A 144,179-nucleotide genomic window follows, 5' to 3' on the forward strand; every position below is an offset into this window, starting at 1 on the left:
GCCATCTACCGAGAGGAAACTCAAACAAAAGGTTGAACGACTCGCAAATCGTCAAACCGTTTAGGAGAGTTTATATTTTCTGTTTTCATCAGAAAAACCCTGACCCTAAAGCACTCGTCCCCCGATAGGAGAGTGACCCTCTTGTCCGTTGTTTCAAGAGTTCCTGAAACAACTCCCGTCCCTTGACTTTTTTCCCTTCTTTGTTTAAATGTAGAAAATATTTTGGAAGCGCAAATTGAATGCCTAACAAACACACCGTCATTCTTTGAGAAGTATTTTATTGAATGTATTTTGCTAAAATAAAAATAATGACGTCATAATAATCGAACTGCGATTGTCCGTTAATGTTTATCCATAATATATGAAAAATACATTCATTTTCATATTGTTTAAATAGAAAGAATCTTTTAGAGAAAAAACAGCGGGTGCAAGACAGTATCTACATTGTTTCACCAACATAACGTAGGTTATTTTCAACTGTTTACAGATGACAAATAAACTAGTTCTTATGTCCCCTATAAAACGAATAAGTTGAACAACATTTTACAACATGTTAGTGGATTTTTTCAGCGTCTCGCAGCGGGGCTCTACAAACGAATGATTAAAATATTTTACTCAATGAAGGCCACACACAAGAGTTCTTTTCTACCTAACAGGTTCATTATCAATATTTCGATAATAAAACAAATATCAATCGTCTTTGTCATATTGTCGTTAACAGTCAAGACACTGAGTTATTATAATGTGAAATTCAAATAAAAAAGCGTGAAGAAAAACAAACGCCGTGTTAAAGTAGGCCCCGTCTTGTATCCCGTTTTAACGAGATACGTGATTTTCTTTATTTCGTCGCTTTTTTTGTTACTTCTCATTCAGTGATCGGCGGCTTCAAAGGTGAGACTTCGTAAGTCTCTTACCTTTTTTGATTATTGTACACAGAAAAGGGATTAAAATTTACTTTAAAAAAACGGAGAGAGTGCGGGATGTCAAACACTGGGCACAAAAGACCAGATAGACCTCCGATATATGTATGACATGGTTAGGGCTCTGTGGGTCACTATGTTAGGTATAATTCGCGAGTAAGTCTCTCTGACCCTTCAATCATTTTTCGATGGCGATGACCCCAAAGCGTTCTATTAGTAATCCGATTGGTTTCATTTTGTAATCGCGGAAATAAATATAGGTAAAGACTTTCATATACGCGTTTGATAGGTTTGATATTAGTACACACTTTTTTTTTGTTCTTTTAGCTGTGATCATTGACACATCTTTCGAGAGGCCGTACCGTGACAAAAATAAACTGTTATGAATGACGAAATGGTGATCAAGTAATGATTCTTGAATTTATTTTTGCTCATTACATATGATAAATCTTGATTTCAATATGAACTTGATCATTTTGGCGTGCAAGATTCCATGTGGGGTACAAGCCCCATGTGGGGTACAAGCCCCACGTATGCGGAGGAACTCCTCTGACCACTGGCCGCCGAAAGAGGGCGTTCTCGCCACTAGGAAACCCGGTGTCGTGTCCCTAGAGGGAGGTTCCTAGGGGAACGTGACGTGAACATTATGTAACAACAAGTGTCCGCGATTTTTTGTCGAACGCCACACATTAAGAGTCCCGGCATTACGAGCATGTTTCCTGCGTATCTGTTGTTAACGGAAAAAGCCCCATCCCAAAGAGGGAAATGTTACTATACACAGACCTATGCTAAAAGATATTGACCTCTCAACGGAAATAGCCCAAACTTTTAAAATAAATCTGTTTTTTCTAAATCCAGGAATTGTTTACATTTCAAGTAATGGAATAACCGCCCTTAATAATCTCTCATGGTGACAAAAACAAGGAAATCCTCTATCGGTTGATACTATCGCACAAATTTGTTACGATCGTGTTGATTAATTGTTTTTTTTTATAATCTTTTGTAGGAGGAGCAGATGACTGACGTAAGATAGCGTTAAAGCGGAAGTTGACAACATGGACAGGATTTAACTAATCACGAAAAACAATTGTTGTCTTTACAGTTTCCGAGCTTAGGATTCAATGCATTTTTATCACACACATGAAAGGGAAGAAACGTATTTTGAAAGAGTTCAAAATAATCAATTTTGAACATAACGCCTAAACGTTATTGTTTCAAAGAAAATGCATTACTACAGGACCCTCACAATGCATGCTTTATTAGCTTAACAATGTTAAAGATTTTAATTCAGACAATGGTTATATAAGTTTATGTAGGTAATTGATTGTACTCCGGAACATTCTTTGGTCCTGTTGTTTGTCCGTGGATTTCGTCTTTCTCTTCTGGTGAAGGGACTGTAATTTCCAATTCTTCCGCCGTAACTAACGAGTAAGGGAACGTTCGCGATTACTGTTTAGTCGGGGTTACAGAAAGCCTGAATAGAAACAATCTTATCGCATCTGCATTAAATTGTATGATTTTTGTAAGTGTTAAAACTGCATGAGAAGTTTTACAATCTATCATCAAAATAACCCACAGAAGTGTATATCGGAAGCATTAAAGTTTATTCAAATTCCTATCTGCAAATATTTTGGATAATTCTGCGGTTTCTTTCATATGCATGCAAAAAATGGTCCTGAGTTTGTTTAATGGGAAGGAGGGGTGTACAATGCAGTTCTTTTTTCAACTTATAATTTGTTGTTACTATAAGAATTTCTGGAATATCATAAAGAACCAGGAAGCAATGGTTAATGTCACCGTAAATTAATTTTATAACAAGGTTGTCATATACGCCGGCGATTCAAATGCAGAGCAGGGAGGTGGCTAATTAACGCTCTGTATATTAATGATCCCGGGGCTCAGGTATGCCAGGAATGGTCGGACGAGGCTGCCAGGAAAGCAGGTTATTTATTTACTAAATATACGACAAAGGCTTTTCTTTGAAATTCAAAATAGATTATTTTACCGATGCGCATGGCGCTTTATTCTATACCGGTTACAGCAGTATACAGCTTTATGAATTTTATTTTTTTTATCTCTATATCGAGGGAGAAATTGTTTTTTTTAGGAGAAAGATCAAAATGTACTACAAATTTAAAAAAGGCAATGATAAAAAGAAAGGCGATTTAATTATGTTATCGAAGTGATCTGCGGGGCATCAAAGCCATACAGCCTGCGACAAGTATAAAGCAATGCCTTCAATTTTTTTTAAATACAACTTCTGAATTTAAAAAAAAAAATTTAAACCAGAAACAGGGAATTTAGGTAATGTCCTCGCACCGAAAGAAGTGGTCCGAGTACAGTTAGTTTCTTACAAGAGTAAGTAAGCTGAGTCATGATGCAATTAATCTCAGCATCGTACAACACAGGGTCATCGGTGCAACACTGGTTAAATCCTTTAATCATATCGTCAAGACGCATTCCGTCAGGATCGCGTGTCCTGTGGGAAATCTGTTCCGACATACACGCCGATCCAGACAACAGCCGGATCCTCGGATCTGCCCCTCTGGCCAAAAGATTCACTCTATAATTGAAAGCGTTTGAAGATAATATGGGTAGTAGTCTAACTTCATAAATTGATGTGCGCGGCCCCCGGGGGTCCTGATTGTACGGTCGGAGGTCATTGTTCTAATTGGCCAAGGTTCACCCAAGGACGCCGGTATACCTGGTGCAGAGATTTGTCCGCTGCCCCGGTCGGTGATTGTCTGTGCTTAATGATGCTGTCGTACTAAGCGTGTACTTTAACATCATTTAAGTCATCAACATACATATCAGCGTGCATTTAACCTTTGAAGTCTAGATATTTTTTACCACTTGCCGACACATATTTTTTTATTTGTCTATTGTCTAAGAGATTATTTGTAAGAAAGACCTATAAAGGAAAATAGCTTTGATGGCAAAAGTTGACGTTTTAACATCGCCGTGTCAGAATTACGACAATACAGATATAAATATAACTAACTGATGTACCCCCCCCCCCCCCCTGTGAGAGATGTAAAGAACCCACCTGGCCAAGGTGTGACAATATCAACAGGTTCATCACTCTATACGTCTGATTTCCAGGTGTTCAGACCTGACCTGTCGTTGTCCTGATTTCATGCATATTTTTAACATTCAGGTCCTCCTCACTGGGACAGATCTAACACCTATTTTCTTAAACTGTCTAACGTGTTTATCTTTCACGCTTATTAATTTTTCCTTTCTACCACCCTAATTTTGTTCAGTGTTTACGTGTATTAATAGATATAAAACTATGGATATTTTTTTTCCGACGGGTAGGTGGTCAGCATATTAGATCCTCCTACAAACTGAAGTGTTATGTCAAGTGATACGGCATTATTAAGTAAAAACCAAAATGCTTTAGCTTAATATCATTGAAATATAATTTTATTTCAAAATGTTTTATTGATAACTCAAATGAATCACAACTTTATTTCAGTTGAATATATATACAGGGCTATTCTTTTCGAGGAGATGACCATCTTTTCCTTTAAAGTATGTAGATGGATTTGCGGAAGTTTTCCAAACTTCGAAGACATGCACATTCAAAATCAGTCAAAACTTTGTTTTATGTGTTGCTCGTCTCAAGTTGAAAAGGCCACTATTTCATGAATAGAATGTTTTAAAATGCATGAAGATATAGTTCTGGTCGCTAAATAAATGTGCCTTACCATTTACTTCAATTAAAAGCTAGCGGTTTGTAACTTTAAAAAAATCGTAAATTTTATTGCCCGTTTTTTTTTTCTCATTTGGCATACAAATCAAAAACGTCCACTTTTCCTATGTATTTTTTTTCCCATTATGTTACCATTTTTCGTTTTCGCTTTTCGTTTGTTTGTTGAAGCCTTGAGCTTACACCGGGTACAGCTGTGGACCTCTTGTCAACAATAGCAGACTATTAAGATGGCGTCGGTTCCTGGATTTCTCTTTAATTTTTGCCTCTTTAGTACACACGAATCGGAGACAGAAATCCGGTTTATAATTTTCATCGTTTTCTAATTACCCTCTTATGCATTGTTTGTTCACTTATGACGTTGTTTACTTTTTGCACTTGTATTTAGCACGAATAAGTCTTTGATTATCAAATGCGGAGAACTGGCCAAAATTGTCAGGAATCTAAGACAATGATTGGTTATTGGGCCGCGAGCTACCGGGTGAACTTGTAATGGTGCCGTGTGTTCGATATCAACTGTAACACACATTCCACGCTTTAACTATATGCTAGAAGGTATCACATTTATTTGACCATTAAAGTGAAAAATCAGATAGACATCAAAACACCTTTAATTGGACCATTAGAATTGTGTTATTGAACACCGAGCGTGCTTCTTTTTGTTATTCTGATTTTTATCAGAATGTCTCATTTTCGGGGTAAATGGCGAGAGGAGATATGTCGTTGGAATGTATTTTGTTCTTTGTTGATATACAAAAAAAAATCTACCTGGAATAATTGACCTTATCAGGTCCTAGTAGCCCAGGGGAAAACCCCACTTTTTCTTTAGCCTATGTTACAAACAACAGTACTGCACTTTACCATACTGCAATAGTAGTACAAATAGTTCCGTTACAGTAGTACAACCAGGCACATTTTTGGAGGGGCGATGCCTCTTTTCCTATGACAAAGCCCTTTTTGACTGGAATCGGATATCCCCTTAGACAATATAAAAGTTTAATATGTAAACTAATCAGTGGGTATTCTGGAAGAAGAGTTGGCCTGTATTGTTCTTTTAATGAATGGTTACATAAGACGGCGTTACTCGGGGGTCAGTGCTGTCTGTTTGCAGTATATCTTGTTCTACCTGCAGTACATGTTATGACACAGTCCTCTTGCTCTACAGAGTCCTCTACAAATGAATACAATTAAACGACTGGTTTGTTGTTCTTTAAAAATAAAGCAAAATAAAAAAAAAGGCGTCAATCACAATTTCAAGAAAAAACTATTATTTGTCAGTGTCAAATGATTTTGCCATTGTAAATCTTTCTCATTTAACAATACTTCGCGTTACTCAAATTACATAGACTATATCCGTGTCTAAGACTATTTTATATTTCTTTGTAAGAGAAAATGTTACGTCGAATAAATATCTATATAATTTACCACAAATAAATGAATGGGTTTTTGGTTGTTTTTTTTTTATGGGGGGGGGGGGGGATTTGCATGGGTTTTTTCAGTTTGTTTGTTTGTTTGTTTGTTTATCCTTTAAACTCTTCATGTTGACTTTATTGAAGTTTTGTGCGAAACATGTACAACAATTGAGGTTGAGTGTTCGATACCAAACCAGTGAGGTTTGAGCCATTTCGGCTGAGGACAAAGTTTCAACATAAATGATAACACGTGATAACTGTACAGGAACCATATCCATCTCTCCCCAAACCTCGAGCCTCGGACCCCCACAGGGGTTCCTGTTAGACTTAGATAAACAACATATTCTCGTTTGATTGGCGCTTCTGTTCAGCGTCACGTTGCAGCTTTTCACTGCTCTGGCAAATCTCGTCTGTCCAAACGCTCTGGCTGCATGTCTACTGACCTTGTTTAATCCCATGACCCCGGTGTATTCCTGGGCTGTTTCTATCTCCAGCCTCATAAAATAAGTTTCGCGTGAATTAAAGTGGATGCAAACGATTGACTTTGAAATCAACTACGGTGGTTTGCCGATACTAGACTGTGTAATTAGCGTAAACCAGATAAATTCGGCAAATGATGCACAGTAACCAAAGACATGCTACCACCAGAAAGCGGGTTCTCCATAGCTCTGTGGCAACAACAGAGAGTCGTGTAAATCACCACCCCCAGTGCCTAGATTCTCTTTCTTTTTGTTGGTCATTATTTTAGATTTGTTTTGCCCCCCTTTCCGTACTCATTTATATCTTGATGTAGATGGCAGGTTTAAGCGTTATCTTCCGATACTGTGATTACATTGCTGCAGTAGTTATCTGGTAATCCATGGTAGTGTTTCTGGTTTAACCTTCACAAAGTTATAAACATGTTGTGAATAGTTGTTATTCTTTTAAATTGCTTCTTGGAATTTTTGATATGCTAGCATAATTTCTCCCTCATTACTTGGAAATATCTATCCGTTACAGATATCGCGGTTCTGGTAGGTCTTACGCGAAACGCTTTTTTGTAATTTTTTCTTAAATTACAATCCAAAGTGCCTTTGCACTGAATATCAAAGGTAACATGAGGAAGATGTCTTGTAGTTTCTGATGAAATTAACTTTATTTTCACAGCAATAACTCTTGCTCGCACACAAACCGTATACATGATCACATCGTAAAATGTGGCGAGTTAGCGCGTTCACATTGTCTTGTAGAAGATGTGGCTACGGCAACAAGCATCCGCAAGGTTCTGTCCCGGCCTCGCCAATGGCTGTACACTTAGTGACCCTAACATCGAGAGGGGGATTTTTTTATTTCCTTTTTTTGACTGAGGTGAATAACCCCGTGTGTTACCTGAGTTTTTGTAGATATATTTCGAACATTATCATTACCATTACAACTTCACTTCAAAGTCAGTCTGGTCGGGAATAATTACAGAGACTAAGACACACTGTTATTTAGGGATTTAAAACGTCACACGCTGCCCAGACGGAGCAAGAACTTATCCATGTTCCCACGGCTCCGTGTGCACCACACTGCCCAATATACGGATATCTTCAAGTGCACCAAAGTCAGTTAGAAATAGTACAGCACCAAAGTCAGTTAGAAATAGTACAGCACCAAAGTCAGTTAGAAATAGTACAGCACCAAAGTCAGTTAGAAATAGTACAGCACCAAAGTCAGTTAGAAATAGGACAGATTGAAATCAGTCACATAAGTACGCAATGGTAAAGACCACAATTATCTACCAAAACTAAGCATCTGTTTAGTACCAAATTCAGTCCCCAAGAGTAAGCACTGTATTGATGTATCTTGTACACAATTCAGCCATCGTATGTAAGCAACTGTATTAACCAAAGGCAGCCACTCAGCAAATAAAAATATGCACAGACCATGGTCAGAGAATCGAAAACCTAAACCTGCCCTATTCCGATAGAACTGATTTCTAACATAGCTTGACTCTGTTCTATAACTTTCCTGTAACAGACTATACTATGCACCAACAACGGTCACTGCAGGAGTTAATGAGAACCAACTGTAATATACTCCACACCAGAGGCTGTGTCCCTCAAACGCCTCAATCGTAACAGAAAGCAGAGTCTGTGTGCCATTAATTCTAGCCGGGCGCTGTACACAACAACGAGACGGCCACTCGCCGATATAAAACCAGTACAAACTACTCTTTTGGCATAATGCTGATGACATGACCCGAAGCTTGCAGACTAATGGTGTCTGGCCTGCGATGGTGAGGAAATATGATTTTTCGATCTGTATACAAGTATAAACAACCATCGGATCCAGGAGAAGGTGTTTATTGCTCCTTTCTTCTTTGTCGACTCGATCTTTTGGCCTGGCCGTCGCTTTACAAGCGCCGCGGTCAGATTCAGGAGCAATCTGCCATCTGATCGACCTGGTGCCGGGGTTCGAGCTCAGAGGTGCAGATCTTAACTTGACACATAACAGAAAATGAACCATCCCAATGGCAGGGCGTGTACAAAATTTGAATTTTCCACTCTTAAAAATATGAAAGAAGAGGCAGTTTCTTGTCATTTAAAAAATGTTTTATTATACAAATTGATAACAACAGCTACACTTGATGTTTGTTCATAAGTTAAAGTTTTTATGACAACAACAATGGATTTAACTTAAATTCTTTGCCTTTTTTCACCAGACAGAGACACAGATTAAGTTAAGTCACATTCTTAGGACATTTTGGCATTGAATACTGGCATCATATATAAATACTACAATGACAAGACAGAAGAAACATAGTGTTGGTTTCAGACAGGTGTTGGGAGTGCAGCTCAAGCTTAACTTAATTATCTGTAATGTATTTAATCATAAATACACACGCGATCGGGTGCACGAGTCAAAGAAGGCTACAATGCAGAGATCGCCGGGGCAAGCCATAGCTGATCTGTACACAACATTTTCAAATTAACTGCTACGTTCAAAAAGCCCCAAGCAGAAGGGGTGTAAAGCCTTTGAATTTTGAATCAAAAGAATATGGCATTAGATTATTAAAAGAAAAAAGGTCAGGTTATTAAGAATTCGCAGATGTGTACTTTGTAAACTTATGTACAATTAATGCAGATACTGAAAAAAAAGTAGATCTACATTTCAAAAATTTTCTTTTAACATGAGTTGTTCAGTTTGGCACTTTTGTGGATACAAAATATTGTTGACAAATTGAAAAGTCGCTCCCTCGCTCTTTTTCTCTCCAAAAAATCTTTCTCACATTCTCTCATTACCCTTCGTTCCTACCCCCGTCCGCTGCACTCCAAAAATATGTCTTATAATATCTTATTGCACTTTTGAAGTGACATAATGAGTGAAAACAGATCAGAAAACGCCATTACGCTACATACAACATCGCCCTGAGAGCACCGCGTGAATTAGACCACCAATCACAATCAATGTACCTTATTGCAAAAAGTGAACAAAGTGGAGGGAAATGCACAAGATTTGAAAAAATAAAGACAATTGGTGAATGAGATGATAAAGTTCTCCCAAACTACATGTCAAATTGCAGAAAGTCATCTTTTACACCAGTCGCGTTCTTCGTCTCCGTGTGGGGCTTCCTGTAACATCACAGACATCGTAGCCCTCCGGAATCTTGACGTCACCTGCTATTTACCGTCTGCAAGTAGCTGCTTCATAGACTAGTTGTAAATGTTTCCAGAAAGTGGAAACTCAGATCTAAATCCTGTATGAAAGACTTGCTTCTCCTCATGAGGGTCGGTTCCGTTGCCTGTCATTTTGACAATCTTTGTATGCTTTTAAAACGGAGTAACAGTCCCGTTTTCTGAAAAGTCTCAACTGTCTTAGAGTGGCGCTAAAAAAGTTCTTCAAAACTTTTCTACAAAATTTGACGTAGCTCCGCCCAGATTGGTTTTTCTTTTTGAGTTTTTCGGAACACTTCTTCTTCGCACAAATAAGGTCCGATTTTGACGGTTCATCACAACTTTCTTTCAGACTATCTAGTTCTTTGTCTGTTTTTTCAACAAGAAATAGCGTTTCGTTCATATACTTTCTCCTGTGTCGTTTCATACTGATAGTCACTGCATTATTGCACACTAACGCGAGCTGATATTTCCGAAGTTTTCCAGGTTTGCCCAGGCGGATCCCGTGTGTTTTGTGTCTGTACCTGGAATATTCCAGGGCTTTAGGATGGGTTTTGTTTCCGGCTGTCTCGTATTCCACTGTCTCGTTAAACACACAGTCCACCTCGTTAAACTCGTCCTTCTACAGAAAAAAATGCAACACTTACGTAACTAACGGTGCAACAATGGACGCACTCATTTACAGAGTTACATGGAACTATTTATTCATGATCATATAAACTTATAAAATTTAACTTTTAAGCGAAGATCCATGTGATTGTTTAAAGACCTACCGGGAGACTGTAGACAACGCCATCTGGGGCCACACAGAGGTATCTTCCGGCGGCAACACCATACACCGTGTTAGCAAGGTTATGAGATCCCGATTGGAGAAGTGCTAAAATAGACAAAACATCGCAATTCAGTAAAAACAAAGCATAATTTGTGCGTAAAAATACCTTAACAATGGCGTTTATTGAAAAGACGACCTCGATGTGAGACCGGGAAGTATAAGATTAATTTAGCGGACCCAGTAGCGCTCATTTGTTAATGAGGAAGGTTCGGGGGAGTTTCCAAAATATACTCAAACATGTCTGTTCCTGGCTGTAAGGGAATAGTACTCGCGTAGAGTTCGGCAATACGATGAAGAGATAATTAAATGCAAAACATCAACGCACCTGTTATAACAGATAACACAATTATCAATCTAAACTACCTAGCCCGTGATGAATTATGAAAACAAAGATGATTAAAGATCGGGAACGATTTTTTGTAAATCTAGAACGTTTTCTTAATGAATCTTAAGAGAGATGCTATGACACGTTCTGTGGAATCGAAGGGAGCCTCTAGTTGGCGGTAGACTGGTGAAATAATCACCGCGTCCGGACGCCAAGTAATCAGGGAACGATTGACCAAAGTCTTTAAAAATTGACTGATCAGTTTTGACGACTTAAGAACCGACTTTCCCACGTCCAAGGATTAATAAGATAATCGGTAGATTTAAGGATTAATCTCTCTCTCTCTCCCTCTCTCTCTCTCTCTCTCGTTAAATATTACCCCTTTAAATGGATAGATGTTTGTAATGTTCTCAAATATCTGAATTAATTGTTCATGGTTCTTTTTTTCCGAGTTTGTCTGCAAGAGTCTGTACCGTATATACACCTATATATATATATTCTGTGCTGACAAAATACGGGTGTAGCGTTTCAAAGTTTCACGGATGTTTTAAATTCTCACTTAGCTAAAACACAAAGCCCCGAACTGGTGCATCCTAGGAATGTAATGGGTTTAGATCGAGACCCCGCGGAATGAAAGAAGATAGCTCTATGATTATAAATAAAATCAAATGGTTCTTGTCATTTTGGTGATGTTTATGGACGCCCGGGGGGCAGGGACTACCCTGGCTGCGGCCTCCCCGGGGGTGAGCGACCGCTGAAGACGAGGCGGTCAGTGATTGGCACTCGTTTAACAGCTGTATCTAACAGATAGAGTGCTCAATCACTCATATCAATTTTTATACATGTAGACTTTGAAGGCTTGTGTTTACATGCTGTCTAATTTATAACTCGTGATAACACAAAGGCATGGGAATCTGTCATTTCGTAATGGGACCGAAAAAACAGAAGTGATCGGTGCAACAAAGCGACGGCGAGGGAAGACTCGTGACAAACGACTTAACAACTCTAGTGACCAACATGTGAAATAGAGGACAATTCATTAGGACAATCATGGAGTCAATTAGTGACGTTGAGTGACAGTGATGAGCAATATCAATAACTCTATACTATACACACCAGCACGTTAATTAGGTCATTATATCAAAGTTGATTAGTGATCAGAAATCGCTGTGTATTGGGTCATCATACAATCAGTTCGAACCTATTCGCTGACTTCTACTACTACTATTCGTTGGGTCATTATGTCAACTTAAATTAGGGATCGGAAATCGCTGACCTACAATCTACTGTGTATAAGGATAATGTAGAATTCAGCGATCGCCGACTTACAATACCTTGTGTCGTGTAAATATATTAAAATTTAGAATTTGCCGACTCACAATACTATCTTTCTTATGTATGAAATAATATTTTAAATTAGGGATCAGAAATCGCTGACTTTATCATGTAAATAAATTAGAAATTTGAGATCAGAAATTGCCCACTTACAATACTGTGTATTATGACCACATGCTGTTCCCTGCACCGTCCCGTCTTTCAAGATTTCCAAAGCTCTTTGGCTTTTGGTTCTAAGAAACATCTTTTTTTGAATCACCTCGGTCCGTCCTTGCCCAGGAGTAATTCCACTTAGATCGGAATGAGCGGGAGCCGCGGTTCCCAGGGAAATCAGGAGGTTCAGAACCAGAAAATACGTCAAAACATGCAAACAAAACTTCTTTGAGGCCGTATATAAGTTAGAGTTCATTTCTTAAAACAACCCATAGCACGTGCAGGAAAGGACTACGAACGGGTTCCAGATCCGCTGCCGTCTGTCGGACACTCATAGCACCGTGTTAGAAGAAGTGGTCTCTTGTGTGGGTTCCAGTTTCTCGCTTCCTTTCGTGTTTCCTGCAAAATAATTTTTAATGTCACTTATATATACATGTTTTTGTCAAATTTGGCTACACACCAAAATGCCTACCCTGCAATTTTGTTTTTATTCATTACAAAGTTTAAACAGAGTCGAGATAGGACTACGCTAGAAAATGCATTCAATTGTAAAGGTATTTCAAGTATTAAGCATATAAAATGATGGATCACGGACAAAAAAATGAAGACTTTTAAAAAATGCAAACAAGTGACATTGATTACAATAGGAAGATATAGTGTTGAGTTCTATGTAATGACCGTGATTGCATCAATGACTTTGCCTCTGTCGATATTTATTCTACATATATAAATTCGTTTTACAAACAACACACAGGCCCGTCAGCTGACAAAGGTAAAAATTTGACCTGTAGGTAGATATATAAAACCAAGATAAAATCACTTTACACTGTTTCTCGTATAATATACCGCCTACAAAAAGCGAACGAATATTCAGCAGTGGTAGTGTTCCTACAAATCCGCCAAGGCAGTTCCAGTACCCTCGCTGACCAAGTATACATTTATATATATACCGGCCTATTTCATTTCCAGATTTCTCATTTAAATTTTGTTAAGATCCAAATCGTGTGCATGCAACAGAAAATGGTGTGGAAAAGAAATTCTTTCCCACATTTTCCTTAACGAAAAGAAACTATTCAAAATTAAAGCAATTTAGCATTTAATTAATTAATTTCATTATTTCGGCATTCTGAGAAAAAATAAAAAAGGGAAATATACTTTACACAAACTTTTTGTTTACGCTCTAAAATATGAATAAACTATCAACTAAATTTACCTATGAAATATAATAATTCCATTCAACTTATATATAGTTAAAATCCATGATATGAATTGATAAATCCCGGAGAAAGCACGGCCACCTCCTGTCTAGCCCTAATGTCACTTTACACTGAACTCAGTAAAGAGCACAGAGAGGGGAAGCATGTAGCGCATGCGCTCTGATTACAATAACAATGGCGTCTGCGTTTAGGAAGAATGTATTCTACACTATTTACAGACGAAGTTTGATACAGCAGAGGACTTTCTCATCAGACAGAAATGTATTTTCTAGGTGTTTGAAACACAGCAAAGTCGTTATAGCTGGCTTGTCGACAGCTTCTTTTATTTGTTTGAGTGCAATTTATGCGAAACGAAATGGGATTCAAGTTCTTCATGCAGGGGGAGAGGTATGTTCCAAATATTATAGATCTACGATTTAACCAAAGCTGAATGGCATTTCAAAGATGACAGATGTGCCCTAAATAGCTGTTACTTACAAGTTTTACAATACTTGTCAACCTAATAACCTAAAGCACTCACCTAAAAACCTTCTTGTGATTTTTGACATTTTGGGGGGAATTGTGGTAAATTACAGCCTTTATAAGTACAGCTTACTTATCCAACCATAGATATACTGTTTAGTAAAAATATTGCTTGCATAACATTCTTATATTTTAAACAGTTCAATTATTTACTTTGTGGTATGTTCAATTTATAGTTCATATAATGTTTCAATGCAGACTGGCAATTGATTGTCAAGTACTATTCAAAGGGGAACAACTCTGTCTCTAAGAATATCTTAGTAATCATACACCCCTTCAAAGCAGATTAAAGCTTTTTATTCACCAAGACCCACTTTTATTACAGAGTTTTATTCCAAAGTCTTCATTTTTAACAATGTCATTATCCAATGACAAGGCATGTAAACAATGATTGGAGTTGGCCAGTTACTACAGATGACAAAGTGATAAGCTTTTATCGTACTAGTACCAAAGATTTCTGTGGTAGGGCTATACATCCGTTTCATCAGCTGTCATCGCCTCTTTTGTGCTAGAACTAGATCTAAATTCTGGTATAATAGTGGTGTTGATTTAAAGAAAACAATGTGTTATCTACTGATTGGTGATTTTAGGATGTCATCAGACAATGTAATTGTGATAGATTCAAGTTATTAGAGGACTGTGTATCTATTTAAATTGAAATAAAGGTGTACATGTACTGGTACAAACACAGACAAAAAATCTAATAAAGGGCAATACACAAACATACACTATTTTAAACATAGTCTCAATAACCAATATGCATATGATACTGTATGAAATTAATTTAGCTCAAGTTAGCTTACTGTATTATATCAAGGTGTTCAAATTTGATAGATTTTATCAATTTAAGTACAAACTTACTCAACCCAGACTGATTGTTAATCTTTCTCCGTCAAATTTAACTATTTCAGTCAAGGAATATTATGCACATATTCAATCAAATTTTAAGGTTTTTATCTTTTCTATCAATTATGACGCTTGATCAAGTACTAGTCCTAACTATATTAATTCTGTATATGTGTCTATTACATCATAGTTTTATCATCAATTCAACCTAATAATTATGCTTTTAAAAATTATTGATATTGAAGCAGTTATAGAGGAAGAGTTTATATTGTCACATCTTTTGTATTTTATTTAAGGGGGCTGGATGGTTTGGCCAGTTCTAGGCTATATCGATCTCCTTTAGATGAAGAGCTCTGTATTAAAATATAGAAAAAGTACCAAATGAAATATTTTATATTTTTCGTCATTATTATTTAAACAAATAGATATAAATGGCCAGAATTACTGAATGTACAATTTTAAGGTGATCTGTTGACCACACAGCCTCCTTGCTGCATGATACAATGTATTCATCAGGAGAGGAAAAAATATTTGGAATAATTATTTTCTTGTTTATTTAATCATGAATCAGATATTGATTCATCTTTATTTTTCTCAAATAAGTTTGCAATGCAGAATTCATTTATAATTTAGCAATAGTAAAAAATGCATGATTCATCTTGTGACTTTTCAATGTCAGATTAGAAGTTGCAGGTCATGCCTAGAATTAGGAGCAGATCACCCTAAGATTGCTGCAGCACATGTATGTGCAAACCCTTCTCAAGCCTGCATGGGAAGGGGAACCTTCCCACCACATTTTTTGAGCTATTATAAGATTGGATAAGAATTACTGGAAGAATGTTAAATCAGGGCAACCCCAATTTGCTTCAGGAACAATTATCAACCATTGTTACCAAACTCGGAATAATTTTTTTGCAGATTATTGAAATACTTTAAATTTTAATCTAGATTAATGGTTTGGTGAATCATTAAGTTAATCTAAAGATCAAAGGTAGTTCCTTGAGGCTGCACGAACATTTTGTTGTGGAGTGTGAGATTTTAAGGTTCTTTAAGTGGATTAATACCAAAGTCAAGAGGCTTTTAATTTTTGATTTTTTTATGAGGCCATTATATAGGTAAAATAATATAAAGAAAAGTACTTTTTCGCTGACTTGAATAATTTTTTGGTCATGTTGCATAATATTCAAGACATTTAAATTCTTGATATACAGGGTCCATTCAGAGTTTTCATTTCATTCACAAAACATAGCTTTAGACGATTACCCATTGGGTCATAACATTTACTGATATACCCCAGTGTATACAGTGTGCAGTGCAATTTGATCACAAAATCAATATCTTATCAACTATCTAACATCTATCTTTGGCAATGATTCAATTTCAAGCCCCTATTTTAAAAATATGAAGAGAAAGAATGGTTGGTTGAGAAAAAATGTCCAATATGTGTTTACAAAAAGTCAGTTAACCTGACATTATTCATTGAGGTGCAGCTGGTACAGAATAAATTTGATTTAGAGACCTATGACTGGCCAGCAATCCCTGTCACATTTTACTTATAATTAGAGACCAAACAAATTATATATACCACACAGATTGATTATGAAAAATACTATGCAGTATTACCTATGGAAGAATTCAATGGCATATTTTTGGCTTTTTAATTCTACCTCTTGTTAATTTTGAACAAAGAAATCAGACAGGCAGACTAGCTGATCTATGTATGTTTCATACCCATTTGTTAAAATATAGACATTATGTGACATGACTTATTGATTATGAACTTGAGGTTAACATTTGCACTTGTCCACGTTCTTTTGCTCTAATCTTGAATTTCATCCTGTAGTTTTTCTGATATTTTTGTTTTGCTGCTTTTTATTGGTCCGGACCTTAATTCAGTTTTCAAATTGTTTCACAATTGGTTTCAAATTGCAGGTTGATTGTAAAGATTTTAAAGTTTAAAATAATTCTGATTTTTTCTGCAGTAAGTGGAAACATCAGTAAATTTTAAGGTTTGAAATAATTCTGATTTTTTTCTGCAGTTTAAGTGGAAACATCAGGAAATTTTAATGAGATTATTGCCGTGCACAAAACAAAAGCGTAAGGCCTGATACACTTTTTAGGTAGATTTCTGACCAGAACATTGTTACTGTAGGAAGGCTGCATCATATGATGGTTACAACCAACTTTCAATAAATCTTTTTTAAGATTTGAACTTGGACCAGATATATATTCATAAGCACGTCATTTAAGTGCCTAATTAAGACCACTGCTTGTAACAGTGTTTTGATGGTAATAATTTATACCCGTTTTGAGACATTAAACAAGAAGATGAAGAGGCTGTGGTAAATATCAGTGGTATACAGATGTCCACTTTATTCCCTGACAAAAATCTGCCCAGCCCACCTTATTAATGTACACTGGAGAACAGCCACATGTGCATGAGCCAAGCAGATAAAAAACAAAGTGATGACACCAGAAAGGCTTTGTCATAAAACTTTACTTATTAATTTCAGGAGGATTCAGAGAAGAAAAAGACGTCACCCACGTACAGAGAGATGAGGTTTCTGCAGTTTGCTTCAGTGGAGTACAAAGGGGTCATCTACATGACTCCCCAGGACTTCCTGGAATCTGTCACAGAGGAAATGCCACGACGTAGGTCGAATGCACTTGTTTATATATTTATAGCCATACATTATGTAACAGGATTTTGCAGTTTTTGGAATATAATACAAAGTTTGATCAATATTGATAACACATTTGTTATTTATTGACCCTCTGAACTTGATCCTCATCTCTGTCTCTATCTCTCCCTCCCCTCTTTCATCCTGCAACTCTCTCTCTCTCTCTCTCTCTCTCTCTCTCTCTCTCTCTCTCTCTCTTTCTCTCGTACAGTAAACACAGAGGGTGAATGTCTTGTCACTATTTGTTTGACCCAGCACTAAGCACAGGAACCCCCACAGTATCTTCTCTCTCCTAGTCCTCACAGACCGCCCAGAATAACACACAAAGCCCCTGTACATCCTTTATCACCCAGAACATTGGCATTTTATAATAATAAGACCTCCCTTCAGTAGAACCCTAAGAATACATTGTACCAATCCATTTAAAGTGTTCATTGACTTTGATTTTTCTTTATTATGAAAGCTCAGCTATGCTGAAACATGTTAAAACTATGCAACAATTGGTCCACACATGAATTACGGTCCCTTGTATCAAGCAGGGAACCCTCCCATTTTTGTTCAGCTTTTGAGGTTTGCAGACTCAAGTGCTCCTGTAGGAAGAAGGGGGATGTGCTAGAACGATCTTGACATACATAGGGTAATACCTATATCTATAACCTGTACTTCTGAGGGATAAGCCAATGGGCCTCTTTATCAGAGAGCGACAGATAATCTCTGTGGACTTCATCCAGTCTTAGAAGTCAACATGATGAGACATCCTCTGCTTGGGTTTGGACAAGCTGGGTTTTATGAATGAGTTCTAGAGACAATTTTACATTATTAAGCCCTGTTTTCATTCTCCATTCATCCCTCCAGCCAATAATGTAATGCCATAGTTTTTTTAAATACCAAGAGATAGATAGGCCTTGAACAGAAAGAAAACCTATCTGAATAAACGTGTCTTTTGTTCAAAGAAAATCAGCTCTTGCAATAAACATGGTAAATAGCTAAAATCGCACAGGTGATCTGCTTTGTTCGAGATAATTTTTTTCTTTTCTATTTTTTTATCTATATCTCTACAATCATTAAGTCACAGATAACATTCCTCGACACTTTGTCAATTTAACACAGTTTGAAGTTTTTTTCTTATTCCAAAATGAGTAAGAATTCAAGAATTTTTCTTGTTTGTCATAGAATTAACCAATTAAATTGTGAAGCTTTCAAAGGCAGTGTTTAAATCGTTCTATTTGAGATATATCCAACTGGTTAATGTCAATGAAATCACAATTATAAATTTTTTTCACTTTAACTAAGTTTACTTTCACTTTAAAGGATAGATGTAATTTGATTTGTAAGTAATCGCTTGCATTCCTGAAGGACAAAAAGATTATTGCCGAGGTAGGCAATTTTGAATGAAGAAAAATTTCCAAATTCTCCACCTACAGTACTTGTGAGAGCCAATCCCTGAATTCTATTAGATTCCAGATCTACTTGCGGTTTTACCTACATACCGGTATATATACACTTAAAAAAGTTCAAGGATGTTCATTGCTTAAACAGCAGATATTTTTTTTTAAAAATGTCTACCTGTATTTCACTGGGTATGAATGGTAAATAAACCCCTCTTGAATGTGAATATTGACAGTGTTTTGCCCAATATGGCAAAAAGTCATTCTAAAACCAAAAGAATGAAATGTTGTATAGAATACAACTAGATGCTAACCCCTTGTAAATCTGTTGTTGTTGACTATAGCAATGAGGTGGACAACGTGAGGTGGACAACAAAGGAATGAGAACCAGACAATATTGTTGTCAGTAGACCCTCTGAGTATGCACAAGTTCAGAACAACACAATACTGTAAAGGGAAAAGCTGTCGTGTAGGTTAACCACCAATGTTTAGGATTGCTAGTCACTAGATTATCACTACACTGATAAATAAAATAGCGGTCAGTACTTCTGTATTATCTCTTGAAAAGATATTTATCTCAATGAAATGATATTGATAGATATCAAATAGTTAAGGTGTTTCTGAGATTTTACAAGATTAAAAAAAAAAATTCTTCTCATTGTGTTGGATGGAATATTCCTTTCCTTTAAAGGCCAATTATTTTTCACCAATAACAATGAAGGTTTGTTACATCTGGAGAACTACTTGTACTGACTGTTGACGTGAAACAAACTTGCCAGGACTAGCACTGTAGAGAGAGAATGGTGTATAGAACAAATGATGAGGAGTTAATGACTGAAGAATGACTTGAACCTTGGCTTACTAGTATGTAGACAGATGGATGAGAAGGAGGTTCTGGTACAAAAAGGGTTGTTTAACATCCCAGCTAGCATATTTCATTCTGAAAGAGACAGCAGCAGCAGCATCAGGGAAATCTTGTATGCCATGCAGAGACAGACAAAAGCTTATCAAACACACAAGGTCTCTTTAATAAGAATCTAATCTAATCTTATTTTAAGTTTCTTTTTCTGACAAATTAAGGACCATTAGATACAGTAGATCTTGCATACAAGGAATACAGGGATGGTCAATGCCTGTGTAGTGTGTATACTGAAGTGAAAGTAGAACATAACATGTGTCATTGGATTTAGACTATCACAGTCTGATTTGATCATGCCTATACAATACAGAAATATAGATGCTGATTCAAGGGTTATACAGGAATCTGATACTAAGTATTAGATAAGAGGCTGATCTCAGAACATTTTACAGCTTAGACTAAAACAGTCTCCACAACAATTGACATGGAATAATGTGTAGGTATCTATAAATGTCCTCCCTGAAACAAAGGCCCAAAAAGTCTCCAAAGAGATTTAGGATCAGGACAAACTCTGCAGCAAAATCTGACCTAATTGTGTGACCTAAAGGAGAATCTGTGTCACTGGATTTATTCCTGGATTTTGTAAATACCCAGGATTTTCTTAATGGTTGCTGAAGTAGCAAAATACAGAACATGACAAGTACCTAGATCTTTTGATTCTATCATGTCTATGTAATAACATCAGACCACAAACTAAGTGGGGCTAGGACAGGCCTGGTGGCAGGGTGGTAGATACGGGAATCAAGTTTGGAGACATCTACTGTCCTCTTACCTTTAGGCCCTTAGGTGTAGGTTTGACCTCTCATGGAAGCAAGATGGCTTAAGTTAAGATAATGATACAGAAAACATGAGTTTTTGAATTTAAACTGTCATTTAAATGGAAATAGTTTTATATTTATGACTGTCTTGTATATCCACCATTAGCCTATAATTGAGAATTCATTTGGCATTCAGATTTAAATTTTGATTAAAATATACAAGTGTTCTCTCTCTCTCTCTCTCTCTCTCTCTCTCTCTCTCTCTCTCTCTCTCTCTCTCTCTCTCTGATAGTACATTAATTCATTTGATTATCCAAAATCCCATTAAAACACCTGTAAGTGGTAGACTTGATCAACTTATTTGCTGATTAATCACTGAAGAGGAAAATGGTCTTTATCAGTTCATCAATCGGCTGTATATTTGATCAAAAATATTCATTAAATCATGTAAATAAATGCAAATTTCCAAAATAGTGTATTAAATCCCCCCTCCACTGAGCTTGTTTATGTGAAGTCTTTGGAAGAAAAACACAATCAAATCAGTAGAGTTTAGTCAAGCACGCTTTCTGTCTGTTACTTATCTCGTAAAAAATCTTGATAGAATTTTCCTGGTGTAGCTAATCTGATTTTTGAACGGTTTGGAAGATTATTTGCACATTTTTAAGAAATGATTATCAGAGATAATATTTTTGGGGTCATTGTGAACAAAATGGTAAAACTTTCACCATTATGAGGATCCGTCATATGTTTGACAATGCTTGAAGACTATGAAGAAATCGAAACCAGGATGACTTTTGTAATGAATATTGAAGATAATCTGTTTGTAACCCTAGCCTCCTGAGAGAGTTCCATAAAAACAATTAGGTAATAATTAAAAGTGGGCTAATGTTGTTTACGCACAGCAAATAAACTAATTGCAGAACTAAAGGGTGGATTGTGAGCAATTGTGTTAAACCTTTGTCTTGTAAACAAATAAAGTACCAGTATTCCTAAGACTGAAGTGTTTGATTTTCTAAATGTAGATAAGGAGTTACTTTGTTTTCTGATGAGTATGTCTCCTTCTATAGTTTCAGAACAAATAAGAAGAAATTTGAACAAATGGTAGGCTTATAAAAACGTGCACAAAAATTTCACCCTGCAAACCTGCTTTGAAGGCTGAGGAAAGTGAACATGTACGAAACAGTAATTAGGGATGTACAGTTGAGCAATTAAAGTTAGTTTTGCAGGGCTTAATTCTTTGAACACACTTATAGAAACGTGGAGAGGTGCTCTAGCAATCTCAATACATATCAACACCCACTGGACGGCCCTCTGCATTCCAGTGAAGATTGCTAAATTCCAAATTAAAAAATAGATTTTTTAAATATTGGTAAAGATCTACACAAGTGTTGACCTTGTAAAAGAGGCTTAAATTCTGACAAAGCAAAACTTTTTTTATCACAAGAAATGCGCCGTATCAGCACATTACCCTATTTAAGCAAGTATGCACCCTTTGGGCATTAGATTTGGTAGGTGAGATCAGAAAAGTCTGTTATTGAACGTTTCTTAAACAAAAGGAGGACTGCACAAAATGATCCATTCACTTCAGAACCATGTCGAATGTTATGTGATTTTTTTCATTGGGATGTATATAACACTTTACAAAATCCTAGCATTAGAGGAGTGTCAATTCTGATGATTTATAGAATCCGTATGTTACAGACGCATTGTCACTGTTGGTCAATTGTGGTCTTTATTTGTTTCTTAATCCCCAATAAAATCATTGGTGTACAAGTTTCATTCAGAATTGGCTAAATTTTGTCATAAATTAACCTTTATTGTACATATATTGTACATAAATAAAATTTGTGTTGGGCCCGTAACTTACGGATAAATTAGAAATCTTGTCTGACGCGGCTTTTCTTTGTGAATTTGAGAGTCTTTGTGTTTGATTAATGACAAACACTCGACATACAATGGTAAAATACATGAGTGTATTTATGTGTACCATTCTGATCGAAGCATGTAAGGAATGATCATTATAAGCTCCAATACAGGTCTCCAATCCCTTCCATTCATCCATAGCATGTTCAGACCACCTAATAATGTCACTTTAACAAGTTACTCAGACCCAGAGTAAATTGCTACAAAATCTTTCAATTTAAATTGGCGTATATCATTGAATGTAAATGCAAACAGTCATTTTTTCTATCCAGCATTCCGTTGTCGCGTTAATAAGCTGATCAGAGCCTCTTGTTTGTTCTTCAAAACACAAGCTCCGGCCAGGCTATATAAAATGTGCACACACTTGCTGATTTAAGTCAATATTGTAATAATCGAAGGTAAACTGGACTCCACGAACGTGCATTGTGTAATGCGGGAGATACAGCGATAAGATAGCGTCCATCTTTTGATGTTGATTATCTGTCGTTTGTTGTGTCAACTTACAAGGTGCTTAATAGACTGTCATATAGATTATAGATGTCATAAACGTAGATTAGTAGATTTATATGGAAGTAGTATCGCTGTTGTAACAGTCATTTTAGGACTTAATTTATTTAATGATTTGGTTTGAAGTGTAAACCAGTTACAACCATGGTACTCTGTAATTTCATGTAGGTAAAGATTTTGAAATCTACAGCATAGATTAAAATTTAAATTGTTCTTTAGTGCATTGATATCTCTGCATGATTTATTATATATATTGATCATTATAAAATGAATTGATCAGAAAAACATTTAGAACGCTTAGTTCTTGGAAAAAGCGATAAATTCATGCTGAAAATAGAACTAAAAAAATATATGAATTGTCAATGAGAATATATTGTTGTCTTCATTCTGATTTATGAGATGACATTTATAACCTTTCATAAAACAAGTATTGATAGTTTTATGCTGTTTTTTTCTTACAATGCAAATAATTCACTTATTAAAACCTACACCTTTCGATTAAAAAATGATGCAGGCCAACAATGTGCATTTTCGTGAATTATTAGAATGAAAAAAGCAAATTTTGTCTGGGATAATTCTGTTGATATGTTGATCCAGTGTTACAATAGATATAAGGCCAAGTTTAAGGCTATAGTTTGCCTGCAGCCCCTCCTCTCTATGTAACACAAGCAGTGGTATACCATGCATTATCAGACAAGATCTGGCCTTTCTCATCCCATGTTGCTACTTTCATTGTGTGCTGGTTGGAGCAAGGTCTGCTTCAACACCCATTGTTTCGTGAGGGTATCGGAGGCCCCTCAATTTGATATACAACCCCGGCCCATGTCGCGGCATTGTTAGACAGACAGGCAGACGGACTGATGGTCGTTTGACCTTGAAATATTTCGTTGTCATATCAAATTAATAAGGATTTAGCATACATGTATTTTTTGCTCGTTGGTAGTGACAATAAATGAAGTCTCATAAGAGAAAATCATCTCAAGAATGCAGTGTCTGCCATGGCGTCATGCAATCATTTCTAATAAGTATAGGTTCCAATGCGTTTTTGTACACTTAGGTATTTTGTTTTGTCTCGCTCTTTTGATGTCCGAGCAAAATATTTCTCATTGTTAAGTTGAAATATGAGTGCACTTTTAGGTCAATACTGCACAAAGCTCACTCTGTGTGAAAATGTTTTGAATTCATTCTAACCTCAGTGAATTAGAGGAGACAGTTTATGATATAATAGTACATGGAATTTGAAAATTGAATCTGTTGAGATTACTTTCTGCACACAATTTCATCTAAAAGCTTTTTCTAAACTTAGTAATGATGCATTATATTAATGTTCTGGGAGAAGATGATACGAGGAATGATGAATGAAAATTCGAGAGATACCTAAAGAGATGCAGAATCTAATCAATAATAAAGATATGCTTTAAGTCATTGAAGCAGTAAATGCATCAAGTAGGTTTGGAACAATATCTAAAGATTTGCAACTTTTTTTTTTTTTTAGCAAGAATTGGAAGAGCCAGCTTAACGGATGGTGAAGTTGCTGGCTGGTTGAAGCGTACTCCAAATCGGCGCTACGGCAGTACCAAACTATTTCGCAATCTCCATGACAAAGGTACAGTATGAGCATCTATTATGTCAGCTATTCTCTTATGAAAAGCGGACATGCATAGCCTTCTAGAGCAGATTACAATTGCCTACATACATTTACAGATAGTTTATAAAATTGGGGCCATAGATTTTACTTTAGGCAAATGAATTTTAACCATATTACTTGAAAGAAAAGCATCAACATTTCTTACTTATTGATGCCTGAACATGAAGATTACTAGATCATTTCTTTTTCCTGTTTGCTTATTTATTAAAGTATTAAAACTTATCTCAGTTTTGAAGGTTTTGTTGCTGTAATTCAGTCGTAGAACAGTTAATTGTGCTGCAAGCAATAAAGCCAGCATTTATCTCTTACATGTAGATATAAAAGCTTCCCTGAATTTCTTATCACATTCATTAGCAAGATCATTCTTTTGAACTTGTCAAATTTTTCATTAAATTATCTCGTGAAAAGATTTTTAGAGGTTTGCAGCCAAACAAGCCAGGTCTAAGCCTTGGTTTAGTCGGACAAGAAGGTGTACTTTGTGTTACCCCCTCAGGTCAGGCAACACTCCGATCATTAGCACAATTTACTGACATGAAAGCTACTCACTTTTCTCCATGCAGGTGTCCTAGGATCAAACCCTCATTTACAGTAACGTCTCTCTCTCTTACTCTCTCTTTCTTCAATGTCTGGGTGATTAGCAACAATCTAGACGATTCTGTAAAAAAATGTTGTATTTATAATGACTATTGTCGTTATATGAGATGTTGATGACATGATTCAAAATGGACTTTCCAGACATTTTTCAGTCGCAATATCTGAAGCTGTAAGCAAATAATGTTTGTGTAATCAAATTGATTCGTGTGGGCCCTCCACTGCGGAGGTCTGTACTGTGAGTGATCTGAGTGTTGATTTTCTTCAGCCTCCCCCACACTTCAATGTCTTATTCATGGCTTTTACACCCCAACCCCCATCTGTTGATGTCTGCCTCATCATCCGATTGAATCATCCCGTCCCACAATGGACCAACCTTACTACAGGCGGATTAACAGTGATATTGCAGATGACCTTGAGAGTATTTGTTACAGGCTTGTTATCAACAGTCTGCTTAATGGAGAATTTGGCAATGGACAGGATGTCCATAGTAGTGGGAAAGCAGCTCCTCAGATACCTGACCAGATAGAAAATTACCTACAGACAAGACAAGTGCTAATACTGGAGGCAAAGTGGCATTGCACCACCTCAAAAAACGGCAGGATCATGTTTTAAGGTGTACGCTGTAGATTAACGGGCCACTTGGCTGAGATTGAAGTCTCTGTAGCGGCTACAGTCAAAACCCACAATCCCTCAGAGTGGTTGTCTTATTGATGGAGCCTAGGGGTAAAGCCTTGATTGCTGACCGGGATTCATTGACCCAACTAGAGAACTACAAACAGATCCAGTTTCCCCCTCCTCATTCCATTGTAGAGTTTTAATGGTGTTTAGGACAAGATTAGATAAAATAAAACATCTTTGAATGTTCATTTGAAGACAGTACATGTTTAACTTGAAATGATAGGAATTTTTTTAGATATGTCAGGGTTGTTTTTGTTTTTTGTTGTTGAATTTTTGGTTTATTTATAAGAGTTCATCCCCTGAGATAGAGTTTATGTTAAAATGATAAAAAATCATGGTACAAGAAGCTATGGAGGTCTTTGATTTATGAAATAAACCCACTGGATTGACAACTGTTATGTATGTTTTGATTATTTTTCTTCTATGATGTATACAACTTTTTCCAAGGCATATCAATAGTGCATTCTTTGATAGGACTGTTTCTAAATGCATTTAGTTGTGTAAAGAAAAAACAGATAAAAGAATTATTTTTGTTAATTTGAACGAACGGCTCCAAGATAGCGCAATCAGAGGCAAGGTGTGAAGGGTCGAACCTTTGGCCGTCTTATCTTTTCAGCAATAGCAGTTTTGCTCATATAAACAGTTTTTTAATCAGAGTCGTCTTTGATGGTGATACCCCAGTCAAACAATGTACATTTTAGTATGTGACCTTTGATATACTCTGTACTTATGACATATTGACAAAGAATGGGCCATTCATTCAATGACAAACCCACAGACAAGCTATGGAGTTTCTCGGTCAGAGGCCGCAATGCAAAGTACAGGGTGTGCTGACAGGGGGGTTTAGCCTGCACATGCCTTATATTGCACATACCGGTACTTGGTATAGGGGGTTACAATGATGTGGGGCACAAACACTTGTAAGTAGGGACAAATACTTGTTAACAGAGAGGGGGTTAGTAGTGCTGTAGAGCACAAATACTTGGTAACAGGGACAAATACTTATTAACATGGACAAATATTTGTTAACAGGGAGGGGGTTAGCAGTGCTTAGGGGCATAAATACTTTTGAACAGAGACAAACACTTGTTAACAGGAGGGGGTTAGCAGTGCTGAGGGGCACAAATACTTGTAAGCAGGGACAAATACTTGTTAACAGGGACAAATACTTGTTAGCAGGGAGGGGATAAGCAGACTTATAAAGAAGGGATGGTTACAGTTAAAGGACAGAGAGATGAGTTGTACTGTATGGTACAGTTAAACGGTAGAGGGTTTACGGTGCTGTAGGTATGCATAAACCCAGGCAAAGGGGCGTTGGAGGAACAAGTGCCTGTTGCTTAGTGGTCACTCTGTCCCAAAATCTAATAGGATTGTAGAAAACATTGTCACTAAGAAATGAAATTACAGGAGTTTATGTCACATATTCGGCCTCTTCTATGGATGTTCTAAAATAGCTGTTGCAGGTTTCTGAATTTACAGACTTGTATGTCATTAATCAAGTGTTAAACTGGGACCAATGCTTATAGAACAAAAATACTGGTCTGGCCCAATCGCCCTGAATGAATTATTTTCATTCATTAGTAATGTCAGTGGGGAGGTTGATGTGGTTTAACATTCATTGAAGGATCAGATCATTGATGGGAATTTTATTGGTAAATGGGAACATTTACAGCCCTAAAAACCCTCTAAAAGTGCTCCTATTTATTGACAAGGTAGTTTGTAACAGGCAAATCACTGTTGTCTAGGTTTGGTTTAAATTGATCTGTCGATGTTAGGAGATTCTACCACAGAATTAAAAAAATATATATGTATATATTTATGGCTGTACATTTGTAAGTAGGCAAATTTTAACCTGAATTGAAAAGGGAGAAATGCGGATCATGACCATGACCCCTCTAAAGTTACCAGCCATAATTCTCCAATGAGGATAATTCCAGATCCAGCGAGAGGTTTGAGTGTTAAGTAATTCAATTATAAACAATTCTTCCTGAAAAATGTCTGCTTCTCCCCCGCCACCCAAGAAGAGAAAGTGGTTGGGCCTGTCTGTCAGTCAAGTGTTGTGGCTGGCTTATCCAGTCAGTTTATATTGTTGCTCAATATGTTTAGAGTTCCTGCAGACCGCTTTGTCCAAGTAGTCGGTTCAAAGACATCAAAGGATTGAAGGGCCAGGATGTACATGTATCATGCATGTAAGACTAGGGGTGCCGGGAAAGGTTAGAAGGGAAGACTCCAAAGGACCCATTTTAAGAATGATGGAAGGGAAATGAATACATGCACAAAAACTCAGTTACATGTGATTACATAACCTCGAGGATTTTCAACACACAATAAAATAGAAAAAAGGACATAACATACTATTCATGAGAAATTATCTTATGAAATGCATTCTTAAAAGAATTATTTAAGTTGTTATCAGTATGAATTATTAAGCTAAAAAGAAGTAGTTTTGGATAAAGCCTATAAAGAAAATTTTTGAAAAACCAGTAAGCCTACCTTCATATGGTCACAGAAATGATGAGATTATCAGTCCAATACCTATGGCTGCTCTGACCAGATAAGTAATAAATATACAGTGATGACAGGTGAGTCACTAACTGTCCCCTCACAGGTAAGATGACCACCTAATCTGTAAAAATTCCCACCCCAAACAATCACCACACAATTGTAGCAAGGACTTTTGAATAATCCCTAGATAATCCACATTTTTGTTGATTGTGATAGAATGTCTTGTTATTGTTTGTGGGGGTGAGCTGTTGTTTCCTCGTGTTGAGCCGTCTGTGTTCATAGCAGGTGCCCTCATTGTTGATAAGCAATTAAAATGACCCAACAATCACACTGACCAATGTGGCTAAGATGTTAATTGACAGCTAATTACTTTAAGCACTGGGTTTGTTTACTTTTTAATGGGGTTAATGATTGTTTAGATAATGGTTACAGCTTGAATACAAAGAAAAATATTTGCTACTTAAAATTCAGGAAGACAACTTTTTACAATCTACGTGTCAAATTCCTGGAAAGTTTATATTAGAATTGTTCGGCTGTTTTGTTGAGTTCACTGCCTTATTTGTTACATGACATTAGTTTGATTAAGTATTGCATAATTTGCCTGTCTTTATGATGAATGATTGCAAAATTAATAATGTAGATTTATTTTATGCAAGCAGGGTTTCCAGATAAATTTAAAAAACAATCATCTAAAACAAAAATCTATTAAAAACCACAAAAAAACATATAAAGCAAAGGGAAATATTCATTTGGATTTTCTCAAACACAGAAATATTCTACTACTTGATTTAGATAGAATTCTTGGAAATCAAATAAATGTGTAGAATGTATTTTAGATCTGAAATTGATGTGTCTTTTCCGCTTTTCTTTTCCACTCACTAATTCTGATAGGATTATTGGCCAGATGGGTGGATTTTGTGCTGGGGAAAAATGAGATGCAGCAGTGGTGGTATTGAATGTGTGCACATGTAAAATAACCATTGTCACCTCGGCTGGCTGTAATTCGTTATTACAAAGGCGGCACGTGGCCACTCGGTCCGGCATCTGCTGAGAATGAGTGGGGTCTCAGTGTCGCCCAAACACTTGCAAAACACAACCCCGTGGTTAGTGAGGGCCACTCCGTGTCCGACCACGGAATCTGGACCACGATTTAATTATGGCGACTGGTCTATCAGAATTATAATGGCTGTAATTATATTTACAGGATTGTACAGCTCAGGTATCAGGTCTGTTGGATGCATAATGCACATTAAGGAAAATCGGGAGGCCCAAAAGTATGAATGCAGGTGTAATTTTTCAGTTGGTCTGATTTGTATGAAATCTAATAAATCTAAAAATAAGGTGTATATGAGTATTTACTCACAGCCAGCTGGGGATTACATCTCTCTGTAAAGATGAAAGTAACTTAAAAGACAAACCCTTCCTGGTATAAATAAACCCAGCCTCAATCAACAGAGTGCAAACTTAAGAATAGCTTTTTAATCAGTCTAAATTGAAACCAAGACCCTATATTGTTTATTCGCCTGCCTCTGTCTACACTTGATATCAGACAGATAAAAGGAGTTTCACTGTTTTTAAATTCACATCAGTGTTTTAAAACCGTGGTAATTAATTTCAGTTCGGTAGAGTTTGGACCTGCGGAATTCTGCGGTAGGTTTAAGGACTGTCAGAGTTGGTTTTGGAATGGTGACTAATGGCCGGCGTAACAACAGACTGCTTTTCTGCCGCGAGTGGACACAGTCAATGAGATCTTCACATCCTCAATAATAGAAACAGCTCACCTCGGCTGGAATCCCGTGGCCAATGCTAGTTAATCAGATTTTTGTGGTAGAATAATGATATTTAACTGAGCTAAACTTTTAAACCGTTGATTGTGAGGAGATGACAGGGGTAATCCTTAAACTCCTTGATGTCCAGTTAAAATCAATTATCCTCCCACCGCCCTGGTTCTGTCTCTTTAAAACTGTAATCACCCTGGTCTGATGGAGCGCGGCCAGGGGTCCGGGGCCCTTTGTCCGGGGTGAAGTCACTCTGGGCCCTTTCTATTCACCTGATGCCTGGACTGACTTTGATGTTGGAGAGGCTGAGACCTGTTCACCTGTAGCTATTATTACCTGGTGATTACCTGAATGGACAGTAAACTGATTCCATGTCTTATTTAGTGACCACAGCTTTGGAGTGCTTCATCTTCACTTTTGTTCCCCTGATCTGTTTTGTTAGGATCAGGCCTCTCAGCTCCACATCTACATCATTTAATGACATATTACAAAGTACTCTTACTCTCCTATACATATAGACCTATTTGTCTCAAAGTCTGGCCTTATGATCACTCAGCCTAAGAAAATTAATTTCCATGAATTAAGCTAAAAAATTTCTGTATGTAAGTGACCTAGTTCCAATCCATTTAGGGGAGTCCATAATATGTTATCCATGCTATCTTAAAGTTTGTCTTTTTCCATTCATTTTAAGAAGATTTTGCTTCGTTCCAAATATTTGATCTGAAATATAGATATGTATTAATATGTGGTGAAGGAATTTTTTTTTATATGTTTCCCACAATTTTCGGAACAGAGTGGCACAGATCTGTTGCCAAGAACTACTCACAGAAGATCAATCACTAAAAACACAGTACATGCACATTGTAACAAGTTGTGTTTTTATGTAGTTTACGAGAAGATAAGCTTTTGCTCTGTAATCAGATTAGCATGAGCCCTTAGCCTGTTATCTGAGCCTGTCAATGGTAATAGTTTTCCATACATTACCAATATCTTAATGCTCAGCTTGCTGTTGTGTTAACATTTGATTCTGTTTTTCAGGTCTGATCTCCTACACAGAGTACCTGTTTCTACTATGTGTCCTAACAAGTAAGTATAGCCAAGGAGCACCCCCTCCTTCAGTAGGTATAGCCAGGGGACATCCCCCTCCCTCAGTAGGTATAGCCAGGGGACATATCCGTCCCTCAGTAAGTATAGCCAGGGGACATCCCCATTCCCTCCCTCAGTAAGTATAGCCAGGGGAGATCCCCTCAGTAAGTATAGCCAAGGGACATAACAACCTCTATTAACTATAGCCAGGGGATATCACCCCTTCCCAGGTAAAAAGTATAGCCAGGGGACATCACCCTGCTCAATCAGTCCCAGCCTTTCAAGTAAGTTCTAGTAAATCTAGTAGGATCTCCCCTTTCATTGGTCCCAAATCTGTGTAAGTAAAACCAGGGGACATCACTCATTTGGTGGTCCCAGACCTGAACTATTGCAAAAAAAAAAAAAAAAACGAAAAAAAAAACGAAAAAAAAAAAAAAGACCTGACAGAAAGCATCAACTCCTTGTGGAAGTAAAAACTATTTCTTGGCAGAGAGTAGATGCATTACATGTAATGGTATCATACTCATCTTGTCAGTAAACAAGACCAAGCTTTATATTATTTGTGACCATTTTGACATCCTGCACTAAATATTTGTTTAATTAAAGAATCCATTTTTTTGGAAAGTATTCATTAATGGCAGATGTGAAAATTCCTTGCAGAAGAAAAGCAACAAGCCTTAAAGGCATTAAATTTCAAACTTAATCCAGGGGTAACCTGTAATTTATCTGTCATTGGTGACCATCTTAGACCAGAACTAAAGGAGAGAGCCGACCCAAACAACTAGTTGGTTCTGAACAAACAGCAATGCATGCTGGTAATTGTAATGGTCGCAAGGCAATTAAGTCAAACATGTTCATGTCAGGGTGAAAGTCCATGCGTTTGATTAATACGCTTGTAATTTAAAGCTTATTATTTGGGGATATTCAGAAATTTGAAAATAGGAATTCTCTGTTCTTGAAGACGACAGTAAATCATTGAATTTTCAAGTGCAAGAAACAAATTTGGATGTAAATTTGCCTAAAGTCAAGAACTTGCAGACTCTCTGAAGTTTTGCTTCAATATTAATAACAGTGTTGTGAAGTTAAAAAATGACAACAATTTCACCACTACATATTTGGCAACAATGTAGAGGAGATTTGGAGATCAAACAGTGATGCCCACGCGACAGAGTTCAACCCACCATTGTAAATATGGCTGGTGATTAATTAACTGGCTTGCCTTAACAAGGGCTGTAATAGCAGTGTTTATGTAGGGAAGGCAGGTGAAAAATGGCCATCTGTTGGGAGAATGGGCTCATCCCACCCAGGTCTGAGTTTCTGGCTTTCTGTCCCCCATGCCTGACTGGCAGGGGTCAGGCTTTGTTAAGATAGAAGAGCATATGGCCCATGCATTCCATGCCTTTATGCCCCTGCCTTACATCAAGTGGACACACTTTATGCAAATGGATGCCACCTGAATGCTACTGGAATTTCTATCCGGATTGAAATTATTAAAAGAGCCTAAATGATGACTCGCTGAGATTAAGCGTTTTTAATCTTGTTTTATGTCATGGCAGCAAATTGACTTGTTTGAATGAGTGTGTTGATGCATCTGTTGATAGAGAGGAGGTTGCTTTGATAGGACAAATCCGGGGCCAAGATGAAGGCATCAAATGAAAGAACCAGCCACATCTAATGGAAATGAGGCCCTTTATATAAGAGGAAGGATGCTATCAATTCTGACAGGATTATTAAATTATTTTTACCCAAACTGCCATTAAAATTAGACACAGATTGGAAAAATTAATACAAATTGATAATTTTTTCCGTACCAACTGTGTTATAGGTTTAACTGGTGGTTTTTTTGCTTGGTACTTGTCCCTTTCTTTCTCTGGTCATTTACCTCAGTCTATCTGTCTAGATCTAGTTTATCAGTTTACCTCATGTAGATATCTACATCAATCTGTGGCTGGATGATGATGATGATGATGATGATGATGATGATGATGATGATGATGATGATGATGATGATGATCGCAAGTTTATAGATGTATGATGTTTATGATGATGTTAGGGTACTTGTTGAAGTCTATTTAGTCTGTGGCTGTAGTAGTATGATGATGATGATGATGGTGATGATGATGATGATGATGATGATGATGATGTTTATGACAGTTGTAAGATACTTGTAGACTTCTACCCATTAACTAATCTTAACCTAATCTGTGGCTGTAGTATGATGATGATGGTGATGATGATGATGTTTATGACAGTTGTAAGATACTTGTAGACTTCTACCCATTAACTAATCTTAACCTAGTCTGTGGCTATGTGATGATGATGTCAGGAACTGGTCAGTGACTCAGAGGGACAGCTGCTGGACTGTCCTTAACCCAGGACAAAGGTCAACTGACCAGCCCAGGAATGTAGGGCAACAGATGGAGGAAGGCTGTGGGGTGGTCAGGCATTCTGCCCAGTACACAGGTACAACAACAGGTGTAGAGTGACTCTCAGCAGACAGTGTAAATGATGCCACTAGGGTTTGATGAAGCCTTTTTTGCTCAAGATTGCCAGACAGTGTAAAAGGGATCAAACTACTAGTCTTAGCAAATTCAAAGCTGTTGGGTAAAGTTGGGTAAATAGCTGTAACTCAGAGGTTGTTGACTGGCCTATAAAATTGTTACATTACTTATGTTGACCTCTTAATAAAAGTTTTCACAAAAGGACAAGGGATGCATTGTGATATATATAGCGATGACAGCCTGGAATATCCAGACCTTGAATATCCAAGCATTGAATACTTTCCTGCTATTTAAAGCTATGAACGTTTACTGAAAGTAAAGAATTATACTGAACGACAATTATCTTTTAAATTACACATTTAAAGGGACTTTGACAAGATTTCAGGTGATAATTTTATATTTCATTTTTTATTCTAAAATGGTTTACTTGTCCATTTTGAATGAATGACCAAAATATGAATGAAGTCAAGTTTCAAGCAAGATACAGAAGTAAGAATTCAATGTTTTTGTAAACAAAGCTATATATAAATAATGTATAGTAAAGAAATTACCATTTCTTTAACAAAATGACTCTCGACAGACAAGATTAACTGATTCAATGTGTTCATAAATGATATTATCAACAAAAGAAACACCATTTGATTCAAACTTATGAGAAAAAACACATGTTAACAAGAATAAGTAATAGCTTTCCAAAAAGCTTGCCTGACTAAACAAAATTATTCAATGGAAGCATGCATGTATCAATTAGGCTATCTTATCAGTTATGAATTTTAATTTTCGCTACTGATCATAAATTTATAAATGGAACGTGCAAATTTAAGATGGAATGTCAGTCTTTTTTTTCAATCTAGAACATGTACATATATACTAGTATCACTTGAAATTCAATTATTTTATTAATTAATTTTTTTAAGGAATAATAGAATCATTCATTATTATGAGTGTGGGATAGTGAAATTCCACCGAGGGGACAAGATTCACAGTCTAGGACGAGGCTTTGCTGAGTCCTAGACCATTAATCTTGGCCCCGAGGTGGAATCTCACCATCCCACACGAGCATATAATGAATGATTATTTTTCTCGCATTATATTACCTTAAAAAATGATGTTTGACAACTTTCTGTTATGACGTTCAAAAGATTACTTTCGAATTATCCCTCCAGGTGCTTTAAATAGTGCAAGTCAAAATGAGAGCATACGACAGTTTTTTAATTAAAAATATGATAAATTGTAATTAATTTAGCAACACAATTACTAAATGAATAATCTCAATACACCATTTTGCATTTTCCTACAGCAGAGGTTTGTTTACATTTCAAAACGGCGTAGTAATACACAGTGTAAGACAGAAAAATCTCACACTGCTGTCTCACACCGGACAAACCGATCTCACACCAGACAAACCTATCTCACACCAGTGATAATGCGAGAATGTACACATATCATATAAGTGCATGTAAGCTTGAAAGCTGGAGATTAAATAGGGATTTTAAAAAAAAATTGTATTTGTTATATTAAGATGCAAAATCAACTGAAAGGCGTTTTTAAAAGTTTCCAACTATATGAAATATGAAAGGGTATACAAACACGTTTTGTTTTTGAATGTGTGTGGGGCAGCTTCATCAAAATCATCTTGACAAGCAATTAAAAAAGGGTGAATTCTCAAATTCATGGAAAACAAAAACCCTAACTGTAACTTCAATTCCTTACTTGCAGTTTCATTTATTACATGCTCCTACAAAAGTGGAAAAGGGGGGGGGGGCAAATCCATGATATTTTAATTTATTATATAAAAGTTAAGAAAAGTGTCTGCTGTAAAGAAAGTGTGGAGGGGAGAGCAATCCGTCCAAGAATCTCGATATTTGACTTTCAAATTTTGAGGAAGTATTAACAATAAGCATATTAACCATTCTAGAAATTAAAAATAGATTGATATTGATAAAATTAAAAAATTTTGAGCTAAAATCATGTTTAAGTCCCTTTAAATAGATTAACTGCATTCTTTGTATGATCAATAAGGTCAAATATTCGTCCAGAAATTCCTACCCATTTGTCAATGTATGTTATAAAAAGAACACATTTTTTCTTCCTTAAATATTTGTGTGTCTAATTATAATCAATCAATCATTTTTTCTTAATAGATCAGAAAGCACAAAAGCAGACAAAGTATATTATGCTTGATAGATAAATAAATTACACGGATTGTCGCTTTTACATTAAGGATTAAGCCAAAAGTATTTGAAATGCCAGTATTATTTAAACAAAATGCTCCTATAATAAAGGATTTAGAAATAAGACAACTTCAGAACAATTCTTGTAATGTTGAAATAACGGGGAGAGAAAACTCTTCTTTGAAAATGCGAGTTTGATTAGTATTCTCAAATAAGACTATGAAGTTTCTCTAAAATTGACTACCAGATAAAAATTCAGCATCTAAATGAACCAGACATCGGTGCTAAGGAAACATGCATCTGTTAACCAAACTTGTGTCTAAATTCAAATGTTAAAAGGGCGATTGCTTTGATGTGGGGCAATGGCTATATATATAGAAAGGGCTCAGGAAATCTGGATGAGCATTCAAATGCTTTTTACGTAAGAATTTATTCACCCAGTCAACTAAAAATAGTGCAGGGGGAGAAAGGGTGGGGAAGGGGAGGAGAAAGCAGATTGATATCTCTGCAGGAAGCTGCAAGAATAGAGCTGCATGGAGAATAATGAGGAATGTAAGAATCATCGTCTTTCTCGTTAAGTGAAAACGGCTTACAGAAACGGGGTTTAAACCAGCCTTGATTGGTGTCTAATTGTGAGCAGGGACTATTGACTTGGATTTTCTGGCTGTTTTTGAGCGATGACTCACGACCAGGCCCTCTGATGATACAAGAATACTTATCTCTGTCAAACCGTCATTTATCCTTTTAATATTAAAGCCTTGTAGGACACTTGTTGGCCAGAATCCAAAATTTACATATTTGAGCTGGAATTTCCTTTCGATTTGGATTTCATTAATGCTTCTATTTAATCAGACATGAACTAACTTTGTAGTCTTCATTACAAATTACAAACTAATATAAGTATAGAACACACACACCTAAAAATAACAAGGTTACAAATAAAGTCTTTTCAAAATATTTGATGAAAATGAGAGTTTCATCAGATCTAATTTTAACAGATCTTAAAAATTTGGAGTAAACAAGGTTATCACACAGGACAGGCTGTAACACCTTTGTTGTATTGAATCAATTAGGTCTAGATTGTCACGTTGGGAATTTTTATGAATGAAATATTCCCAGAGATGATGACATTGAGGATAGCATCGGTGAGGTGTGGATTACAGCCGTTATCATACTAACTGTTACACCTGTGGGGAGACCTGTTGCTACCTGTCGGGGGAGCCACTGACCCGGTCCAGTAGAGGGCCTGTGATCGCAGGGCTTATGTCATCACTGAAAGGAACAAGGCTTATCTACCCAACTCCACGGGTCAATGACACACACACCCAGGCAGAAACTCTTAATTGCTAATTAGTTGCACACAATTAATTTCTACAACGATGCTCCAATTTCCCACTGTCATGAATGGTAGTTTTTGGTAGAGTCATGAATGGATGATATTATCGTTGGGAGGTTAAACACTTAGTGCAATGACAGAATTGTTCCAAACTTGACTTTATAGGTTGATGCTGACAAGGCATTATACCAAAGAGACAATAAACCAGATTGTTGCAGCGAGGCTGTGACTGCTGACACGCCCCCCTCAACGCTCTCAATCAGAGAGGACACCGACAGACAGGTTTTTGGGTACAGCTTTGACAATGAGTGCTCTGACTGGGTCAAGGTGAAAAAGGGAGAATTCAAGAGTCTATCTGCAATTACCATTGTTGTATAATGGCTTCTTCAGGCATAGAGCTCTGTGGAAAACCTGGTGTACACAAATTGTCAAAATGCTGAAACATGAAGTGAATAAAGATAAGAAGTGTTGAATCAGCTTATCAAGGGTACATCTGATACCTGACGATGTTTGTGTTTTGAGAACAGAGATTCTGACAGTTGGGGCTTCATGGGCACTAGTTAATAGGCTAAATAGATCCCTTAATAGCAACAAGCCGCTTTCTTAGGCTGATGTAAGGGTAGTTTATCTGGAAAGAGGCAGGTGCTGCTGAATCTCCTCAATAACAGAGTCGAATCTTGCTCAAAAGGTCACGAAATGTACTCACAAATAACTCTAAAGTGTAGAGTCTTACGTAACCCAGACATTTCACCTCCTTGACTTATTAAGGTGAACTAGTTTTTTTTACGTATGGTTAATGCACCAGACATGAGGCGAGGGTCAAGGTTCGTTCTAACATCTTACTGGAAATATGAAGTGTTCTGAATTAATGAAATGATTGAACAAGCAGTAGATGAAATTTACACACGATGATGACGAGTTACCTGTTTGTTGTGATGGACAGCATATCTTGTCACTGCACACAGCTGTTGTACACCTTCAGGTGTTACCTACATGTCTCAGCGCTATAAATAGATCTAAGGAAAGTCCATGATATATTAACAAAGATAAGGCATAATACCTGTACTGTATTAAATCTTCGGTGTTGTGTAATTTGTACGCAGGAAGTATTTACATTTATGTACAAATTACACAACACCGAATCCACACGAAAAATACATGTGATCCCGAAATTTGTTGACCAAAAAAAAAAATGCACAGCCAAGGTCTATTAATCAAATAAGTAGAATTTCACAAAGAATTGCATATTTTGGTTTATACATGTATTTAAGTAAACACCTGCAAAAGCTTGCTTAATGTCATTGCCCTAGACATTGACTGTTACAGAAAAAGCGTTTAAATGTCATGAATTTTTTCCCCTCTTTTTCAGAGTCCAAGTCGGGTTTCCGGATAGCTTTTAATATGTTCGATACTGACGGGAACCAGATCGTGGATAAAAAAGAGTTTCTGGTGGTACGTATAATTAGAAGGTGGCTGGCTGTGTATTGGTATCTCCCCTATCAAATGAGTCGAGTCAGACTTATCTGTGGTTCCAGAAAAAAAATCTTAAAAGCCTGTATCTTAATGTTTCCAGTGAATCTCCCCTGATTTTTGGTTGAGTAAAGGCGGAGTCCATTCACAAAATGTAATATTGTAACAGTTTTTAACCATGTACAGTTTTTTGCTCTCTCCCTGATTTACTGCAGAGTCTCAGACCGACAGAATCTAGTTTATCTTGCCGATTCATCTTGCGTTTTGGGGATCTTTGGGCTCATGGCATGTTGGGTAGTGATGAGAGGATGAAAATCTCATTCATAATGCATGCATGAAACCAAGGACAGTCTAAAAAAACCACTTCTCCAAAACATGCAGAAAATCTTCAACATGCCCAAGGTTTTTTACGTTATTTTTTATCTTTTGGTAAAATGTAACCGAATTACTTCAGTTGAATCTTAGAACAAACCCAAACATTTATCACAAAAAGCGATTTGCAGAAAGTTCAGACATCATAGAGCAGCATCAAAGAGCAAAAGCAGCAGGCTCCCTCATTAACAATGTCTGTTGTACAATGTTTAATCAAAAGCAAACAGGAATGACTAAACTTTAACCAGAAAATGCTTTGTATTCAATCTTTCTGAATAAGCATTATGATTTAATTCAGTTTATGAATGATACATACACAGTGAGAGCAGAATTAAATGGGGCTTCCAAACTCTGTATCAAGATACAGGGGGAGGGTTATGTGACCCTGGAATTGCATCAGGTTTATAGAGATATAACCTGACAAATTTAGAACGAGCTAGGTGTGATGAGATTGTTGACCAGTAGTGCTGTATGACTGAGATATATACCATGATGAATTCATAAACTGTATCAATCGCTCTGATCTTAATTGATGTAGACAGTATTATAAGGGGTGTCATAAGATCATCTGTTGAAATAAAGTACCTGTTGATTTGATATCTTGTATACTTAAGCATTATATCAAACGTTTGTCGTTTGACTATTTGAATTCTACTTCCTGTTTAGCTGCGATACCACGGACACCATTAAATGATTATATATAAATGAATGATTTCATTGATACACATAGATACCGGTATATGAAGTATGTAGGTCAGAACTTCTTTTGGCTACCTGTATGTTCTGGAATACCAGTAATTTGTTATCATAATTTTGGAGTTTCAATTTGAGTTCATTCTTCCATTTAGAACTTTTTGACATAGATCTTCAGTTTCTCTCACAGACTGACAGAATCCTGAATCCTGACAGCATGAGACAGACCAGATTACTTGTAATAGTTTTTAGAAGTATGCAAGTTTCTGAAGTTGAGAGAGAGAGTAGAGAGAGAGAAAAAGAGTTTTAGAAAATATGCAAGTATCAGCAGTTTGTAGACTCTTCAGTGGTCTAGATTGACTAATTGCCCCGGTCTCTACCTTTCATGTACCGGACTCTGTAGATATAGAACCAGAAAGGAAAATGGAATTCAAATAAATTAGGGTCTAACTTTCTGTAGGAAAAGCATATTTGATCCTTTGTTTAAATAATTTGATGATCAAATATTGATAAATGGATTGACTAATACAAAGCAAGTCTACATACTGGCTGTCCACAAACAATGGGTTCCCTTTGGAAAAAAGACATGTAATCTTTGTGAGTCAACATGACCAAGTGCTACTGTAAACGATGGAGACAATCAGTTCTCTGGAGTGATCCACCGGCTGATCAGGCCAGAATGAGTGTTATTTGTCTGGGTGGGCTGAGAGAGAGAGAGAGAGAGAGAGAGAGAGAGAGAGAGCGCACACACACCCTGGCCCACTCTAACTTACTTGTCTGGAGAAGGAGGGAGGGAGAGAAGAGAGGAAAGGGATAAAAAGCACCTGCTTTGCCAATGGGAAGGAAGGGGGGGGGGGAGGAAAGAGAATATAAGTCTACATACATTCTAAATATATTCTGCTGGGTATATGGATTATGCAATCAATTTTCTTTATCAATGAAGGTCTCTGCTATTGAGTGAGCTAGCGCTGGAATTTGGCTGTGTGTGTGAGAGCTCTTGGAGCAGTGTGACATTGTACCTAGGTATATAGATCTGGCCGCCGTGCAACACTCCTTAAGCAATTCAAAGCCCGCCTGTTTTACCCCACTTAGAGTATAGGGTGTGAAACTTCAACGTTTCTCTTTATTGTCAGATTTGTCTATATGAATTGTTTATGACCTGAAAAGAAGCTGCTTCATAAATGTGTACAAAGAAATCGGGTATTTAAAACATCCCCTGAATCACTCGGAGTTATGATTTATAAACAGTGGAATGTTCTCACAAAGGGAAGAGGATAAATAAAAAAAGTGTAATAAGACAAGATTCTTTTGAAAAATATTAATCTGAGATCAATATTTATCAAATGTTAGATACATATTTGCAATTTTTAAAATCATTGAAAACCCCCTTTGAAAAATAAATGAGATTTTGTGATAGATTTTTACAATACGTATATTTGATCCGTGTTGATTTATGAGTGTTCTAGACTCCGGGTAACCAAAGTTTTGCTTGAAATGTTAACTTTCACTTTTTATCAATGAATCCTGGCTGTGTTTTGTTCCCAGAGGTAGAACCCCAAAGCTTTCAGCCAGCCAGTATAAATTACTTACGCTTGTTGACACAGTCATCTATTGTCGCCTTCTCTGATACCTTCAGGGGTCAAATATTGAATTTGCTATCTCTGCAGAAATTTTTATAATACTCTTGATGCCTACCTTTTCTTTGATGTTGGATATTTATTTAACAGATCACACAAAAAATCTTGTCGCAGAGATAAGACAGAGAAAGCAGAAGTTGTAGTTTTACTGTTTAATTAAAAATGGACCACCTTACTGTGATCAAAGAGAGATAACTCTGATTTGTACATGGCTTTTAATATTTTCTTAAAATTTCATGCAGTTTGCTTCTCTAATGCAGAATAATTTTTAATTGATAGTTTATTTGATGGGATGAATTATAAATTGTCTGATTGTTGTGAACATCTTGCATTCTGTGACTTCTCCCATTCTATCCTGTAAATTTTGTTTTGTTTCCCAAAATTGCATCATGTTTCACTTTTGACCAAATTTTCATCCCTTCAATACTTCTGCTACATGTAATTTTAAATGTTCAGTTAATTTTAACGGTTCAGATGTTTGCTTATTTGCAAGACTCAATTTTTAATTTTAGTTATTTTTATTTTTTTGATAGCTTTTTAATTTATATAAATTAGATTTTAAAGAATGTGAACAACTCATATCTTGCACAAATTAATATTGAATGTAAAATTGGTTACTATTAATATGAATTTAAAGAACCCTTGCTATATATCACAGGATGTATTTACGTGTATATCCCCTTTATTATATTCAATTAATAATGGGCTCTCAAGTAGCAACAAGATTATTGTACTATTACTGGTATGTAAATAAAGAATATGCACAATATTCAGACTCACAAGAGGGGAAAATTGTATAACTTAAAGGAGACAAACAAAAAAATTGGTGCATACATTCATGTATCACTATCTCTACGCATAATAAATACTGTAAGTTGTTTTATTTCCACAATGTTAAAATTTAACGATTTTTTAAAAGTACCAATCATGATGCAAAATGGCCCAATGATCAATAAAGCATTAACACATTTTTGAAAACTAATGATAGTACATGTATTCACAGTGGGTTTAATTTTGATAAATGATAAATCACTAACATAATTGAATTAAAACCATTGTGATTATAAATTGCGATATATTAATATATTACATACTTGCATATACATGTTTACATGTATGTAATTACAAACTTTACATAATTTTATCACAATGATGTAAAACTGTGAACTTATAATATGCGCAATTATTAAATATGCACAGTGTGTTAAAATCTTTCTATACATTCCTACATACCTTGTGTATTGTTGGCCTTCCCTTGTATTATCTGCCTGGGTGAGCACTCAGTATGAGTAACAGAGTAACCTCCCCTGATTTGATATATCGCCTGATCATATGTTGGTGAGCGGGATTTTATTTGTTTCTTTTTGTCATGTATTTTTCAGTTGGAATCCTTCTTCACTCTTCCCCCTCAGGAAAGGAAATTTGTTCCCAGAGAACAGAAAAAATTACAAGCCTTACTAAATGTAAACATTACATTTATCTAGTCTTATACAGCTTCACAAACTATATATACATGTATGTAGGCTAGCCTTGCCCAAGAACACACACATATATCTCATGAGCGGCAGCTATTCAGACGCATGCTTCAGTTTTGGGGATAATCATTTTAATATGCATGAAAAGTAACACTTAAAAAATGACTTGCCAGCATGCTTTAGTTATTTGATGATGGCCTGAGGGTGAGAGTGAATCCCCGGGGCAGGAGCTGAGGTAACCCCACCCTATATGTGCAGGGTCTTCTGGAAATATGTGACAGATTGATGGCTCAGCCCACAATGACCAAACTCAAAGTAGATTTGCTCAAAGATGATACTTTTGGCTAATGATATGTACTTTTGAAAAATTTTATATGTAGAATACAGGAGAAAAACTGTTGAGATTTCTGGGAAACAGAGCCTGGGTTCCTAGTAATGGGGAGTGGGTTCCTGTAATAATGATGTCTCCGGGTTGGTCTGAGATAAGATCAGACTTGTTCTACGTGCTGAGTCACGTCTGTCAGCGCTCCAGTAGACCCTGTACAGAAGATTTGGCTTGTGTACCCCCGCCTTAAACATGCATGACAAAATTATGTATACATGTACTAATATTTAGATAACTCACTCGTTGCTTCAAAGAGCAAAGAAGTTTTAAAAGTCTTATAATTTATTTATTGAGAAAATGAAACTTTATAGGATGAAGAATAAAATAATTTTGGGATTCCAGGAATATCAGTTCATTGAATTTGAAGTCAGAAGTACAGTAAAAATAAAAATTACTGCATATCTATAATGTATTTGTTATGATGCAACCTTGCATGATGCCAAATATATAGTAGCTATATTATGTATTATGGCTATTATGAAATATTACTGAGATATAATTAACGGACACACATAAAACTGTGTGAGTGTGTGATTTTGCTGACTGTTTGTTTGTTTTCCCCTTTTCCACCCCCAAACACCCCCACACATCTGTGTCACATGACACCCCCCACATTCTCTGTGTGTGTTTGTTTTGTGGTCACTGAACTTGTCTCCTAAAACACACTCCTCCAATAGGCTCAACATGCTTAAAAATTATCTGGAGATGTTTTGTAATCTGTATTTAGCCTTTACAAAGTATACACATTGCTTTTATAAATTGAATTTGTTTCTGATCAGCCTATTTTTGAGAAAAAATGAATAAACAACTTGAATAGCTTAGTTTGCATTGTCAATTTTTATTCTAAATATCTGGTGTTTACTTTTATTTTATCATTAAAATAGTTTTGTATTTTGATTTAAAATCCTTCATTTTTATGTGAACAAATTTTTTAATTAAAAAATTTAGACCTAAGATGTGAACTGGCTAAGATATTTTTCAAGATGTAATGGACACACAGACAAGAAGCCCCCCCCCCCCCCCCCCCAGCGCTTTAATCTCGCCATCCCTCCCTGTATCTTGGTGGTTGGCGGGGGGATACGTGGTTGTGTCCCCCGTTTGTCGCATGCCTCTCCAAGACCTTTCTGTCCCTGATAATCTTATTCATCCGAGACCTTTCTCCCTTTGATAATCTTGTTCAATCTGACTTTTCCAGCTTGAGAGTGTTTTCAGTAAGAAAGAAGATGCACCAAATAATGAAGACCCACTGAGCAAGGTTTGAGATTACTTCATTAGGTGGTGTATTCATGTGGACAAATTCTACTGCAGTGTTCTCAGAGTGTTTGTTATTAACAAATTTTACATTATTGACTGGTGAGATTCACTTCTGATGATATGGACCTAGCTATATGTATACAGTCACCTGTCAACCGTCAAACAGAATATAGAATAGTCAAATTTTAAATTGATACAATTTTTTTCAATTAATTTGCAATAATTTCAATTATTAGGTGAAAATCTGTCATTGGTCTGCATGCTTTAGTTCTAAAGAAATGAACAAAGATTCAAAGTTTATGACTCAAGTAAATAAAAATATCAAAATTGGAATTCATTTATCATATTTTTGTTGTTGAGTGATCAGGAATTCTTTAACTACATTATTTTGTTTTCCAAATTCCACACAAAAACTAAGTCATTCCTCACAGGAAAGGTGCAGTTTCCTTGGTTGATAGTGATGAGAGCTAAATTGAGATCTAAATTTTCAGTAAACTGAGATAGAACAGATTGTATCCTGAAAATGTCATTCAGTAATTTGAAAAGAAGCAGATTTCCTGACCACTCACAGTTTTTGACAAATCTCTGAAGAACACTGGATTTGGTGTATACTAATAGACTATTTGGTTCATAGATTTTAATTTACCAGTTTTATGATAGATAAATAATATAAGTTTAATGCTTCATGTTGAAATACATGGATTATTACCAGTATATGTCTTGGAAAAGTGCTGTTTTCTTTCTTTTTGTTTTGTTTGAATTTTTTATTTCTATATTTTTACATTCCAGACAAATTAACGAATATTTTATGAATTGATATAAAAATTTCTAACTTGTTTGTGTCTGGTTTTATGATTTGTTTTTGTAATGGTATTTCTGAATGGCTGTTTTATTACTTTAACATGCATCAGAACAGAATCATGCATTTTCTTCTTAAGATAATTTTCTCACTTAGGCATCTTTTTTATGAGGCAACATGAAAATTGTTTTAATGAATCTGTTATGGATATATTAAATCAATGTAAATTTAGAGCTTGTTTTGGTTATGAATTGAGTGGAGTGTGCACTGAGATGAAGTGGTCATCCATTACTTTGACTGTTTGTAGTCTGTGGAGCCGGTACAAGATACCACCTTGCTGGTTCATTTCTTTGGCTCAAAAGGCAGAGATGTTCTCAAATACGAAGATTTCCACAGGTAATGCTACACACTTCTGTGTTTTGGGAGAGGGGTATAAAAGCTTTGCTTGTTGCCCTATCCTACAATTAAAGAAATTATTAAAGATTTAAAAATTAATTAAAGATTAAAAATTCAACCTGTATGCACAGATTAGTAGTCCAACAAGAAAACATGCCATCATTTCCTTATCTCAACCCATTGGATGTGACAGAGAAAAAAAAAACCATATACCTTAAAATAAATATCTGAAAATTTAATGTGTCAATGAAATATTTTAAAAAGTTTACCTGTATGTTGTTATGTTGTCTTCACCTATCTTGTTTACAATTCTTATGAAATGCCAGCTTTCAGATTTTTACTGATAAATCAGATTTAAGAATTGGTTTTTGGGATTTATTTGAATTGATTGTTATCAGTGTATACACTGAGATGTTGTGACACACACTGAGATGTAGTGACACACACTGAGATGTAGTGACATACACTGAGATGTAGTGACACACACTGAGATGTAGTGACACACACTGAGATGTAGTGACACACACTGAGATGTAGTGACACACACTGATATGTAATGACACACACTGAGATGTAGTGACACACACTGAGATGTAGTGACACACACTGATATGTAATGACACACACTGAGATGTTTTGACACACACTTAGATGTAGTGACACACACTGAGATGTAGTGACACACACTTAGATGTAGTGACATACACTGAGATGTAGTGACACACACTTAGATGTAGTGACATACACTGAGATGTAGTGACACACACTGAGATGTAGTGACACACACTGAGATATTGTGACACACACTGAGATGTTGTGACACACACTGAGATGTTGTGACACACACTGAGATATTGTGACACACACTTAGATGTAGTGACACACACTGAGATGTAGTGACACACACTGAGATATTGTGACACACACTGAGATGTTGTGACACACACTGAGATGTAGTGACACACACTGAGATGTAGTGACACACACTGAGATGTTTTGACACACACTGAGATGTTTTGACACACACTGAGATGTTTTGACACACACTGAGATGTAGTGACACACACTTAGATGTAGTGACACACACTGAGATGTAGTGACATACACTAAGAGGTAGTGACACACACTGAGATGTTGTGACACACACTTAGATGATGTGACACACACTGAGATGTAGTGACACACACTGAGATGTTGTGACACACACTGAGATGTTGTGACACACACTGAGATGTAGTGACACACACTGAGATGTAGTGACACACACTGAGATGTTGTGACACACACTGAGATGTTGTGACTGACACACACTGAGATGTTGTGACTGACACTGAGATGTTGTGACACACACTGAGATGTTGTGACTGACACACACTGAGATGTAGTGACACACACTGAGATGTAGTGACACACTGAGATGTAGTGACACACACTGAGATGTTTTGACACACACTGAGATATTGTGACACACACTGAGATGTTTTGACACACACTGAGATGTTGTGACACACACTGAGATGTTGTGACACACACTGAGATGTTTTGACACACACTGAGATGTAGTGACATACACTTAGATGTAGTGACACACACTGAGATGTAATGACACACACTGATATGTAATGACACACACTGAGATGTAGTGACACACACTGAGATGTAGTGACACACACTGAGATGTAGTGACACACACTGAGATGTTGTGACACACACTGAGATGTTTTGACACACACTGAGATGTTTTGACACACACTTAGATGTAGTGACACACACTGAGATGTTTTGACACACACTGAGATGTTTTGACACACACTGAGATGTTGTGACTGACACACACTGAGATGTTGTGACTGACACACACTGAGATGTTGTGACACACACTGAGATGTAGTGACACACACTGAGATGTAGTGACACACACCGAGATGTTGTGACTGACACACACTGAGATGTTTTGACACACACTGAGATATTGTGACACACAATTAGATGTAGTGACACACACTGAGATGTAGTGACATACACTGAGATGTAGTGACACACACTGAGATGTTGTGACTTACACTGAGATGTTTTGACACACACTGAGATGTAGTGACACACACTGAGATGTTGTGACTGACACACACTGAGATGTTGTGACACACACTGAGATGTAGTGACACACACTGAGATGTAGTGACACACACTGAGATGTTGTGACTGACACACACTGAGATGTTGTGAATGACACACACTGAGATGTTGTGACTGACACTGAGATATTGTGACACACACTGAGATGTTGTGACTGACACACACTGAGATGTAGTGACACACACTGAGATGTAGTGACACACACTGAGATGTAGTGACACACTGAGATGTAGTGACACACACTGAGATGTTTTGACACACACTGAGATATTGTGACACACACAGATGTTTTGACACACACTGAGATGTTGTGACACACACTGAGATGTTGTGACACACACTGAGATGTTTTGACACACACTGAGATGTAGTGACATACACTTAGATGTAGTGACACACACTGAGATGTAATGACACACACTGATATGTAATGACACACACTGAGATGTAGTGACACACACTGAGATGTAATGACACACACTGATATGTAATGACACACACTGAGATGTAGTGACACACACTGAGATGTAGTGACACACACTGATATGTAATGACACACACTGAGATGTTTTGACACACACTTAGATGTAGTGACACACACTGAGATGTAGTGACATACACTTAGATGTAGTGACATACACTGAGATGTAGTGACACACACTTAGATGTAGTGACATACACTGAGATGTAGTGACACACACTGAGATGTAGTGACATACACTGAGATGTAGTGACACACACTGAGATGTAGTGACATACACTGAGATATTGTGACACACACTGAGATGTTGTGACACACACTGAGATGTTGTGACACACACTGAGATGTTTTGACACACACTGAGATGTTGTGACACACACTGAGATGTTTTGACACACACTGAGATGTAGTGACATACACTTAGATGTAGTGACACACACTGAGATGTAGTGACATACACTTAGAGGTAGTGACACACACTGAGATGTTGTGACACACACTTAGATGTTGTGACACACACTGAGATGTAGTGACACACACTGAGATGTTGTGACACACACTGAGATGTTGTGACTTACACTGAGATGTTGTGACACACACTGAGATGTAGTGACACACACTGAGATGTAGTGACACACACTGAGATGTTGTGACACACACTGAGATGTTTTGACACACACTGAGATGTTTTGACACACACTGAGATGTTGTGACACACACTGAGATGTAGTGACACACACTGAGATGTAGTGACACACACTGAGATATAGTGACACACACTGAGATGTTGTGACTGACACACACTGAGATGTTGTGACTGACACTGAGATATTGTGACACACACTGAAATGTTGTGACTCACACTGAGATGTAGTGACACACACTGAGATGTTGTGACACACACTGAGATGTTGTGACACACACTGAGATGTTGTGACACACACTGAGATGTTTTGACACACACTGAGATGTTGTGACACACACTGAGATGTTGTGACACACACTGAGATGTTTTGACACACACTGAGATGTTTTGACACACACTGAGATGTAGTGACACACACTGAGATGTTTTGACACACACTGAGATGTAGTGACACACACTGAGATGTAGTGACACACACTGAGATGTTGTGACACACACTGACCCTCACTGTGATCCTTGTAGTTTCATGGAGAACCTCCAGTCAGAGGTGATAGAGCTGGAGTTCCTGGAGTTTTCCCGGGGACTGGCCACCATATCCGAGGAAGACTTTGCCCGGATCCTGCTGCGGTACACCATGCTGGACAGCTCCAACATCGAGGAGTGTATCAAACGAGTCCGCAGTCGCACCCCCAGCGAAAAGGTCAGGCCATACAATTTAACACTGGTGATTTTCAAAAAAAGGTTCACTTGGTGTAGGAGGTACAGTGATATTGCAAGAGTTGTTCCCCTTTACTACCGGTAACTACCTGATAGATGCAGTATATTGTAAACAAAGTTGCATGATAAGTACTGACATTACAATTATAAATGTTCTTGTTTTTATGTTATTCAATCCTAATTATTTTTTAGAATTTTTATGTATGATATCATATTTCAAAAGATTAAAGAAGGTTATACATGTACTAATTCAAGAATCTTTAGGATCTTAGAACTTGAACATAGTCTCTATAAAGTTGGCCTAATTTACAATGCAAACAAGATCCTATCTTTCTTCAGTTGACTGGTTAAACATCTAAAATATTCTCCTCCATGAATTTTTATTCAAACGTATAGAAACAATAAATCTGATTCCTTTAATATGAATTCCAGGGCATTAATCTGCTGTGCTTTTAATGTAAAATTTCCTGTCCATTTTTAGGGAGTTTCGTTTGAAGAGTTCCGGAAGTTCTGTCAGTTCCTGAATACACTTGATGACTTCAGCATCGCCATGAAGATGTACACATACGCTGACCAGGCCGTCTCCAAGGGTAACCGATGTCCTCCTCATTGTCCTCATTATCTGTCATAAATCTTTTGTACCTCTTGTTATAAAGCAGTTCAGATGATGACGCTTGGGTTATATTTGATATTGTGTAGGAGCTTACCAAGGGAGTGTATGGGGGAGTGAGAGATAGACAAGTGTTTATATTGGATATAGTCTTGGAGCTTACTAAGGGTTTTTGGGGGAGTAAGAGGTAGACAGGTGTCGTTATCTTGACCACTGGTACATATTTTACAAATTATTACAATTTGGTGCTATATAAGCATGTCATGTTATAATTACAAGTCATTGTCAATGAATACTATATATTTCATGACTCTTTTAATGAGATTAGAGAGGTTACATGATAAGGGGTTATTGCCAGAAACATTGGAGGAGGGTTGTGGTGTTATGTGAAAGTTTTGTGTTCTCAGACTGGTGGGCCTAGAATTCACAAGCATAACAAATTTCATTTCCACTTTGTTGAGATCGTTGAAAATATACCGGTACACAAGATGATTCTTGAACGACAATATATTCAGTTTATCCAACAACTTGTGACTACTCTCTCTACTTATGTTTGTGATGTACTAATCTTTGTGATGTACTAATCTTTGTGACGTACATTTACAGAGGATTTCCAGCGGGCGGTGTTTGTGTGCACGGGATCTAACCTGAGTCCCCACCTGGTGGACACCGTCTTTAACATCTTTGATGCAGACGGAGACGGACATCTTAGTTATATGGAGTTTATCTCGATCATGAAGGATAGACTTCATCGCGGATCTAGGGTAAATCTACAAGTTTTATATCAGTTGTTATAGGGTAACTCGACAAGTTCTTTATTAATTGAACTAGGGTAACTCGACAAGTTCTTTATTAATTGAACTAGGGTAACTCGACAAGTTCTTTATGAATTTAATTAGGGTAACTCTTCAAGTTCTTTATGAATTTAATTAGGGTAACTCTTCAAGTTTTTTATTAGAACCTTTTTAACAAGACCTTGGACTTTCAGTAGGAGGTCACTATCTATTTCTTGCATCAAAACAAGTTAAAATGACGCTTGTTTCAAGTGAAATACACATCGATTGCGTAGTCTTCTCTCAAAAGTTAGACAAATCCTGTTGATTTCAAGGAGCCATGGCTGAGTGGCCTACAATGAAATAGACAGGCCTGCGTCACATTGCTGTTTGACACAACTACCTAAAGTCCAAGCTTTTTTTAAAATGGTTCTAATTGAACTAGGGTAACTCTACAAGTTCTTTATTAATTGAACTAGGGTACCTCTATAAGTTCTTTCTCTATAATCTAGGGTAACGATATAAGTTCTTTATCAATTGATCTAGGGTTATCCTACAATTTTAAAAGGCATTTCCTTCAGATTTTTTTTCTTGGATCTTAAGAGTAATTCTATAAATTTCTTTCAGTCTGTTATAATATAGGGTATTATACAACTTTCTTAATATGGAATTTCCATCTGTTTTGCCAATCAAGCAGAGTAATATTTTACTATGGAAAATTTATGGGCCCAGATGACACTGCTAAACAAATAGTTATTTTCTTCATTTTTATCATTTTCAGTCAGGTATCTGCGTAATCATTCCAAACGTTAATATCGTGCTTTAATTGTTTTCTCATGACGTTATTGGGTTTATAAATTTTATAGCACTTAGCCGTGAGTAGTCAGCAGTTCTTTATGTTATGTTGTCCGAATGAGATTTCTCCTCCTACTTTCTCTTTTCTACACATTGTGTGATTTTTTTCACCCCCTGTCGGTACATTACAATGCCCCCTGTCAACAGGGAAGTACACAGAATCACTGATCTCTAACACTAAAAGTAAAACACTGATTGGAACTCTCCTGTGTGTGACTAGCATTTGTTCATTAATGATTCATTGGTTTTAATTTCCCTGAATGAATTTTGTGTCATTAATTTAAGGTAGGTGTCTGTCAAATGATTAAAATACAGACTTATTAATATGTAATACATGTACATGTGTATTAATGATTGTCAATCAATAATCAAGGTTTCTTAAAGAGACAAAAATTGCATATCTGCACTAGATGAATAGAAAAGACACTGCAAATAAAAAGTCATTCCTTATTTCTTCTCTCTTTTTTATTTTCTTAACTTGAATTTACTTGAATGTACCTTGATATAATTAGATATTACCTTTTATAATTATATTTTGAATGTACACTGTTGTTCAAAAGATGATAGCCTTTTTTCAAATTTGGACTTCTGGTATATACATGTATATATTCTACTAAAAAATCAATTTATGAGCCAAATACTTGCAATCAAACATATTTCATCATTTGTTTATTTTGAATTTTTCAGTCCCATCTAATGCATACCCAGGATAAATGGACTGCATTCAAATACTGCATCAAAAACGAGATGAGGACGTATCACTAGACAGCAGAGAACTGACAGAATCTCAAGAGAGAATACATATTTGATTCTTGTGATGAGAATGATTTTAATAGCTGACTTTGGAGTTTGACATATCAACTTTAACCTGAGATTCCTGGGTGACCTGTACTGGCCGGTCGTTTGTTGATGTGATGACCACATTTTTGTGAATATTTGTATCATCATGTCACCAAATTCTCCACACTGCCTTTGAATACTTAGTTTCTCAAGAAGTGAGTGAATGAAGTGAGAATATAACCATATCCAAACAGCACTCAGACAAGGGTAGCTGGTCATTCAGGAGGCATTATTTCTGTTTGTGTTACCCTGGAGGACTGTTAGTGTATTATGAATACTGGCATTCTCCTGTTCCCGCTTTCTCTCTGTGATAACCTCCATTTGGCAAGGGAGACAATTCATTGCATTATGTAACTGTTAAGTTTTGTAGATGTTTTTTATTCATTTATTGAACTGTTTATTGGCTTTACCTATGAGTTTGTCTCCCTTGCCAGTGTTTCGTTATTTCGATCGTGTGTAGTAATTTGTTATTTTATGTATAAGATCACAACTGTCCTTAATTTATTATATTCAATAAATTCTAAAAGCTAACACATTGTCTCAGTTATGCAATACAATTTATGAAATAATATCAAGTTATATACTCCTTATGAATTCTGGACTATGATAAGAAATTAGTTACATGCATCAATGTGATGCCTCATTCTGTGCACTGATTGGTTGAAGTATCTGGTTGCCTATGGTTACTTGGCAATGTCGTGGATCCATGACAGTGACTCGGACAGCTTGGTGTAGATGGAGGGGTGGAACCCACATTCCACGTCCCCCCAGGAGGACACCCCGGCCACCACGTACTGCGACCGGTCCAGGCACACTAAGGGACCCCCACTGTCTCCCTACAGAATATAATGTACATACAGATACATATGTAGTTTAATTTGCACTCTGTTAGAACTCCTTAAAAATCTTCCTCTCTCTTTCTGACATACCGAGCAAGGCATACTCTATAACTGATCACGTAATCACTCATAGTACAATCTCTCTCTCTCTCTCTCTCTCTCTCTCTCTCTCTCTCTCTCTCTGACTTACGGAGCAGGGTGTACTTCCGTAACTGATCACACACAAACTGTCGTAGTACACGTAACTCCCCCAGGTGGCGCTGCACAGGCTGGTGTCGATGACCGTCATCGGAGTTTCCTGGAGGACGTCTGATTGACTGGCATCTGTAGAAAATTCCAAAAATGGAAATGCTTGCAGGTTTGGTATAATTACTTATAATACAAAACAAAAAGGCCTCCTCCCAAGAATTGACCCCGTAGACATAGTAGGTATTTATAGTACACTGTACGTACATTTTACCAATGGGATTTTTTGAAGTGAACTCTTAAGTTTGTTTTCTAACAAGACTTGAAGTTCTATATTTATCTTGGATTAATTAATAAAGCTAACGTGACATAGACCGTAAGATATACTGAAACGTGACCAATTGATAAAAAAGTCTGGGATTTTATTGGGGGATAGGTCATGACCTTGACCTTTGATGTACAAGTATGCTACAAGGTCGTGGAACACTGGCTTTCCAAAACAAACATTGAAAGTAAAAGCTTATCAAAGTGTGCGGACAGACAATGAAACTCGTGCTCTTTGACTCAGGTAAAATTTTTTGTCGAATATAGATTATGATGCCAAAACAAAATTGAGTGTTTGTAGACCAGCGAAACACATGAGACAGTTACCCTGTGTCTTGCCCCAGCCAATGGCGATGCAGTCCTGGGCGGTGAAGTCGTTACACTTGGTGGGCAGCATGGCGATCCTGACGTAGTGGTTCTCCACCACCGGCTGGCTCAGCTCCAGCAGCGCCGCGTCATTGGGCAGGTAGAAGTTAAAGTCGGGGTGCTGGATGTTGTAGAACGGATTCTGCGAAAAAACAATACAAACAAGCAATAGAAGTCCAAACCAAAGGTTCTTTTGTTAAAAGGAGTTTAAAATGCACGATAGCTTGCCGCCACGGACCATTGTCAAGTTTTATATATATATATATATATATATATATATATATATATATATATATATATATATATATATATATATGTGGATTGAGTAATATACTAGCTGTACATAAGAAACCACAATATCATGTTATGATTATGCATATACCGTACATTTAAGTCGGGATAATCCTAGTAAAACCCTCATGTGAACGTACACATAGACTACCCGACTCTTTATGGACCAGAGAGAATAACGGATGATGATAATTTAAAGAAAGAATTTGACATATGCTACGAGTAATGGCCAATGCAGCGTGAGACATTGGACTCTCTCTGTCTCACCTTGTGGATTGACGACAGGTTCCTGATCTGCTCGGTCCCCTCACTGGCAGAAATGTTGTGTTTACCAAGAACTACTCGGAAAGACAGTTCGCTAAACATAGGAAACAAAAAGTGTACGAAGTGGTTCTGATCATTAATCGATTGGGTGCCTTTTTTCAAAATATTTAATGAAGTTTTATTTAAATAAATTAGAAATTAACGTTTTACTATATATATAATATGTTACGGCTCGCAGTCTCTAGAGTGTATAGTATATAATAAACAGTAAATAAAAGTATCTGTTGTTTATCGACGCCGTATTTTACAGGATATATTTAACAGAGATACATCTGCAATAGTATTGATTAACACGATCCCTGAGAGACTCGTTTTCCTCTTACTTCTGGTGGTCAAGGCAATGAGCCGCTGTCAACACCCATCTCGTGGTCACCAAAACCCCGCCACAGAAATGGAAGCCGCCGTGAGTTTGCAGGGACACCATGAAGGGCCAGTAGTGGGGAGTGGAGGGGCTGCCACCCACTATACGATGACCCGCGGAGGGCGGGGTCGTAGACTTGTGGGTTAGGGGGACGGGATGCCGCAGCGGGAAATGTTTCCCCAACGCCCCTGTAAAAATAATTTAGAGAATAACACAGTGAAATACTAGTATATTCCCATAAAATAATTATGTTATCTCATTTTTTGAAATATCAAAAATTTCATCTCACATTTGCATAGTGTAAAATTTGAAATATTAATGATATTCTAATTTCTGCGTACTTACCATTTGCAAGAACAAATATCACCAACCCACACGTTGCGATCTTCATGTCGACATTTCCCTATCAGCTAGTAACCACGGCACCCGGAATATTTCTAGGTAAGGTTTTGTTTGAATTGTAGACAAATACTTAAAGCTGCCCTTTGAAATCACATCATTCACTTAGTTTTCAATATGAATTGGACTGTTGAATATTTGTGTTTTCTCGTGCATTTGATAGCGTTAATATTTCAATAGTTTATAAACTCTCGGGTGCATCGAATAAAAAGAGAGCTAAGAGATTGTTCCTTAACAGCACACCCGTCTCTGTTCGTTATTCTTTGTATACTTCGCTTTAGATACATTAATGTCTTTGAAATGACTAATGACTGACAGGTGTTTCATTCAAGGATACTAAAGGTCAAGGTCGCTCTTGAGTAGCGGTCATGAAAAGTGGGAATACTATATCAAGCTTTGCAGATAATGTGGTGACCTTGAGTGCCAGGCAACACATACAAGGACTAGTAAACGATATTATTTCCATTTCACATGTATTTATTGACAGCAAGAATGCTGGCATATATCTTATCTAATATTGCAATTAATAAGTCAAATTCATACATGCATTTTATGATTGTAACTGATTTTGATTATTCTCAGAATTGCCAAGTAGGTACGTTCAGTATGCGTTTTATCGCGCATGGTTAAAATAAAGAAATGCAAAACTAGTGTTATTTAGTTACACAAAAATGAAGGTAAAACAATTTTCATCAAAATTCGGACATAGAAAAGTGATCGATCAATGAAAACTATCTTTTTAATATTCTTTAGCACAATTTCCTTCAAAACATATCAAGTGACATATTTTTAATTATTAAATACGGTGTGTTTTAACATAAATTATAGAATTTACGAATGAATTAGAGAATTTACGAATGAATTAGAGAATTTACGAATAGATTTGGGAATTTACGAATTGTTATAAATCTGACAGCTATATCGAGACCAGCCTGTCCACGTTCTTATAAGTAGCATGTCGACAATAAGTTAATTTTCGAAGCTTGATAGAGGGTTCCACGAGTCGAGACATTGCATGTAAGGTAAATGGAGTTCCGGGGAAAAAATAAAATGTATAAATATGTTGAAAGCAATTCCGATTTAGTTTTGTTAGGAAAGATGCTGTCGTCCTAACGATTTATTTAAAAAAAAAAAAAGCAACTTGCTTATTAAAAAAGAAATTAGTCGTTTTCCGTTTCAGGTTTTAGCAACACCTACACGTACATTGATCAAATCAAAGTTCGACTATCATAGTCTTCCGTGCTTCGTGCAACGAGTATTTTATCTAGTTAAATATTTGTTATGAATACCAACAATCTTTCTCCTGTCGCCGATTACACCCCAATGCATCGGATGCAACGCCCCCTTAATTTTGGCGACTTCCTGTGATTTTTTTTTGGAAGGGAGGGGTTGATAACTTTTTATTGATGGTCAAATTACAAAAACAAACATTTTTCCGGGCAGACATAAATATCATAAAGAGAATTTATCCATACACGCTTCATCCATAAATATTTAATGTTGGAATAATTTCCTACTTCCCAAATCTGCTTATAGAGTTAATCGTGTTGATGTAAATTCCTATCCGATATAATATTAATAGGTTTTATATCTTTATGTGCCTGTCCCATGTTTGATAACAGGGCTGGCATTGATTTTACATGTAGATAATTTCCCATACCATATTTAGAACATTTTTTTCAGTCACAATTTAACGGAGCTGAAATAGTAACCATTATTGAATAGTTATTTTGCAAAATTTGCATTGTACAAATTGACAAACTCATAAATTTCAATCAACATCTGATACTCTGTCTTGTGTCTCTCAAGGGACAGTCCTTACTTCCTAATTATTTCTAATCTTCATCAAATACGCTAGATTTCAAAAGATCCTACAGGTTCTCTACGACACAAAGATATCAGCAGCCATTAAGAAAACCTAGAAGCACCAGATATCATACGATCCCCAAAAATAAAGCCATCCTAATATCAGCATATCAGATTTGTCCAGACTAAAATACTTCTTCCGGAGACCCAAGTGAAAAATGCTAGGTCTCAATGAATCTGCCGCGATTATAGCCATCTAAGGCAGCACCGGGATGAATCCAGTATTGACAGACAATATGACCACACACTGGTAAAAAAGGGTGATCCCACAACTTCCTTGGTAACAATCAGTCAGGACTTGAAGAAGGAGTGCTTCTATTACCAACATCCTACAAGGTGATCCCACAACTTCCTTGGTAACAATGAGTCAGGTCTTGAAGAAGGAGTGCTTCTATTACCAACATCCTACAAGGTGATCCCACAACTTCCTTGGTAACAATGAGTCAGGACTTGAAGAAGGAGTGCTTCTATTACCAACATCCCAAAAGGTGATCTCACAACTTCTTTGGTAACAATGAGTCAGGACTTGAAGAATGAGTGCTTCTATTACCAACATCCTACAAGGTGATCCCACAACTTCCTTGGTAACAATGAGTCAGGACTTGAAGAATGAGTGCTTCTATTACCAACATCCTACAAGGTGATCCCACAACTTCCTTGGTAACAATGAGTCAGGTCTTGAAGAAGGAGTGCTTCTATTACCAACATCCTACAATGTGATCCCACAACTTCCTTGGTAACAATGAGTCAGGACTTGAAGAAGGAGTGCTTCTATTACCAACATCCCAAAAGGTGATCCCACAACTTCTTTGGTAACAATGAGTCAGGACTTGAAGAAGGAGTGCTTCTATTACCAACATCCCAAAAGGTGATCCCACAACTTCCCTGGTAACAATCAGTCAGGACTTGAAGAAGGAGTGCTTCTATTACCAACATCCTACAAGGTGATCCCACAACTTCCTTGGTAACAATCAGTCAGGACTTGAAGAAGGAGTGCTTCTATTACCAATATCCCCAGCATATCAAACAACCCACCAGAACATGGGAAGCTGAAACCAATATATCTATTAAAGAACCCCTAATGCGATTCCAATACACAACCAGCCAATGTCCCAGTGGGGGACACTAGGACCAAGTGTGCCGTTGTATGCGGGTTATTCCATCCATCAAAGAAATCACAATTGCCTGTAAGATAGTGGAGCCATCTACCTGTTGGTTGACGAGCATGCTTGGTAAGCAGACAGCTGGCCACAAGACACCATTCTGAATCTAGAACCCCTACTGTTTCATCTTGAATACTGATTATTTCAGGCATATTTCCAGGTACAGGTATATAGAAAACAAATCAATTGAGAGTAATGATTTATTCTTAGTTTAATTACTAAGAGTATTTCATGAAGTTAATGAAATCCTCAGTATAGGAAGGACTGGGTAAAGTGAGGTGACACTGTACACCAATCCTATAGTTCATCATAGAGTCACAACATTTACAGATAATTATAAGGAGCACTATTAATGATCAGAATCATATAAAACACTATTTATAGTAACCCCGCCCTCCGGTCCATCAACAGATGCGTATCTCCCATGACTTCACAGTCGGCAGGATCTACAAATAGAAACCACAAAATGTGTTCGGATGTGTTTAAGTTTGAATTAAAAATAGAAAGAATTTGGATGAAATTTAATGTTCACAGGCATTATACTACAAAACAGAAAATGTAAGTTGTAATGTTTCCAACATACTGTTCAAGATATCTTCAAAGTCGATCATTTCATCTCTTCCAGACAGAGTGTCACTCATTAAATTAGAACTGTGCATCCCTGGAAGTCGGTAGATCTTAAACAAGAATTAAATCTTCATTTAATAAGGCAGTTTATTTGCTTAAATATCTTAAATGATGATATTTTCAAGCTTCTATCTCTGTGTTTCATTTAGATCGCATTCACCTTTTTTGCTATATCCATATAAAATTGCAATAATTTGTCTCACAGAAGCTTTCAGTACTTAAAAACATTTCAAATTTTATACTGTTGATCTCATTTTCACTATAGAATTTTTTTAAAGTTTAAGTAGTCTATATCTGATTTAATGATTAGAACTGTTGAATGAACAATGTACAAACCTTTTGGGCAACGTTCTTTTCCATCTGCAGTCGAAGAGGCATGTGGATTCCTTGTGTGTTTCGTAACATGGCAAAGTCCATCTTCTGTTTGTTTTCATGCCACTAGAATTTTGTCAAACGAACAGTTCAATCACAGGTGCACATAGATGGTAGTAACAATTGAATTTTTTTCTATCATTCAATTTCATCTATTTTAATATTTAAAATTGTGTCAACTGAACATTAAAAATAAACAGAGTACCATAATTTAATCTGATAAATTGAAAAGTGTTTCATCAATTCTTGTATTTAATTCCTCTGAACTTAGTTGAACCAGAATGTGTTAGTTTCACATACCTATCATCATAATAATTATAAAAGTACATGTACACATATTATAGACTAAAATTTTATCTTTTCAAATAAACACACAATATTTTGTACAGAACATTGTTACAGTTTTACTTATCTAATATACATGTATATTTGTTCTACCTTGGGATTTCATTATACCGTATACGTACATGTTTTTCTGAGTACTCCAGGGGATGGACAGATCCTAACTTTGCTTTGCTTGACTGTATACTGTAAGATAAATAAAAGATTTACTATGTAATTTAACATTTCCTTTCATATCAGTCAATTTTCTTGTAATAATTTCAAGCTAATATTATTTTAAAAAGAGCAAACTAAAAAATATAGCTAGCAACAGAATAGAAAAGACAATTTTTGAGGATATTTACCCGTTTAGCATCACGTCTGGGACACCATAGGGCCCCTCTGGCAGCTTGATTTCCTGAGAGCCATCAGGTTGAGGCCGCACAGAGGGATAAGGAATATTCTGTGGAAAAAATAAAGATGCATAAGTATCAGATCTGTAATACATACAGTAGCCTTTGTTTGTAGAGTCTCTGTCCACCCCCCCCCCCTCCTGCTATGACTGTTCACTATTTTTCTCATTTTTAATTGAATACTGTAGATTCCTAACTAAAAATGAGGTGTTGATATCTGCATAAAATCTCAAAATGCACATCTTGCGGTTTTAAAAATTTTGTAAAATAAATGAGACTATGATAAAATTTTGGTGTTCACGATTTTATTTTCTTGCGATTTGAGGAAAAATGGGTCAATCACAGAATTTAGTAGAACTATTTTAACAAGAGCTTGGACTTTGGGTAATTGGTGTCAAACAGCAATGTGATGTAGGCCTGTCTATTTAACTGTAGGCCACTCAGCCATGGCTCTTTGAAATCAACATTTGTCTCACTTTTGAGCTGAGACTATGCAATGAATGTATACCGGTATTTCACTTAAAACCAGCATCATATTCAACTTGTTTTGACACAAGAAATAGATAGTTATGTCCTACTGAATGTCCAAGGCCTTGTTAAAATGGTTATACTTATGTAAAATAAGGACTCTGCAGTACAAGGAAGGCCACGGCACCGTCTTTAGTAGGTAAGTAGGAATGAGTATATAAATACACTGAAAACATATGGCTGGACCGGGAATCGAACCCAGGACCCCTTCAAGTCTAGTCTGGAGCTCTACCACTGAGCTACCCAGGCCGATACCCACAGTCTATATAGCCCCAACTACTACAACAATAAACAATGAACTTTATGATGTTCGCTATCCATCAGTGAGCTTGAGTTAAGTAAGTTAAATGACACTATAATAACATTTTTAACATTAAAGATCAATGTGAAAAAAGGTATCATATGTGTATTTTTAAAAATTCAGTAAGAATGAAACCAAATTAAGCTGTTTACATGATGAAATATACGATTTTTTAAAGTGCTCTGTCACCGACACTCACCGTGGACGCCATGTTTTTCAGGGAATAAATGGTAGCTCGTTCCTATATTTTTCGTTCATTTGTCTAGCTTTAAAAACAAATGTTTTTGTTTTTACCATGCGTAAGTTTTTTTTATATATTCTATATTGCCACTTCATAAGTTGAAACTAATTATTGCAAAAATCAAACAGGTATACAGGTTTTTATTCAAATAAAAATAAAATCCGTCTATAATAATTAAGATCAAGGGCAGATAACTGAAAACTAATTCGGAACTCCTATTCATTTCCTGTACTACTTGCATTACTGAGTGGAGGCTTGACTCATTATACGATTAAACTAGACTGTACTCAAGTATTGGAAATGACGGTTACTGTATGTTTTATAGGATAATTATGAGAAATTTGGTGGCTGCCTGTGTGATTCTCGTGTCTGCTTCTGCTGTCTGGGCCCAATTAGGTGAGAATTTACGTTTCACCTGTCAGGTATGATCAAAGAATCTCTAGAAATCAAGCATTTTATTTGGATCCAATATATGTCAAAGAATGTAATTAGAAAAAAAAATATTGAAGACCTATGATATATTGTGATAGGCCTAGTTGTTATACCGAACTTATAAGGAGACATTTCTCAGATTTTTTTCAGGATTTTAATAAAAATTTTTTAATAACTTACCCAGACACTGGGAAGTCACCTCTCATTCAAAGCACAAAATATTTGGTCAAATAGTGATAAACTAAGGTAATTCACTACAATGTACATGTGTATGAATATATTATTTTGATATTGCTGTGAAATAACTCCCTCACAATTTAATATCCATGTGTAAGTTAATAAATAACTTTATCACGTTCTATGCAACAACAACAAAAACAAGAGTGTCGGATGTGTGTGTCTGGATTTATTTGCTGTCCAAACCCAACATGAATGAACAAATGTTTACCTTTGAATTCTAAATCATGCAGTTAATTTTACTAGCAAATTATTCTGTAATTGAAAGGAAGTGGTCACGGCCGACCGCACTGACCTCTTTTATTGTCACAAGGTTTGTTCCTGGGCATCTTTTTTGTGTGTGTGTGTGTATGCATTTGGCCCGATGAACTGGATTAAACCTCAAGAGGGTCTGTCGTTTCCTGTCCCCTAGCATCCCCTGTATGGGTGTTGTAAGTTAGACGGCTTTAGTTCGCATAGAGGGCAGGAAATGTGGTCATTGAAACTGAGGCTTTAGGCTGCTTGGTTGCAAATTTTACAGCTCTAGTATTTGCATGTATATTCAAATATTATACAATGTTATATGACACAAGATAGAAATGAGCCGATCAGAGGAAGAACATGCACTGCACATAACTTGGACAAGGTTTTCTATGAAGTTATAATTAACATCTAGTTTTGGTTATCTTGGCTGTTGATCAACATCGGCCTACTTAGATTTATTGAAATGCGTAGCAGACAGGAAATGAAATCTTCTCTCTTAAAGTTTGATAGTTTAGGTCTCAATACTTTTAGATATGCATCATGTGCAACCGGTTACCCAGTATGCATCAAATCTGACTTTTTCAGTAACTTGAAGGTATCTCTAGTTGTCACTCATGAAATTCTCAAACCTTTTACATTAGCCTATTTAGAATATTTTCCCCAGCTGATCCTACACTACGATTCTATCACCAATGATACTTATCTGCCAGAAAGAATCAGTATGTTTTTATTGAGAAACACATGTGTTTTACGGAAGAGTTTGAAGCATTCCAGGCTCCACAGTCTGTATCTTCCCGCTGTATGTACGCTGTAGATTTGTGGCTTTTTGAGGCTTGTGTAACGATATTACAGTGCTATCAATCAAGCGCTGAATGAATTCCTTCTATTCAGCTGCCCTGATTTATGATATTTATAAACATAATGTATAAGTTGATTGTTAAATAGAGATAATCTGTAGTTATTTTCAGGAGATTTTTCACTTTATGAGTCTATAATAAGCACTCATGCTTTCTCCCTCACAAACCGTTCCTTTGAGTGTTGATATAATGTTTTGACAGAAGTTAAGTGTTTTAAGGTTTTCATCCAGAGCTAACCTCTAGATTCAAATATGTTGTCTACCAGAGACCGAGAGTTAAGTCATTAACTCTCGTGGATTGGATACTATTGAGAAGATTATTGCTAGGATTTTAGCTCACATTAAATGGCCGAGATCATGACCTAAAACATTACAGATAGACAATTATTGTAATTTACTGATCATCAACATTGTTTTCCTTTTCATTCTTGGTAGAATGAAAACTCCAAAAATGATGTAATTCTTTAAATGCAAAAAACCCAAAAATTTAGAATTGTGCTCTAGCATAAAAATAATTCATGCCAGTTTCCGTGCCCAGTCATATTAAATATTTATCAATAAAAAGAAACTCATGAAAGGATAATGATTATCAAATGCAGTCACGAAGACATGAAATTTATCATGAGGAAGCCTTTGAATTGAAAGTTAGATCCAGAACTCTTATCTGTGATTGTGCAAGACTAAAAATGTGGGCTTTTAAAATAAATCATAAAATCAATTTTTAACTGGGTTTTCCAAATTAAATGGTGAAAATGGCCGTTGAGCGGCAGCAAAAAGGGTACCCCTCTACCCCTCCTCCTAAAGTTTTTAAGATAGGAAGTTGTTGTTTTGCAGATCAATTGTCAATTGTGCATATATATTTTAGAGATGAGCATATTGGTTTTAAATTGGATTTTGTGTTTTAATGGTATAGAAAAAAATTCAAGCTGTTGAACTTAGTCATTTTTTTTGCATAATATTGCTTATACAGTTGTAGGGTAACCCCCCCCCCCCCCTTATTTGTAGGGATAACTCCTACAGTTTTCAAGATAGGACGTTTTGCAGATGAATTGTACATTTATCAGAGATGTCCATATAACTTGGATTTTGATTTTTCAATCAGGTTTTCCAAAAGAAAAAATTAGGTTATTGAGATGGTGAAAATGGCGGATGAATGATTGGGCAGTTGGCTGCCAAAAGGGTATCCCTATTGTATGGATAACTCCATACATATGATTTTAATAAAAAAATACAAGCTGTTAAACTTGGTCATTTTGAAGCAGAATATTGCATATAGGGTACCCCTATTGTACGGATACCGGTAACTCCTCCTACAGTTTTCAAGATAGGAAGTCACAGTTGTTTTGCAGATTAATTGTACATATATCAGAGATGTGCATGTTTCTTAATTGGATTTTGATCTTTGATAATTGGAAAAAAAATACCACCCTGTGATCTTAGTTATTTTTTGGCAAACATTGCATAATTATAGAGTACCCCATTTCTCTATGTAGATAATGTTTTATCAATTCAGTTTTGAGAGATGGATAATGGATACTATTCACACAAAAGAAAACAGGGTTTGCTGTCACATTGACAGGTTTTCTCTTGTTGATAATTTATGGGAAAAATATCACATGTTGAACATTGTTATTTTTTTTGGTAAAAAAATTGCATAAAAAGTACCCCATTTCTTTGGATAGGTAGTGTTTATCAATTCAGGGTTAACATGGATTATGGATAGACTTCACATAAAAAAAACCCTGGTTTGCTGTCATATATTGACAGCTTTTCTCTTGTTTTTGTATGTGATGAAACAATGTCAGTGCTAAGTGTAGTGAGAATGAAATGAATGTTTTTCTTCTTTTGACTTTATCAGCTAAGTCTTTCCACCTTTCAGATGAAATATCTTTTGTTTTTCTTCTTTTTTTCTAATTATCCCGAGATGACTTTTTTGTAAAGGTTTTCCAAACAATTTAAACTTTACGTAATTGGTCATAAAAAGTTATGGTACCAAATGACACGGTGTCTATAAACTCTTAGAACTTAAATCTAACAACGAAGTTATTAGGTAACTGACCGTGGACGAATACTTTTTCTCACAATTGTTAAGTAGTTAACACATTAATAACTCTCTTTAAGAAGGCTGATGAAAATTAAGTACTATGTGTGTAATTTTCACTGTTTATGGATGAAATGCAAACCTTTCACCAATTAAGTTTTCACTTTTGAAGATGGCAAACGATAGTAATTCACAATTGAAGATCATTTTTTAAAAGAAAGCAAATGACTAAGATTAAGTCGACAGACTTTTTGTTTATTTTTATAGTATTATAGTTTCTATTATATAGGTAATATGCATATAGAACAGAACAGTGCATTTGTTTCTAATATAGGGCCTAGAACAAATAAGTATGAAATTTTTACAATTATAAGAGAAAGATATGCCAATATAATTAATGGTATAACAATTATTAAAGTACTGGTATATGATTCTTAAAGTATTTTTCTGTTGTTATAGTTTAATGACATTACTGGTACATTATGAGCATATAGTTGCAAAACTCTAGCTCTGTGGGAAAATCAAAATTTACAGTCTGTCAACCTACCGTAAATTTATCCTTCAGCTACACTGCTGTCTGTATCTGGCATGGAGCTGAAAGGGAAAGGGGGAGATATATTATTTTTAAAACAATTTTAAAGGGAGTTGGAGTCCTTTGCTTTTCTATGTAGTATCCCCATTTTTGGGTTCACTCACTGTGATTGAATTTCCCAAGGGACAGGACCATATGATTGTTTTTCTTGCATGCAGACCAATTTGTGAAAAATGAACAGAAGCACTTTGTATTTCCTTGGTAAAAACCCCAGGCCCATAATGGCTGTTTAGATGGGTCATACATAATGCCATAGTCAGTTTAAGTTTCCAAAAACATGGAAAAGAACTTACTGGGTAATAATCCATTTTCCAGTTGAACCTGTCTTGGGGTTTTCTAATAATAAATATTCCTGTGATCGGAATGAAAAAAGGATAGTGCACATGCATCAGGCACATGTACTGGCATTCAGATAATTTTATGTCAGCTTGTTACGTTGTAGATATTGCTAATTTTTTCCACATCGTAGTATTTTATCTCTTTTCATTTTTGGATATTTGGGTCCAAATACAATTGTTTTTTATATGTGTTTTCATCATTTAACCATTTTTTCTCAGGAGAATACATGTATTAGGATGATATCTAACATCTTAATTGTCCATTTCTTTACTTATCTGTAAATCAATCAAACAATATGCTACATGTATTGGCATAGCATTGGATGATGGAAGAAAAAACCAATCACCATTGATATTTTATTTTTTGTCTAGTTGTTGTAGAGGAGACAGACTGTTTAAAACGGCCATGTCGCAATGGTGGCTCTTGTGACGACATCGCCGGTGACGGTAACTTTACCTGTGGGTGCCTCCCTCAGTGGAGTGGTCACTTCTGTGAACTAGGTTAGTACATGTACTACTAGTATTTTCTACTTCTTCGTAGAACTTATAGAAGCATTGTATTAACAAAGGTTTTTTTTAGAGCCCTTGATTAAGTAAATGACATGTTTGATATACCTAATATGCCTCTCTGGTTCTTTGCATTGTCCACGTTTTCTTATATATCAGCTTTTTGTAGTTAAATAAAAGAGTACTAATATGCTGTCAATAAATTTCTTCAGAGTACAGGTGATGTATGAAGCCATTTTGTTGTTTCTCTGTTTATAGACACCAATGAGTGCCTGAATCCTCCGTGTGAACATGGTGGGACCTGCACCAACTCCCACGGTGGGTACTTCTGCGCCTGTACCGAGATCTGGACCGGAAAAAACTGTGAAGGTGAGTCAGAGGGTGCATTTACCTGGGGATGAAATAATTCAGTTAATCACGGGGGTATAGCAAAGAGATGGAACGAATATTGGCTAGATCTGGTAGACTTTTAAAAATGGTTTCAGACATTGTGTTGAAAATATGAAATTCATACCATACCATAGTATACCCGTACATGTACAATGATAGTGATATATAAGCAGTATACCATGTACACTGAGCATACTGAAGGCATGGGAAGTTAATAAACAACAGGGCTGATAGACTTTGTTTTTGCAGGGTAGGCCCCACTTTTCAAGAGTGTTCAATAAGTGAATTTTTGAAGGCTGCGAGTCTATATATAATGAAGGGTTTCACAATTAGGTGAACCCTGCAGCTTTGGTTTGCTGTTTTGTTTTGTTAAGTACAGGCTGTCTAACCAACAATGTGCCAAGAAAACAATACATATTGCTTTTGCTACATGTACCTCAATGTTTTTGTCTACATGAAGCCTGGCTCCAGAAAATAACGATCATGCTAATTAATTTCCCCCACTTCAAGGTGCTCAAGATTTCCTTCATCAATCCTGTACTATTTTGTTTATGATTTGATGCACGTTGTTTACATCCTGCACCAACAAAACTGCACCATAGGGTTTGAGAATACTTGATTCATTGCCTGCACCTTCAGACATGATGATGAAATTAACAGGTCCTGTCTTCACTGATAGACTACACATGACGATGGAATTAACTTTTCAGAGCTTTGAGATTGATATGTCGGTATTACCGGTATGTGCAGTAATATGCAATCTTTAGCTCACTATAGCTGGTGCATGATCCCATCAGCTTCAAAGGCGATTTCTGTCTGTGATCAATGTTACCATATTGAACTCTCTAGCAAGAGATTTCTTTTCTTTTAAATTCAAATTTTAATTACCAAAAGAAATGTTATAGTTGATCTTTTGGCAAAGTGTCATAATTTCTTTGAAAAACAATTCTTCAAAAAACAAATCTTAAGGATATGATTAAATCTTCCCCAGAGTCCATACCCCCTTGAATTTTTCTCTTGTTGAGACTCGGGGTAAATAGATCTGATTGATTCACCAGAGGTACTACAAATAAACAAGATGGATCTAAGTTCTCTTGGCCTGTTGATTTTAGATGAATGATCAGACACCATTAGAGATTTAGCTCTCAGCATCCTAAATGATAATGTTGAAGCTAATTTCTGTTTTGTAGCATCAATAGTTCAATTTCTATTACCTGTATATCCCATTTAATCTTCTTAAACAAACCTTTCCTACTTTGATATAGATTAAATTAACCTTTAAGTTTGTGCCCTAATGTTTTTTTGATGGGCAAATTCTTCTATCTGAACAAAAATTCAGTTTTAAAAAATTATTAAATTTAAACTTTGTATTTTATCAAAGTCCTGACTGCACACAGCTTTTTACCTTGTGAAGCCTTTGATGGACAGCTATCAGGCATTGTTATAAGGTTATCACAATAAAATAATAAATTGTTAGATATTTATCCAGATAAGAAATGCAAGTTGATTGAGACAGGCAATACAGTTGGATGTGTATATGAAAGTATTTCAGTAATGATCTTCTAACCTATGACAAGTTCACAAGATTTATCTATGTTATAGGAATGATATATATACCCCTTGCACTATCTCTATAGTACATGGATATTACCAAAGACTAAATTTTCAATTCAAACCAAAATATTGCATGTACAATTCCATTGCTCCAGAGAAATTGCAAACTTTGTTTCTAAAATGAATTGGATATAATAATAAAGAATAAGTAACTCTTTTATGATGTACCTAAGCAGTAATATTAATGACAATTGTTAGAAGATAAAACCTACTAGCAATGTTTTAGCTAATCAGTTTTTGTTTTTCACAGAATTTAAAAGAGTGACCATTGTTGACCCGAAGCCAACCATGGAGATTTACCCAGAGAGAGAGAGGGTGGATTCTGAGAATGGCTCAATATACACCAGTTCTGGCGATATCGTGCTGAACAGCGGCGAGAACTTCACCATCGAGTGCTTTGGGGACTATCCTATTAAACTCATCTTCAAAAGTGATCGAGTTGCTGTGAGTAAAAATAATGAGGATAATTACTATGATGATGATTGCGAAATAATGATATTTCATTATTAAAAGCTCGTGTTCTTTATATATACAGGATTTTTTTTTAGCTATATATACATTATGCAGGATTTTTTTTAAAGCAGTCTTTCACTTATATATTGGAAGCTGTATTGGGGAAGAGAAGGATTTTTAACTCTTAGTCACCAAATAATTGCATGGCATTTTTATGTACTGTTGGACCAGTGACACAAAATTGCTTTTAGTTCTTAATGTAATATTGGTTCAAATATTGATGATGATCTGACTGATATGACTTCATTATACAGTGTACAATCACCATTAATTATTTGGATGGTACTGTCCTGGCTAGCTCCTCGTCAGTGACCAGTAAACAGGAGCGTTATCTATACTGAAGTTACCACTGACAACTTTTCCTACAGTAGACAGTCACCTTCCCTATGGGGGGGGGGGGGGGGGGGGGGTGAGACTAGAGCCTTCCTGTGTCACAGAAACTCACCCCCAGCTTCTGTACATTTGTAGCTAGGTCAAAATTCCTCTTTGTTTAATTGCTGCTAGTGTCAAAGGTCAAAGTTAAAGCCTTTTATATATATTAACTGTTCTCAATTCGTCATAAAGAATGAAAATTATTACATATTTGTCTAGCAACAGTCTTTATAGCATGAAACTTGTTTTATTTTTGAATTCACGAGCAAATGATAGTCATTTTCGATACTATGTACCAGTAAGACAATAAGACTTCATCAGAGCTATGGCATTCTGTGGTTATCTGTAGTGTGACGAGAATCACGACGTATTACACCCTCACGACTTCCTGTCCTCTGGCTGGGGTTTCAGATCGAGTTCATTTTATAAGAGTTGATCTCTCACTAGTCCCCATTCTGAGTTTCCTCTCATAAAGGACACAAGAAGATGTCAAATACTTACAAAATTTAAAGCCATAAGTAGGATAGTTATAACTCATACATACAAGAATTTTTCAAGAAGACAAAATCAAATTAGATGTAAATTTATTGTTTCTATGAGGAGGTAGCCTTTTCTCTATCTCATATGAGAAGTAATACTTTTTTATTTAATGGACTAGAGACAATATAAGCTCTGTCTTAAAGATTTGGTGGCTTTTCTGATAGTGATTGATAATCCATTATGACAGTTCATGAACATAAAGTCAAACTTCATTATCTTGAACTAGATGGGACTGTTTAAAAACTTTGAGATAGCTGAGTATTCGAGATATTGAGGGTAAAATACTTTTAAAAATAAAGGGTTGGGACTTACAAATCACTTCAACATATCCATTGTATTTGTTTGAGATATCGAAGTTCAACTTTTACAGTACATATACAAGCATTGGGGATTTGATATCACGTCTTTGGAATACTGTAGATACCAGTACTTCTTTCTAACACGTTCAGATATCTTGTCCTTTAATAGGAGAGATATTTGATGGCCTATATCATTGAATCAGATGTGTTTGAAAACATGCAGAAATTATTTTGCTTTGTTTCTATCTCAAGGCAAATAGAACTTATGTTACAGGAGGCTCCAGACTATTTGGGAATGGATATAATTCGTCGTCCCATCGCAAATATGTCACAAAATGCACGAGCATTTGGAGTGATTTACCTGATCAGCAACCCGACATACAAGTACACGGGGGAATATGTGTGCCAGTACACCGAAAACAGTCTTCATACCAGCAAATACATCTACATCAGAGGTAAGCACACAGCACTGGTTATATACAGCCCCAGTCATCCAGCACACAGCACTGGTTCAGCCCCAGTCATCCAGCACACAGCACTGGTTCAGCCCCAGTCATCCAGCACACAGCACTGGTTATACACAGCCCCAGTCATCCAGCACACAGCACTGGTTCAGCCCCAGTCATCCAGCACACAGCACTGGTTATACACAGCCCCAGTCATCCAGCACACAGCACTGGTTATACACAGCCCCAGTCATCCAGCACACAGCACTGGTTATTTACTGCCCCAGTCATCCAGCACACAGCACTGGTTATTTACAGCCCCAGTCTTCCAGCACACAGCACTGGTTATACACAGCCCCAGTCATCCAGCACACAGCACTGCTTACCTTATATACAGCCCCAGTCATCCAGCACACAGCACTGGTTAGCCCCAGTCATCCAGCACACAGCACTGGTTATACACAGCCCCAGTCATCCAGCACTGGTTATACACAGCCCCAGTCATCCACACCCTCAAAGGCTGAATTTAAAATAAACCTGTTATTCAAAACAGTAAATAGCCTCAAGACTAGCTCACTTATGCTCTCAGTCTCAGAAGTTGAAATGAAAGGGAAATAATGCATATTCAAGAACTCATGTCAGTTTTAAGGGGACATTAATAATACAGTCATGTATATGTTTCAGATGAGGACAATTTGTTTCTGGAAAAAAATAAGTACCCAGGCGTTCCAATATTCAAGAACTCTTATCTGTTTGAACCTTTGATTTTACCGTGCCATGTTTCTGACCCCGAGGCTGACGTCAAGCTCCTGACCAATTGGGGGACGGAGGTACAACTACCAGACTCGCCCATAACCTACGACCCCAAGACTGGATTTCTAATTGAGTTCCCCAGTTATAGCTTTGTTGGGCCATTTCGATGTGCAGCCAGTGTTAACAATGGAATGATGCAGACAATATCGTATTATGTGACTTTCAATGGTATGTTATACATGTATATATAATGAATTCAATATTAATTATCAAAAACACATAAGAACAAATATTGTTTAAAAAATCATGTGAGATTTATCAATGAATTTTTGTTGTTGTTCAAAATTCATTTTGAAAGAGATCTGCCAATTTGGCAGATCTCTTTCAAAATGAATTTTGAACAACAACAAAAATTTACTTTGAAAGTAAAAAAAAATCATACTTATACTTATTATCATACTTATCATACTTATTTATTCACTAGAATCTTTTATATAAATTGCATTATGGACAGGAATAACTCTGAAATTGTCTTTGCAATTAGTTAATTAGTTTGACAATACATTGATGATACCATTTTCATATCAAAGGGTTTTTAGTTCCAAAACAGATCATTTAGGGTGATCGACTTTAGTTTTAAATGCGCATGTTTTTGCATAACCTAGTAAAATACATTTTATTTAGACCTTAATTTTTACCAAATTGTTTTGGTACCCTTTATAACATTGAATACAATAAACAAATAACAGATGAAAACATTTAGATTTAAAAAAAAACAATTTAAACAATTTTTCAGTTGTTCTGTGGGCCAGCTTTGCCATTGTGCTTTTATGAAGCTATGATAAAATGAGCTTTGTATGGGTACTTTATAAGAAATAGCATTAAAGTAAAAGTAAAAAGCGTTCACTTTGGAAGACTTACAAACAGAATTATGCTATCTTTAAGATTATTTTTTATTAAATTTTGAATGAATCCATTGAACTAATCTACATTAATTTTGTAATACTCAAAATATAGAGCAAAATTTGGTGCATTTTGATATCTTGAGATGTCCCCAATTTTAAACCAGACTACATTTCACACAATTTGAGAAAAATCACTATTGTAGTATTTTTTATTTAAAATTTGCTTCAAAATTTGGAAAATGATAATTTCCTATATATTCCTTTAGTAAATGTACCTGTATTTTGAGATGGTCCCTAAAAAGAACCAGATGGTAGATTTTTTAAAATTTAGCAAACGTACTGAAGTTTGTGTATATTACATATGGTTATTTATAAAATAAAGAGTTTTGGTATATAGTTTTTATGCAAAATATAAAAACACTTGGTCTCTTCAGAATGTATTGCATTAATTGTAACATCATAGCAGTGTACTACATGTGAATGATATATTCCTCATATTGTACCTCTTTGAACATGTCTTTGAATTTAAAGATTTTTTTTTCTTTTTTTACTTTTAAATAATCATATTTGACAAAAAGATAAGGATTTTTGTAGTTTTGAATACTGTAGATTCCTTATTTTATATGAGTACTTAATTACGAGGTTTTACCTGTTTGCATCAAATTGCAAGAATGTAAAATCGCGAACACTGATTTGTTTGAAAAATAAAAGCAAGATTTTAAATTCAACGAGGTATACTTCTTGCAATTTTGTGTGGATATTATTTCCTCGTGTTTAATTAGGATTTTACAATACGTACATTTAAAGTGACAGATGCCTTGGTATAATTATTTAGTCTGATTTCTTCAGTGGAATACAAGCCAAGCCCCACCCTCCTGCCCCTGGGTGACCTGGAGATTGTTCTGGGTGAGGATTTTGAGCTGCGATGCCAGGTGACGGTTCCTTTAAGTGTCCAAAGCGTCTCAATACAATGGATGTACTCATCCAATGAGGTAATGTTAAATGTTGTTGCATCAATGTCACACATGATTTGAAATATGGATGTATATAGAGCCACACATAATTAAAGTGGTATGGGACCCCTCCATATTGTGATGTCCTTCTGATCAAAATGATAAAATCAAGTATAATTTCATATATTTTTATCATAATTTTTCCTAAATTGTCACCTAACATCTTACGGCAGAGTGTTAGCTACGAATCTGTAGGTCACGAGTTCGAATCAAGCTGAGACTTTTATAATTTCATTTTTTAAAATGATTTAAAAAACATTTTTTTTGGTCAAATATTGTAAAACTTGAAAATTTTAAAATGAGGAATTTGGAACATAATATATTTTTATGCACATTTATATCAACAGGTGTCCAATATCACCTTAATGATTAATCATTATTTGCTGACTCCACAGAATGTCAACTTTTTCCTTATTGTTTAGCCTTATGAATTTATAAATATGTCTTCAAGGATAAATTCTGTCTATACATTTTCGAGTTCATTCCACAACTGTATACAAATGTATTCCTTTTAGAACAATGTCAGTCTACCTATATCAGCTCTAATGGTAAGACATGCATGCTAATAATACTTGGTATATTCTGTACACTTGCTAGGTGTTGGATGTAAACTGTAAAATCATTGGTTTTATATGGGGAGAGATATTCAGTGTATGAGGTTTAGAATATTTTCACAAATTGATGCCTTTATCTTTTATCTGTTTGATAATTCAATGCTTTATAAACAACTTAGATAAAGTGTTTTTTTTTTTATATGTGAAAATTATTTTAAAAGTGGACCTCCATGAAAACAAATGGTTTTACTTAACAAATGCACAATGTGTGGGTTAATTTTTGCATTGTTTCATTTTATTGTGTCATCTCATAGACATTCTTTATCATCTTTAGTCAAGTAAAACACTGTGCATCCATAGGAAATTGCACATTGCTAAATCAAAGTTGATGAATCAAATTTATTTAAAATTTACTGCTGCAATAAGCTGACTGACAGATTGAGCTAGTGCATTATTAGCAGAGCTTAGTTATGATCATAAGTGACTCATCAAAGTTTGCTGCACCTGCCAAATACGATACAGCTTAAAAGTTTAAACTTAAGGTTTATCCTAGGAAACCTTCAATTCCAATTATTGTCAGACCATCTCTATATTTACTATATGAAGGTTTAAGAAAAGACTGCTTTGGAGTGGATAGCTTGAAGTGTTCATCAACTGGAGACAAGACTTTTGATTTAGACTGTAGTCCTATCTACTCATACACAGGCTGTGTTTCTTTGTTCATCTCCAGTCCTTTTCTTTTCATCAACCACAGGCTGTTTTTATTCATTTAATGCAATCAAATATAGTCATTAAATAAATATGGTCTTATTAGTCAACCTCAAGCGTTTTTATTTTATCAACACTTTAAAAGAGGGAAAGGATAATATGTGGTATTAAGCAGATCGCCCCCAAAATTAAAGTTCTCTAACAAGATTTAAAAAACAGACTGAAGTTAGTTGAAATCATATTGACAGTAACGTGACGTCATAATGTAGAAATGACAATTGTCTTATTTTAATGAATTAATGTTTTTGAGCAAACAAGTGCATGCTTGCTCTAGTACATACCACATACCAGCGAGTATATGTAAAAATTGTACTTGAGCAGACCTGCAATCTATTCTTTCAAAGGCAAAATATAATGGGAAATTGGCTTTATTTTCATTTGTTTACAAAATTGCAGGAATTTGCCCATTTAGGTGATGTCATAGATACACAGCTAATGGACAATGCTGACTAACATAAAGATTAATATAACAGACATCCTATGAAATATAATGTTTTATGAAGATTTGATTTTTATCATTAATCAACATTTAAAAATTGGTTAAAATTAGGGGAAGATATATGACCATATCAAATATATAGTCTTTTGCTAATCAATTGTACCAGTAGGCTATTTGTTCATCAACTGCAGGGTGTTTGTTCATCAACTACAGGCTATTTGTTCATCAACTGCAGGCTATTTGTTCATCAACTGCAGGGTGTTTGTTCATCAACTACAGGCTATTTGTTCATCAACTGCAGGCTATTGTTCATTAACTGCAGGCTATTTGTTAAAAACTACAGGCTATTTGTTTAAAACTGCAGGCTATAATATGTTCATTAACTGCAGGCTATTTGTTTATCAACTACAGGCTATTCGTTCATCAACTGCAGGTTTTTTGTTCATCAACTACAGGCTATTTGTTTATTAACTCAGGCTTTTTTGTTCATCAACTTCAGGCTATTTGTTCTACAACTGCTATCTATTTGTTTATCAACCGCAGGCTATTGTTCTACAACTGCAGGCTATTTGTTCATCAACTGCAACTGCAGGCTATTTGTTCAACTGCAGGCTATTTGTTCATCAACTGCAGGCTATTTGTTGCAGGCTATTTGTTTATCAACTACAGACTATTTGTTCATCAACTGCAGGCTATTTGTTGCAGGCTATTTGTTCATCAACTGCAGGCTATTTGTTCATCAACTGCAGGCATTTGTTAACCTTCTGTGGGCTATTTGTTGTTCATCTATTTAAGGCATTTCTGTTCATCAACTGCAGGCATTGTTAACAATAGTATAGTGTTGTTGTTTCACTGTTGTCATGTGAAGCTTATATTGTACTCACATTTTTATGTTCTTAATAGTTATAAAAATACTAAATTGAAAAGTATCAGTAATTACAAAATTCAGTAATAGTTTTAAACTGCATGTTTAGTATGAATTTTCAGTAGAAAAGAATTATTGTTAAAAGTAATGTGCATGATGAATACAAATTTTCAGTTTAATAAGAACAGAATGGCAACTTATACAATAACTTGATATTAAAGGGGCATGGTCACATTTTTGTTCAAAAATTATTTTTCCGATTTTAATGTTCACAATGCTTCAGTAAGGCAGTTTTAATAGCAAACAAAAATCGTTGAGTTAATTATAAGCGAGTTACAGAGCTTACAATTCTTTGCAATGTAAACAAAGCTTTTGTTTACATTTTGAATGCCAAAGTGAAAGTTCAAATTTTAGATCTGAAATGAATGTGTTAAACGTAAGGAACTGTTTATTTATGCTTAAAATGAATAAGAAGATTGACAAATCCGCTAAAAAAAAGATGTTTTACAGGTATTTTAAACCCATGTAAACAAAAACAGGGCATGAGCCTTGTTTACATTGACAAAGAAATTTGAGCTCTGTATCTTGCTCATAACTTATCTACTGACTCTCAAATTTCATTTGATCATTAAAAATCAATTCCTTAAGCATTGTAAATAATAAAAACAGAAAAATGAATTTGAACAAAATGTGACCATATCTCTTCAAAGGGGTATGATCATGATTTTTGTCAAATTCTATTTTTATGTTTTTACTATTTACAACGCTTTAGAAATGCATTTCTAATGATCAAATAAAATTTGAGAGTCATTTGTAGAATTATAAGCAAGATAGAGAGCTCACAATTCTTTACCATGTAAACAAGGCTCGTGCCTTGTTTTTGTTTACATAGGATAATATACCAGTAAAAAATCTTTTTCCAGCCTATTTTTCTATTTTTTTATTTATCTTAAGCAAATTTAAGATAAACAGTTCCTAATGTTAAACACATTTGATTTAGATTTAAAACTGAAATTTTTACTTTAACGTTCAAAATGTAAACAAACGCTTGTTTACATTGCAAAGAATTTCAAGCTCTGTAACTCGATTATAACTCAACAAATGACACTCAAATTTCAGTTGCCTATTAAAAATGACTTTCTGAAACATTGTAAATATTGAAATCGGAAAAATAATTTTTGACCAAAATCGTGACCATGCCCCTTTAATTATTGCTTGATTTTGTTGTAGACATGACTTAGGTGATTAGAAGTTTATGATTATGTACCGATTTTGTTTTCAGATAGCTCCTGGTCAGGTGGGCGAGTTATTTTTGTTTTCTGTCGTTGCTTACAGTGTGAATCTTTTTCATAATAAGCCTGTTTTTTTTCCAGGCATTTGACTGCATTTTGTTGCCTGAATCATTTAATTACTAATTAAAAATTATACAGCTCAATATTTTTAACTATTCAAGCATTGAGCATTCTATTAAACTTTGGAAAGCTCTGTGGTTGCAGGTTTTGTGAGAATCAAGAGAATGAACTGATTTTTCATGCTGCTTTTCTCTTGTTTTCTTTCTTAATTGTTTGAAGGAAATATTTAACATGTATGAATGCTAAAGGAGTAAATGACTATTTGGTCAATCTTTGTAGACTTTTAAAACTAAGGTATAAGTAAGAAGGAAGTAAAAATTGGAAGAGTCGTGTTATGGGAAAATAAAATTATTTTGGATCTAAAAGTTCAAAAATGATATAAATCTCATCGCCTCTTAACAATTTCATCAACTTTACAAGTCAAAATAACCTAAATGATATAGAGAATAAGAAATGTCCATACTGAAGCTTGTTCACACGTTATTTCAAGTAAATATTGACTCTTAAATGTTTTCCTTGGAAAATCTTTTGAGATTTTCTTTCATAAGGTTTGAACAGTAACTGGAAACAGTAATTGCATGACTGTCATTTCTGTCATATTGAAGGAAAAAAACCCTGTTGACTTAAAATTAAGTAGGCTGGATTGTTATCGCCATTTTTAGGCTATAATTACCTCCTTTAGATGAAGATCTCTGTAAAAGGTTTTAAGAAAATACTAAAATTCTAAAGCTTCTATGTTTGGATGTTTCTTTACTATATAATAGTTTATGGTCAAAAATATGCTATTTAACAGTTTAAATCAAATGTGATGGTTAATTTGTTGACAATTGCCAAATTTCTATGTAACATTATTATTTTATATAAATATAAACTTCTGGGGCAAAAATGTTTGTTATTTTGTGAAATACTGTAAAATCATGAACTTTGAAATTTGAAATCCACCCATTTTTATGTTTAATGTGATACATTTCACAGATTGTGGTACTTGGCTTGTGTTACAGAGATCTGACAGAGTACGATTCACAAGGCCAGTAGAGGATACCAGCATGGCCAGTGATAAGTCAAAGACCTACTTCTCAAACCTGACGGTGATGAACGGAATGAAGATGGACCAGGGTCGCTACACATGTAACGTGACCACCGGCAGAAGTCAAAGCACAGCGGTATCCAAGAACGTTATACTAGTAGGTCAGTACCTCCACATCAAGCTATGTTACTAACCACCACTGAACCCACCTCCTTCAAATCCATGAGGCCACATTGCATTGCAGTTGTGTATCATTGGACAGTCAGTCCGACAGTGGACTTCATTTTATTGCCCACAATCTGGACTTTTTCAAACTTGTACACTGCTTGACAAAGAAAAATGGACCAATCCTTTTATTTTTCTGGCTAAAATGTTGAATGTTGACAAGTGAAGCCATTTTGAAGCATATTGAAGTTCAATATTGTCTTAAGAATCCTTGAAAGCACATTGGTTGATTGTCACTGAATTTGATAGTTACCAATACATGTATTCCTGAACAATCACTGGACTGGCCATGAAGAATTTTAACTCAAGATTTTCAGTGTTAAAGATACCTAAGTATCTAACAAGGTTACTATTTGTCCGTCTATATTTTCATAAATTATGTATCCAAACTGTCTGTAGTATTTTTGGTTGGCCAGAAGACCTATATCTTTTTATTTAAAACAAGAGTTATCTTTCTTTTACAAGAAAAAACTGTAGATTCCTTAGTAAATGCAAGGAATTAATATTTGTGTCAATTGGTGAAAAGCAACCCTTGCAGATTTTAAAATTTTGATTTTATTTTCAAGACAGTTTTGAAAACTAATAAAAAAATCTAAACAATCTAAATAATTGGTGCTTGCCATTTTATATTCTAGCAATTTGACACAAAATCTCAATATTAACAATATATATTTGTCTTTTTGATGTAATTGTGAGACAGTTGGTAAAAGGTTATGATTTTGTTTTCAGAGAATGAGTCAGGTGGGCGAGTTATTTTTGTGTTCTGTTGTTGCTAAAAGTGTGATTAATCTTTTAAGCTCTTTTTTTCCTCAGGTATTTGGTTGTATTTTGTTGTCTGTATCATTTAATAAATTACTAATTATACCCCTGCAAACAAATTTTAGGGGGGTATATTGGTTTCACCCTGTCCGTCTATCTGTCTGTAGACAAAATTTTGTCCCCCTTTTTAGAATTTTTACTACTGCTTGGAATAGTCTTGAAATTTTTACATATACTGAACACCATCTAAAGATGCGCACCTGCAATTTTTATAGAGATCAGACGAAATTTAATGATTTTATTTTATTACAGTTTTCATATCCTTATTTTATAAATTGTATACTATTGTTAAAAAGTAAGGGAGTAATCCTTACAGATTTGATAAATAAATTAATAGTAAACAAGATAAAGGTATATTCATATAAATATAGGATCTCTCATGATTTGCGATGGTATATGATTTTTATCCAACGAGTTGTGTGTTTTCTATCCCCGAGCCTTGGCGAGGGGATAGAAAACACACAACGAGTTGGATAAAAATCATATCCCATCGCAAATCATGAGAGATTCTTTTTATCACATGTTTTACCAAGTATTTTGTTAATCCCAACTTTTTCTGTAAAAATTGTAATTGTGAGCCGCACAACACATTATTTACAACACGTCAACAACGTTACGCATGGAAAAAAAGTTCCTTCAAGTTTAACAAACAGACATTCATTTTCGAACATTTTTTTATGAATTCATGACAAATAACTGAATCAACATTAAATGTTTCAAATTTATATCTCAACACCCCTCAACTGAATTAATTATTTACTTTTTCATTCTACGTCAATCAACCATCTAAACCTACGTAATGATTAACTATGACGTCATGTGGCGTAAGAACACACAGAGGAATATCAAAAATTTATCCCATGAGTGATATCCACCGTATATTGAGATAAACATGTGATAAATATAAGTACGTTCAGATGGAGGTTTTCGTCTTTATTTCTAGCAACATTTATTGTTTATATTATTAAGTATTATGTCAACTCACAATGCAAAGTTTTTTATCTGTCTGAATACTGGTAGCATTCTTTTGACAATGTAAAACTTTAACCAATAGATTTCAATACCAACCAATGGATGTTAAATGGTGGCATTGTGGATCTACGGGGGTGGAAATCTCTAACTAAATGTCCTCTTAGTCCAAGAATTTATATTATTTTGATTAAACTTTTATTTATTTACAACCTTATTAGTCATATATTTTATTTTTTATTTATTACTTTTTAATTAAAAACTCATCTACTACCCTCCTATTGGCTTTTTTTTAACCTCAAACTTCCCAAATCAAACTCTGATTTAGTTTGATGTTTAAACTATATACATTTGATCTTCACAGGTGATGGCCTTTTGGAAATACAACAGTGTAAAAAAGGACAGGAGATTGCTGATTTCCGTGGAAACTGGACTGTCATCACACAGGAGCAACAGATAGGGGTACAGATCTCATGTCTTATCAAGTCCATGCCTTACCCCAAGGTCACATGGTACTTCAAGGGTGAAGAACTTAACTTTAAAAACAGCACTGTGAGCCAGCGCTACAATCCGACGTAAGTAGTCTAATTAACTGCGGAGAGGCAAAAACAATGTACATTATTCAATCCCTTAAAGTACAATAATGGCTGAAACTAATCACTAATGTATACAATCAGTAAAAAACAATAATTATACACAATCATTTGAGTACTACCTCTTACCTTTGAAAGTGTGTAATATATATATGTGTATGTAAGTGTGTGTGTCAGCATGGCTGAATGTCACGTTACCATCTGCTGAATTGATGGATGCTGACAAATTATGCACCCAGAAAAAAATGGGAAATTTTCAGGCTTAAAAATATGTACACAACTTTGTCATGTTGTAATGTTGATGTTGCAGTATGCTGAACACGACTAGAACCTTGACCAATATCTCTCTATCAATCATGTTGCCAGGGAAGGAACAGGTTGGCCTGTACGAGATCATAGTGGAGGCAGGGACAAAGAGAGAGTACGCCCACTTTCAGCTGGTGTATCAGTGTGAGTAGAGGCCCCAGAGAGGGGCACCTTACAGCTAGACCTATGGATAAGTTATATATTGTTGTATATGTGTATATAGGCCTCAGAAAGGGGCATCTTACAGCTAGACCTATGAATAATTATGTATTGTATAAGTAAGGGTATAGGCCTCAGGAAGGGACAACTAAAAGCTAGACCTATGACTAAGTTGTGCGTTGTTGTATAAGTTTGAGTATAGGCCTCAGGGAGGGGCAGATAGACCTATGATTAAGTTATGTATTGATGAATAAGTGTGAGTATAGGCCTCAGGGAGAGTCACCTTACAGCTAGACCTACGATTAAGTTGTGTATTGTATAGGCCTCAGAGAGGAGCACCTTACAGCTAGACCTATGAATAAGTTATGTATTGTATAAGTAAGGGTATAGGCCTCAGGGAGAGTCACCTTACAGCTAGATCTATGAATAAGTTTTGCATTGTTGTATAAGTTTGAGTATAGGCCTCAGGGAGGGGTACCTTACAGCTAGACCTATGGATAAGTTATATATTGTTGTATATGTTTGAGTAAGGACCCAGGGAGGGGCACCTTACAGCTAGACCTATGAATAAGTTATGTATTGATGTAGAAGTGTGAGTATAGGCCTCAGGGAGAGTCACCTTGCAGCTAGACTTATGATTAAGTTGTGTATTGTATAGGCCTCAGAGAGGAGCACCTTACAGCTAGACCTATGAATAAGTTATGTATTGTATAAGTAAGGGTATAGGCCTCAGGGAGAGTCACCTTACAGCTAGATCTATGAATAAGTCTGGCATTGTTGTATAAGTTTGAGTATAGGCCTCAGGGAGGGGTACCTTACAGCTAGACCTATGGGTAAGTTATATATTGTTGTATATGTTTGAGTAAGGACTCAGGGAGGGGCACCTTACAGCTAGACCTATGAATAAGTTTATATTGATGTTTAAGTGTGAGTACAGGTCTCAGGGAGAGTCACCTTACAGCTAGACCTATGGATAAGTTATATATTGTTGTATATGTGTATATAGGCCTCAGAGAGGGGCATCTTACAGCTAGACCTATGAATAATTATGTATTGTATAAGTAAGGGTATAGGCTTCTGGGAGGGGCACCTTGCAGCTAGACCTATGAATAAGTCGTGCGTTGTTGTATAAGTTTGAGTATAGGCCTCAGGGAGGGGCAGATAGACCTATGATTAAGTTATATATTGTTGTATAAGTGTGAGTATAGGCCTCAGGGAGAGTCACCTTGCAGCTAGACCTATGAATGAGTTTTGTTTTGGTGTATCAGTGTGAGTATAGGTCTCAGGGAGGGGTACTTTACCGCTAGACCTAGAATTAAGTTATGTATTGTTGTATAAGTATGTACATGTCTTGTGAAGAAGGTGATATTATCTTCCTGTTTTTACAGATTGATTTAACAATTTTATATTAACCCTTTGATTTATGGTTCATGTCTGATATATTAAGGCAGTCAGCTGATAACAAGTTTTTAATTGAACTGATGTGGTCATACATTTAATGTAACTTGTAAGTCATCTAAGATCTTTTCAAAAAATATGTTATTGCTCAGTTTCTAGTAGCTGATTATTTCAGCATTCATTTTTCTATAGCTTTATATTATGATAAAATTAATTGTGAGGAATTTGTTAATATTTTATTGTTTTATGTTGACAGATAAACCTGTAGTCCTCATCCCAGCCATAAACAAAGACGTCCCCTACCTCCTGCCCAACACGCGGTACAACGTCAGGGCCTTGGTGTCCGCCGTACCTCCAGCGACGTCCCAGGGCTGGCTGTGGCAGCCTTGTGGGGAGCTGCCTAGTTGTAAACAGAATAGCAATTCCTGGAGGAATGTAACATCCGACAATTACCAACGATTCAACCAATCAGGACATCTGAAATATTACGCTACAAACAGTAAAGGGACAGGAGAATATGTCATGAAAATCAAAGTTGCAGGTATCTTATGCTTGAAAACTTCTTTCTTATTTTTTTGTATCATGCTGTTGTTGACATATTTAATGTTTGTAATAATCATGATAATAATGTAAAAATCAATCATAATTTTATTGATGTAACCCATTTAATTCAGTTTCATCTGCAGATTTTAAATTTTGAAAAGATACACAGGATCAATAACGATAGAAAACATGTATGTGAATCAAACACAGATGTTTTTCATTTTTTGAAAAAAGATTTGGCTGATTTCTGTATCATTTTGTTGACAGAGTACGAGACAGGACTAGGTATACACATAGATCAAGAGAAGCCCAGCGTCATACAGACATTTCCACTGCATGTCACATGCACAGCAACAAAATGGGAATACTCCAATGTGAAGGTCGTTTTCTGGGGTGAAACGGATTCATACTGGAGGGACGTGAACATTCAAAATGGGACCACTCTATTGTCTCACAAGTAGGTCACTTCCTCAACATATTGGCCACCTTCTGATACTGAATGTCTCCCCGATCATTGTATACAATATACGTTTGACCACCATCTGTTTTTACCCCATTCACCCTAACGATTTTGGACATCAAAGCTGTAGTGATTGTATTTTATTGAGTTGTCTTACTTCTGGTGAATTCTGAAAGGAGCCTAATTGGGTTTTCAATGCTATTAGGTTAAAGTATCAAGGGGGAGAATTTACTGTAAACGTATTATATTTGGCGTGTACGATATTTAGCGGAAATTAGTTTTTTAACAAGTTGGCGTAGATTTGAATTAGCGTATTCTGTATGTGACTATACTTAATATGCATATATGCATGGCATTTAGCGATGTACTTGATTTTGCCGAAGCCGCATTCCTCCAAAAGTGCTAAATACAATACACAGCTAAATGTAGTACGTTTACGGTAACCTTCCATACAGCATTTGGAAATTAAATTTTACGTTGGTGTACAAATAAGGAGGATAGGTAAAAGAGAGGGTAAACTGATCAAGCTTGTTCAGATGTGATACCCTTATATCTTGAAAATACGCCACAGTTTATTTTCAGTTTTGGTAAGAAATTGGGGGCTTATTTTTTAAAGCCTTCTTATTTTCAAATCGTGGCTTATTATCCAAACAAAAAAATGGTAAGCAACAAGAGCATTTGAACACTTTCTGGGTGCCCATTTTTAAAACAGTGAGCTTTTAGCACACGTGACAACTAGACATACTCTTACTCCAAGAAAACTGATTACAGAGAATTTAAACCAAGGGTTGTATCATCAGAACTGCAAAGTATTTTTGAATTGACAAAAGCAATATGCTGCAATGGATTAAGACAGAAATAAAACTTAAAATATTTTATCTTTCCCAAGGCATTGTTACACTGTAAGACTGGCTTATTTTCAAAAAAGGGCTTTATTATTAAATCTGGCTAAATTTCAAGTTTTAAGGGAATTGGTCCTTCTACACAAAATGATTCAGGTAAATCATTGTGTATGAAATCTTTGTTAAACAGATTATATTGATCAAGAACCACTTAGGTTAGTCACACATTTAGATCTGCCTGCACTGTAGACTGGATTTCAGTCACAATTATTTGATTTTTAGTGAAGTTTATTTTGTCAATGAATAGAATTTTCTGCTTGATATTTATCTCATTATTAGAAATGCGAGAACTGTAAATGCATTTTAAGTAATTTTTAAAATGATTTTTTAAAACTTTTTCTGTGGCACATAAATCTTGACCTTGACCTTTGATTCAGTACCAGCCTCTCTTGGATCTCTGAGTTGAGGATTGAAAATTTTGCACCAGAAAATGTCGGCCTCTATGGATGTGAGGTGGACATCTCCTCAAACTCCTCAAAGGGACACCTGAGCACCGGTGACGCTCTGAGGGTACAGATGATATGTAAGTATTCAGTGATGTACAATTTTAGATTACCAGTATCTGTAATTATTTAGTTATATATATGTGTAAATGTACAGATGATATTTAATGATATACATAACTGTGTACATGAATAGATGATACCTAAGCACTCAATGATGTATGTAACTGTGTACATGAGTAGATGATACGTAAGTACTCAATGATGTACATAGCTGTGTACATGAATAGACGATACACAAGTTTTCAATGATGTACATAACTGTGTACATGAATAGACGATACACAAGTTTTCAATGATGTACATAGCTGTGTACATAAATAGACGATACACAAGTTTTCAATGATGTACATAGCTATGTACATGAATAGATGATAGACAAGTTTTCAATGTTGTACATAGCTGTGTACATGAATAGATGATACGTAAGTACTCAATGATGTACATAACTGTGTACATGAATAGATGATACGTAAGTAGTCAATGATGTATATAACTGTGTACATGAATAGATGATACGTAAGTACTCAATGATGTACATAGCTGTGTACATGAATAGACGATACACAAGTTTTCAATGATGTACATAACTGTGTACATGAATAGACGATACACAAGTTTTCAATGATGTACATAGCTGTGTACATGAATAGACGATACACAAGTTTTCAATGATGTACATAGCTATGTACATGAATAGATGATAGACAAGTTTTCAATGATGTACATAGCTGTGTACATGAATAGATGATACGTAAGTACTCAATGATGTACATAACTGTGTACATGAATAGATGATACGTAAGTACTCAATGATGTACATAGTTGTGTACATGAATAGACGATACACAAGTTTTCAATGATGTACATAACTGTGTACATGAATAGATGATACGTAAGTAGTCAATGATGTACATAACTGTGTACATGAATAGATGATACGTAAGTAGTCAATGATGTATATAACTGTGTACATGAATAGATGATACGTAAGTACTCAATGATGTACATAGTTGTGTACATGAATAGAAGATACACAAGTTTTCAATGATGTACATAACTGTGTACATGAATAGATGATACGTAAGTAGTCAATGATGTATATAACTGTGTACATGAATAGATGATACGTAAGTAGTCAATGATGTATATAACTGTGTACATGAATAGATGATACGTAAGTACTCAATGATGTACATAGTTGTGTACATGAATAGACGATACACAAGTTTTCAATGATGTACATAACTGTGTACATGAATAGATGATACGTAAGTAGTCAATGATGTATATAACTGTGTACATGAATAGATGATACGTAAGTACTCAATGATGTACATAGCTGTGTACATGAATAGACGATACACAAGTTTTCAATGATGTACATAGCTATGTACATGAATAGATGATAGACAAGTTTTCAATGATGTACATAGCTGTGTACATGAATAGATGATACGTAAGTAGTCAATGATGTATATAACTGTGTACATGAATAGATGATACGTAAGTACTCAATGATGTACATAGTTGTGTACATGAATAGACGATACACAAGTTTTCAATGATGTACATAACTGTGTACATGAATAGATGATACGTAAGTAGTCAATGATGTATATAACTGTGTACATGAATAGATGATACGTAAGTACTCAATGATGTACATAGCTGTGTACATGAATAGACGATACACAAGTTTTCAATGATGTACATAGCTATGTACATGAATAGATGATAGACAAGTTTTCAATGATGTACATAGCTGTGTACATGAATAGATGATACGTAAGTACTCAATGATGTACATAACTGTGTACATGAATAGATGATACGTAAGTACTCAATGATGTACATAGTTGTGTACATGAATAGACGATACACAAGTTTTCAATGATGTACATAACTGTGTACATGAATAGATGATACGTAAGTAGTCAATGATGTACATAACTGTGTACATGAATAGATGATACGTAAGTAGTCAATGATGTATATAACTGTGTACATGAATAGATGATACGTAAGTACTCAATGATGTACATAGTTGTGTACATGAATAGAAGATACACAAGTTTTCTATGATGTACATAACTGTGTACATGAATAGATGATACGTAAGTAGTCAATGATGTATATAACTGTGTACATGAATAGATGATACGTAAGTACTCAATGATGTACATAGCTGTGTACATGAATAGACGATACACAAGTTTTCAATGATGTACATAGCTATGTACATGAATAGATGATAGACAAGTTTTCAATGATGTACATAGCTGTGTACATGAATAGATGATACGTAAGTACTCAATGATGTACATAACTGTGTACATGAATAGATGATACGTAAGTACTCAATGATGTACATAGTTGTGTACATGAATAGACGATACACAAGTTTTCAATGATGTACATAACTGTGTACATGAATAGATGATACGTAAGTAGTCAATGATGTACATAACTGTGTACATGAATAGATGATACGTAAGTAGTCAATGATGTATATAACTGTGTACATGAATAGATGATACGTAAGTACTCAATGATGTACATAGTTGTGTACATGAATAGAAGATACACAAGTTTTCAATGATGTACATAACTGTGTACATGAATAGATGATACGTAAGTAGTCAATGATGTATATAACTGTGTACATGAATAGATGATACGTAAGTACTCAATGATGTACATAACTGTGTACATGAATAGATGATACGTAAGTAGTCAATGATGTATATAACTGTGTACATGAATAGATGATACGTAAGTACTCAATGATGTACATAGCTGTGTACATGAATAGACGATACACAAGTTTTCAATGATGTACATAGCTATGTACATGAATAGATGATAGACAAGTTTTCAATGATGTACATAGCTGTGTACATGAATAGATGATACGTAAGTACTCAATGATGTACATAACTGTGTACATGAATAGATGATACGTAAGTACTCAATGATGTACATAGTTGTGTACATGAATAGACGATACACAAGTTTTCAATGATGTACATAACTGTGTACATGAATAGATGATACGTAAGTAGTCAATGATGTACATAACTGTGTACATGAATAGATGATACGTAAGTAGTCAATGATGTATATAACTGTGTACATGAATAGATGATACGTAAGTACTCAATGATGTACATAGTTGTGTACATGAATAGAAGATACACAAGTTTTCTATGATGTACATAACTGTGTACATGAATAGATGATACGTAAGTAGTCAATGATGTATATAACTGTGTACATGAATAGATGATACGTAAGTAGTCAATGATGTATATAACTGTGTACATGAATAGATGATACGTAAGTACTCAATGATGTACATAGCTATGTACGTGAATAGACGATACACAAGTTTTCAATGATGTACATAGATGTGTACATGAATTGATGATACGTAAGTACTCAATGATGTACATAACTGTGTACATGAATAGATGATACATAAGTATTCAATGATATACATGCTCATTTTGCTCATACAATATATTGATATTAGTAAAAATTTACACACATACATTTATATGCATCCGTTAATGTTCAGATGCAGCAAAATCTGAGGTGTCGCATAATAATTATTATATTAGCTTTTGTTTCTCTAAGGACTAAAATACACATGAATTACTGTTTTGTGTCTTTAAAATCGTTTGGGTACAAGTCCTTATATTAGTTACCCATTTATACTACGATAGCCAATTAATATTTAGCCATATGAGGAAGGTAAAACTTTCATAGATTTGTTATCCGCGCTCATTTATACATGAAAGAAGAGATAATGTCATCGACAGGATGTGATGTATACCAGTAGTTTTTGGTTGGTTACGATATTCATGTAAGTTTTCTTTCATGAATGTGTGACATAAGCATGGATATATACATGTATAAATATTGTGATATGGACTCCATCTTAATGCCTGAAAAGAACATCCATTTGATCTTGATGAGTATACAGAAAATGCATGCTTGTTTGTGTACAGCCATTTACCTGGTAATTTGGGCAAAAACACAAGTTGTATTTTAATTGGAATTTGTTTGACTTATATCTAGGTACTCATTTCCTATATTAAGATACAAATGAACAAGTGATCTTTTACTTACAGAATACTGAGATAGTTTTTAATGTTTATTTTTTTAAATAAAAGTACACTTGATATACCATACACACAAATATTTGAAATAAGTGGATATTATAAATCAATGCATGCATTTAAAACTCATTTTATCATTATAAATGAACTACATTTTGAAAGTCCTTTTTTTCTATTCTCCATGCAGCTCTGGAAAAGCCAGTGTTTACCAAAAATACTTTAACGGACAGCGTTGTGGAGACAAATATGGGTCACTCGTACCATGTGATGGACTGTAGCGCCAGGGGGGTGCCAGCGCCCTCTATACAGTGGTTCAAGGATGGACAACTCCTAAATTTTACCAGTGAATTCCTGGGCCTCAGCTTGTCTGATGACAACACCAGGTATGTACAGAGAACCAGTCCATGCCCTTTTAGGAACTACTTTACATTTTGTTTGAGGACAAGACCAGAGGCCTGCTCAACAAAGCACATGCTTATAATCCCTTGCCAAAACTTCTTTTTCTTACAACACAAATTTTGCAAGGGCTCGCAAGAATCTTGTCTATGAACTCATTGAAAGGGAACTAGCTCTGTAAAACCTGTGTATGGTGAAGCACCAATGATGACCAAATTTGTTAAAAGCATATTTCCTTATAATCAGTGTAACAAAAAGAGTTTTAGCATTAGAAGGATTTGTTATAAGCATGGATCTGTTCTAAGCTTGTTCGTTGTAACCATGTGTTACCGTATACTGTCCTGTACTCAATCATTGATTCAATTATTGAACAAATATAATGATATTTTAGCTTAACGATCAACAAAACAGATGTGGTGCATTCTGGGATCTATGTATGTGAAGTGGAAAACATGAATGGGGTGATCTACAAAAACGTGACTCTCCAGATCAGTGAGTACCCGACTGTTTGTATATATTGTCATCAATACTTAAAGCTGACATGAATTCATAAATACGCATTATTTCCCTTTTATCTCTGACTACCGCCATATTAGTTGTCGATTTCTATTGTTCTGTTCATTGCTACACATCCCCTATATAAGGCCGAAAGCACTATTCATGCTTCACCGCATTCAGGAATTTCATACACCCGAACACGTTACCTTGGACGAAAAGACTTGTAATAACGCGATTGGAACAAAAATAATATCACAACCACTGCACTGGCAAGATATATCCAATAAACGACGAAACAAGACAGACTGAAATCCAGGCGCAGACACTTCCAAAATTCCTCGATAATTGTAGACCATTTTCCTGTGTATGTTATGACATCGCACATGCGCAAACCACACACTGTGGCAGATCGAGCAATGTCAATTATCGCATGGATTTTAGAAACGGGAAGTTTTTGTAGGAATGGATGGAAACGTTGTTACTTTCTTGGATTTACTGTCATTTATCTGCTATGTTGGATGTAGTATCGCCGGGGTTTTCAAAAAGATGCAGACGTTATGCACTCTCAGTGACTCTGTATGAACGACACACGTGTTCGATGTGCATGCGAAGAAAGGCAGCACTGTATGTGTAAAATAATACGGATACCTTGGACATCCTTTCAGATAATAAATATATTTTGTATTTCATTGATTGTTGTTTTCTTTATTCTTTATTATTGCATTTCTTTATTCTTTATTTCTACATTTTACTACAATGTGTAGTTTATGCATTTAGAAGTCCGTGCAACGAGAATGCCTCGATCGGAAAGCAACCGACCGTAACTTTCTCAACCGGTATATATACCCCAGTGGCAGTAGAGGAGCGATCGAAACTAATATGGCGACCAAATGCTTTTATGAATTCATGTCAGCTTTAACTGTATCATCAGACACAGTCATAAGGGGGACACATCAATACTTAATTGTATCATCATACCCAGTCATTAGGGGATACACAAGTCTATGTCATCATTAATAGTTAACTGTATCATCAAACACAGTCATCAGGGATACACAACAGTCTATATCGTCATCGATACTTAATTATATCATCATACCCAGTCATCAGGGGTACACAGCAGTCTATATCATCATCAATACTCAACTGTAAAAACATACTACATGCATTTTTATTACTGTAGATTCCTAATTAAACACGAGAAAATAATTTCTGTGTAATATTGCAAGATGCACCTTTGCGGATTTTAAAATCTCTTTTTTATTTTTTAAGACAGTTTTGAACTATAGAAATTTTTAGCAAAAGATTGGTGATAGCGCTTTTAAATTCTCGTGATTTGATACTAAACAGTGGAATTGTCAATTTTAGGACTCTCATAAAATTAGAAATTTACAGTTTGTAGTTGTGTGACTACACTTTTTTATTATAAAATCCAGTTTGTAAATCAAATTGACCAAATACATGCTGCTTTTGAATAATGCAAAAAGACATGCAAAATGTTGATATTTGTGAAATCATTTATTATATTAATTTATTTTATAAATATAAGCTATCGTTGCACTGCTTGTATTAAAGTACTAGTTTTTTTCCTGACAAGGGAGACAACTCCCAGAAGGATTGATTATGATGATTACTTTTCAAGTTGTGAAGTCAATGAGTAATTTGTGTATACTTGGTCTGCAATGCACATTAAATGATTTGCAAATTTTTGAAGATTTCTTTTGAAAATCATTGTCATATAGGCAGAATTATACACAGTTGTAGGTAGGAATGTTGCTTGATTGAAAGTTCTTTGTTTTCTGAACAGAATCTTCTCTCCAGTCTCAAAAATTAAAGACAAAGGTAGAGAAGGGCACCATCATCGCTGTCATCGTTGCTGCTGTCATCGTCATCGCCATCGTCATCATCATCTTTGTCATCTGTTACAAGCGCCGGTCTATGGCTCTGGTAAGATTCAGGGGAACCTTCTACAATGTTTTCATCAGAAAGAGGTATCCCATTTAGATTAGTTTTTGAATCCCAAAGAGTATTTTAACCAAGGATTTCTATACCTGGCAGCTTTTAGTGCTACTAAAAATGCACAGTTAATGCCCAGAATGGTAGACAATTGATGTCTATCATCTTTCATAAAATAAAAACACATATATTGGAATTATAAAAGTATGACAACTTTTCAGCTGTCTCCATAAGGTAGGAGTTATGATAATGTTCTTTTGTTCACTTTGGCCAGCACACACACAAAACACTCAGAGCAAGCACCTGTTTGTTATCTTCTGAAGGGTCTTCATCAGGGAAAGGGCTAATAACAGTACAACAGTTAACTCACACTCCTCCCAAACCCTCTAACCACACTTCATTTAGTTCTGTTCTTGTTGAATGATTTTATCAAGTTTGTTTTGTGCATTCAGTTACATGTATATTTGTTAAATTTCCTTTGAGTTCAATTTGATGTTCAATCCTTGATGTCCAGTAAACAGAGAATTCTCTGTTGGACAAAACCCTATTACATATAACATGAAATTATACTAAAACAATGTCTGAGGGGTCTCAGAACAACCCATCCTTGCTGGCAGTTATAAAGCATTCACATTAAGTCTTCAGAATATTTTCTGTTTCTGTTAACCTCATCCAAAATACTGTTTACTTCGTTCTTTGAATGAGGTTGAAATAATTGGTTGAAGTACCGATAGTTGTTGCCCATGGAGAGTTTGTGCCATCCCAAATACACCAATACCCAAAATCACTAACTCTTTAAAGAAGTGGAAAATGGGAACTAATTATAAATGTCAATAATATCCAAGTTACAAGTGGCTAAATCTGTAACATTTATTATAACTAATTTCTCACTATGTATAATGTTTTATTGAAATCACAGGAACATATATTGATTTCATTCATTGATTCACCTAAATACCCAGTAACAACAACCTGTATCTAGAGTGACCCTAATAGTTTCCTCAATGTATTGTCTCCCTTTGTTGACACTCCTCACTGAATTGTCTCCCTTTGTTGACAGCATAAAGAATTGGAGCATCAACTTATCCAGCCCAACGGAGACTACAACCCCGACCTCCCGATCGACGAACAGACCGGCTGTATCCCCTACGACTCCAAGTGGGAGTTCCCCAAGAAACGATTAAGACAAGGTATGAGACATACAGAATATGGTGGGTCACAGCGGCAGGATCAATGGTCCTCAGTGATACCAGTGTCACATGATCAATAATCCACACAGTCTATAATTAGACTACTTTTAATTTTAATTTGTAAAAGATAAATCAAGATTTTGAGCCTGGTTGCAGAAATGAGTTGCAGTGGACCACTAAACGGTAAATTGCAAAATAAAGTCATCACAAATAAAACTTGGTCTGCAGTTTATGAGATATAGTTAAAATTACTGAGTCACATGTCAATAGCATTAGAAAATATGTATTATGATTAATGAAGAGCAGGTTAATCACTAGTTAAGTGTGGTACAAGAGTGATACATTTGTATTATATTTTTTATCCTCTTTGATCAGGCATGGTATTGGGTCAAGGTGCATTTGGGCGAGTCATTAAGGCTGAGGCTATTGGCATTCTGGAGCACGAAGATGTTACTGTGGTAGCCGTCAAAATGGTTAAAGGTATGTTTACTGTTAGAAATTGAAAAAAATGAAGAGTTAGGTCCAGGGCAGTAATTTGACACAAAGAAGAAATTTATTACATGTAATTATTTGTTGGATACGATTTATTTCAAATAAAGTATTGGAACAGTTTGTAAAGATTTGGAAGTATTCATGTGTAAAATTTGGATGATCGGCTTTGCTCTATGTTTTTCAGAAAATACTTTGCTCTATTTTTGATGTCATTAAATATTTTGCTTTGTTCATAATACATGTATCAGAAATGTTCTGTTTTGCTCAAAACGTTAAAAATGTTGTGAGTATGCCTGTAATTTAGAATTGTTTTGTTTATAGACTGTTTCCAGCAGCTGTAACCCTCTGTTTTGTTTCATAGATTGCACAGACAGGGACCAGATGATGGCCTTACTCTCAGAGTTAAAGATTCTGATTCACGTGGGGCAGCACCTTAACATTGTCAATCTCCTAGGAGCGGTCACCAAGGACATCAGATATGGTACACAGAGGTTCTTTTGATTATTTTAAGCAAAAAGCAGATATGTGGAAAATTTAGGAAATGGGAACAATGTTGTATTTACAATCCTAATTTTCATTGTTTAAATGGCTAAAATCAGATAAATATTGATTTCCTTGTAGATAAAACTTTTTTTGCCTACAAACTGTCTTCCTGGGTCATTTTTTTAAATGGTCTTAGTTCTGTCTGTTGAATGTTTATAAGCTTTGTGCTATAATAACTGTTGATTCTATTTAAACTTCTCCTATATCTAAAGGTGAGCTGTATGTTATCGTGGAATACTGTCATTTTGGAAACCTCCGTTCTTACGTCCTGAAACACAAGGAAGAGTTCCGCGACGTAATGGAGGACGCGATGGATGCCGCAACAGAGAAGAAGCGGGAGGTGGCTCGGGAAGCTGCCGCGAACAAACCGTACTACTTGAACAAGGCACAGATTGAAAACACTGCAGACTTAGTGGGACCACCGCTAACCACCAAAAACCTCATTTGCTGGTCATTCCAGGTGGCGCGTGGAATGGAATACCTGGCGTCAAAGAAAGTATGTCACTCAGTTTAAACTTGGGATTAAAATAAAAGGTTAATGTCTAGAGTTATTGATTGTGGAGAATTATTGTTCTGTGATTTGATGTGTTGGGGTCTCTTCTTTACAGTACATACACCGAGATCTGGCAGCTAGAAACGTCCTGTTGGCCGAGGATAACATCGTCAAGATCTGTGATTTTGGATTGGCCAAGGATTTGTACCAGAATCCAGAATACCACAAGAAAACAGATGTGAGTGTTGTGTTCTATACGGAGAAAGCTTGATTGATACACGATGTATATTCTAGTCCTGGATGAAACTTCCTTACATTATTACATGAATGTAGACCATTCAGTAAACTTGGAGTTATTGTCAGTTTCTGTGACTTATAATGCTTGAAAATTGCTGTTGATTTAGGCTTTGCTATCATGCTTTGATAAGGAAAAGCTAAATATATAGATATTAATGTGTTATAGTAATATTTATATTTTATATATATTAGACCTATCTTTTGATTTCAGGGTCCAGTTCCTGTGAAGTGGATGGCTGTGGAATCTCTCACCCACAGACTGTACACCACCAAGAGTGATGTGTGAGTAAACCTCTTTCCACAATCATGTATACCTTGGATATGTGTTTGTACACATCATTAGATCAATGTCGATAAAAACTCATTTAGTGAGCTTTTACAAAGTATTGCATGTGATTATTTCTGATAATATAATGACATGAACTAAATTTTAACTACACAAGTGCATTACCTTACATTGGCTGTTCTTTTGTGAAACTTAAAACTGTTTTATTGAAACAGTCATTTACTATATAATATTTTCTTTTTTCTTTTACAGATGGTCATATGGTGTTTTTCTTTGGGAGTTGTTCTCTCTAGGTGAGTGTGTTTTCTTTTATTTCTGCTATTATCACTTGTTAATTTACGTCATCAAATTAATTTGACACTGTTATATTTACCGGTACGTCCTGATTTACTCAACTAGTGATCAAAGTGTGTATGAAGTCGATTTACGTTGCCATATTGTGTACACTTGCATTGTTTTGGTAGGTGGAAGTCCGTACCCTGGTGTTGAAATCAATGAGAAATTCATTGGTCTTCTGCAGGATGGATACAGAATGGAGAAACCTCGATTTGCCTCAGATGAAATGTTAGTTTGTAGACAAGCATTTGTTTAAAGTAACCTTTTGAGTGAAGATCTTCTGATATAAATACTTTTTGCTGTGCTACTTATTATGATCTGTTCTCAATATAATAATCTTTTGTAAATTATCCAAGTAAGTTACCTTCAAAAAGTAATATTTATCTACAGTGCATGTATTGTCTAGTTTAAAGGTGGTAATGTGTGTTATTTATTAAATATTGCCCAACAATGAAGCCATGCACAATATGCATTCATTTTAATCATGATTAAGCTTTCTTTTAGATAATTGCACAGTTATCACTAAAGAAAAATGTCATAAGAGTTGACAATGTGTAATTCGCTGTAAGATCATTCATTGAATCTGATCACAATGACAGGTACAAGGTAATGCAAGCAACATGGAGAGACGATCCTGATGATAGACCTACTTTTACCCAGCTCGCTTCTATCATGGGTGACTTCCTGGAGGAAAATGTTAAACAGGTGAGGTGTACGTGAATGGAGAAAAAAAGGAGGGGGGGGGGGGGGTGGTGAAATGTGCCATAGACGACAACTCCCTATCATATCCAGTCAATCATGACAGAAACAACTTTATGTATTGTTTAATAATAATTTTGTCTGAAAACCTTGCACTGTCCTGTTTTGGAAACTTGAGTATTAGTTTCTGCATAATGATTCTTATTCTTATTTACATTATTTGTAAGTTTGTCTAAGAATCACAAGGTAAAGATATTTGTTAATGAAATTTAATTTCTCTTATCTTGAAATTGATTATAACAAAACAAGTATAATCACCTGTTTAAAACTGGTTATGTGTGTCTATATATAGCAATATAACTTGTAATAGAATGTAAGTAAGCATATATTATGATCACCTGTATTATTAAAACTTGTTTTTTTTCTATACTGAACAGTATTACTTGGATCTGAATGAGCCGTACCTCAAGATGGTGGACTTGGAGGGTGGGGCTTGTGGGGGCCCGGAGAGTGAGGGATACCTCAAAATGAGTGACAGGGACAAAACCTCTGACTACCTGAAAATGGGGCTGGCCCCGCCCCCTCCAGTGGACCAAGAGGATCATGAAGGAGATGTGTCCTATGTAAATGAGAAGAAATGGAACAGAAAGAAGGAGAAGGGAGAGGGTACTGAACTTCAGCCACTGACCAAAGCCATGGAGGCTGAAGAGGAGGTTCAGCTCCGGAAGAAAGACCGTGAAAATTCTCCCGCCCACGTGAATGTGCGGGCGGACGTCCATCGAAGTGATGACACAGATAGTGGACACTCTAGTACATACGCACCGGGAACTCCGCCGGATATTGGCAATGATGGCTACCTTGTAGCCAAAAGCGGACCAGGTCAAACAATGATTTTCGTTGCGAACAATAAATCAAGTCCACCCAAAAATAAAACGAAAACAAAGTGCAGTGAATTCACGAAGGATTATCATGATCCGCCACCGACGTACTCAACAGTATTACAAGATAGCGACATCGACGTCTGAAGCTTTAACAGGAAATGCGGGCAACATTAGAAACATGAAGGGATAGCCACGCTATGTCAAGGTCAAAATTGTTCAAATGCAAGATGCTTGTTTGTAAACCTTTTTTTATTCAAGAAAAGATGTTCCCTTCTTTCATTTGCTTTGCTTTTCCTACCCCCACCAATTTTTTGCTTAGATGAGTTGATGCAATCCTTGATTGTTATATAGGTATATGATTTTACACATTCTTAGTGTACGATAGTGTGTACTAGTCTGGAGATGTCGGACATCTCAGATTGTAGCCCAATACTTCGGTTACATTGTTTGTTTTACCCTGTTCTCATTGCCAGAATTGCCAGAGTATCAGCATTACTTAAATTTATTTGTTTTTATGGAGATAGGTTGTTTGTATTGAAATGAAAACTACAGTGTATTTCAAACTTTTAATATAGGTACTACTAAATCATGTTTTTAGATACTTGTTTGAATTGTGATTGAGATGCTACCACATTGTTTGAATTTGTACGGGTGTAGGAAATGTTCACACAGGTTTGTTAAAGTGAAGCTTTGCTTAATATGTTGTATATATTATTAATTTTACTGGGAAATATTTTATTCCACCTCAGATCTAAAAACATGAAAATGTAGACTTCTTTGATAATGCAAAGAACCTTTAGACTGACTCTGTGTTATTGATTGTAGAAAAAATGGGTTTTTCAGCAAATTATTCACATTTCACTTAAGGTTGTTTACTTTAAAACAAAGCATCAACTTGGTGTTTTTTTTCTTTATTATTTCGATGTACATCTATATGTTGACACATTTGTCTACAAGTACAGCGTATATGTACACAAATATCAGAGATATGGTACTACATGTACATCATTTGTGATCTTGTCTCTTGGCAACCTCAGCAAACCTTGTGCTCTTCAGTAGATTTTGCTCAGAATATTTTGTTTTCTCCGCCAAGTCTGAGTTTGTTTTTACTCTTTCTTTACCGGTAATAGACGGTCAATACATACAGTTACTTTCTGCTCATTCTTTCCTTGATATGTAGATTGCAATTTTGAAGCCAGTTAGGGACCACTCAGTTTTTACCAATAAGTAAAATGTATTATTTTTGTAACATATTGTGTTTTTATATTTTTATTTTAACTTGATTTTCCCTTCTTTATTTCTTTGTTAGTGTAAAACTATAATGTTGCTTGTGATCTCAATGAGATCCAATGATATGCACTGATGAAATGGCTTTCCATCTATTCTTGAAATGATATTTGTCATGAGCAGAAACAAACGAGACGAGCTCTCTGCTAAGTCAGGAGAACATTAGATTAATGTGTGCAATATTCACTTACAAAACAAGTACAATATATATGCAGCACTTGTTAAATATGCATTTTTGAAAACATTTTCTATTCTGGGAAGTATTTTTATAGGATTCTTTTTAGTACATAATAACTGTGTAAAATTGCACCTCTTTACAACATTTTATCCCCCTTTTTAAAATTGTATTTTGACTTGCCGTAGCTATAAACTGGTACATAAAATGTACTGGTGACCGTCATGTAGGTCAAATGATCTGTACCGTGGTAACTGATTCAATACAAAGCCTTGCTTTAATTGTTTTATATTTGTTGTTCCCTATAAACCTGTGCCTTCATGTGTATTATCATGTATGTATGTGTATGTACATGTGTATCATATTTATATACCTCATCACGTCATTCCTTCTATAGTCTAGTCACCAACAACCAGCCGAGTTTTACATGTATTTATCTAAGCCGAACCACGGACTGAAAACAGGACCCAGAACTACAGAGAAATAGGTTGTGAAGTCATTATCTCCAGAATCAAACTCCAACGAGGCATACTTAGAAGTTTTCAGGTTTTTTCCTCAAATTATTACAGTTTTATTGATTGTTAGTCAATCTTTGTTGTCACTGTCAATAATAGCAAACTACTTTACCAAAATAAAACTTCAATAAAAGTTAATAATATGATTTCTTTGTTGTTGTTGCTTTAACAATGATTTCACTTTTATAGTGTGCAAGGATACGAAATACATGTAGTTATAAACGTTTATTTTTAATCCACTTTGAAGTCATAACAACGTTCTGTTGATCATGCAGGCAATGACTCACTCAGTTGGCTTTGGCACAAACCTTGTATCCCTCATAATATATCGTACTTAATATAAATATATTACCCTTTATACTCACTTTAGTGCAAACAGTAAAATGTTTAAAGCTGAATTTCTTATCCCAAACGTGTGCATCTGATTTTTAGCTCGGATGCTGGAGGAGGTTAAGTTTTTACGAGCTGGTTAAAGTTTGTGAAACTGGTGCCCTCTGATGATGATATCTTAGTTACAACCGGTCCCAACTTCATCAAACTTGCATGGATGGTCATCTTTTGATACTGATGCACCTGACAGGCTTGAATGCTGAATCTGAGCCATAGGTTTCAGATGCTGGATAAGGTTAAGTTTTTTTTTAGAACAGGTCACATGTTTAATAGATAATAGTACTATTTCAAACTTGCATTATTGATTAAGCTAAAATATGAATGAATCGCAGAGGTAGCTTCAGATGCAGAGCTTGATCTCCATTATCAAGGATGCTAAAAATGTATCTTAGTATTTATATGTTATATTGTAAAAATTTATATTATACAATATGATATTGTATCAATTTTTTGATATTTTGTGATATGATATTGTATCATGATATTGTTATGTATAATATTGTATATTATGATACAATATTGTATAATATGATATTGTATCATTAATTTATTATTTTATCACATGGTACTGTTACATATGATATTGCAATATTTATATTGTTTTGTATTATAAAATATGATATTGGTTTCTATAATATAGTATTATATCACATTAAATTGTATTATATAATATTGTAATATTATATAACATAATATCATACAATATAATATGATATTGGTTTCTATAATATAGGATTATATCACATGAAATTGTATTATACGATATTTTAATATATATTTTTGTATCATATGATACAATTTGTATAATATAATATTGTATTATATAATATTTTACTTTGTTATACTTTCATGTTAAATACTGAAATCTGATTGGTTAAGACGCAGTTCATAATCCTTTCTATTACCCTCAGCGTTAGCAACGCACTTAGCAACGGGTAACATTATATAAATAGTGCCTGTTTGGGAGGGTAACAGTTGAAATTGACACCCCGAGAAAACCATTGTCAACCGACGCGAAGCGGAGGTTGACAATGGTTTCGAGGGGTGTCAATTTCAACTGTTATCCTCCCAAACAGGCACTATTTATTTTGTTATACTGAATGTCTTTTTTAAAAATTTTAAGAAAATGTTACTGCTTTTATATAGGAATAGCGTGAATTCTACAGCGAACCGTACGCGCATAATTTTAGCGCATGTAACATTTTTTAATGTTACCCGTTGCCAAGTGCGTTGCTAACGCTGAGGGTAATAGTAAATATTATTAACTGCGTCTTAACCAATCAGATTTCAGTATTTAACATGAAAGTATAACAATATATAAATAGTGCTTGTTTGGGAGGGTAACAGTTGAAATTGACACCCCGAGAAAACCATTGTCAACCGACGCGAAGCGGAGGTTGACAATGGTTTTCAAGGGGGGGTCAATTTCAACTGCTATCCTCCCAAACAGGCACTATTTATTTTGTTATACTGAATGTCTTAATTTTTAAGAAAATTTTACTGCTTTTATATAGGAATAACGTGAATTCTACAGTGAACTGTACGCGCATAATTTTCGCACATGTAACATTTTTTATTGTTATACTTTCATGTTAAATACTGAAATCTGATTGGTTAAGACGCAGTTAATAATATTTACTATTACCCTCAGCGTTAGCAACGCACTTGGCAACGGGTAACATTAAAAAATGTTACATGCGCTAAAATTATGCGCGTACGGTTCGCTGTAGAATTCACGCTATTCCTATATAAAAGCAGTAACATTTTCTTAAAATTTTTAAAAAAGACATTCAGTATAACAAAATAAATAGTGCCTGTTTGGGAGGATAACAGTTGAAATTGACACCCCTCGAAACCATTGTCAACCTCCGCTTCGCGTCGGTTGACAATGGTTTTCTCGGGGTGTCAATTTCAACTGTTACCCTCCCAAACAGGCACTATTTATATAATGTTACCCGTTGCTAAGTGCGTTGCTAACGCTGAGGGTAATAGAAAGGATTATGAACTGCGTCTTAACCAATCAGATTTCAGTATTTAACATGAAAGTATAACAAAGTAAAATATTATATAATACAATATTATATTATACAAATTGTATCATATGATACAAAAATATATATTAAAATATCGTATAATACAATTTCATGTGATATTATATAAATAGGGCCTGTTTGGGAGGGTAACAGTTGAAATTGACACCCCGAGAAAACCATTGTCAACCGACTCGAAGTGGAGGTTGACAATGGTTTTCTCGGGGTGTCAATTTCAACTGTTATCCTCCCAAACATGCACTATTTATTTTGTTATACTGAATGTTTATACTGAAGAAAATTTTACTGCTTTTATATAGGAATAACGTGAATTCTACAGCGAACCGTACGCGCATAATTTTCGCGCATGTAACATTTTTTAATGTTACCCGTTGCCAAGTGCGTTGCTAACGCTGAGGGTAATAGTAAATATTACTAACTGCGTCTTAACCAATCAGATTTCAGTATTTAACATGAAAGTATAACAATATATAAATAGTGCCTGTTTGGGAGGGTAACAGTTGAAATTGACACCCCTCGAAAACCATTGTCAACCTCCGCTTCGCGTCGGTTGACAATGGTTTTCTCGGGGTGTCAATTTCAACTGTTACCCTCCCAAACAGGCACTATTTATTTTGTTATACTGAATGTCTTTTTTAAAATTTTTAAGAAAATTTTACTGCTTTTATATAGGAATAACGTGAATTCTACAGCGAACCGTACGCGCATAATTTTCGCGCATGTAATAATTTTTAATGTTACCCGTTGCCAAGTGCGTTGCTAACGCTGAGGGTAATAGTAAATATTATTAACTGCGTCTTAACCAATCAGATTTCAGTATTTAACATGAAAGTATAACAATATACAATACAATGTCATATGTTACAATATTATGATGTATTATGTAATGTGATATTGTATCATATATTACTATATTGTATTATATATTATGATATTGTATGATGTGATCAAATACAATAATGTTTAACACAATACAATGTCATATCATATGTTACAATATCATATCTCATCATTGTTAATTACGGTATTTTATTGTATTATATATATGTATAAGAATGTTATAGGATGCAAAATTGTATTTTATATAATTGTATTGATAAACATTGTATCTTATAATACCGTATGAAATGAGCATATGATTATCATACAATTTTTTAACAGATGATATACGATATTGTGTCAAAACAGTATCCATGAATATCCAAGATCATAAAGTATGATTTTCATATAATATGATTAAGGTGGTCTCACAAAGGTGATGCCTCATAAGGGTGGTGCCTCGTCTCGGTGAACTTTGTAATCTGTGATTACCTATGTATTTTTAGTTATTTTTTTCTTATTTTCTGAGATATTTACACATTTTTTAAATTGATTTTTAGATACCCTTATCTGTATTGTTTCGTAACTTTTACATGCTTCTGAAGTTTTTTATTCTATTCATCAAATCCCATTTCAAGGAAATGGCAGGTGATTATCCAGTATTTACGTCATACACAAAACTAAAGTCAAGAAAAACTAATGCATGACGGTGCCAATTACTCCTTTTCGGAGCTTACTCCGTTTTCGGAGTCTACTACTCGATGTTTTTGATTTTCAGTTATTTTTTGTCGTCACTATCAAATACCCTTTACCGAAACAAACTTTTAATTCTTTTTGTGTATTTACAGGAGTAATTATAATGATTATACAAAGGGCAGACAGACACAATTTTCCAAAGATGATGTGTATATTGAATACCTGAGAAATTAATCAACGTAATAAACATATTGAGACACCTCAATTTTTTTTAAAACATGTGAAATATGTCTTAGTATGAGGGCCATTCTAAGCAATGAACCTCATTCAATTACATATTGGATATAACATAGCAAATCTATACTGTTGGTCACAAATATCGTTATAGTGTTTATAATAAAAATAAACACCATATCAAATACTTAATTCATTTTGTCTTGTTTCACTAGCTCATCTGAATGTGAAAATAATTCTATTTTGACCTGATAAAAGAACAATGAATACGTGAAAGGTTTTAATCTTCGTTACAATTTTATTAATTTTCATCAGTTTTTTTGTGAATACATCAAATGACAATGTGAAAAAGTTTTCATTCCCAAAATGTATAAAAACATGAATTGTATATTGCTCATAATATCTATCAGTATTTAAAATTCCTCGTTACAAGTGTCATAGTGAACAAAGGACTTTCAGACCTGGAAACCATTCATGTTGATCACCAAATGGTTGATGCTTGACAGTTTCTCTAGATGTTTACAAAATTCCCTAACCCTAACCCTAACCCAGGAACTGTTCATTCGACACCGTAAAGAATTCTCCTGTTTTTACTCTCCTTTCAAAAATATTTTTACAGGCTATAAAACATTATATTATTTACTCGTTATTAGTTTTTCTGGAACAATTTTAACGGAAGATAGAACAAGAAATTATACCATTTTTGATACATTCTTTACAATATCATAGTTATACAAAAGTACATGGTGAAGGTAATTATTTGATAATGATCAAATTCATTAAAACAACAAAAATGTTTTTCAATGCTACCAGTCGTCCATACAACGATTCTAACGAGCTCTGTAGGAACATAACTGTAAGAATTGCCCGAAGCACAGTGCTCCACAAATTGTATAAAAATATCTCAGCCAGCAATGCCATCAAGACCTGTATTGCTAAATGGGGATAACAATCTCTTAAAGATGACAACTTAGATTTATACTATCTTATGATTTAGGGATTTATTAATGTAGGAATGTCACATTAGGTAATCTTTTTTATCTGTGTAAAAATATAAACATTCAAATTATCATTATTAATGGTCCACAATCTGGGATGGATATTCCAAATACTAGTAACTCATTTAATTACTAATTTAGCGTTATTCCTATTATATCATGAATTCTTCTCTGTGTAGCAGTTTGTATTTGGTTGTAAGGATATTGTGTGAGTGACTGTTGATATGAGTATAGAGCATCCTGGAGGTTTCCTGTGATCTGTTGACAGATCCCCAGGATCTCCCAGGAGATGTCTCTGTGTATATCAGGTACATACAGTCTCTGATCATGGTGGACTAGGACCTGTAGCTCATCTAGAGCTGTTTGTGACATTGCTGTATCAATGTGTCTGTTACACAAGAACTCTAGAAAGTGTAACAGCACAAACACTGGGATATTAAATATTATCCTCTTGTTCTGTAGAGCAGACTGTTGTTCTGGTATTAGTTCGTTGATATAACAGATTCTGTTTTCAAGTTCTATACCCCTTGCTACAGCCTGTCTCATCTTTGTAGACCAGGACCGTCCCCCTACAGCCTCAGTATATCTCTCTCTGTCTACATGTCCATTATACATCAGATATGGCTGTGCTAACTTAACTTTTGTCATCTCTATAACACATAAAGCTTCCCTGTATCTGAGTGTCTTGTAATAATACATGGCAATGTACAACATGTCAGAAACAAACCCAAACTTGGCTGCTAATTTCAGCATATGACAGGATATTCTGTCGGCGATATACATCTGCTTGTTGAAACCTGTGGAAATGCACATTGTGTGTAATACAAAAGCAATACGTTGAAGGTTGGAAACTGTAAGCCTCTGTAACATGACAACTTGATAATGTGTAAGGGGTGAATATATTAGCTGATCGATTATGAGCATGGTTTTGCTAAGACCGAATAGGTCTCCTGAAGTTGCACCAATTTTAGAAGACTCGCCGAAAAGTTCTACATCATAATCAACTTCACGCCTCATTATACTTTCATCTGTACAAATAGAAAGTCTAGGATTGTACAGGACATCAATGATGTAGGACCTGATAGAGGAACTCTGTAACAGACAGGCCAGACCTTTCTTGTACAATTCATGTAACTGTAGGAACAATCTGTTTTGTGCTGATCCATAGACCTTTGTCAAAAATAGGTTGTTTTGTGGGATAAAAAAGTTTGGACAATACCCCTCATATACCCATTTAAGGAGGAGTTTAAAGCAGACCCAGAAACCGGCCAGGAGATTTTGTGGACACCAGTGAGTTAGTGTGCTTTGTTGAATTGCCCAGAAAACTGTTGTCTTCATGTGATAGGAACATAACAGTCTGTTGGTTTCTTCTGATTGTTGATTTATAACTTCTTTTAGAAAAAATTTTAACAACCCATAAGTCAAAAACTGACAGTGGTTCATAGAGTGAACTAGTTTGTATTCTGCTTGGGAAAAAGAAATTCTCCATTCTACATCTTCATGGGGTCCTAATGGATGTCCTATTGCAACAAAGTGACATCCGTTTCTGACAATGTCATTGACAACTTCAGGATCAGGCCATGAGTGACATCTGTCTTTCCACGAGAAGGCAGTGTGGGGCCAAAAGTCACTAACAAAACACCAGGCAGTGTCATACTCTGCTCTTCCTCTGACACCACTACCACAGGGTCCATGTACAGTAGAATTAGGAACTACAGCTGAACAGGTTAATTGTCGGAATGTAGAACTAGATATATAGACTCTGTAATTCATTCTGATACATGCTGATTGGACCTCTCTGATTGTTGTTGGTGTCAGTAACTGAAGTAAAGTGAATCCTGGTGGACTCTTAGAACTGTCAGAGAGAATCAAGGCTGTATTGGCTGTGTTGTAATACTTAGACTGAGACATGTCCATGATCACTCGGTGGTTGTTTAGCCAGTACATGATATCCACATCTGATCCCTCCAGTCTGAACCCTTCTCTCCTACTTCCACTCAACATCTCAAACACCCCATCGTTAGATTTCCCCTTCCGATTCACCATCTCCCCTATGTCCAGTGCCTCTCTTCTAATCGCTACCTGTTGTGAGGTCCCCACTATCTGACACAGTACCACAAATACTGACTCTGACATGTGTTGCATGGCCTCATATCCGTCATAATTGATAATTCTGAATTAAAAATTCAACAAATAGTTTTTATTTTTGAAAAAAAAACTTCAAATATGTTAAAAGTAACACTATTAAATATTTTTTAAAATTAAGAATTAATTCTATATATTTCTATATCCCACTTTTAATATCTCAATTGCCATATAAATAACGCTTGATTTGGAAATATACCGTATTTAATTTTCATGACTTAAATGTACATGTTTTACTTTCTTTAAAGACGTTTTGCTTTATGCAAAAGCCATAGCAAGATGAACCTGATAGTGGACAATGTTAGCATATCATATTAATATCTGGTTTGATAAAATCTGTTTGTTACAATAAACATGGTGTAATAAGAAATATATGTAATTCTGAGACAACATTTGATAAATCAAAGGGTTTTTTTGTTTTTTGTTTTTGCTCTGAAATAGGACCATTGTTTGATTCCTGTGAAATTCAATGAAATAAATTTGTCAAAATTCAAAATAAGGCAACCACCTTTAAAAGATTAAAATTATATGATAATATATATATGATAAACTGGACTTTTTAATTGTTTAAGTAATATACTTCAATAATGAGTATTCTACCAGAAAGTGGTGTTTGCATGCATTGAACGCAAAACGTTTCTATTGAAGTATTTATAAATATTGATTTCATGTTGATCGACAAATACGCATGTTTTGTGGAAACCGCGGGGTAGTGTTGTTCTATCTCAATTTGTATCCTTTGATACATGATACAATTTGAATTTATTACATCGACAGCTATTTAAGCTGCGTTTTTTAAAAGTCTGATTTAATACTGTAATTAGATCTTAAGATTTTTATTTTACAGTCAAAAGAAGACGCTAAATTAACTTTCACTTTGATTGTGTATTCAAAGGATGTTAAGAACAGGGGTATTCATTACGACATTTGTGAAAGCTTCTTAAGATATCCATTAGCAAAAATCAATCGGTATTTGATACAACATTATGATAGTATCGATCTACATGCATTAACTAACTACAAAAAAGACAGTTTTACTTACATTCCTGGGCGAAAGAAATCCATTTTGCAGGTAAACTATCCTTACATCATCGCAAAAACTGAAAATTCCCTGCTATTTTTAGATGCGGTAATTTTCCGAAGAATAGTAACGCAGGTAAGTTTTGAAGTTACCTTGTGTGACAATGACGGGACCATATCTATTAAACATTCATTTGGGGTTAACTGATAGTTAGATAATTTATTCTAATAGACCAGTTTGTTTAAAGAGTTTATATCTGGGGGGGTTTCCGATTTGTCTGCGTGATCATGATGTTATTGTATCTTTAACACAACAATACTGATCAAATCACGCGATGTTCTTTTAATGAAATGCATAGAACCATCATAGTCGATGAAACGTTTCGAAATAATGACCCTAGTTTAAAAAAGAATCAGATGAATTTTACTTAACAAAATAAAATAACGAAAGCCCATTATTGCCAGGTGTTTTTAATCTGGCGGCGGCCAAATAATTTTCTTACGATCGCCTTCCTGATGCATTTTTTAAATTGATTATTCAATACCCTTTTCTGTATTGTTTCGTAACTTTTCCATGCTTCTGAAGTTTTTTATTCTATTCTTCAAATCCCATTTCAAGGAAATGGCAGGTGATTATCCAGTATTTACGTCTTATACAAAACTAAAGTCAAGAAAACAGTGATGCATGACGGTGCCAATTATTTTGATTTTCAGTTATTTTTTGTCGTCACTATCAAATACCCTTTACCGAAACAAACTTTTAAATAGTACGTGGCTTTCCACGTGAAGCTCTTTTTGTGTATTTACAGGAGTAAATATAATGATTATACAAAGGGCAGACAGACATAATTTTCCAAAAAAATGTGTATATTGAACACCTGAAAAATAAATTAACGTAAAAAACATATTGAGACACCTCAATTTTTTTTAAAACATGTGAAATATGTCTTAGTATGAGGACCATTCTAAGCAATGAACCTCATTTTATTACATATTGCATATAACATAGCAAATCTATAATGTTGGTCACAAATATCGTTATAGTGTTTATAGTATAAATAAACATCATATCGAATACTCAATTCATTTTGTCTTGTTTTATCTGAACATGAAAATAACTCTATTTTGACCTGATAAAACAACAATGAATACGTGAAATCTTTGTATCTTCGTTACAATTTTATTAGTTTTCATCAGTTTTATTGTGAGTACATTAAATGACATTGTGAAAAAGTTTTCATTTCCAATATATATAAAACCATAAATTGTACATTACTCATAATAGCTATCAGTATTTGAAATTCCTTGTTACAAGTGTCATAGTGAACAAAGAACTTTCAGACCTGGGAACCATTCATGTTGATCACCAAATGGTTGATGCTTAACATTTTCTTTAGATGTTTACAAAATTCCCAGGAACTGTTTATTCGAAATCGTTAAGAATTCTCCTGTTTTTAGTCTCCTATCAAAAATATTTTTACAGGCTATAAACCATTATTTTATTGACTTGTTATTAGTATTTCTGGAACAATTTTAACGGAAGATAGAACAAGTAATTATACGATTTTTAGTACACTCTTTACAATATCATAGTAACATAGTGAAGGTAATTATTGGATAATAATCAAATTCATTAATACAACAAAAATGTTTTTCAATGCTACCAGTCGTCCATACAACGATCCTAATGAGCTCTGAAGGAACATAACTTGTAAGAATTGCCCGAAGCACAGTGCTCCACACATTGTGTAAAAATATCTCAGCCAGCAATGCCATCAAGACTTATATTGCTGAATGTGGATAACAATCTCTTAACAATGACAACTTAGATTTATACTATCTTATGATTTTGGGATTTAATAATGTAGGAATGTCACATTACGTAATCTTTTTAATCTGTATAGAAATATAAACATTCAAATTATTATTATTAATGGTCCACAATCTGGGATTGATATTCCCAATAGCTCATTTAATTACTAATGTAGCGTTATTCCTATCAAATCTTGAATTCTTCTCTGTGTAGCAGTTTGTATTTGGTTGTAAGGATATTGTGTGAGTGACTGTTGGTATGAGTATAGAGCATCCTGGATATTTCCTGTGATCTGATGACAGATCCCCAGGATCTCCCAAGATATGTCCCTGTGTAATTCAAGTATATACAGTCCCTGATCATGGTGGACTAGGACCTCTAGCTCATCTAGAGCTGCTTGTGATAATGTTGTATCAATGTGCCTGTAGCACAAAAACTCTAGGAAGTGTAACATTACAAACACTGGGATATTAAATATATTCCTCTTTTTCTCTAGAAAGGACTGTTGTTCTGGTATTAATTCACTGATATAGCAAATTTCATTATCAAGTTTAATATCCTGGGCTACAGCCTGTCTCATCTTTGTAGACCAGGACCGTCCCCCTACAGCCTCAGTATACCTCTCTCTGTCTACATGTCCATTATACATCAGATATTGCTGTGCTAACTTAACTTTTGCCATCTCTATAACAGATAAAGCTTCCCTGTATCTAAGTGTCTTGTAATAATACATGGCAATGTACAACATGTCAGAAACGCACCCTAACTTGACTACTGATTTCAGCATATGACAGGATATTCTGTCGGCGATATACACCTGCTTGTTGAAACCTGTGGAAATGCACATTGTGTGTAATACAAAAGCAATACATTGAAGGTTGGAAACTGTAAGAGTCTGTAACAGGACAACTTGATAGTGTGTAAGGGGTGAATATATTAGCTGATCGATCATGTTCATGACTTTGCTAAGACCGAATAGGTCTCCTGTAGTTGCACCAACTTTAGAAGACTCGCCGAAAAGTTCTACATCATAATCAACTTCACGTCTCATTATACTTTCATCTGTACAAATAGAAAGTCTAGGATTGTACAGGACACCAATGATACAGGACCTGATAGAAGAACTCTGTAACAGACAGGCCAGACCGTTCTTGTACAATTCATGTAACTGTAGGAACAATCTGTTTTGTGCTGATCCATAGACCTTTGTCAAAAACAGGTTGTTTTGTGGGATAAAAAAGTTTGGACAATACCCCTCATATACCCATTTAAGGAGGAATTTAAAGCAGACCCAGAAACCGGCCAGGAGATTTTGTGGACACCAGTGAGTTAGTGTGTTTTGTTGAACTGCCCAAAAAACTGTTGTCTTCATGTGATAGGAACATAACAGTTTGTTGGTTTCTTCTGATTGTTGATTTATAACTTCTTTTAGAAAAAATTTTAACAACCCATAAGTCAAAAACTGACAGTGGTTCATAGAGTGAACTAGTTTGTATTCTGCTTGGGAAAAAGAAATTCTCCATTCTACATGTTCATGGGGTCCTAATGGATGTCCTATTGCAACAAAGTGACATCCATTTCTGACAATGTCATTGACAACTTCAGGACCAGGCCATGAGTGACATCTGTCTTTCCACGAGGAGGCAGTGTGGGGCCAAAAGTCACTAACAAAACACCAGGCAGTATCATACTCTGCTCTTCCTATGACACCACTACCACAGGGTCCATGTAGAGTAGAATTAGGAACTATAGCTGAACAGGTTAATTGTCGGAATGTAGAACTAGATATATAGACTCTGTCATTCATTCTGAAACATGCTGAATGGATATATAATTCTGTTGTTGGTGTCAGTAACTGAAGTAAAGTGAATCCTGGTGGACTCTCAGAACTGTCAGAGAGAATCAAGATTGTATTGACTGTGTTGTAATACTCAGACTGAGACATGTCCATGATTACTCGGTGGTCGTTTAGCCAGTACATGATATCCACATCTGATCCCATCAGTCTGAATCCTTCTTTGAAACTTCCACTCACCATCTCAAACACCTCATCATTAGATTTCACTTGCCTATTTACCATCTCCCCTATGTCCATTGCCTCTTTTCTAATGGCTACCTGTTGTGAGGTTCCCACTATCTGACACAGTACCACAAATACTGACTCTGACATGTGTTGCATGGCCTCATATCTGTAATTATTAATTATTCTAAATTAAAAATTCAACAAATGGTTTTTATTCTGAACATTTGAATAAAAAAAAACCCTTCAACTATATTTAAAGTAACCCCCCTTTTTTTTTTTTTTTTTTTTATCTAGAATTAGTTCTAAATAACTAAGGTAGCAAGGGACAGTTTCGAATAAAGTACCCTAAAATAAAGTACAAAATATTTTTGTAAAATTGAGAGTTGCTGTTATTGAAGGCTTATGAGTGTTGCTAAAATTCTTGAAATGATTTTTAATGATTATCATTAGTTAGAGGGGTGTCTCTTGTTGAAATTGATATGCATTATGTTAGGTACATGAGAATCAGAAGTAAAATGCGAAACCTGCGGCTATGACTGTTGTGCTGACTTTACACAGTAAAATTGCAAGTTACAGACGGGAGGTAAAAAAACACGAAAAGTAGGTGGATGGGACATTGTAAACTATACACCGGTAAGTTTCTGACATGTGATAGTGCAACATGCACGCGGTACGGAAGGTCAACCCTCTGCAGGGAATTAGGTGGGGGAGGTCTAAAAAGCTGAAAAATCATGAAAAATTAGCAAAATATGGAGGGTTAAAATCTCGTAAAAACCAGTATGTAGGGAATTTTACAGGTTTTGATTAGTAATTTTCTTCAGAAATTGGTGATTGGCCTTATAAAGAGTAAATTAAAGGTATTTGTGCTGAATGGGAACTGAGGAAATTCTAGTTACAGAGTTCCGAAGACATGCATCCCTTGGCTACAATGAATTGTATAAAAAAAACTGTCCCCTGCCACCTTCAAGACTACATGGTATTTTCATATTTCTCCTTTAAGTGTAATTTTGAGTGGATTTTGTACCCTAAGTAATACATTTTGTGAAAATGGGTGATTTTCTTGGCTATAGATGTCATGACATGATTTATTAGCTAAAATATTCAAGGGGAGTAACTCCCTCATAAATGTGTAGAATGACCACCACTAGAGTAAATTGGCTTAGAGAGTAGGTATTTCCTATCCTGATAACAATTAATAGGCTTAAGTTAATTACTGAGATAAGAATAAATACTTTAAAACAGTTTTTATCAATTAAATCATTAAATTTATGAATTTGCAGCCATTTTGCTGTCTGATTTTATGAAATAACATTAATCCACCTGACTTATATCACCCAATTTTTTTAAAACAGCATATTTTTCTTTCAAATGAACTTTACAGGTAGACAAATGCAGTTATCAAAGTATACAATATGTCAAAAAACTCAAGTTTTTGCTCCTTCCTATCAAAAAAAGGTATTTTAGATGTATGTACAGAATTGAAAAAGCCACCCCCTCTTTCCAATGGACTCCATTACCATTACATGTAGGATATGTAAATGTACATTTGACCTTGAAATAACATCTGCTAAGATAATTACTCTTGAAATGAACAAAAAACAACATATTTTTACCCTTTTATTGTATATTATGCATAAAAAATGTAGAAAAACATGTAAAATTTGAACATTTTTTATGGAATTCTCATCCATCCCCAGGTACCCGGGTTGTTTGAATTTCATTTTAATTAAACGCACACATCAAACTGTCCCCTGCCACCTAATTGTAATTCTATGCCCCACTTTTAATATCTCAATTTCAATAAAAATAACGCTTGATTTGGAGATTTACCGTATTTAATTTTCACGACTGACATGTACATGTTTTACTTTCTTTAAAGACGTTTAGCTTTATGCAAAAGCCATAGCAAGATGAACCTGACGGTAGACAAGGTTAGCATATCATCTTAAAATCTGGTATGAAAGAAACTGTTTGTTACAAATAACATGGTAATAAGAAATATATGTAATTCTGTGATAACGTTTGATAAATCAAAGGATTTTTTGCAGTTTTTTTGCTCTGAAATAGGACCATTGTTTGATTCCTATGAATTTCAATGAAATGAATTTGTCAACATTCAAAATAAGGCCACCACCTTTAAAAGATTTTATCTGATGAAAATTAATAATATGATAACCTGGACTGTTAAAGAGTGACTATTGTACTAGAAAGTGATGTTTGCAATCACTGAACGCAATACGTTTCTATTGTAGTATTTATTAAAATTGTGAATAAAATGTATTGATTTCATATTGGTCGACACATGCGCATGCTGCTTATGCATCCTAAAGTATAAAGGTATCAGAAAACGGCTAATTTTCATTACGTGAATGGTAAAAATGGAAAATTTACCTTCAGATGACATCAGGCAAACGAGATAAAGTGTGTTGTATTTCATTTGCAATCTATCTTTTTTTCAATAAATGTACACATAAAAGTTTGAGTTGTACCTATTCAAATATGAAAACAGCGATACGTTGTCTAAAATAAAAAAAATGCTAGATTTTTCACTTTTTTCAATAAATAAGACAAGATAAAGTGAGATCGTTTTGCGTAAATTAACTCATTGGTGACGTCATGACGTAAAGTGAAATGTCCTGTAATTTTGACCGGAAAGCAATCTAAGTAGATTTAAAATTTATAACAAAAATCCAAGAACATTAATTAAGAGTTTTATTGTGTTTTGAGAATTGACTGAGAATAGTGGAGCAGCTAGATGTTCATTTTAAATATTCACTGAAAGGTATGTACTTATGCTTTCATTTCTAGACCAAGCTTTTTTCTGTCGTTGTTTACGATACATGTATAAAATCGGATGAAAACAAAATTGTATATTTTTAACTTAACATTTAACAGATATCGATATTTTGATCGATGCTTAACATAACATTGTAATTGAAATCAAAAAAGGAATCATAGCAGTAATACTCTCTCTTAAAAGAAGAGACGCTAAATTGCCCATATGCTTCTTTTACCTATCCACGCACCAGAATGCACCAGAATTAAAAAATCCTAGAAGATCGAAAACAAAATTGACTTTTACTATAATTGTGTATTCAAAGACTGTAAAAGACAGGGGTATTCAAAAGGACAATTACGACCTATTAGCAAAACTATATTGGTACTTGATACAATATTATGATAGTATCGATCGACATGCATCAACTAACTAAAAAAAAGAAAGTTTTACTTACATTCTTGGGCGAAAGAAGTCCATTTTGAAGGTAAACTACCATTACATCAGCGCCAAAACTGAAAATAACCATGCTATTTTTAGCTGCGGTAATTTTCACCGAAGAATAGTACTATTGCTTTTTTATTTGATCTTTGTTTAGTTAAATGTCACATTACAGGTAAGTTTTGAAGTTAATCATGTGTGACAATGACGTGACCCATTTAAGGTAGTTCGCGGGTTTACTGATAGTAAGAAAATTTATACAAAAAATAGATCCATTGATTTAGAGTTTATTTCAGTTTTTTGTTTTTTGTTGTTTTTTTTACAGATTTGTATGCGTGATCATGATGATATTGTATCTCCAACACAACAATACTGATCAAATCAGGCGATGTTCTTTCAGTTACGTGCTTATCATAGTCGATAAAACGTTTCAAATGAATGATCCTAATTTAAAAAAAGAATCAGATGAATTTAAATCATTCTCTTCGCTTGTGTAGCACGACCTCTGGTGAGAAAATGGAATTTAAAGAGGCATAGCGCACTTAATATACGATTTGGCCTCAAATATAGCCTTTTGCAAACATCAGACATTTTCAATACTATACAATATTTAGTTTAAATATATTCAAAGAAACGCAAATTACACAATCACCATGCTCTTAGAATCTTAATTATCTTATACGAAATCATTAAAATATTCAGGTTTTGTAAGGGATATATAGGAAAGTAGTTAGTATACGGTAAAACATTGGATATTTGACTATTTGAACCACTCTAAACCAAAGACATCAGATTAAAATTATGTTCTACAGGTATTGTAGTATACATTTACATTGAATTAGGTTTGGTTTAACGTGGTCTTCGTACTGAAAATTAGACAAATATTTCAATTAGTGTCTTTTCTAATACAATCATGATTATAGCCATAGATATTGAAAATGCATCTGTTGAAAGTGTTAGATGCGTGGCCAGTGGTAACGCGGAGCTCTTTTTGATTTTGAGGTCGCTGGATCGAATCCACTAGGTAGTAATTTTTTTTTCACTTAAATTGAAACATGAACAGAATAGAGAGATTAAGTTTTTTTAAATTCAGTCTGAGTATGAGTACACCAAATATAAACAGTTCCCTTCATTAACACTGTACATGTACTCTATTTACACTTAGATCCATTACACTTTGCTTGAACTTATCACGGTTCAGAATATCAACTACTGTTATACAGAGAGTTTCCTGAATTTATGACAAATCAGTTGTTACAGACACCAATATAAAATCAGTACAGTGTATCCGGGTTTAGAAAACCATATTGCGACAGCTAGGTACCTGAAGCAACTTGTATACCTCTCTCTGTCTCCATGTTCCCTATACATCAGATATTGTGCCAATTAAACCTTTGTAATCTCTATAACAGATACAGTTTCTATGTATCTGAATGTCATAATACATGGCAATGTACAACATGTCAGAAACACATCCAAACTTGGTGTTAGTGTACATGTCGTGTAATTTAAAAGCAGTGTTCTGAAGGATGGTTGCTGCAAGTCTCTGTAGTGAGACAACTTGATAGTTTGTCAGCGGTGACTCTACCAACTTTTCTATTGTGTAAGACTTTTTGAAGGCAACATAGGCCTTCTGGATATATTTCAGCAGCAGGGGACTCAAAGAAAAGTTCTAAATAATAATCAACTTCACACAACATCAAATTTTCGTCAGTACAAAAAAAAGTGTAGGATTGTACAGGACATTAATGATGTAGGAGTTGATAGAGGAACTCTGTAACGGACAGTCAAAACCTTTTTAATACAATTTATATAGCTTTAGGAACAGTCTGTTTTGTGCTGAGCAATGGACTTTTGTCAGGAACATGTTGTTTTGTGGGACAAAAAATTGGGCAAACCCCTTCATACACAAATTTAAGGAGGCGTTTAAAGCAGACCAAGAATCCATCCAGGAGATTTTGTGAACACCATTGATGTATTTTGTTTTGTTGAATTACCCAGAAAACTGTTGTTTTTATGTGCTAGGAGCACAACAGATTATTTGTTTCTTCTGACTGTTGATTTATAACTTGTTTTAAGAAAAAAGTTTTAACAATTCATAAGTCAAAAACTGACAGTGAATCATTGAGTTCACAAGTTTATATTCTGCCTGAGAAAAAGACAGTCTCCATTCTTCATGTGCATGTGGTCCTAATGGGTGTTCTATTGCAACAAAGTTACATTTATTTCTCATGATGTCATCAACAACTTCCGGAGCAGGCCATGAGTGACATCTGTTTTTCCACGAGGAGGCAGAAGGAGGCCAAAAGTCACCAACAAAACACCAGGCGGTTTCAATTTCCTTAGCCCTATAAATACTACTCCCACACGGTCCATGTATGCTACAATTAGGATATACCGCCGATCAAGTTAAGTTCTCTGTGGCTAGAAGTAGATAAAAAAAGTATGTCATTCATTCTGACACATGCTGATGTTTGTTGTTGTTGTCAGTAACTGAAGTAGAGTGAACCCTGGTGGACTCTCAGAACTGTCAGAGAGAATCAAGGTTGTATTGGCTGAGTTATAATACTTTAGTTGAGACATGTCCATAATCACGCGGTGGTTGTTTAGCCAGTACATCGTGTCTACATCTGATTCTATCAGTCTTAATCCTTCTCTTCGCTTCCACTCAACATCTGAATGCCCCTGCCATTAGGTGTCATCACCACGTCCCATGTTTCCCTTCTGATGGTTATCTGTCGTGAAGTCCCAACTTTGTGGAAACCGCGGGGTAGTGTTGTTCTATCTCAATTTGTATCCTGTATATCTTAGCTATTTTTAGTTATCGCGCGATATTGCGCAGAGGTGTAATTTACAACTTGATTTTATTGCATTGATATCTATTTTAACTGCGTTTTTTAAAGTCTGATTTAATACAGCAATTTAGTTTTAATATTTTGTATTTTACAGTCAAAAGAAGACGCTAAATTGACTTTTATTTTGATTGTGAATTCAAAGGCGGTAAAAGACAGGGGTATTCATTACGACATTTGTGACCGTGAAAGCTTCTTCAAGGGGCAAGGTCACGGTTTTCGTCAAATTCTATTTTTCTATTTTTATTATTTACAATGGTTTAGAAATGCATTCTAATAATCATATGAAATTTGAGAGTAAGTCTTCAAGTTTTAAGCAAGCTACAGAGCTCACAAATCGGTGTCATGTAAACAAGGCTCGTGCCCTGTTTTTGTTTACATAGGTTCAATATACCAGTAACAAATCTTTTTCTAGCCAAATTGTCAATCTTCTTATTCATTTTTAGCATGAATAAACAGTTCCTAACATATAACACATTCATTGAAGGTCTAAAACTGGAATTTTCACTTCAACATTCAAAATGCAAACAATACAGATTATTGAAATGAATATGAGATAATCTCTTTTAATTGATTGAACCATTGTCCCACAGTGGGTGACTTGGTACAGGTTAAACAATTTTAAGCAGTCAGCATCAATAAGGGTTATCTAAGTTAGCAATTTCCTCTTCCTCTCAACCATCTGGCCAGAAAAGCCACAGAAAATTAAAGGTTAAAATATCTGAGGTAATCCAGAATTCAGGATGCCACCTAAACGGCTAAGAAATCGGGAAAATGGGGGGAATGGTCTCTCCGGCAAAGGGCAGGGGTTACAAAAAGCCTCGCCATCACCCAAGGCAAAAAAGGACGGTCATACCGAGCCTCAGGCCGAGGCCAGCCACAATGATGCCTCCCTTCCTCAACAACAGTCACCATCAGACAGTGACCACGAGAGTGGAACAGAGGATTTTGGACTCCCCAATATCGGTAATTTTGAGAGCTCAAATTTTTCTTTGGATTTAAATCTTTCTGATTTCACTCCAGTACCCGAAGTTAGTTGTTTTGATAATGTAGGGCAACATGTGCCTTTGAAATAAAAGCATAAAATCTGGGAGGGACAATTTATTAATTTAGGTTTATTATTAAAATCAGACAAAGAAATTAATAACAGTTTGGGGGGGGGGGAGGGAGTCAAGGCGAGATAAAGATTAGAGATTTTGGCCCTTATCTCACAACTGACAAATGGATCGATGCCTTCATGATCTATATGAGTGTCATGTTAGAAAAATTTAGAACCAGGGCCCAGGAGATGTTTAAGTACATGCGCGATATCAGACTAGCCGCGGCTAGATCACAAGGTTAATAAAAGATCGACGAACAGTATCGGCTTCGTGAAGCCAGCAACCCTACATCGTCTTGGGGCGTAATCAGTCAAGAATTTTGGCTTTTATATGTGACGGGACAGGCTGGTTCTGAAAAAAAAGCTCAGTCAACAGTGCTAAGCAATTTTCAGGGGAAAACAACACATCTGCTAGAATTCAGTATTGCTATTATTTTAATCAAGGTAAAAGGTGCAATTTCCCCCCCAGATGCAGATTCAAGATGCGGAGGCAAACACCAACCCCCATCAATTTAGATAGAATTATTTACCATACCCAAAAGTACCCACACTATCATTTTTTAACGAAAGGTTTTATGCACAGTTTTAAATTCCAATATTTTGGCCCTTGATTACCCAGGTTTAGGCAAACACTATCCAGTAGCAGAGCAAAAGATTGACAGGGAAATTGTATAAGGCATAGTGGCAGGCCCCTTTAAGCAACCACCTTTTCCAACGCTGCACGTTTTTCTTTTCGTCTTGTGACCAAAACAGATGCTGATTATCGTCTGATTCACCATTTATCTTATCCAGAAGCTGCTTATATAAATTGTTTTATCGATTCTGAACAGAGCCCTGTGACCTATTCAACTATAGATGATGCTGCTGCCATGATTGCCAGACTAGGAAGTGGGGCATACCTCGCAAAGTCTGACATAAAATCAGCCTTTCGGCCAATACCAGTTAGCAGCACTGATTTTGATCTGTTAGGTTTTTTCTTTAACAACGCTAACTATAATGTCAAGATGTTGCTAATTGGTTGTAAGATTGGATGTGCAATCTGGGACAGATTTGCTAGCTTTCTTCATTGGCTGACACAGGTTCATGCACAAAATTTGTCCTTTCTACACTATCTAGCAGGTTTTCTTTTTTGTTGACAAGATTTTCATTCAAGCAAAAAAACCTTGGACACCTTTCTATCGCTGTGCAGTGACATTGGTGTCCCAATTGCAAATGAAGAAATAGTACAACCAACTCAAGTGCTCATTTTTTAGGCATTGAATTTCACACTGTAGAAATGATCATGAAATTGCCAGAAGAAAAAATCATGAAATTAAACAAAAGATTACCGACGCCATGAAATTAAAGAAGGCAACTCTTAAACAACTTCAAACATTACTAGGGCTATTGAATTTTGCATGTAGAGTCATAGCTCCTAGTTGAGCCTTTTGCGTCTTACTGACACAACGATCGGTCTCACTAAACCGCATCACCACATACCAGTGACTGCAGAAATGAAAGCTGACCTACAAGTTTGGCTCACATTTTTCCAGTCCTTCAACGGAATTTCAGTAATTATGAAGGGCAATAACGACACTTTACAGCTATTTACCGACAGTGCAGGGGAGAAGCAGGGGGATTTGGCATATATTTTGCAGGCAAGTGGGCATATGCTCAAGGCATAACTCGAGAGATGACCTTTCTAGAACTCTTTCCAATGCAGATAGCTCTGAAACTGTGGAAACAGCGATTTGTCAACTCAATTTTTTTTTTACACTGACAACATGGCTGTTGTGCAGGTTATAAATACCACAACATCAAAATCACCTATTGTCATGAAAATTGGAAATTGATTCTCACATGTCTTAAACATAAAATTTCATTAAAAGCAAAACACATACCATCTAAGTTAAATTCTATCGCGGATTACCTCTTTCGTTCACAGTGGGGCAAATTCCGGCAGCTAGCACCGACAGCAGACCCATGGCCAACACCACTCCCCATGAACATTTGCGAAATTTAAGAAACGAAGCTAACAAGCTTGTCCAGGGCTTCATTTCAACAAAAACACATAAAGCCTATCAAGGAGCTTTAACCAATTTTTAAAAAATTCTAAAAAAAAACTTTGTGGAAACCGCGGGGTAGTGTTGTTCTATCTCAATTTGTATCCTGTATATCTTAGCTATTTTTAGTTATCGCGCGATATTGCGCAGAGGTGTAATTTACAACTTGATTTTATTGCATTGATATCTATTTTAACTGCGTTTTTTAAAGTCTGATTTAATACAGCAATTTAGTTTTAATATTTTGTATTTTACAGTCAAAAGAAGACGCTAAATTGACTTTTATTTTGATTGTGAATTCAAAGGCGGTAAAAGACAGGGGTATTCATTACGACATTTGTGACCGTGAAAGCTTCTTCAAGGGGCAAGGTCACGGTTTTCGTCAAATTCTATTTTTCTATTTTTATTATTTACAATGGTTTAGAAATGCATTCTAATAATCATATGAAATTTGAGAGTAAGTCTTCAAGTTTTAAGCAAGCTACAGAGCTCACAAATCGGTGTCATGTAAACAAGGCTCGTGCCCTGTTTTTGTTTACATAGGTTCAATATACCAGTAACAAATCTTTTTCTAGCCAAATTGTCAATCTTCTTATTCATTTTTAGCATGAATAAACAGTTCCTAACATATAACACATTCATTGAAGGTCTAAAACTGGAATTTTCACTTCAACATTCAAAATGCAAACAATACAGATTATTGAAATGAATATGAGATAATCTCTTTTAATTGATTGAACCATTGTCCCACAGTGGGTGACTTGGTACAGGTTAAACAATTTTAAGCAGTCAGCATCAATAAGGGTTATCTAAGTTAGCAATTTCCTCTTCCTCTCAACCATCTGGCCAGAAAAGCCACAGAAAATTAAAGGTTAAAATATCTGAGGTAATCCAGAATTCAGGATGCCACCTAAACGGCTAAGAAATCGGGAAAATGGGGGGAATGGTCTCTCCGGCAAAGGGCAGGGGTTACAAAAAGCCTCGCCATCACCCAAGGCAAAAAAGGACGGTCATACCGAGCCTCAGGCCGAGGCCAGCCACAATGATGCCTCCCTTCCTCAACAACAGTCACCATCAGACAGTGACCACGAGAGTGGAACAGAGGATTTTGGACTCCCCAATATCGGTAATTTTGAGAGCTCAAATTTTTCTTTGGATTTAAATCTTTCTGATTTCACTCCAGTACCCGAAGTTAGTTGTTTTGATAATGTAGGGCAACATGTGCCTTTGAAATAAAAGCATAAAATCTGGGAGGGACAATTTATTAATTTAGGTTTATTATTAAAATCAGACAAAGAAATTAATAACAGTTTGGGGGGGGGGGAGGGAGTCAAGGCGAGATAAAGATTAGAGATTTTGGCCCTTATCTCACAACTGACAAATGGATCGATGCCTTCATGATCTATATGAGTGTCATGTTAGAAAAATTTAGAACCAGGGCCCAGGAGATGTTTAAGTACATGCGCGATATCAGACTAGCCGCGGCTAGATCACAAGGTTAATAAAAGATCGACGAACAGTATCGGCTTCGTGAAGCCAGCAACCCTACATCGTCTTGGGGCGTAATCAGTCAAGAATTTTGGCTTTTATATGTGACGGGACAGGCTGGTTCTGAAAAAAAAGCTCAGTCAACAGTGCTAAGCAATTTTCAGGGGAAAACAACACATCTGCTAGAATTCAGTATTGCTATTATTTTAATCAAGGTAAAAGGTGCAATTTCCCCCCCAGATGCAGATTCAAGATGCGGAGGCAAACACCAACCCCCATCAATTTAGATAGAATTATTTACCATACCCAAAAGTACCCACACTATCATTTTTTAACGAAAGGTTTTATGCACAGTTTTAAATTCCAATATTTTGGCCCTTGATTACCCAGGTTTAGGCAAACACTATCCAGTAGCAGAGCAAAAGATTGACAGGGAAATTGTATAAGGCATAGTGGCAGGCATTGAATTTCACACTGTAGAAATGATCATGAAATTGCCAGAAGAAAAAATCATGAAATTAAACAAAAGATTACCGACGCCATGAAATTAAAGAAGGCAACTCTTAAACAACTTCAAACATTACTAGGGCTATTGAATTTTGCATGTAGAGTCATAGCTCCTAGTTGAGCCTTTTGCGTCTTACTGACACAACGATCGGTCTCACTAAACCGCATCACCACATACCAGTGACTGCAGAAATGAAAGCTGACCTACAAGTTTGGCTCACATTTTTCCAGTCCTTCAACGGAATTTCAGTAATTATGAAGGGCAATAACGACACTTTACAGCTATTTACCGACAGTGCAGGGGAGAAGCAGGGGGATTTGGCATATATTTTGCAGGCAAGTGGGCATATGCTCAAGGCATAACTCGAGAGATGACCTTTCTAGAACTCTTTCCAATGCAGATAGCTCTGAAACTGTGGAAACAGCGATTTGTCAACTCAATTTTTTTTTTACACTGACAACATGGCTGTTGTGCAGGTTATAAATACCACAACATCAAAATCACCTATTGTCATGAAAATTGGAAATTGATTCTCACATGTCTTAAACATAAAATTTCATTAAAAGCAAAACACATACCATCTAAGTTAAATTCTATCGCGGATTACCTCTTTCGTTCACAGTGGGGCAAATTCCGGCAGCTAGCACCGACAGCAGACCCATGGCCAACACCACTCCCCATGAACATTTGCGAAATTTAAGAAACGAAGCTAACAAGCTTGTCCAGGGCTTCATTTCAACAAAAACACATAAAGCCTATCAAGGAGCTTTAACCAATTTTTAAAAAATTCTAAAAAAAAATTGTGGGTTTTCCAATTCCTATTGATCACTTACTTAATTTTATTGCTCATTTGTCCGTTTCAGGTACAGCGTATAGAACAGCGCCCTGTACATTAGTGCTTTATCTTATATTCACAAATTAAGAGGCATCCAAGATAACACCCACTCCTTCATTGTCAAAACAGCCTTGCAGGGTCTCCATAAAAAAAACGGATCCTCGAATTCCTTAAAGCTGCTTGGTCCGATTTTATATCAAATTTTATGCACGCTTTTAAACGATGGCTATGCTTAATATATGTATAATAATAGACATTGCAGTAGTTTTACCCGTCAATTATGCCAAATTTCAATGAAGAAAAATACGTACAAAATTTGCTAACAAAACAAACGACATTAAAAGGTACCGCGTTATTTCGCCTCATGTTAAATTTCACCCCTGGCGACGAGACGGGAATGGTTGTATTACGACTTTGACATCGCTCTAAATAAAGGTCGAAATGATCAGACAAATTACAAATAAAAATGTGTACGTTTTGTTCGCTAATATTTCCAAAGTCTGCTTTCTTTACAATCGATGCATAGCATGCGGGTTGAATAACCCCAATCATTCGGGGGACGAAACCAAGCGGTTTCCTTTTCTAAACATTCCCGTGATGCATTTTGGTTTGTTTTTTCGTTTGCCCAAAGAGAAATTATTTTTATTTACTTTGAATATTTCTAACTTTGAAAGGAGACTGATTCTGCTGGTGTAAATAGGAGAAAGTCCATAACTTTCTGAGATAAATGATTTGTATGGAACAAATTTTGATACTGTAATTACAAAATAAATCGGACCAAGCAGCTTTAAACTTTATCCATTTTACAAAGGGTCATATTAGCATTGCCATCTATTTGCAGATCACCCTATGAGAGTGTTTTATTTTCCACTATTTTTTCCATTGCATATCACGATTTGCTTATGGTGAGCGAGGAATTGTCCATTCAAAGGGCACACATCTTAATTTAGAGAAATGATGTCAGCATTTTAATTCCAATATCAAAAACATATCAAACGGGAAATGCAACCACGTTGCACATATCTAGCCAACCCAATGCTGACACATGTCCAGTTAGTTGGGTACTAAAATTTTTACGCTTACGCCCTGACAGTGACTCTATTCTATTTTTTACTCACATGGATGACAAATCCATAACAAGATACTAATTTAATTCCATTTTACAAAAGACTCTCCAATGTAATGGCATTCAGGGACATTTTAAACCACATAGCTTTAGAATAGGCAGAGCTACAGATCTTGCTAAACAAGAGGTTTCAGAATCAGAAAATAAAGCCTTAGGCAGATGGGAATCAAGGGCTTTTCAAAATTACATTAGATTGTAGATTCATTGTTAGTTTGATTGGAAAACATGCTAATTTGCCAAAAGTATTCCAGATTTCAAAACAGTTTGGATAATGGGAACCTCAATACCCTATTGGGCCGGGAGGAAGCAGCGAAGAGACCAGGAGAAAAGAACCTGGGCATGGACATTACCTAGAAAGAAATAAGGGGACTATATTGGGAAAACCTGGACCATTTTTTTCTGATGAGATTAAACACCAACCACGCCCAGATGTATTGGTCATTCATGCGGGATCCAATGATCTTACAACAGCTGACAATACAACACTGCGATTTTCGCACGAAATTCAGTGTAGTTTGTATCGCTATAAGATAATGCTTCCGAAAACATTACTTATTTGGTCAACTATGCTTCCCCGGCTGGCATGGGGCCCCTTTAGGAAAGGGTGGGGCAATGATTGATTCAAAACGGCGAAAGGTAAACAATGCTATTGGGAAATTTATTACATACGAAGTAAATGGGGCTTGCATTGTCCATGAAAAAATATTAATGTTCACCAAACCAGTTTATTTAGGTATGTTGGGACCCATTTATTAGAAAAGGGAAACAAGGCTTACAACATCCAAGGGGGTTTAAAATTCATTTTAAGGGGGAAAAGGGAAGATTTTTGGATGACTTGTTAATAGATTTGAACTTAGCCTTCTGCCTATCGGCATAAAGAATGGCAGTGTGTTAACATGGAAGTTCAATGCCATTGAGCAAATGTGTGTTATGTGTTCTTTTTAAAAAATGCTTGGGATCTGCAGCATTTCAGTGCTCAGCCCCCCCCCCCCCCCACCTCTAGAGGAGGAGAGGCTACAAGCTGGTAGTGGTAAAAAGTTAAACCAGGTAGCAAGCCAGAGGCAGGGTGTAAAAGCTTTGCAGCTTGTATGCCTAGCCACGATGCATGTCAGGCATGGGGCTCCATGGCACTTGCATAAGCGAGGCCGCTAGCTTGCCCATCCAGTTAAGGTAATCTAGTTGTCTCCCTTGACTCCTGCAAAATTTGCGGCCATTTTCACCCAACGTTTATGTAATGTATGTTTGTTTTGTTTCAGTAATAAATATGTAAACATATATTTGGTGTTATTGATTACTGTTAGCTGGAAGTCAATCAGGAAAGGAAAATGGCAATGACAAATAATTCAGTTAGCTGCAATATTCAATTAAAGGCTTTGTTTACATCGCAAAGATTTGTAAGCTCTGTAACTCCCTTATGACTCAACAAATGACACTCAAATTTTTGTTGACTATTAAAAATGCCTTACTAAAGCACTGTAAACATTAAAATTGGAAAATAATTTTTTGACCAAAATCGTGACCATGCCCCTTTAAGCTCTTGGATCGTAATCAGAGGTCATGGTCAATGCATCGTTCTTAAATAGTTGATTGCAATTGTTAATTGGGTATCAATTATTCTGCAACAAGATAATGTGCTTATTTCATATCGTAAATACGTTAAATTAGGTGAACACGTTTTGTAGATTGTAAATGTAATACGTGAAAGAAAACAAAGTTTACGGACAATGATTTTATTAAAAAATCACTTTCCCCCAGAAATGTAAATAAGATGTATTCATATTTCTACGATAGCTGCCTCCTCAGTCTTTTTCACGAAACAATAGGTCATTGTTCGATTGACAATTTTTTCCCCTTCTTCTTTTTATTTATGACAATAGTGTGTGATGACAGTCTAACTTATTGTTTCATCTATGACAGTGTTCAATGAACTATACTGAGTCAATGACTGTAATATTTCGCTATTTTGTATGAGCTTGGAGCGGGTTGATATTTCTATATCAAATAAGTCAATGACTGTAATATGTTTTTGTAGTTGTGGTGATTTGGAGCAGGTTGATACAGTTTTCATACACCCAGAGCTTGATATTAAATAGTAAAATGTATGCAATTTGTCTTTACCTAATATTTTTTGTTATGATATGATATAGAAGTTTAGAATATGAGTAGCAGCATGTGTAAACAATGTCGAGGAAATTCGGACTGTGCATTAATTCGTTTTTACATTTTATTTCATCTTGATTGTTGATAGGTGTGACATAATTTGGTTGTCCTTACGCTATTGCTAAGTCTTATCTAAGTAAAATAATGTAACCTTTGTTATCTGACCGGAAAATTGCATGTATATGTTTATGAGCAGCCTCATGTTTTCCTGTCTGCTCACTTCCACTTTAGCTTGATGTCTATATAGTCGATAAACTAATGTTTGAGTATTGATAATTAAATGATGTTAATTCTTGAGTTAACATTGTGTATTGTTAAAACTATTGATTGAAAAATGAGTATATTTTATACTTAATATTTTGATTGTGATCTATTTTTATGTTACGTTGTATACTGTGTATGGAAGATTTATCGATAAAGAAGGTGGCGCTAGTCCAAAAGCGCCTTTTTGAGTTATCCTATCACATATCACTATTTGGTCACATGATCGATTATTGATTTTTGCCGCTGAATGTTTTGATCGTTTGCTGATTAGTATAAATATCGAATTAATTGTCTGTTCTTCACATTTCACTCATTGATTTTTAGAGAGCAGTTGGTACGTTAAGTCGTTTCAATTTACTTTTTTTTAAAATTTATTTTATTTTATTTATTTAACTTAGGGATTAATATTTTTATTTATTTATATGATCAGATTATCAACTATGCGGTGATTTAACTGCGAGTTGTTATTTCCTTGATTTTTATTGAGTTAGTATATGGAATTCTCAGATTTTTAATTTGATTGAAATTGGTTAAGATTCTTCTTTTTGATTGAGAATTATTTTTGGAACAAGTTTAGATTAATTTAATTATTTTTGGCGATTTTTGGAAATTATTTTTCTGTAGTAATAATTTTCTTCTCGGATTTATTAATAAATAAGTTATAGGAATAAACCAATATTGTATATCAACACTGTAAATTAACTGTGATATGCATCCGTGGTTCTGTTTTTTCTTTAAGTACGTTAACCATAATAAACAACACAGTAATTTGACTGTACGTTCATGTTTTGGTTATTTATACATTTCAATAAATATTCTTATTTAGTAATACATTGATAGGTTAACCATAATAGTGAACGAACGAGTAATTTAACTCAGTTCACCAAATGGTACCGTAAATCTTGATTTGCATTCAACCAAATGTCATATTACCGGATTATTTAATAAAAGTTTTTGCCCACCCTTATATTTTTGGGAGGTTTTTGAATTAAGGTTCTGGTGATACATTAATGATTTTTAATTTATTAATTATATCTGTAATTAAGGTATGAATGAGTGTGATAGTGAAATTATAATTATAGTATTACATATGTTGGTCATTGAAAAAATTTAATTTTATTACCTTGAATAAATCTTGATTACTTATTTGAATGAATTAAGGAGTTCTGCACAGATCCGACTGGTATTGAATTTGTTTATAAATTTTGCGTACTTAAATAGTTTATAATGCTACATCAAAGGGGCATGGTCACGATTTTCGTCAAATTCTATTTTTCTCTATTTTTATTATTTACAATGCTTTAGAAATGCATTTCTAATGATCAAATGAAATTTGAGAGTTAGTCTTTCAGTTTTTAGAAAGACACAGAGCTCACAAATCTGTGTCATGTAAACAGGGCTCGTGTCTTGTTTTTGTTTACATAGCTTCAATATACCAATTAAAAACGTTCTTCAAGCTGATTTTTCTATCTTTTTAATCATTTTAAGCGTTAACACATTCCTTTTCAGTCTGAATTTGAAATTTTTACTTCAACATTCAAAATGTAAACAAAAGCTTTGTTTTCATGTCAAAGAATTGTAAGCTCTGTAACTCGCGTATAACTCAACAAATGACACTCAAATTTTGCTTGCCTTTTAAGAATACCTCACCAAAGCACTGTTATTATTCAAATAAAAAAAATAATATTTGACCAAAATCGTGACCATACCCCTTTAAAGCTTGATATGTTAGCGATAAATTACAGCTACCCATGAGCATTACAGTTGTTCACTATTATTCATGGACTAACAAATATGACAGTATTTATAACGAACACGAGGAACTATATTCACCGGCAGGCATGTTTACAAAGTTATCTTAGGACTATGGTGCCGCCTAAGTACGTATCAGGATACGTCTTAGTCTTAAGTTTGTTTCTCAAAGCTCTCCTAAAAGGAACCGCAACGATGTTTAGATTGCTAGCATTGGGCGAACAAAATTCAAATGTACATGGCTAATTCGATAGAAAACTTACGTGTGATCATTTTTTAAGTTTAATCACTATGATTCTAAAAAAACATATCTTTAAAAATTTGCAATATTGAGTACAGTGGAGCCTCAGATAACCGGACGCCAGATATCCCGACGCTTCACTTTCTGGTCGATTTTTATAGGGAACGGAATTTTTACACATTACTTTGTTTCGTTTATCCAGAAGTCAGCGTTCCGGATCCGGACGGTCAAAATTTACCACATAATACAGTTTTCCTTTAAATTTTACCTTTACCGGATGGTCAAATTTTATTGTTCGGGGACATGAAAGTTTTTTATACTCAAGTGCAAAAAGTGGGACATGAAAGTTTTTTTTATAATCAAGTGCAAATTGTTGTTAAAACATCTGTGCTCGCCCGAGGATATTACGATAACCATGGATGCGACCTGTTTAATTGTCGCCATTTAAAGTATGAACTGTTATTGTTTGATTAAAATGTCATGAAAATTGTTTCACTGGTGTTTAAAAACATCCTTAAAAAATTATTCTAATACACAGTTTAAGGTCATCCATTGATCGAATTAAAATTCTATTAATCGTAGTGTGATCAGATTGTTCGTTCGCCTATTCATTTTTAAAACGTAATTGACTTGAATTCAGATTTGTTAAAGTTTTATCATTTTCATTCAACGCAAAAGAAATTAAAGCGTAATTGAGAATTCCTTATCTTGTTATTTTCATATTTCATGGTAAATGTGTGATCCATATCCAATACTTTGATTTATTCATGATCTTTGGAACCACTGACGTCTTGGACTTTGATATTCTTATTTGTTCATCTTATTATGACCTACATTCTGACCTTTTCAAAATAAAAAAAAAAATCTGCTGGCAATGTAAAACTGAGATAAAGAGTCCGCTTGTTTACAAATACATTAGTCAATTTGTTAAGCTAATCAAACAGTGCGTTACAGTGGAAATTAATTTGTTGTCATTTTAGCTTTGTTGTCACTGTCAATAAAAGCAAACTACTTTCCCGAAATAAAACTTTATACCAGTATGAAGCTTTCCAGCTATTTTATGCATACATATCTACAAAATATGTACATTCTGAAGTTAAGTTTCTTATATTTTAATATGTTTTTAAAACAATTCTCATGACAAAGTGACAGAGCGAAAACTTGTTTTTATTTCAAAGCTCATCTGAAAAAGGAATGAAATACAGGATGAACCTCTGCCATTCATTCAACTGAATGTTAACTGAAAGGTCTGGAAAGGTGACTGAATGGCACAGCTATGCCATTCAGTCACCTTTCAGTTACCTTTCAGTCACATTTCAGTTAACTGAACTGTGAAAATTATTTTGTTTTGACTTATTGCACAAGAAATAAGAAAAACGTTTGGTGTCTTTATTACAAGATCAGATTTAAAATAATTTTATTAAAAAAAATTAAAGAACAATTTGAAAAAGGTAAAATAACTTAATTCTATATATAGATTGATCATTGTTTAGAGCAGATGGTGTAAATGTCACAGTAACAATTCATCTTGAGCACTTAATTATTTGTCCATCACAAAGTTTTAAGAATGGATACAGAATTTCCAGGGAACTGTATATCCTGTACCGTAACGATTTTTTTTACTTTCATTTCACCCCTTCAAAAATCTATTTGAAAAATACTGATATTATCCAAAAGAGTTAGGAAAATTACTTTTAGTTTAGGTGCAATTGTTACAAGATCGTAATTAAACAAAAAAAACCACTCTGATACAAGTTCATTTAAACGATTTTTTTCTTCATCTGAATGCTATATTCACTGTACCAGTAGTCAAACGTTCTAATATTTTAGGAAAAAACATTACTATTAAAAGCAAAAGAAACAACTCACTAAACTGTGAGAACCATAGGATTTATTCTTAACCATTGCTGACATACCAAAATTAGCTTCCTATCAAGTTATTTAAATATTTCTACAATGTAATTTGCTTTAAGAGATCGACTATACTTTGATTCAGAGACTGTTATGATGTAAAGATAAATACTTCACATTGCATTTGTTAACTGATGTAAATCTGATACTTCTACTTCATGTATTCTTCTCTGTGTAGCAGTTTGTATTTTGTTGTATGGATACTGCGTGAGTGACTGTTGGTATGAATAAAGAGCAGCCTGGAGGTTCCCTGTGATCTGTTGACAGATCCCCAGGATCTCCCAGGAGATGTCTCTGTATAGATCTAATACATACAGTCCCTGATCATGGTGAACTAGAACCTGTAGCTCATCTAGAGCTTCTTGTGATACTGTTGTATCAACGTGTCTGTAACATAAAAACTTTAGGAAGTGTAACATTACAAAAACTGGGATAGTTAATTTAGACCACCTTTTTTGTAGAGCAGAGTTTTGTTCTGGTATTAGTTCACTTATATAACAGATTCTGTTATTAAGAACGATATCTACTGCCACAGCCTGTTTCATCTTTTTCGACCAGGACTGACCCCCTACAGCCTCAGTATACCTCTCTCTGTCTACATGTCTTTCATACATCAGATATGGCTGTGCTAACTTTGCCTTTATCTTCTGAATAACAGATAAAGCCTCCTGGTATCTGTAAGTCGTGTAATAATACATAACAATGTACAACATGTCAGATATACACCCAAATTTAACTGCTAATTTCAGCATGTGACAGGACATTTTGTCAGCAATATACAGCTGTTTGTTCACACTTGTGTCAACGTAAGTGTACATGTTGTGTAATACAAAAGCAATTTTCTGAAGGGAGAGGGTTGTAACTCTCTGTAACATGACAACTTGATTCTGTGTCAGGGGCGAATTTATCAGCTGTCTATCATTATGCATGATTTCGGTAGGGCCGCCGTATTCGTCTCCTGCAGAACACATAACAATAGAGAACTCGCGGACAAGTTCTACATCGTAATCAACTTCAGAAATCATCATATTCTCACTTGTACAAATAGAAAGTCGAGGATTGTACAGGACATCAATGATGTAGGACCTGATAGAGGAACTCTGTAACAGACAGGCCAGACCTTTGTTATACAAGCCATGTAACCATAGAAACAAACTCTTTTGTGCTGAGCCATGGACCTTTGTCAGAAACAAATTGTTTTGTGGTATAAAAAAGTTTGGACAAACTCCCTCATACACCCATTTAAGGAGGAGTTTAAAGCAGACCCAGAAACCGGCCAGGAAATTTTGTGGACACCAGTGAGAAAGTAGATTTTGTTGAATCGCCCAGAAAACTGTTGTCTTCATGTGATAGGAACACAACAGTTTGTTGGTATCTTTTGCTTGTTGGTTTATAACTTCTTTTAAGAACAGTTTCAACAACCCATAAGTCAAAAACTGACAATGGTTCATTGAGTACACAAGTTTATATTCTGCCTGAGAAAAAGAAATTCTCCATTCATTGTTTTCGTTGGGTCCTAATGGGTGCCCTATTGCTACAAAGTGACATCCATTTCTTACTATGTCTTCAACAACTGCAGAATTAGGCCATATCATACATCTGTCTATCCACGAGGAAGCAAACGAAGGCCAAAAGTCACAAACAAAACACCAGGCAGTGTCATAATCTCTCCCTCCTATGTTTCCACTACCACATGGTCCATGAACAGACGAATTTAGAAATATTTCAGAACAAGTTAACTGTCTGTATATAGAACTAGATATATAGACTCTGCCATTCATTCCGACACATGCTGATTGGATAGATCTAATTGTTAGTGGCGTTAATAACTGAAGTAAAGTGAATCCTGGTGGACTCTCAGAACTGTCAGAGAAAATGAAAGTTGTTTTTGCGGTGTTGTAATACTTTGACTGAGACATGTTCATGATCACTCGATGGTTATTTAACCAGTACATTAAGTCCACATCTGATCCTTTTAGTCTGAACCCTTCTCTCATACTTCCGCTCAACATCGTAATGACCCTATCATTAGGTGCCTCTTGTCTCTCCGACATCTCCCTAATGTCCTGTAACTCCCTCCTCATGGCCACTTGTTGTGAGGTCCCTACTCTCCGACACATCCTTCTAAATACTGACTCTGACATATGATACATTCCCTCAGATCTATCAAAATATAAAGATCTCAACAATTCAGAAATAATTATGCTGTTTATTTAGTCAAATAAGAAAATTTTTTATATTGTTATTTGGAACAAAGGGTTATATGCAATATTTTTGCTCTGAAGTATTTGATATGTTAACATAAATGACGATGAAGTCTAACGTTTTTGATGAAAATAAAATAAGTAAATCTAAAGTTCAAGGGCAGTTTTTCTACTGGAGAGTAAAGACTTAATCCTCTGGCATCAATAAGCTTTACTTTAAGTGTTAAAGCTGACATAAATTCATAAATATTCATTATTTCTTTTTCATCGCCGACTACCACCATATTAGTTTTCGATTTTTATTGTTCCGCTCAACGCTACACAACCTCTACATAATGCCGAAAGCATTATCCATCCCTAACCGTATTCAGGCATTTAATCCACCGAACATGTTACATTGGACGAATAGATTTGCAGGAACGCGTTTTGAAAAAAATGAGGCTACCTATAAATCGTATGAAATATCCAATGAAAGACGAAACAAAACAGACTGAAATCCAAGGAAACAAATTTATTATGTTTATTAGATTTGTTTCCTTGGATTTCAGTCTGTTTTGTGTCGTCTTTTATTGGATATTTTATACGATGCATTGGTTGTCTTATTTTTTTTCATCATCTTGTGTATTCAACACTTTAAATTGTTTTTTATATATAGGTTTTTATTTCAGTCAAATATAAAGTCAAATTTGTGGCAAGTAAACTTGGTTTTCAACATGCGGATTTGTCATAAGTTTAATAACTTTTCAAATACATTGTCTAACTATAACTTTTTTCTGCTGAAATGTAATAAGTAAAAATCATCACGATTCGAACAAGTCGAACTTACACAAACAACATGTAAAGTATTAGATACAATGGCTTTTGTTGTTAAAAAACTTGAAGGGAAAGGATAACTCATTATGACATTTGTTATTACGAAACCACCTTGATAATTTCATTAAAAATTATATTTGCACTTGATACATTATAGTGCTGACATTATCCTCTAACAAATAACAAATTATTTCACTTACATTCTTGTGGGAAAGAAGTCCATTTCGTAGGTAAAATGAATCTACAAAATTATGTAAGAACAGGAAATTACCATGCTATATTTAGATATGGTTATTTTCTTCTTCGAGGACGGTTACTTATTGATTTTTGTTAAATGTATTTTGTTCCGCCAAATACACTTTAAAGGTAGGTCTGAATCTAGGTCTTAAAGTTACTCAGGTATGACGATGAATTGACTTAGATTTAGGAGTAAATATAAAATTGCATTGCCTTGCAATTCTCTTCTGGGAGTCGTTTATAAAAATCAATTTGTAATGAACCGCTACTATGGCAAATTATTAGTCGCACCTGAAACTCCTCCGGATTTTGGCAAAGATGGCTACTAAAGCGGACCAGGTCAAACAATGATTTTCGTTTCGAACAATAAATCAAGTCCACCAAAAATAAGTCTAAAACAAAGTGAAGTGAATTCACGAAGGATTATCATAATCCGCCACCGACGTATTCTACAGTATTACAAGATAGCGACATCGACGTCTGAAGCTTTAACGGGAAATGCAGGCAACATTAGAAACATGAAAAGATAGGCAAGATATGTCAAGGTTAAGATTGTTCAATTGCAAAATGCTTGTTAGTAAACCTTTTCTTAAAAAAATCTTTCCTTTCTTTCATTTGCTTCTCTTTTCGAATGCATGAATTTTTTTAAAGATTAGGGGATACAAACGTTAACTGTTATTTGTCTGATTAATATGAGCAGATGTCAAACATTTTTAATTGTAAACCAATACTTCCATCACTTTGCTCGTTTTTCCCTCTTCTCATTGCCAGAACTGCCCGAGTATTAGTATTACTTGTTTATTTTTCCTTGTTTTTTTTTTAGATATTGTGTTTGAATGTTAACTCTAATGTATTTTAAACTTTAAATACGGGTACAAAATCATATTTCTAGTAAATTTTCTTTGGAATTGTGATTGAGGTACTACCAGATTGTTTCACAGGTGTTGGAAATGTACCCACAGGGATATGAGATTAGAGCTTTGTTCAGTGTGTTGTATCATATTATGAATTTCACTTGGATATATGTTATACCACCTCAGACTTAAAATGTAGACTTCTTATAAAATGCTAAGTACCTTTAGACTAATTCTATAATGTTTTACTTAGGTTGATTGTAGAAAAATCGTGTTCTTAGTATCAGTTCATTTTCTTTCTTTTTTTATAGACGGTCAATACATACAATTACTTTCTACTCATTCTTTAAGTGATATGTAGGTTGCAATTTTGAAGCCACTTAAGGACCATATTATTTTTACCATTTAGTAAAATGTATCATTTTTGTAACACATTGTGTTTTTGTAAGACAAGCTCTCTGCTAAGTCAAGAGAACATTAGATTAATGTGTGCATTATTTACTTACATAACAAGTACAATGTATGCAGCACTCGTTAAAATGCATTAAAAAATTATTCTGGGAAGTAATCTTATAGGATTCTTCGTTATATTTTTTACTATTTGGTATATGAGATGTACTGATGATTTGTAATTTAGATTAAGTGCTTTTTGTCATGGTAACTGATTCATTACAAAGCCTTCCTTTAATTGTTTTCTATTTTTTCCCTATAAACCTGTGCCTTTATATATAGTATCATACATGTATATGTATGTACATGTATATCATATTCATTAACTTCATTATGTGCATGAGATGTACTGATGATCGGCATGTAGGTAAAGTGATCTTTACAATGGAAACTGATTCATTACAAAGCCTTGATTTAATTGTTTTATATTTGTTGTTACCTATTAACCTGTGCCTTTATCAGTAATTCTATGTTTGTGTGTGTATGTACATGTTTATCATATTTATATACCTCATCATGTCATTCCACCTATAATCTAGTTACCAACAACTACCCGAGTTTTACATGAAAAACTGACAATAACAAACCGTGAACCATCTCAAAAATGCAGAAAACGAAATACAAATTCAAAGCAAAGCAATACGGACCTCCAAAAAGATAGAGGTAGGATCAGATGCCTAGGAGGACTGACCATCCTTTGCTGACCGGTCACACCCGCCGTGTGCTCTTTCTTGTAATCGGGAAAAGTCCGTAGACAATTACGTGATTAATTATGGTCTAATAATTAGTATGAAAAACGTCAGTCATCGTGCGACCCATTGGAAGATTATATTTGCTGACAAGGGTGTTGCATCGACCATAGAACTTACGAAAAGATGACTTCAAATGAGTTGATAGTCCTGTTTTATCAACTTGTTTGTCAGTAGCTTGCTTCGCCTTAGAAACTGTTCTTACGAAGAGTATGCCCTTGTGTATCGACTTTACTGAGAGACAAAAACACCATATGCAGGTGATGAAGGTATATTGCTACACAAGTAAGGAAAGTTGACTATAGAAAAATTGAAGTCATCGCGTTTATCATAAAGTTTTGTTGTTAGGTTACCACCAATGTCCATTTCCAGTAAAATAACCAAATATGAAACAGGTGATGCAGACTGTGTAGTATCTTTTATTTCAAGTTTACTGAGATACATCGAGTCGACGTAAGAATGGAAATAACAATTGTTAATTGATAGTACGTCGTTGATATGGCTGAATGTTGAGTTGAAGGCCACAGCGAGTGATTTATTTTTTTCAAGTACAAGTTTTTGAATAAATTCTACTTTATAAGAATACAAAAATAGGTCCGCTAAAAATGGGACACAAAAGGTACCGATGGGAATTCCAACAGATTGGTGGAAGACTTTATTTCCAAACACTACATTGATGTTGTCTATCAGAAACTCAAGCATCTTTTTAATGTCAACTTTAGAGTACTTGTGTGTGCAATCAAAATGGTTTTTAACAAACTAATTAATTTTCTGAATTTCCAACGACAAGGTAATTGTTTTTACGACTTTCATTTTTATAGAAGAAACAACGGTCGATGATATCAAAAAGCCTAGTTTTACTTTGTCACAATAAGTTATGAAGTCATTATCTCCAGAAACAAAGGTTCCGTATGCCTGTTACGTCACTATTATGAAACTAGAAATTTAATAGAAAATCATTTTAATTTCTTCCTATATATGTAATTTATAACAATGCTGATTATGTAGAATATCAACATCTTGATGACTTATTGAACAACAAGAAATAAGCAAGGGTTTGGCGTCTTTGTTAAAAGATCACATTTAATATAGATACCGCTACATTGAAAAATGACAATGTGAAAAAAATTAAGTAACATATTTTCATATATAGATTGTACATTGCTTAGAGCAGGAAAGTGGTAAAAGAAACTTTTAATAATCTTGTAACAAATGTCGAAACAGACTTAAATTAAAGTTTATTGCGTACTTAATATCTTGATAATGCAGGACACATATTTCAAGAATTTATAAAGTATTTTCCGAAAAGTAAACTAAAAAACGTCAAGAAGTTATGTTGTATTCACTCTCATTTTCCTCTTTCGAAATTATTTTTGAATCCTGTTCTTAATGGCCCTAATAACAAGAAACAAACTTTTTTAGTTTACTTAAAAATACATCTTTTCTTGAATGATTTTACAAGCGAGCAAATGAACAAGAATTGTCTAAAAGATAAGCATCTTCAATTTTAAATAAACAGTCACTCGAAAAAATGAAACAATTTAGTATTTAGGTCCCCAATGAACCCTTCATAATAGGGATGTCAATTTTACTCAGTTGTTTTAGTCGAATAATCGGAAGCTTTAGTTGAGCGATAGTAGAGTACTCGATCATATATGAAGTTCATATAAAACTTTTTTAATACGATAAACTTTAAGCGTATATCAATCGCTATGTTTTGTGAAAATTATATTTGAAAAATAATGTCTTTAATAAGAACAATTTTGTGTTATTTTGTTGACAAGGTTACACGAAATAAATATATTATTTAGTCCAAAAACACATCATATTATTGCTTGAGAAATTAGGCTGTCTAAAATTAATTCTATGATTAACGTAGTCCGCATGTAAAGGTTTATCAGATATTGTGTCTTAGAAAACTTCTATTTTAATATGATCTTTTCCATGCAATTTGATTTTATCAAAATATTGCAAACTGTAGAAATTCAAAATGTTTAAATATCATAATATGAAATTACATGATAAAATAATGTGAAATTTTAAACATATTGTAACCGAGACGTCTTTTCATTATCAGCACAAATAAAATGAAACAACGACGATTCAAATAAATTACCAGTGACAAAACCTCAAAGCATTAAATTTGCATTTTTCTGCGCTTTCTTGGTATGAATGGCACTATTTTGTGATTAATATTAGTCTATAATGATAGTTTAAACCTCATATGTCGTCATTTTTTGCTCACTTGATCTGAAAGCTCAAGTTAGCCTTAATGATCACACTTTGTCTGTCATCTGTCTGTCCGTCTGTCCGTAAGTTTTTCACATTTGCAACATTTTCTCAAGAACCATTGGTCCAATTTCAACCAAACTCAAAACGAAACATTCTTGGGCAAAGGGAATTCAAAGTTGTGAAAATTAAGGACCAAGCCGTTTAACAAAGGGAGATAATTAGAAATTATTAATAATTTCCGTGAAATTTACAAAAATCTTGTTCTCAAGAACCATGTGGCAAGGAAAGCTGAAACTTATGTAAAAGCTTCCTCAGATAGTGTTGATTCAATGTTGTGAAAATCATATCTCCCAATGGTAGGGGGGGGGGCAACAATGGAGGTCAACTTTTTTTTATAGGAATATAAAGAGTAAATATTTAAAAATCTTCTCAGAAACCAATCAGCCAGGAATGTTGAAACCTAAGTGGAAGCATCCTCAGGTAGTGTAGATTCAAAGATGCAAATATCATGACCCCCGGGGGTGGGGTGGGACCACATTGTTGGGTCGAGTTTTTACATGGGAATTAAAGAGTAAATCTTTAAAAATCTTCTTCTCAGAAGCCAATAAGCCAGTAAATCTGAAACTTATGGGGAAGCAACCTCAGGTAGTGTAGATTCAAACTTGCAAAAATCATGACCCCGGGGGTAGGGTAGGGTAACTTTGCCTCAAAATATGGTACCCTATTTTTATCATTTGGCATGGGATCTATTTTTAGAATAAGATAAATCCAGTCTATACTTAGATCTCCTGTGTCTATGGAGGCACATTGACCTTATATTTTCATAGAAAAGAATAAATGTCAATTCAAAACAATCCGTGTTGAATTTGATATACATCTGTATACCTGTCCCATTTTTGTTTTATGGGGATTTTTTGGTGATTCATTTTAGAAGTGGGGTAGGGGTAAAAAAAAAAGCGATTGTGTTCAATTAAAACAGTATACATTATATTTCAATGAAATTATATCTTCAATGTACTTCCATAGACACAGACAGAAATATCTTGTGGTTGTTGAGGCCAATTTTAAGAATAGAGTACCCTACTTTGAGACAAAGTTACAACTTAAATAAGCAAGCTAAGACATTTTACTCAACAAATTGTTGTAGAGAGGACACCAATAAACCCCCTTCACATTTTTCAAACAAAATGACATGTAGGACTTCATATTTATTGCTTTTATATCTTTTTGCAACATTTTTGGCCAGTTTCGGGCAGAAAGAAGCCAGTTCAAGAAATTTTTACTTTCTTATCCTCAGTTGTACAAGATGGCCGCACATCTCCCTTAATATAAAAGAATTTCTTTTGTAACTTTATAGGAAAGTATGATCACAATCTGAACATCATATTCATATGCCTCATCATGTCATTCATTTATAGTCTAGTCACAAACAACTACCTGAATTTTAGTTTTATTTATCTAAGCTGAAAACAGGAACCAAAACAATAAACAATATAGCAATAGATTGTAAAGCAATTGTTCTTAGAAAGGAACCCCAACGAGGCATACTGAAAACACTTCAAAATCATTTTCTACAAATTATTATAAAGCTTTAAGATTTATTGATCGTCAGTTAGTTTTTGTTGTTCCTTTAAAAAAAAAGGCAAATTACTTTACCGAAATAACATTTACACTAGTTCAAGCTTTCTCCTTTTTTATTTATACAAGTATCTAGAGGAATAAGTTATAGATTGGACAAAAGGTCAAACGAAAACAATCTTAGAAAGGCCTACTAAATAAATTGAAAACATAGAGACTAATTTGCATTTAAATGATATACAAAATATTCAGCCCTTCTCCAAGCATCCTTTAGGAAGTGAAAAATGATGGCCATTCTAGGTACTGAGCCCAATCCTCCCTCTGCCAAGGGAGTCGATTAACAACTTGGTCACAGTTGAACTTGGTCAAGTATATCACTTGTAATATTAAAACAACTCTGAAGTTAAAACTGTAAAGATTTATTAATAAATTATCATAATGTCTTCTCGCAATATTTAATGCATGTAACAATGTAAAAAAAATCGTAAAGACATAGTTTATTGACACCATGGTAAATAATTATTTCTAATTTCACAAGCTCGGTCTAAGAACGGAAATATCTGTAGTTTGATTCATTAGACAACAAGAAATAATTAATCGTTTGTTGTCTTAAAAAAAACACATTTAATATAATTTCATTAAAAACACATAAAATGACAATGTGAAAAAGTAAACATCAAATATTTACATACATATATATATTGGACACTACTTATAGCATAAAAAAGGTAGTATTAACTTTTTTTTTTTAATTTTCTTTAATTTATTTCAATTTTCAACAGCAATACAATATCAAATATAGCTTAAACAATAGTATTACACAAGATATAATGTATATATACAATCTTTTCCACACAGACAAGAGACAAGGGATTCACACACATAGTCCAATGTAGTAATAACTTAAACTTTGTACGGAATGTCACACTGAGCCAAACACCTATTCGCCCGGGCATGATAAAGTTTTTACGAATTGATACAGAATTTTTAAACAAGTTGCAAACCAAAAACCGTAAAGTTAGTTTTTCAGTCCCACTATAACTATACCTATTTTTTTTTTTAGATTATCTTAATGAGTCTTTAAACAAGAAACAACTTTAGTTTACTTGAAAAATACAAATATACTTTCATCAATTTTACAGGCAGAAAAAAAACTTATATAAGTAAACAAAAGGATATCGTGAAGGAAAACGTTTGATAGGAAACAAAGTTCATTTAAACAAACATTTTATTTTCTGAATGCTACATTCACTGTACCAATATTCAAGCGTCTAAGAAATTTTAGAAGTTATCTATAAACATCTCTGTTACTAGAAGTGGTTGAAGCTCCCGGATCACCAAATCGGTAAATATCTATATTAAACAATCAATGCCACCAATACAAGTATTTGCTTATCTAGGAAAACAAAATAACCTTACATGCATATGGCTGACCTACCCTATCAAGCTAATAGAAATGCCATTTGGCGTTATGTATTTTTCTGTAGATATCTTTACATTTATATTTCGCTTTTGGCTTTTAATGTATACCACTCCTCATTGTTGTTGTATCAAGAATTTCTTGAGAAGTTTGCATAAAAAACATACTAAAAATACAAAAATTATTGGAGGTGGGGGTCAGTATTCGCCCCTCAGAGTTATGACCCATTGAATTTGACGTTTTGCAACTAAAATGCAAATTCTGTCTGATTAGGATTTGTCGTCAGTATTTTTGATTAAACAAATTTATTTCTTTAAATATTGTTTTTCATTATGGACAATGGTAACACTTGTGACATTTATGCGACTGAAATAGACAATTCCTATAAAAGTTACCATTTGATTTTAAATAAAAACTTTTTGAATATTAAGATTTTTAAAAGATTAATCCAGTTTTCCTTGATATGTACTCAGTATCATTCTAACATAGTAAAGCATTGGGGTTAGTGATTTCAAATTTTAGATATTGGGCTACAAAGGTAAAATTCTCGCAAATTTGTCTTAAAAATTCAGACTTTTTCTATATACATGTATTTGCATGATTTTAAGCTAAACGTCTATCACTGTCTCAATATTTAATTTTGTATATGTCACGCACAATCTGTACAATATGTTACAAAACTATCAAATGTTAACAATAATAACGTTTGATGAAAAGAAAAGTATATTAACAATTCATTCAATTGCTTGTTTCTGTCATTTTAGTCTTAAAAAACCTCTTGTTTATTGAATTCAAATGGATTTTCTTTATGATTGTTGTGTAATTATGAAATAACTTTTTAAATGTAATGATCTACGCAATGAAATCAAATTGTGAAGAGTAAAATATATTAATCTGGAGTGACGTTCTCAAAAATTACTCATTTATTTAATGGTCCGGTGTTGTTTGCAAAAGATCGTGTATTCTCTTTTGTGTAGCAGCTTGTATCACATTCGTTGGATACTGCGTGAGTGACTTTTGGTATGAGTGTAAAGCAGCTTGGAGGTTGCCTGTGATCTGTTGACAAATCCCCAGGATCTCCCAGGAGATGTCCCTATATAGATAATGTACATACCGTCCTTGGTCATGGTGGACTAGGACCTGTAGCTCATCTAGAGCTGCTTGTGATAATGTTGTATCAATGTGTCTGTAACACAAGAACTCTAGAAAGTGTAACATTACAAACACAGGGACATATATTAATGGCCACCTATTCAGTAGACCAGACTGTTGTTCTGGTATTAGTTCACTTATATAACATATATTATTGTCAAGTTTGATATCCCCTGCTACAGCCTGTCTCATCTTTGTAGACCAGGACTGTCCCTCCACAGCCTCAGTATACCTCTCTCTGTCTACAGTCTCTCTATACATCAGATATGGCTGTGCTAACTTGACCTTAGTCATCTCTATAACAGATAAAGCTTCCCTGTATCTGAGTGTCTTGTAATAATACATGGCAATGTACAACATGTCAGAAATACACCCAAAGTGCGTCGCTAATTTAAGGATGTCATCGGATAGTTTTACAGTAATATACATCTGTTTATTAATGCATGTGTTAGTGTACATGGTTTGGAATTGAAAAGAACTATGTTGAAATATGGAGACTACAAGTTTCTGTAACGTGACAACTTGATAGTGGGTTAGGGGTGAACATATTATCTGTTGGATCCTGTGAATGACTTTGATAAGGCCACATCGGTCCCGTGTAGTTGTGCCTACTTTAGAGGACTCAATTACAAGTTCAACATCATAATCAACTTCAGACTTCATAATACTCTCATCTGTACAAATAATAAGTCTGGGACAGTATAAGACATCACAGACAGGCTAAACCTTTCTTGTACAATTCATTTAACTGTAGGAACAATCTGTTTTGTGCTGAGCCATGGACCTTTGTCAAAAACATGTTGTTTTGTGGGATGA

At 35.1% G+C, this 144,179-nt stretch overlaps 6 protein-coding genes and 3 pseudogenes across 11 annotated transcripts in view; 3 read left to right on the forward strand and 6 right to left on the reverse strand.

The window, feature by feature from the left end:
* Positions 1-9,255: 9,255 nt before the first annotated feature.
* On the reverse strand, positions 9,256-38,327 carry LOC128155377 (uncharacterized). Of its 2 annotated transcripts, XM_052817065.1 has the most exons (5): positions 38,312-38,327; positions 25,283-25,391; positions 12,328-12,726; positions 10,456-10,559; positions 9,256-10,304 (listed from the first exon to the last, which is right to left on the reverse strand). In XM_052817065.1, the coding sequence occupies exons 3-5, from the start codon at positions 12,581-12,583 to the stop codon at positions 9,789-9,791; spliced, it is 876 nt and encodes a 291-aa protein (XP_052673025.1). In that variant the 5' UTR covers positions 12,584-12,726; positions 25,283-25,391; positions 38,312-38,327; the 3' UTR covers positions 9,256-9,788. The 2 variants fall into 2 exon arrangements, with proteins under 2 accessions (XP_052673025.1, XP_052673024.1); XM_052817064.1 differs by lacking the exons at positions 25,283-25,391; positions 38,312-38,327 and adding an exon at positions 13,541-13,685.
* LOC128155376 (calcium uptake protein 3, mitochondrial-like) lies at positions 13,692-53,458 on the forward strand. Of its 4 annotated transcripts, XM_052817060.1 has the most exons (12): positions 13,692-13,931; positions 17,426-17,564; positions 24,584-24,694; positions 31,330-31,377; positions 38,758-38,840; positions 42,943-43,023; positions 44,616-44,675; positions 45,781-45,869; positions 49,655-49,832; positions 50,331-50,439; positions 51,066-51,223; positions 52,775-53,458. In XM_052817060.1, the coding sequence occupies exons 1-12, from the start codon at positions 13,719-13,721 to the stop codon at positions 52,850-52,852; spliced, it is 1,347 nt and encodes a 448-aa protein (XP_052673020.1). In that variant the 5' UTR covers positions 13,692-13,718; the 3' UTR covers positions 52,853-53,458. The 4 variants fall into 4 exon arrangements, with proteins under 4 accessions (XP_052673020.1, XP_052673021.1, XP_052673022.1 ...); XM_052817061.1 differs by lacking the exon at positions 44,616-44,675; XM_052817062.1 differs by lacking the exon at positions 42,943-43,023.
* Positions 53,414-56,088, reverse strand: LOC128155378 (chymotrypsin-like elastase family member 1). Its single transcript, XM_052817066.1, has 6 exons — positions 55,964-56,088; positions 55,581-55,806; positions 55,201-55,291; positions 54,604-54,784; positions 53,957-54,090; positions 53,414-53,763 (listed from the first exon to the last, which is right to left on the reverse strand). The coding sequence occupies exons 1-6, from the start codon at positions 56,007-56,009 to the stop codon at positions 53,611-53,613; spliced, it is 831 nt and encodes a 276-aa protein (XP_052673026.1). The 5' UTR covers positions 56,010-56,088; the 3' UTR covers positions 53,414-53,610.
* A 3,144-nt stretch (positions 56,089-59,232) lies between these two features.
* On the reverse strand, positions 59,233-62,948 carry LOC128155379 (proteasome maturation protein-like). 2 transcript variants are annotated; one of them, XM_052817068.1, is made up of 6 exons: positions 62,814-62,948; positions 60,732-60,829; positions 60,513-60,573; positions 60,010-60,111; positions 59,630-59,723; positions 59,233-59,492 (listed from the first exon to the last, which is right to left on the reverse strand). In XM_052817068.1, the coding sequence occupies exons 1-6, from the start codon at positions 62,931-62,933 to the stop codon at positions 59,425-59,427; spliced, it is 543 nt and encodes a 180-aa protein (XP_052673028.1). In that variant the 5' UTR covers positions 62,934-62,948; the 3' UTR covers positions 59,233-59,424. The 2 variants fall into 2 exon arrangements, with proteins under 2 accessions (XP_052673028.1, XP_052673029.1); XM_052817069.1 differs by lacking the exon at positions 62,814-62,948 and adding an exon at positions 61,808-61,865.
* On the forward strand, positions 62,048-100,136 carry LOC128155380 (vascular endothelial growth factor receptor 1-like). Its single transcript, XM_052817070.1, has 28 exons — positions 62,048-62,245; positions 66,961-67,089; positions 67,354-67,464; positions 69,350-69,543; positions 71,098-71,278; positions 71,954-72,250; positions 73,777-73,919; positions 74,456-74,488; positions 77,849-77,863; positions 78,920-79,106; positions 81,323-81,533; positions 81,862-82,001; positions 83,671-83,955; positions 84,225-84,414; positions 85,697-85,842; positions 90,134-90,329; positions 90,734-90,834; positions 92,648-92,787; positions 93,857-93,986; positions 94,362-94,466; positions 94,840-94,959; positions 95,234-95,517; positions 95,630-95,752; positions 96,023-96,093; positions 96,350-96,390; positions 96,562-96,661; positions 97,033-97,138; positions 97,570-100,136. Exons 1-28 carry the CDS (start codon positions 62,164-62,166, stop codon positions 98,155-98,157), a joined length of 4,449 nt encoding a protein of 1,482 aa, XP_052673030.1. The 5' UTR covers positions 62,048-62,163; the 3' UTR covers positions 98,158-100,136.
* Positions 100,137-104,181: 4,045 nt separating this feature from the next.
* On the reverse strand, positions 104,182-108,422 carry LOC128155958 (uncharacterized; annotated as a pseudogene).
* A 1,408-nt stretch (positions 108,423-109,830) lies between these two features.
* LOC128155804 (uncharacterized) lies at positions 109,831-112,368 on the reverse strand (annotated as a pseudogene).
* Positions 112,369-119,031: 6,663 nt separating this feature from the next.
* On the forward strand, positions 119,032-125,545 carry LOC128156654 (uncharacterized; annotated as a pseudogene).
* Positions 125,546-131,156: 5,611 nt separating this feature from the next.
* Positions 131,157-144,179, reverse strand: part of LOC128191417 (uncharacterized) — a 21,089-nt gene continuing 8,066 nt past the window's right edge. Inside the window, exons 6-9 of the mRNA XM_052863473.1 lie at positions 143,976-144,037; positions 143,596-143,693; positions 143,326-143,397; positions 131,157-133,837 (exon numbers count right to left, since the gene is read on the reverse strand). Of these exons, the coding sequence (XP_052719433.1) occupies positions 131,788-133,837; positions 143,326-143,397; positions 143,596-143,693; positions 143,976-144,037 (2,282 nt within the window). The 3' untranslated portion in view covers positions 131,157-131,787. The remainder of the gene's footprint in view (positions 133,838-143,325; positions 143,398-143,595; positions 143,694-143,975; positions 144,038-144,179) is intronic.

This window comes from Crassostrea angulata, chromosome 7 (assembly GCF_025612915.1).
Source record: "Crassostrea angulata isolate pt1a10 chromosome 7, ASM2561291v2, whole genome shotgun sequence".
Lineage (NCBI taxonomy): Eukaryota > Metazoa > Mollusca > Bivalvia > Ostreida > Ostreidae > Magallana > Magallana angulata.

Excerpts from the sequence above, each read along its gene's own strand:
- LOC128155377 (XM_052817065.1), bottom strand. The coding sequence starts at position 12,583 with ATGAACTCTAACTTATATACGGCCTCAAAGAAGTTTTGTTTGCATGTT. Across the intron at positions 10,560-12,327 it reads TGGTCATAATACACAGTATT|CACTTCTCCAATCGGGATCT; the intron begins GTAAGTGGGCAA and ends TGTCTATTTTAG. Across the intron at positions 10,305-10,455 it reads GCGTTGTCTACAGTCTCCCG|AAGGACGAGTTTAACGAGGT; the intron begins GTAGGTCTTTAA and ends TTTTTTCTGTAG.
- LOC128155376 (XM_052817060.1), top strand. The coding sequence starts at position 13,719 with ATGGCGTCTGCGTTTAGGAAGAATGTATTCTACACTATTTACAGACGA. Across the intron at positions 24,695-31,329 it reads TCGCAATCTCCATGACAAAG|GTCTGATCTCCTACACAGAG; the intron begins GTACAGTATGAG and ends TCTGTTTTTCAG. Across the intron at positions 38,841-42,942 it reads ATAAAAAAGAGTTTCTGGTG|TTGGAATCCTTCTTCACTCT; the intron begins GTACGTATAATT and ends TGTATTTTTCAG.
- LOC128155378 (XM_052817066.1), bottom strand. The coding sequence starts at position 56,009 with ATGAAGATCGCAACGTGTGGGTTGGTGATATTTGTTCTTGCAAATG. Across the intron at positions 55,807-55,963 it reads GATATTTGTTCTTGCAAATG|GGGCGTTGGGGAAACATTTC; the intron begins GTAAGTACGCAG and ends TTATTTTTACAG. Across the intron at positions 55,292-55,580 it reads CATTGCCTTGACCACCAGAA|CGAACTGTCTTTCCGAGTAG; the intron begins GTAAGAGGAAAA and ends TCCTATGTTTAG.
- LOC128155380 (XM_052817070.1), top strand. The coding sequence starts at position 62,164 with ATGTTTTATAGGATAATTATGAGAAATTTGGTGGCTGCCTGTGTGATT. Across the intron at positions 81,534-81,861 it reads AGCCAGCGCTACAATCCGAC|TATGCTGAACACGACTAGAA; the intron begins GTAAGTAGTCTA and ends TTGATGTTGCAG. Across the intron at positions 96,094-96,349 it reads TACACCACCAAGAGTGATGT|ATGGTCATATGGTGTTTTTC; the intron begins GTGAGTAAACCT and ends TTTCTTTTACAG.
- LOC128155379 (XM_052817068.1), bottom strand. The coding sequence starts at position 62,933 with ATGCTAGGGGACAGGAAACGACAGACCCTCTTGAGGTTTAATCCAGTT. Across the intron at positions 60,830-62,813 it reads ACCTTGTGACAATAAAAGAG|AATATTCCTTATCCCTCTGT; the intron begins GTCAGTGCGGTC and ends TTTTTTCCACAG. Across the intron at positions 59,724-60,009 it reads AAAAGAACGTTGCCCAAAAG|ATCTACCGACTTCCAGGGAT; the intron begins GTTTGTACATTG and ends TTCTTGTTTAAG.